Here is a 119,059-nt window from a genome sequence, read left to right on the forward strand (position 1 = left end):
TCAAAAAAAGTTGAACTCTACAAAGAACAATAACATCGATTCCGACACTGACTCTTCGCAGAGGCAGAGCTAACCTGCCATCGACCACTGGGCGCTCGCACACTCAATCAGATTAACTAGTGAAGCAATCATCGATTGGAGGCTCTGCGGCTGGCTGACACAGGGCCGGCCATTAAGTGGATCCTCATCTCCCATGGACACAGCACAGAGAGAATGTCAGGGTCACTGTGTTCTCCGTCAGCTCTGTTCCACGGCCTTGTCACAGAGCCTATTCACTGGGAGACTAATCACTCCACCACTGGCCCCTGGAGGAGATGTGACCTAGGCCTCCTGCTTCATGGGACTTGCAATATCATGTCCCCAAGGCCCAGTCAGGGGACAGCATGCACTGTGTCATATCATACATGCTGCTTCTCCACAACGGAACACAGAGACAGAAGCAGGATTAGTATCAAGGCTATGATGGTGTAATTAATGCACCATGTTTCATTAAAATGTCACACTGCTGTCCTGCTCAATGCTTTATATAGCCTATTCAGAGCATGAGATGATAAAATGCACTTAGGTAATCAATATATCATTATGTTACAGTCACTTAAGACCCTCAAAATAAGTCATAAAAACTCACCAGCAATGTAATGATTTCAACCCATGAAAGATTCACTGTGTCGGTATGTTGACTGCCCCTAGATATAACTAGTTTTATTCTACGAATCCATAGAAACGCAAGGTTGTTTTTATTCACCCTGATAGCAAGGGCAATGTCACAAGATGTCTCAAAAGATGTCAAGGCGAGAACATTCTCTTTCATCAAATAAAAGAAGTGAGCATCAGTACAGTGGCTCAGATATGACATGATATGCTGTAATTCATTATTCTCTGTGAAACCTTATTATTTAGCTCTGTGGATAGCAAATACTTTCCAGTGCATACTAAATAGTACTACTAAATGACTCATTATCATTCTTTCCCTCCTAAACAATTGTATTAATTCCTAGCCATTGTACTTCTACATCTGCATTGCTTGCTCTTTGTGGTTTTAGGTGGAGTATCTGTATGAGCACTTTGTGACAATTGATGGTCTAAAAAGGGCTTTATAAATATTTTTGATTGATTTTAGTATTGTACTATTTTGTGTGCATCTTTTAGCTAAATTTGCTAGGATTTGCATAATATGTCATTTGTAATCTATAACACAATAAAAAAACAGCATTTTCTTGCAATCTTGTATAGTATGAGGAGTTAGAGATAAAGTTTTTAATGTTCTTGTTCAACTATCTCAACTATATATGTTGGCCATCACCTCTTTCAGATGTTGAGTATTGGAGTTATTTGCTTTAGCCTTGTCTACCCTAGCTAGTTTATGGGTCTCCTGAGAACCTAGCTCAAGTGCCAATTATACCAACCTGTTTTTGTTTGGTAATTGAATGCCGAAGTCTAAGGCTTTGTTACCATTCTGACCTAATCATTCTCACCCGTGTGTAAAAAAAATAAAAAAAGTTATATTTTTCTTCCTGTGCAGCCAGGCATATCACTCTCACAGAATATTGCTTTGTGGTTCACTCCTAATCAAATTGCATTTAGTTTTACACAACCAGTGCACGCAGTACATCCTTACAAAACCATTGTACTTGAAATCCTTCCCCGGTTAGATACATTTTCACCCCCACAAATCGGCTTTTTACCCAAGCTTGACCACTCAGTTCATAGCACAGTGAGAGCTAAGTTCACAGTGTCTGGTTTTGTCAAATGCAAACTCCATAATCTCACTCACTTCTGATTCTCAGTCCCACCTCTGAATGTCTAGCAGCATTAGAAATGATGCTCTGCTCGTCTGATCAGAGCACCACCTCCTGAAATTGGTGCTTTGGTGGAGTCACTGGCAGAGGCTTCAAGGTAAGATATGAAGCTCAACAGACACAGAAATAAACTCTGAGTCACAGAAACCATCTAAAACCCACGGCCATCTCAGTTAACTGCAGCAGCAGCACACCTCAGCCTTGTACAAATTACCTCGACTAACCCCGCACATTGACTCGGTCGGTACCTCCTGTATATAGCCTCGTTATTGTTATGTAATTTGTATTAATTTTTCTTTTCTTTTTTTCTTGAGTTTATTTAGCAAATATTTTCTTAACTCTATTTCTTGAACTGCACTGTTGGTTAAGGGCTTGTAAGTAAGCGTTTCACAGTAAGGTTGTTGGCACATGTGACAAATACAACTTGATTTGAAAACAAGTAAAGCCAGCAGCAGCAGAGTCTGAGTCTAGTGGGAGTCTACCCAAACATAAGTACTGACAGCTCACATATTCTCCAACCTTTTAAGATACCGCTGTCCTCATTTCAATCCACACAGGATTAAAGTTTAACACCTGACGTTGCACAATGCTGAGCCTCTAATCAGGACGTTAGTGAGGCGCTAGTTTGAACACCTACTGTCTCTCTCTGCCATCAGCAACTGCAATCAGGATTCAGTATGGGAGGAGCAATGTAATCTAGACATCATGCATTTTACATTTTTGTAATTTAGCAGACACTCTTATCCAGAGCGACATAGAGCAGACATTTGCAGATTTTTCACATAGCGGGCTCTGGGATTTCAACCAGCAACCTTTCGGTTACTGGCCCAGCGCTCTTAACTTCTAGACTACCTGCCACCCTCATCATGCATTTTATTTCAGTCATTAGCATTAGAAACTTGGGTGGCACATAAAACAGCACCTTAGCTATGAGGAGTCACAATAGAAACTGGCTGCAGTGGAGACTTTAGTGCTAGCCCACACCCAACCCTTTTCACATCCAGCCTGGCCTCAGAGCCACACGAAACATACTATACTTGGGTGTAATCCACCGATAGTCTAGCAATCCAAAGGTTGCAAATTCCACTGGTATTTTATTCAAACTATCTCTTGCAATGCAAAGAGGCAATGTAAAATAACAGTGCGCTGCAGTTATGAATTTAAACTATGAAGAGCCACCTTGAGCCTTCCCACTGGGCAAAAAACTGCTAAATCAACGTTCAATGTGATGATGTTGAATCAACGTGGAAAACTTATTGATAAGGGAAATTCTTGTTTTTTAACCTAAATCCAATGACATGGTGATTTCACATTGAATTCACATTAGTTGACAACTCAACCAAATGTAAATCAAAACTAGACGTTGAAATGACATCTGGCAACTGTGTATGCATATATTTGTCTTATGTCACACACGGACAAGTGTGTATTAATTTCAAAATGTGTTTTTTGCATATCCCAGTCTCCCTGAGAACCTCTGAGCGTGGGGTCACGGACAGGGACTGACATTATCAACAGCGAACCTGAAGCAATTTGGGTTAAGTGCCTTGCTCAAGGGCACATCAACAGATTTTTCAAATTGTTGGCTCAGAGATTCTAACTAGCAACTTTTTCGTTACTGGCCCAACACTCTAACCGCTAGTCTGTGTGTGTGTGTGTGTGTGTGTGTGTGTGTGTGTGTGTGTGTGTGTGTGTGTGCGTGTGTGTGTGTGTGTGCGTGTGTGCGTGTGCGCGTGTAATGCAGTGTGGAGTGGGATCCACAAGATTGTGGTAGATCCTGGGCGGAGTTGCTGTAAAATCCTACCCTACAGAGCTTCCCGTCGTCGCTCACTCGATGCGCTCCCACATTTGTTTGCCAAGGCAAGTGAGAGAGCACATGTTATACAGCAGTAACTGCATACAGTTAGTGAATATTTAACCCTGAAGTTTACGGAAAGAAGTTAACTGATCGATAATAACAAACATATTATCGAACTTTAGGAACAGCAGGGCAAGGATATCTGGCATTCGCCAGGATGCATTTTTCCGGCTGTCTGTGTGCCCTCCTCGTCGCGCTTGTCTACCAAGGTACTGTATGTAGCCTATCATGCATCATATCCTATCATGCATCATATCTTACATTGTTTAAAAGAAAACTGATACATTTTGTCAACATTTTTAATAAACACATCATGGGAATTGCATGGTGATGATGAGTTTGTAGACGATACATCTGACGTGAAAATACATGTCATTCGATTAGCAATCTTGATTTACACTGAGGTTTGTGAATACAGAGTTATAGCTAGTTATAGTCATGGTTAGAACGTTATTTTGCCGCTCTACCATTATTGCTCATAGCATAACTACTGCGTAACTACAAGTTGTATAGCGCACAACCACTGGCCACACTTCGTGGGAGTGTTGAGCAGGTTTTGCCAGGTGATAGTCATGCGCTCTCAATTTGGGAGCGCTGTCCTCTCATTTTATTTAAATAATTACAACAGTAAATCGACTTTTCACAATAATTTGTGTGGTAAACGTTCATTCCGAAACATATACATTACGCACTCAAACGCGCACACTTACCAGTGTTTTCCCACGAGGCAGGAACGCCTTGCAGATTAAAGTTGGGCTTTTTTACATTCTGTAAATGTCGTTAAAGAAAGCTTTTTTTCCAATCCAACAAGTATGCACCATGTGTTTAAGCATTCAGACGCAACATTTAACCAATCTGCAGTGGAGCTCTGAATAGTCCTTTGGGAGAGGGAAAAACCTGTTCTCAGAGCATTTCGTATTATTTTTTACGTAAATCAGAGACACTCCATTTAGTATGATATCTTATGTTTCGTATGGTATGTATTAATTTATGGATGTCCATCACCCATTTCATATGATATGTTACGAAATACAATTAGTATAATATGTTACGAATTTTCAAACTTTCAATATGTTACGAATTTGCTAAATGCGTGATTTGTTACGAATTCCAGCTAGGTGGCGCTAGCTAGGCTAGGGGTTAGGTTTAAGATTAGGAGTTAGGTTAAATCAAAATCAAATCAAATGTTATTTGTCACATGCGCCGAGGGGTTAGGTTTAGGGGAATAATTAGCTAAAAGGGTTAAGGTTAGGGGAAGGGTTAATTAACATGCTACGCTGTAGCAAAGTAGCTTAAAAGTAGTAAGTAGTTGAAAAGTTGCTAATTAGCAAAAAAAATGTAAGTTGTCCGTGATGAGATTCGAACGCACAACCTTTGGGTTGCTAGACGTTTGCGTTATATGCCCGACCAACCAACTGCCCTTTGTTTTTGTCTTAAGCAACCATCTGTCTTATGTAACCATACCAAACATAACATATCATACTAAATGGCGTGTCTTGGAATTACATACAGAATAATATGAAATGCTCTGCGACCAGGCTGGGAAGGGAGGTGGGTGATCTGACTTAGGTCCTCCTCTGTCTGACACTGTCACTTGACATGCCTGTCATTGTAAATTACAGTGAGCCTCACTTGTCACTGTCACCCGCTCTCAGGCGTTTTTACTTGAACTGGTTGGAAAAAAGAGCCTCCCCTATAATAATAGCATGTCGCGTGTTAACAGTTTTTCTCGTTGGACTGTGTGTTGTCGTTCTGTTGCCAATTGCCGCTGGTTTTAAAATAGTGGAATTTGAAGGCCTTTAGGGTGGGGCTGTAATTTAGGTTTATAGCCCCCCACATCAACATTTGATGAGTTAACATGATGCTGGCAGTTTGGCCGTCAGTCCTCCATAAATGGTGAAACCATGTGTCTGTTTGCTTGTTCTATGGAGGATTTATGATGACTTTTCAATGTGCTGGTTACTCATTACAACTTCATATGCAGTGTCATTTTAAGAAGCACTAGGAAACCATCTAGTTATTCATCTTCATCAAATCACAAAATTCCTTAGTCTAAACACCACATATTTCATCTATCACTCATGCCACCTTGTAAATGTTGAATTGGAGGTTTTAAACTAAGTGCTCAGTTTGTGAAGGTAGTTTTCAGAATAGACACCATCAGTCAGTAATTAGATACACTGTTGATATTTTATTCCAAAAATTCTCCTCTGGCAAGCTGTTCAGGCCAATCATGACCAAAACCTCCCGCAACCTGAACAGTTTCTTTCCCCTGGCTGTGGCCCTCACCAACCGGCCATTGGGTCCATAGAGACTAAAGGACTATGCACTCTATGCTGCACACGGGATCAAGCCATCTCTGAACTGTACACAAAATAACTGCACTATACTGCATTGCACTCTGTTCATCTCTCTGTATTTAGATATATTCATACTGATACTGTATATCAACTGTATACCCATCATATATTTGTTTACTGACTGCACATTCTCTTAAATGTTTATCCTCAGTCTATCTAGTTGTATATAATGTACCATATGTCAACTTTGTTTAAACTCCACTGTCGGTATTCTGGCTCTAAAGGTTGTCTATGACTAGCAGCACCATATCACCAAGTCACATTCTGAGTATGTGTAAACGTACTTGGTGAATAAAGGTGATTCGGATTCCATTGCTGTGACCCTCAGCCTAGACCAGATAGTGCTGGAAAAACAGGGCCCTGAAAGACTTTTAGAACAAATAGTCTGCATAGGTGCATTTGTTTTTTTGTTCCCTGCTTTCCCGCCACCCCTCCCCCATCCTCACCCTACCCCCCCTGGAATAGACAACACTCAGTCACACCTGGTATTACTCGTCAAGCAAGTAGGGCTCTTCATTTGCTAATGGACTAATCTGGCCCCTGTTCGCGTGGGGACCACAAGGTTTCATTGTCTGAGTGAAACCTCATTGAAATATATTCATCCACTTTCTCACTCTCCGTAACCAGTTTTTGTCCTGACATGATAGATACATGTTCAGTTGATTGGTGTAGAGAAAGACTGGAGCGATTTGCATTCTCAGTTTGCACTTGGGATTTTGCGCATGTTAATTTGTGTGACTGTGCACGTCACGTCTTGTTTAGAGGCGGGTTTGTCTAGATGTTTGTGGTTGTTCTATCTCCCATTGACTCCTTATACAATGTAGCCAGCCCTTCATGCAAAATGTAGTTTCATGGATGGAAAGCACAATAACATGAAACTCTTCATCCTTAATCGTAGATGTTTATGATCCAGATCCTATTTTCAAAGGAGAGTGTATGTGGGTGGGGCAAGACAGTGATATCAGATAATGCAATTGTAATATCATTGTTAACTTGATGTCCTACAGTTAAATAAAGGTTAAATAATAAAAATGTAAATGCTGATGACAAGTTCCATCACAGTGTTACAGGGAGGTGACATGTTAGAAAATAAATAAAGTACCACTGCCATGCTGAAAATGCCACACTTTAGCTCTGAGGAGAGTGGGTGTCACTCAGGATGACATCATCATTTTGTGTGCTCTACACTTGCATTTACAGATCTTCAATCTGTAAATCATTCCTGTAGTATCTTTACAGAAAATGTCACCATCCTACATCATAATACTGCAAATATGGATGTTTTTAATTAGTTATTTGTGCATTGCAGGACAGCATCAACAGTTTGGTATACAGGACTATATATTTATTCCTATGAGTGTCTTTCTCTCCTTTTCTGAATTCATTTCCTACCCCTCATTTAGATATGAATTACTGAAAATGGCCTTAATCACACATCATACCCAATAAACATACCACTTTTATCCAGCTTTGCAAATGTTCAACTCGCACTGACAGCTCTTCATTTCCTTCAAAGCCACTGTGGGACAGTCAGTGTTGTGTTTGAACTGACAGTTTATGTATGTCATAGGAAATTGCAATGAGCAACGTTAAATGGTCTCATTCTTTGAGGGTATCTCTTGCTTTTCTCAGTCTTTCCACTATATCATTGAAGTGCTAGAAAACAACTGGTGAAAAAAGAAAAGAACTTGTATATTTCGATAAGGGGCATCATATTTTGGGCAATCTGGGAGTGGGAGGACATATTAATTCTAGTAAACCTACTGCGCTATTGTGGCTCTGCCTCTTTATAATTTAATCCAGATTAGGGTCATAGAGACTAATTTAGTTTTAATCCACTTTGAGGCCTCTCGAGAAAAGGGGTGAGTGAAAGATGGAACCTATCCTTTTACCCAAATGCTGTGGATGAGGGTGAGCTAGCCAATAGGTCAGGGTTCCCCAACTGGCCGCCCGTGGGCCGAATTTGGCCCGCAGGTGGTTTTTATTTAATTGGGAGGACAATGTGTACAGAGACAGTTGATTAGGTGGAGGGTCCAGGATCCTACTGAGGGACCTGTAGTGGTTGCAATGGCCCTGCTCTCTGTGTGTTCTCAGTCGTTAGTAGGACCAAAATTCAGTGTCTTTGTGTCTACATATCATTACGATAACTGCTGGTGAACTGGACAATATTTACCTAGCTATTTGAAGTGGAGCTTTCCCGATACAGCTAATATCACAGGTGAGAGGGAGAGCATACAGCTCTATGAATGAAAACGCATCCCTACACTTTAGGAAAAGGGGTTCCAAAAGGGTTCTTTTGTCCTCATAGGAGAACCCTTTTTGGTTCTGTGGAGAGGGTTCTATATTGAACCTAAAATGATTCTTCCTCGAACCAAAAAGGTTTCTTCAAAGTGATCTCTTATGGGGGGGGGCAGCCGAAGAACCCTTTTAGGTTGTAGATAGCACCTTTTTTTCTAGGAGTGTACATGAGTGAGAATGGGCTGTGATATGCACACATCTAGCATACTAGATTCATTCACTCTGGTTCAATCTCTGATTTCTTCCTTGAAATGTTCAATTCTCAGTATTCACTTAGTTTAGAGAAAAGTATCGCCACTTTCTGTTAAGAGCTCAGGATTCTCCGACATTATCTGTAGTGAGAAAATGTTTCAGCACTACAGAGCTATAGTCAGGCAGCAATGAGAACATTTAAGCCAACACAGAAAACAGTGTATTTCCGCAAAAAAAGAGTATTCACAGTGACTGGACACACACAGCTGTAAGATGTACAGCTTTGCTTAAGGAAAATGAAAGGGCTTGTGTGGCCATTGTAATCAGTCTCAAACAATGACTCACTGGTGAAAAAAACATTTGGTCTGCCTGTGACAGTTTTACACACGAGGGTGTCAGTAAAACAGCCAATGGAGTCTCAATTACACTAGCTAGTATGATTAGCTCATCCCAGTTTTAGAAAGGAGCGGGAGATACGTTCGGTTTCAACAGTCATGATTGAGATTTCCCCTTAATCCTCCCCTTATCCAGAAAACTCACAACTCTGCTTGTATTGTCACTGGTTAGACAGGTTGTAAAGGCCTGGGTGGGTTTTTATTAGACAGCTTAAGATATATGACATGTTTTACATATAGATTACATTTCCAGTCACACATTCCTGCGTGAAAGCTATAATGTGAAAATGTTGGAGAATGGCACAGAACACCCTGGTATTTCATTGAATGGAGATGCCAGCCTTCGAGTCCGCATATGTATTCTATCTTTCTTCATCATAGCACTCCTGCTATTCACACACAAAAAAATATATTTATTTGTTATATGGAGGGAGTAAATACATTTTAGAGAAAGCCTTTAATAACAGGAGTGAGATGACTGTGCAACAGCACTCTCTCCCTACCTAGTCCCTTATGCTGAAATGCACCCATTGAAATGTATGAGGGTATCTTTGGATTTGGGGAAAGTCTACAGCGCACTGGAAATGGCTCGGCCCCTGTTTTGGGACAAAAAAGTGAGGTTGTTTCTCTGTTTTGTTATTCACATTATCCCCCCTGCTTTCTCTGGGTTCCTGCGGACTCCCCCCGACAGTATTGATGCTGACTTCTCCTGCCGTCTCCTCTCTTTGTCATGAAAAGATGGAACAGCCCACCCCCCCTGGGAGGGCATTGAGTATCTTCCCCCTGTTCTCCCACCTCTCATATGCGCAAGGCAATCCAAGCCTACTGGGGGAAAGTAGGTCTGGTCCATATGAAAGCTAATGACATGGCCCATAATGAATGACACAACAATCTTAGTTGAAATATTCCTTGGAAAGCTTTTTACTAGGTGTCATTTAATTAGAATAGTTAATTAGCTATACCATTAGCTGTGTGCATGAAGAGGAAGGGGAGGTGTTCCCAAACTCTTTGTTCTCAGAACTCATAGAAGAAAATGTATCTTGTCTTCTTTTCCTCACATTGCCTGATGGAATCTGAAAAGAGAAAAAGCAGAAATCGCTCTCAATAAGAGAGCTCCTAAGCACTAGGAACTCAACCAGACCCACTAAAGGTCAGTGGGGAAACTGCCAAAATGTACACACCCATAAAGTGATTATATTGCCACCTATTTACATGGAGTCAGGGCTGAAGCTGGTGGTACTATTGTATCACACCTATTTTTGAATCTCTCTGCAATCCAGAGCGGTCTATTGAGATGACAATGTCATTGTCCAAAAGATGAAGCAGAAATAAGAAGCATTGGGCAATAAAATGTCATGCAATTTTCACTTTCCCATTCACTTTTAAATCGCTTATTGGTCAGAAACAGTCCATCAATAGTGACTGGTCTCTATTCATTCAAACGTTATTTTGCAATTTTCAGCCATGAAAACACAATGTCATATTTAGTGTAGCTCCATGAAGTATCCTGCCCCAGGGATCCAAACATAAGTGTTTTGTGTCTGCATTTGACCTCAGTAGTCCCCCATTCTAGCCTTTATAAAAGCTAGTTCTTTGTGCACTGTTGATGTCCCTCATCTATCCTTCTGAGAAGGCGGCACACTACGGAGCCTGGAGCTATCTATGATTACATGCTGCTTCAGATGAACTTGCAGGAGTTCTCATTCAAACCCAGAGAGCGCCTCACTTTCAACAAGGGACAACACTCAGTCACTGCATATCTCTGCTTTCTGGAGATTAAAACGCCTGTCATTTTTGCATGCCAGGGTATATAAACTCGTAAAAATACAGAATATCATATTCAACCCTTTTTCTTCAGCCCACTCACATGTCAAGAGTGCAGGGTGTACTCTTCCTTAGTTGCTTTGAAGTATTCTTCAAGGTCCTAAACATGTTGCTCAGGCAGTTTCAATTGCATGCTTCCTCTCATGCGTTGGATTCCTGGCTCTAAATCCCAGGTGGTAAAGGACTTTGTAAGAGAGTGGTATTTATGCTGATACTTATCTGGCTGTGGAGCTCTCGCTGCCTGGAATTCAAAGCCTTGTATTAGCCTTGGGTGTATGGAGTTCCTTCACCTGATGCGTACATGAAAAATCCAGAACCAAGGCTTTTGTGATCATTTGAAACAATACATTTTAGTTCATCTTTTATATATTCTAAACATAAATCTGAATGATTATTTTTACCATATGATAAAAGTATGTTAAAAGGTGTCTGGTGAGGTTGAGATCTAGACATATTTACTTGTCACTTCCTGACCATAGAGAGCCCTTATTTTCTATGGTAGAGTAGGTCATGACTGGGCGTGACTGGGGGGTTTTCTAGTTGTTATTTTCTATGTGGGGTTCTAGTTTAGTTTTTCTATGTTGGTGTTTGGTATGATTCCCAATTAGAGGCAGCTGGCTATCGTTGTCTCTAATTGGGGATCATATTTAAGTAGCATTTTTTCCACCTGTGTTTTATGGGATATTGTTTTGAGTTAGTGTATGTTACACCTCTTAGTTACGGTTCGTTGTTTGTTTCATTCTTTCTTTGTTGTTTTGTGCGTTTCTAATAAATAATATGTGGAAACCATATCGCGCTGCAGCTTGGTCCGATAATTATTCCAGCGAACGTGATAATTGCTGGTCAGTCACTGGTTGATTCTGGCCTTAATGGCGTGATCCTCATAAAACTGCATTGTGAACGACCACTGCAATTTACTGTTTATATAGAAGGTGTATATACAGTACAGTGTATTATTTTTATTAAATCTAAGTACTCAGAATTCTTCACACCAGCTCTATTATCTTAGATGTTGAACCACTTCACTTTCAATGAAGTAAAATGATGCTCTAGTAAATGTGTCACAGTGTGGATGCCGTTGATAATGAATGCCATGTAAAACTGTGAGGTGTTTCATTAGCTAGTTGCTACTGTGCAGTAGCTGTATTCTAACCCTTCCATTGTCAGACATTAGTGGGTAGGTGAAAAGCCTCTTGTGCACCATTTAGATGGAGAACCTAATTATCTAATGGGACTCATCTTGAGAGGTCAAGTAGCCCCATGTTCCTGCAGAGAATTCTGAAAAGTACTTTAACTCCCATCGGAGCTGTTAAACCAGGGTTTCCCAAACTCGGTCCTTGGGACCCCAAGGGGTGTACTTTTTGGTTTTTGCCATAGCTCTACATAGCTGATTCAAATAATCACCTAATTATCAAACTAATCATCAAGCTTATCTATGCATTGTCACTCCACCCCTACCTACATGTACAAATTACCTCGACTAACCCGTACCCCCGCACATTGACTTGGTACCGGTACCCCCTGTATATAGCCTCGTTATTGTTATTTTATTGTGTTACTTTTTATTAACATTTTTATATTTAGTTTATTTATTAAATATTTTCTTAACTCTTTTTCTTGAACTGCATTCTTGGTTAAGGGTTTGTAAGTAAGCACCTGTAAGCATCAATTTGATTTGATATGAAAAGCTTTGATAATTTGAATTAGCTTTGTAGTGTTAGGGCAAAAACAAAATGTGCACTCTTTGGGGTCCCCAGGACCGAGTTTGGGAAACGCTGTGTTAAGCAGTGAGACAGCTTAAGACGGATCACAGGAATTTGCAATGAAACACTAGAATCTGTTCTACAATGATGAGTCTTTTGCTTTAGAAACACCTTTCATGTCAGAGAGAAGGAATTGTGTTTTCTAAAGGAATCACAAACAAATTCAGCTGCATAGTTCCGTGTCAAATAAATGCTGCATTATTCGAAGTGCCAGCCCCAGTATATGAGAGCGAAGCAGTTGTAAAATAAACTTCCAGGTGTTTCATTTTGAGTAATGGAGGTGCCATAACCCATTATGAATGTGTTTGCATTCTCACCTGCAGTAGATACAACGAGGAGAGGATTTCTCTTTTCCTAATGTAATGATAGTGATTTCATTTAAATTCTCCGGGTTATGCAATAAGAGATTCTCACAATGGAAAATGCATAACAATTGGCTAGTCATATTAGTTTATGTGTTGTATGGATGAATGGGTATGGCATTCCCCCTCTCTCTCTGAGGAATTCTCTGGATTACCTGTCCCATGCTCTAGACCTTGCCATTGTGTGTTTGCCTATAAACAGATCTGACACAGGCAATGCATCACAGTGGAGAGCATCACTACCCCTGTCTGCCATTACATGCACATTTACCCAGACAGTAATGTCTCCAGATGGCCTCGCCAGTAATTGGATCGCTTTGTCACCCTTTGGCACCAGACAGTACTTTTCCGGGTTCTCATATACATTTGTTATTGATGTCCATGCTTCATAGAGTGTTGTCTCATATTGTGATCCCCACACAGAATGTTGCTGTTGCTTGTTCTTTTGTCCGTGTGGACTGTTGAGAGGCTGTTGTTCTGTACGTACGGAATGTTCTAGGGCAGGTTTTACATTTGACTATTCAAAGTGTGAGGATCCAGCCCAAGAGCTCTCCAAGCCAACGGACTCTTTAATCAGGAGATGTTTGCTGCGTGGATTCATTCTGTTGGAATGATATGAGTCATACAGCTGAAATGTTGCTTATCGACAGGCTCCTGTGAAGTTATCGTGTCTTTCTGCTGCTGGTGATAGTGAAGGCAAATCAGCTCATTATCAGGGGAATCGGCAAACCTCCTGTTCAAAAGCACCAATGTTGGAATATGTTCTGTACAGACAGACAGGAGGGGATACTAGTGAAAGACGCATGGCGCCAGGCTAAATGGTTTAAAGCACTTATGTTGATATATGGCTGCTCTCGTGTGATGATGGAAGGAGAAAAAGCAATGGCCATTGAGTCATTTGTAGTAAAACTAATGAAAATATGTTACACCTGAGAATGAATGCTCATAAACGAGGGACACTTAAGTGAATGGTAATACTCGATGTGAGGTGACAGTTCTAACAATTGATTGATTTGAAAAGTAAATACAAGTGTTCAACTTCTCTCCTTTGTTTCTGAAGAACGTAATAATCTTACCAGAACATAACCTTTTTAAACAAGTCATGTTCTCTACCCCACTCTGTGTATAAAATGTATTAATTTTAGTTTTATAATACTCCCTGTGTTTTCAAGCCTTTAAAAAAAATGGAACATTTGTCAGCAGTAGGCAGTGAACTTAAATAAGCAATTTTGTCTTGTAATTGTGAGGGGAAGAGTGGCTGAAGTATGCAATTTTCACAAAGTGCTTGAATGACATTTGAATGTATGCAATTTCTCCCATGGATTTTTGTGACAATGCCACGTTTTATAATAATGGGTCAAAAGCATACTTATATTATCATTTTTCACGTGCCCACATTTGCATATTTACTGTATGTAGTACACTTACGTATTTTATGCTAACTGTAATCTCGCCAAAATCCCTGCACAGAAATGCTTATTACATACTTAGTGGAATACAGCCTCTTGAGGATTTAATCACATCTTATGAAGGTTGATAGTAAATTCATTATCTTTTCTGTACAGTTGTCTGTTGGGGAACAGCTTTGCATTGCACACTTTAATTGACTGAAAGCCTACTTAAATTGAAAAATACATCTGCATATTATGATTATGTTGGGAGAGCGCTCAAGCACTGCAGTGTGGTGGTTAGAAAACGACAGGTATTAAAACCTACTGCCTCCCGAGCTTTACAGGCTGCATCCTGCTCAACCAGTTTGAAAAATACTTTTTAATTTAAAAAAAAGTTGTATAATTGTAAGTGTCGCTCTTTGCCAGCGAGGCCAGGCGTGGAGACAGTGATAACAGTGTAGTAATAGTTGTAGTAATAGTTGAGTTCAGAAGGACATTGGGTTTTCAACTCATGCTGTCCTGGAGGCATCCATGTTAGTCACTGGACTGTGTGCTCAGTCTGTTATTGGACCAGCACAGCGTTCCCTCTCTCCATTTCTCCTAAATCTCTGTGTTAATCTCTCTGAGGGAGTGGAGGGGGGAGATCACTACACTCTATTCTAGATACATGGCTCATTATTGACCTCAGGGTCAACAGGCAGAACCTTTGGCAGCCTAGCCCAGAACCCCAGAATGGGGGGTGCCAAAGAGTGTGCCAAGTCACACACAAAAGCTTTCTCTGTTTTGTTCTGCACATTGAATGTTACTTCCCGGTCCACTTTATTTAGATAGTATATCTGTAGATGCTCTACCGACTGTCCACAGAATATCAGTAACATTTGTACTAACTATCTACTAACTCTAGCTCTAGCTCTAACCCTAACCTTGACCCTTATTCTAACTCTAAACTGAACCCTAACCTTAACCCTTACCCTAACCCTTATTCTAACCCTAACCGTAATATTAGCAAGCAGATGCTTATCAGCAGATAGTTTGTTGATATTATGACTGTTTTATCTATTATCTGTAGAGCATCTATCTGTAGAGCATCTAAAGATGCTAAATCTGCATGATATAAATAAAGTGTGACCTCCCTTGTTATACATTTACTAAATCAGAGTAAACAATATTATTTCTGCAAGGAAGACGAGAAACGACATCGTCCTTTTGGAATTGATAGAAACTGTAACTAGGAGCGTGATATCCCCCTCATAAATCAAATCAAATATTATTGGTCACATGCACTGAATACAACAGGTGTAGACTTTACAGTGAAATGCTTACTTACGAGGCCTTTTCCAACAATGCAGAGTTAAAAAGTAAGAGAAATATTTGCTAAATAAAAAAGGAAATCGTAACTATATAGAGACTATATACAAGGAGTACCAGTACTGAGTCAATGTGCAGGGGTACGAGGTAGTTGAGGTAATTGAGGCAAGTCAGTATGTACATATAGGTAGGGGTAGAGTGACCAGGCAATCAGGATATATCATAAACAGGATATATAATAAACAATGTAGCAGCAGTGTATGTGAAGAGTCTGAATGTGTGTGTGTGTGTGGGGGGGGGGGGGGGGGGGGGTCAATATGTGTGTGTGTGTAGGTATCCATTGGATGAACTGTTCAGCAGTCTTATGGCTTTGGGGTAGAGGTTGTTTAGGAGCTTTTTGGTCCCAGACTTGGCACTCTGGTACTACTTGCAGTGCAGTAGCAGAGAGAACAGCCTATGACTTGGGTGGCTGGAGTCTCTGACATAGCCTTAGACATTTTCAACCTGTCACTGCAGTCCTCCAAAACATGTGACGTTGGTTGGTGGGCATAACATTTTAAAATACACAGACAGGATGCCCATGCAGGTATTTAATCACCTGTGTGTATTATCTGCATTCCATGTGTTCATTCATGTTATCTGTGTTGCCTTCTGAGTGACCTCAAACCCCCAGTGTTTAGAATGTCAAGCAGAACACAAACTCTCCGAATTCACAGCTAATGCCCTCTTAATACCAACCAGGCTGTGGACCTTATTGGAATGGAAGACAGGCCTGGTCTGTTTCACAGTGAAGGGTTGAAAGGTCAGTTCTGTCATTAGATGTTCCACAACACAGTGCACTACTTACTGGGATCAAGAGGAAGCATCAAGCACCGCTATGGCAATTACACAAGATGAAAGCCATTGCCGGCAGTCAGTTGAACAAATGGACATGTTTGTATTAGCTTTTTTACAACATAATAAGACATACATTATTGATAGTGCAAAGTACAAACAAACAATGAAACTGTAGGTTCTGTTGAGTGTATACACCCATTAATCATTCATTTTGCATCGGGGAAATGTCAACTCCTGCTTCTTACACCATCTAATGAAGCACTTTCAGATCAATAGCTGGATGGTGTTTTGTTTACACATAAATATAAGTGATCAGCCTTGGGGTCGTATCACCTAACTCCCTCCACACACACCCCCATCCAAACAGCCAGGGCAGGAGTGGGGCTGCTAGCATGATTGAGGCTATAGAAAAGGGAGAGAGAGAGAGAGAAAGAGAGAGAGAGAGAGAGAGAGAGAGAGGGAGGAAGGGGGTAGTAATGAGCCCTGCAGGGGATGCTTTAGGCGGAGACGAGTGCCTGTAACTGAAACATACTAGATGTTTGAATGCAGGTTAAACTACAGTCATTCTTACACGAAGGGCAATGGGTTAAGAGCAGCCTATAGCTTTGGTTCCTCTCTGTTTTAATCTGACTACTCCAAAGTGCCTTTCCTTGTCATTGTTGATATAATAGGCTAGCCACAAGGGTTTTGGGTGTCCAGGCTTGCTTGTGAAGTGGTTTGTTACAGGGACATTGTTAGAAACCCCCAGGGCTACTAATGAAATTGAACTGAATGGTAAATTGAATGTCAAACGAACCCAGTCTGAGAGAGGACTGGGCCTAGAAATTGTGCTCATGCTCTGCTGCTTGTGTGCTAGCTTTGCCTCAGGCAGGGAAGGATAGGATAAGAATTTTATGGCTGGCCATATGCAAAAAAAAACGAACATGTGCTGTCTGATGCAATACCTGTTGAAGAGGTGTGTTGAGAGTAGGAACACTTTGATGTCAAGAATGTTGTCTTCAAGTGCCAAGACCATTTTGAAGTTACCTTAATAACCCTTTTGTCATATCAAGCCTGTCAGAATGGACCAGTGTGCTATGTAATGATTTATCTGTGAGGAGGCTAATGTCTTTGTAAAGAATAGAAAGACCCTCACACTGTTTATGCTCCCAATTCCCCCGCTTTGTCTTTTCCATAGACATGGCGGAATCAATTCAATTTCTGCAGCAATTAGAAGAAACATGTTCTTCAAAGGTCACATGTCGACACAGCTGTTGAGCAGATGTTTAGTGAATAAGCTGGAAAGAAATAACACTGAGGTAAGAATGTCTGATTTGTCATCAAGTTCATTCAAAGTCAGACTCCAAAATGTGGTTCTGACTTGGTAATCAAGAAGCTCCATTAGCCCTCCCACACTGTTCTTTCACTCTGTAGTCTGACTAGTTCAAAGTTACATTAAGTGCTTCCGTAACATACAGTACGTAACCCATAGACCACTAGACTGAGGTAGTCTCCGTTTCTGCAGAAGCAGCAGAATGACATCATTGCTACAAATCTGGATGCAGTGAATTAGATTAGGAGTTAATGGACCACAGGGGAAGCGGTGTGGCTGTGCTTTGTTAATGTCCTGATGTGGCTTTAATGGCACGCCGTTAATGGGAGATGTTGGTGGATCTTTGGGGTCAGTACTGTGAGCCTCTGTTGGGGTTTGTTCCTTGTTCCTTGTCAATCATTGGCTCATTGGTGAAATTAGCATTCAGACAATTGCAGACAGAAGTTGACAACAGGAACATAGCACACATGTTTCTGAGTAAGTTCTGCACCCCACCTAAGGGCACAGCTGATTTTATACATGTGATCACTCCCTAGTGGTATGATCACCTACGTCAATGTATGTGTGTATCAATAAGCTGAGGTTACCTTATAAGGCAAACTAGTACAGTAGTTTCTCTGAATTTATTAGAATTGTCCACTGTCTCACAAGATCAAAATATCAAAACCAGACAGTGGTTACATCTCTTTATCTAGTTTCGGTCTGACTCAGGCCTAGCCTGCAAGCACACTCTCACAACAGCCAGGGCTTAACCACAAAGACTAATATAGATAGCTTGTGCAACGTATAGTGGCAGAGTTTTTAGACACATAGCAACAGTATCTTATTATAAGGCCTGCAGCAAAACATATGAATCTTAAGGTCCCCTTAATCAATAATGTGGAGGGTCTTTGGGACCCATCCCCTACACCTCCCATGATCTGGCCCTCCCTTGTCTGGAGAGACGTCCCTTAACCACCCCTTCCCTGGGGTCCCCTCCCCGGCCGCCCCCTTTAAATACATCATTCACAACATAATGGATGTGATTTCAGAGTGCACTTATCCCGTAACCCAACAGAAAGCAGTTCCTGTACCCTCCCTGCTCATCCACAGAGATAATTTATTAGGTTTTTTAAGAGGCTTTACTGGAGCTTGCGTTGGGTTTGAGTGCATAGAAGAGGACATTTGAAAGGTTAATGATTCCCACAAAATCAATTTCAGGCCAACCATGCTGGTCTTTCTAATTTGGTGGCTTTTCTTTTTTCTTATAATGTGCTTTGTCTCTTCCTGTCTGTCTCGTCCACGTACATGCAAACATAAATACATACATACATACATACAGTGGGGCAAAAAAGTATTTAGTCAGCCACCAATTGTGCAAGTTCTCCCACTTAAAAAGATGAGAGAGGCCTGTAATTTTCATCATAGGTACACTTCAACTATGACAGACAAAATGAGAAAAAAAATCCAGAAAATCACAATGTAGGATTTTCAATGAATTTATTTGCAAATTATGGTGGAAAATAAGTATTTGGTCACCTACAAGCAAGCAAGATTTCTGGCTCTCACAGACCTGTAACTTCTTCTTTAAGAGGCTCCTCTGTCCTCCTCTGTACATACATACAGTGCCTTGCGAAAGTATTCGGCCCCCTTGAACTTTGCGACCTTTTGCCACATTTCAGGCTTCAAACATAAAGATATAAAACTGTATTTTTTTTGTGAAGAATCAACAACAAGTGGGACACAATCATGAAGTGGAACGACATTTATTGGATATTTCAAACTTTTTTAACAAATCAAAAACTTAAAAATTGGGCGGGCAAAATTATTCAGCCCCCTTAAGTTAATACTTTGTAGCGCCATCTTTTGCTGCGATTACAGCTGTAAGTCGCTTGGGGTATGTCTCTATCAGTTTTGCACATCGAGAGACTGACATTTTTTCCCATTCCTCCTTGCAAAACAGCTCGAGCTCAGTGAGGTTGGATGGAGAGCATTTGTCCTCTTTTTTGTACTGCAGTATGGCACATCAGTCCTTAGACATAATGGCATAGCACAGCACAGATATAGCTTTGTAGTGTCCCAAAATTGAACTCTGTCTGTATTCTTACATAAATACAGCTATACTAATATAGGTAGCTGCCAAATTTCATTTGGGAGTGAACTTTCCCATATAAAAAACAATTATCAAACTAAACTATTAAAAAAAAATTAAAATGTTTTTTATTCAGCTTTATGGTAAGCATTTATTCCTAATTTCTCTAAGCTCCAAGGTAAACAGCATCCCCAGATATTCCTCTTTCTAAGTGAGTGCTCTGCTCAAGCATGTGAACATTTTTAATTAAACCATTTCAGTTAATTGGAAGTTAGAGATACAAGATTTTCTCTCTCGATTGCGCTGTCAGCAAGATTCAAAGCCTTCTTTAAATGAGCATAGGATAGATTGCAGGTTGAAAATGGAAAATTTAAGTATTAATCATTTACTGAAATTATCTGCCAATGATTTCCTCGTTTCATCACTGTAAAATCAACGGAGCTATTTTAGGCATTTACTGTTGGCAATAAAGATCAGTAACATACATTTTTTATGTTCAGTGACTCCTGAGCTTGAATGCTATTGAGCTGGAACCTGTGTGAATATCAAGGCCTGTTTTCTTCTCTGTGACACTGGGATGTGGAAGGCTTCTCTCATGGGAGGACAGGTGGAGGAAAATGAGGCACCTGTTCACAAACAATGCAAAGACTGCTGGGTAATTTGTTTGCATCACCTAGCGATGGCTTAGGGCTCAGAGGAGACAAGAGACAGAGAGAGGCTTCATATTGTCTGCCTCTTTGTGTTTACTCTTCAAAATAAACTCTGGTGATGGAGAATCTAGAATAGACTTTTCAGCAGGTGTTGCTGGTGCCTGTGTTGTAGGGTGATAAAATAAACGTGTTAAAAGGCCAATTCCACCACTTTTCAACATCATTTTCATTATCAGTACAATACCAGTGTCCCTGTCTACATATGTGAAAACGGCGCATTTCCACGCTTTATAGAAAATAATATGAAGTTAAAAAGTTTTACCCGATGACATCATAAAAAGTTCAAACATTTTAAAAACAGTCATTTTCAAACATTGTGAGATTCGCAGTGATGTGGAGAGCAAGAAAACACCCTCCCTCTGGCTAGAAACTCGTTGCAGGTTTTGAAAATGACCGTTTTATTTTTTACTTTTAATCCTACCTTTTGATGTCACAGACAAACATTTTTTAGGACCTTTCTTGTTATTGTTTTAACCACAGTTCATAGAAACGCGCTGTTTTCACATACACTCTGTGGACACCACTTCAAATTAGTGGATTTGGCTATTTCGGCCACACCTGTTGCTGACAGTTGAATGAAATCGAGCATACAGCCATGCAATCTCAAAAGACAACATTGTCAGTAGAATGGCCCATACTGAAGAGCTCAGTGACTTTTAATGTGGCACCGTCACAGGCACTGTCAAATTTCTGCCCTGCTAGAGCTGTCCCGGTCAACTGTAAGTGATGTTATTGTGAAGTGGTAACATCTAGGGGCAACAACGGCTCAACCACAAAGTGGTAGGCAACACAAGCACACAGAACGGGACCGCCAAGTTCTGAAGTGCGTAGCCTAAGATCACCATGCGCAATGCCGAATGTCAGCTAAAGTGGTGTAAAGCTCGCCGCTATTGGACTCTGGGGAGGTGGAAATGCGTTCTCTGAGGTGGTGAATCATGCTTCTCCATCTACCAGTCCGACGGATGAGTGCTACCTGCACGAATGTATAGTGCCAACTCTACAGTTTGGTGGTGGAGGAATAATGAATGATATGGGACTGTTTTTCATGGGGCAGGCAAGGGCCCTTAGTTCCAGTGAAGGGAAATCTTAATGCTACAGCATACAATGACTTTCTAGATGATTCTGTGCTTCAAACTTTGTGGCAACAGTTCCCTGTTTTAGCATGACAATGCCTCCGTGCACAAACCGGGGTCCATACCAAAATTGTTTTTTGACATCGGTGTGGAAGAACTTGACTGGCCTGCACAGAGCTCTGACCTCAACCTCATCAAACACCTTTGGGATTAATTGGAACGCCGACTGTGAGCCAGGCCTAATCGCCCAACATCAGTGCCCGACCTCAGTGACCTTTGTGGCTGAATGTAAGCAAGTCCCTGCAGCAATGTTCCAACATCTAGTGGAAAGCTTTCCCAGAAGAGTGGAGGCTGTTATAGCAGTGAAGAGGGTACCAACTCCATATTAATGTCTGTGATTTTGGAATGAGATGTTCGATGAGCAGGTGTCCACATACTTTTGGCTATGCAGTGTATGTAGACACTGGTTTGGTGCTGGCTATAATGCATGTGGTTGAAAAGTGGCGGAATTGCCCTTTAACCTGTTGGGTGTCTTTTCAGGGCCACATCCTGGATAGTATTAGAATAGTATCATTATGCACCGATCAAACAAAACATAGGTAACTGTGTATCATGTACCAACTTTATTTATTGGCATTGAGCAGTTGAAAGACGTCTAGTTTCTAGTCCTTCATGTTTTTATGTCTTTCTTCTCCTTTGTTTCCTGAGTATTACCTGCTACCACAAAGAGAGGGAAAATGGGGGACTTGATCCTGTCTAGTGGCAAGTCTGCACATGTACTGACTGAGGTCTCCTCAGGATCTGTCTTGGACAGAGATGACAGGAGATAGAATTTCAGTCATTAGATGACAATGGATGCGGGACAGGTGGGACTGCAGGCTAGGTATGGTATGAGCCCTTAAGACGTAAGGTGCTTGTATTTGTATTTATTATGGATCCCCATTAGCTGTTGCCTAGGCAGCAGCTACTCTTCCTGGGGTCCAGAAAAATTAAGGCAGTTATACATTTTTAAAACATTACGATACATTCATAAAGGATTTCACAACATATTAAGTGTGTGCCCTCAGGCCTCTACTCTACAACCACATATCTACAACACAAAATCCATGTGTACATGTGTGTATAGTGCGTATGTTATTGTGTGTTTGTATGCATGTGTCTGTGTTGCTTCACAGTCCCCGCTGTTCAATAAGGTGTATTTTTATCTGTTTTTTTTAATCAAATTTTACTGCTAGCATGAGTTACTTGATGTGGAATAGAGTTCCATGTAGTCATGGCTCTATGTAGTACTGTGCGCCTCCCATAGTCTGTTCTGGACTTGGGGACTGTGAAGAGACCTCTGGTGGCATGTCTTGTGGGGTATGCATGGGTGTCCAAGCTGTGTGCCAGTAGTTCAAACAGACAGCTTGGTGCATTCAACATGTCAATACCTCTCACAAATACAGGTAGTGATGAAGTCAATATCTCCACTTTCAGCCAGGAGAGATTGACATGCATATTATTCATGTTAGCTCTCTGTGTAAAACCAAAGGCCAGCCGTGCTGCCCTGTTCTGAGCCATTTGCAATTTTCCTAAGTCCCTCTTTGTTGCACCTGACCACATGACTGAACAGTAGTCCAGGTGCGACAAAACTAGCACCTGTAGGACCTGCCTTGTTGATAGTGCTGTTAAGAATGCAGAGCAGCACTTTATTATAGACAGCCTTCTCCCCATCCTAGCTACTGTTGTGTCAACATATTTTGACCATGTATCAGAACTCAGGATAAGACTCAGAAGCAGACAGCTAGAGTCACAGATGTTTATTGGCCCAAGCCGGGGGAGGCAAAAGACGGGTTGTAAACGGGTTAGAGTCAGGCAGGTACAGAACGGCAGGCAGGCTCGTGGTTAGGGCAGGCAGAAATGGTCAGAACCAGGGAAACTAGGAAACAGAACTTGAGAAAGTAGGGAAACGGGAAACACGCTGGTAAGACCTGACAAGACAAGACGATCTGGCAACAGACAAACAGAGAACACATGTGTAAATACACTGGGGATATGAGGAAGATGGGCAACACCTGGAGGGGGTGGAGACAAGCACAAAGACAGGTGAAACAGATCAGTGTGTGACACCATGACAGTTTACAATCCAGGGTTACTCCAAGCAGTTTAGTCTCCTCAACTCTCTCTTATTTCCACTTTATTCATTACAATATTTAGTTAAGGTTTAGGGTTTAGTGAATGATTTGTCCCAAATACAATGCTTTTGAAATATTTAGGAATAACTTATGCTCTTTGTTAAGTGTTGCTGTCATTTCAGTCGCTGTGGTAGCTGACGTATATAGTGCTGAGTCATCCTCATACATAGACACACTAGCTTTACTCAAAGCCAGTGGCATGTCGTTAGTAAAGATTTTAAAAAGTAAGGGGCCTAGACAGCTGCCCTGGGGAATTTCTGGTTATACCTGGATTTTGTTGGAGAGGCTTCCATTAAAGAACACCCTCTGTGTTCTGTTAGACAGATAACTCTTTGTCCACAATATAGCAAGGGGAGTAAAGCCATAACACATACGTTTTTTTCAGCAACAGACTATGATCGATAATGTCAAAAGCTGCACTGAAGTCTAACAAAACAGCCCCCACAATCTTTTTATCATCAATTTATCTCGGCCAATCATCAGTCAGTGCTGTGCTTGTTGAATGTCCTCCCCAATAAGCGTGCTGAAAGTCTGTAAAATAGCATTTTATCTCAAACACGTTTTTTTCCCAAAAATTTACTAAGGGTTGGTAACAAGCTGATTGGTTGGCTATTTGAGCCAGGTAAGGGGGCTTTACTATTATTTGGTAGGGGAATAACTTTTGCTTCCTGCCAGGCCTGAGGTCACGCACTTTCTAGCAGGCTTAAATTAAAAATATGGAAAATAGGAGTGGCAATATCATTCGCTATTATCCTCAGTGTTTACTTATTTACACCAAGATCTCACCAGTCATCTCAAACAGGCACAGCAGCTCAGGACAAGTCCCTTTTCAGCTGAGGTAGAGAACTCAGTTTATATGCCCCTTCTCCTCTAAGAGCTGCATGTTAAATATATTTTGTACTTTTCTGGAGTGACTGTCACTGTAACACAACCATTTTTTTGGTGTGGCCAGTAAATAGAGTATTCACTATAGCTGCATCTTTCCTTTCTGGTATTTCCTTCTTCTGGTACACAGGAACTCACAAGGAATGTGTTTCTTACAATGCCCTTCTTGCATCATCAACAACATATTCTTTACTACTCGTCATAGAGGCTGCAAATTTGGCAGTTCTGTCAGTTGTTTTGAAAATGGGGCTGTAGGCCTAAGTGTTGCTACACTAGCTCTGTGTAGAAAATAAAGCCAATGTTCCATCTGGAGGTTTTGTCACCATACTGTATATGATTGACTCTAATATCTGGGGAATCTACAGTAAGTCACATCTCCTATAGAGGACTGATTCATCATTGCACAGTTCAACAGAGCCCGGGGAAACACTTGTTTTGGTCTCAGTGTTAAAGCAACTACATGAACATTCAAATGTACCCTATTAAATAAATAATTGATTGCAAAATATATAGCCTAGCTTTGATAGTGAGAAAGAAACCTTGGGTTCCTCCTCATTTTTCTGCGTCTCAGAATCTCAGTACGAAATTTTTCAGTCCCCTCAGCCATAGAATTGATGACCTGAATTGATAAAACCCCAGCTTAATTTAGTCCCCATTAGAATTCTAGAATACTGCTGTAGATTACTGAGAATTTACAAGATAAAGCTCATTTTCTCACACATTTCAAATAAACAGACATAGCTCAAAAACAAAGAACAAATGACAATTACAAGTTAACTTACTTTTAAAGAGCACAACCTGACACCACATTCATGGCAATAGCAATAACATACATTTTGTCTTCCATTGTCTGAAGACACTCACTATCTAAAAATGATTAACACTCAACACAACGAAAAACCCTAGAGAATTTCATTGTGGTACATTTGATTAAATGGCTCACTCAACATGTACCAAGTATAATATATTATACTTATAAATATTATTTACATATAAATAAATACAATTATCCAAAATGTGACCAATTTTCAGAAATTATTTGAAAACCCACACAAAGTAGACGATATGATTGACAATGATTCTTAATTCTGTAAAAATGTGAACAACTATTTCAGAATGTAAGTAACCTCTCTCTATAAGATTCAGTACAGACCAGGCCTGACACAAAATATAGAAATAGCAGCCTACTGTGATAACAATTCAGTGAATGCAACAAGTATTAGATAGAGGCAGATAAAGAGAGAAGACACAAAACACAACAGTTCAGAAACAATAAAATATTTGTATGACAAAATATTTCACACTGTCACTTTAGTGTTTAGCCTTAAACATGTCATGGAACTTCTGGAAGTACTGCCCCATCCTGCAAAGTGGCACAGAACACGTAGAGCACACAAAGGATGTTTCTACTACACATCTCCATCTCTTTGCCCTGCGTCCACTTCGGATGCAGACCACACACCCTCTCTATTGCCCTTCAAACTTCACCTGCTTTCAAATGAGTTACAACTCAGTCTACACACCCTAGTGCCACAAGCTTGGCTCCCCTCTTCCTGCCACTGTAGCCGTATCACAAAGTGGATGTACAAGCTGCATTTTGAATGCCTTCAGTGACCAAAGCATGCAGTTTCTGGGAAGGGGCTTTGCAGGGTCCCCGACACAATGTATGCATTTATGATGGCAATGTTGAGCATCCCCCAAAACACATACTTCCATCATTTTCTGCCTGTGTGTCCAACATTGTAATAGCTCCTCAGTTGGTCAAGATGGTCAACCCCCTCCCATTTTCTTGTTGTAATCCATTACAAGCTCTGGAACAGATATAAGTTCCTACCACTTTTAAAAACAACTCCAAAACCCCTGCCACTATCACTTATGGCCCAGGCGGTGTGGTACAAGGGTGAGACACACTCCATGGAAACGTAGGCTCCCCTCTCAGGTGTACTCTCCCTCTCCCTCTTCTTCCTCCTCTCCCTCTGCTTTCCCCTCTCCCTCTGCTCTGTACTTACTCTACCTCTGCTTCATACTCTCCCTCCTCCTCTCCATGTTTGTCGCCCTCCAGTCTCCTCTCCCTCCTCTTTATTCTCCTCTTCCTCTCTCCCTTCACTCTCCTCTCGCTCTACTCCTTCCTCCTTGTGGCATCACTATCCCTCCAATCATCTCTAACTCCTCTTCCTCCCTGCCTTTTGCTGCTGAGCCCGGACTTTACACATCACTATCCCTCCAATCATCTCTAACTCCTCTTCCTCCGTGCCTTTTGCTGCTGAGCCCTGACTTTACACATCAATTCCCCCACTTTCACTGACCTAGAGGAACAGAGGAACAGAGGGAGAGGAACAGAGTAACAGAGGGAGAGGAGAGGAGCAACAAATAGGATATTTGTGGTCAGGAACAAAATCTCTCTCTCCCTCTCACACTATTTCTCTCTTCCTTCCTCTTTCTTTTTCACAACCATACACATACTATCTTCCTAAAAAGGTCTTTCCATAATAAATTGTGTGATACAGTTACTCACCTCCCCCCCACCCCCACACACGCGCTCTCTCTCTCTCTCACTCTCTTCCCTCCAATCAACTTCCTTTTTTGTCTGACAGACTAACTACAGAGTTTGCCAGAGTTTGCTGATTAGTTACTAAATTGGGACAGTTTCCAAATTAATTGCATCGGTAGAAACTGGACTAAACAAGCAACTTGTTAGCTATAAACAAATATCCAACTCATAATATGAGCTCTGCACAGGCATCTACTACCCTAACACGACAGCTAAGCTGTCAAATCATAGGTAAACAAAGCAATGTATAGCCTATGAATATCTGCACCTAGCAAACATGACAAACCATAACCCAAGCCCAACAGATAAAAACAAATTACTCTAGTCTTCATTCCGGTGGCTAGTTAGCTGGATGTCTTTATGGCTAGCTATTGAAAGTGACAACAGAGTTTGACACTTTGTGAGCGCAGCCCTAATTTACCGCAACACACAACTTTTCTTGCCTGACAGAATTTCCAAGATCGCATAGCAGTTCAGACGTCTTTTGTCCTCGTCTTGTCGTGTCCTGTATATATATATATTTACAACTTTTTTCACATACATTTTATTTTTATTTTCCATCAACTCATCTTCTAAACACTCTCCTGCAACCAGCCTCACCAATTTATATTTATAAAAAAGTATTATTTACCTCAGATCTGCAATCCTTCAGGAAGCTAGCCAGAAACTCCAGGAGGCTGGCCAGAAACTAGCCAGAAGCTAGCCAGGAGCTAGCCCAGAAGCTAATCAGAAGCTAACCACGGTTTGTGGTCATCGGCTGTCCTTTAGTTCGAAAATCTATCGCCAGTTTTGTACGGCGCAGCGCGGCTCGGAACGGAACATACCGGACCAATTTTTCTCTCCATGTCCCTGGATTTCAACTGCTCTCTGGACATTCATACCCGGATCTCACAGCTAGCTAGCTGCTATCCGTGTGACAGTCGGCTTTCGTCGATTCCGGAGCAAACATCGATTGTTCCGGTGCTAGCCAGCTCCGTCAATCACGCCTGAGTCCCATCATTCACTCCTGGGCTGCAGTCACCTATCCGGACCCGTTTCACTGCCTACGCGGAGCCCCACCGGGCCTTCACAACCGGACTGCCGACGTTATCTACCTGAAGGAGATCCGGCTGGCTCCTCTGTCGCGACGTTACCGGAACGCCCATCTGCGGCCCGCTAACCGTTAGCTGTCTTTCCGGCTGCTATCTGAATAGACAATCGGACAATTTATTTATTTGAATTATTATGTTTTCTTCTCGGGCCTCTATAACTATATCTATTGTTCTTATTTTTGTTGTTGTGTGATTTGGATTAATCCCCTCTACCACACGGAACCCCACTAATCTACTGACCGAACGCAAGAGGTGGCTAACAACAGACTCCATCCTATGCTAGCTTGCTACCGGTTGGCTTGGCTAGCTGTCTAAATCGCCGTGACCCTAAACCAACCTCTCCACTCACTGGACCCTTTTGATCACTCGACTAAGCATGCCTCTCCTTAATGTCAATATGTCTTGTCCATTGCTGTTCTGGTTAGTGTTTATTGGCTTATTTCACTGTAGAGCCTCTAGTCCTGCTCACTATACCTTATCCAACCTATTAGTTCCACCACCCACACATGCAATGACATCTCCTGGTTTCAATGATGTTTCTAGAGACAATATCTCTCTCTTCATCACTCAATACCTAGGTTTACCTCCACTGTATTCACATCCTACCTTACCTTTGTCTGTACATTATACCTTGATGCTATTTTATCGCCCCCAGAAACCTCCTTTTACTCTCTGTTCCAGACGTTCTAGACGACCAATTCTTATTGCTTTTAGTCGCACCCTTATCCTACTCCTCCTATGTTCCTCTGGCGATGTAGAGGTGAATCCAGGCCCTGCAGTGCCTAGCTCCACTCCTATTCCCCAGGCGCTCTCTTTTGACGACTTCTGTAACCGTAATAGCCTTGGTTTCATGCATGTTAACATTAGAAGCCTCCTCCCTAAGTTTGTTCTATTCACTGCTTTAGCACACTCTGCCAACCCTGATGTTCTAGCTGTGTCTGAATCCTGGCTTAGGAAGACCACCAAAAATTCAGACATTTTAATTCCAAACTACAACATTTTCAGACAAGATAGAACTGCCAAAGGGGGCGGTGTTGCAATTTACTGCAAAGATAGCCTGCAGAGTTCTGTCCTACTATCCAGGTCTGTACCCAAACAATTTGAACTTCTACTTTTAAAAATCCACCTTTCTAAAAACAAGTCTCTCACCGTTGCCGCCTGCTATAGACCACCCTCTGCCCCCAGCTGTGCTCTGGACACCATATGTGAACTGATTGCCCCCCATCTATCTTCAGAGCTCGTGCTGCTAGGCGACCTAAACTGGAACATGCTTAACACCCCAGCCATCCTACAATCTAAACTTGATGCCCTCAATCTCACACAAATTATCAATGAACCTACCAGGTACCTCCCCAAAGCCTTAAACACGGGCACCCTCATAGATATCATCCTAACCAACTTCCCCTCTAAATACACCTCTGCTGTCTTCAACCAAGATCTCAGCGATCACTGCCTCATTGCCTGCATCCGTAATGGGTCAGCGGTCAAACGACCTCCTCTCATCACTGTAAAACGCTCCCTGAAACACTTCAGCGAGCAGGCCTTTCTAATCGACCTGGCCGGGGTATCCTGGAAGGATATTGACCTCATCCCGTCAGTAGAGGATGCCTGGATATTTTTTAAAAATGCCTTCCTAACCATCTTAAATAAACATGCCCCATTCAAGAAATTTAGAACCAGGAACAGATATAGCCCTTGGTTCTCCCCAGACCTGACTGCCCTTAATCAACACAAAAACGTCCTATGGCGTTCTGCATTAGCATCGAACAGCCCCCGTGATATGCAGCTGTTCAGGGAAGCTAGAAACCATTATACACAGGCAGTTAGAAAAGCCAAGGCTAGCTTTTTCAAGCAGAAATTTGCTTCTTGCAACACTAACTCAAAAAAGTTCTGGGACACTGTAAAGTCCATGGAGAATAAGAACACCTCCTCCCAGCTGCCCACTGCACTGAAGATAGGAAACACTGTCACCACTGATAAATCCACCATAATTGAAAATTTCAATAAGCATTTTTCTACTGCTGGCCATGCTTTCCACCTGGCTACTCCTACCCCTGTCAACAGCACTGCACCCCCAACAGCAACTCGCCCAAGCCTTCCCCATTTCTCCTTCTCCCAAATCCATTCAGCTGATGTTCTGAAAGAGCTGCAAAATCTGGACCCCTACAAATCAGCCGGGCTAGACAATCTGGACCCTTTCTTTCTAAAATTATCTGCCGAAATTGTTGCCACCCCTATTACTAGCCTGTTCAACCTCTCTTTCGTGTCGTCTGAGATTCCCAAAGATTGGAAAGCAGCTGCGGTCATCCCCCTCTTCAAAGGGGGGGACACTCTTGACCCAAACTGCTACAGACCTATATCTATCCTACCATGCCTTTCTAAGGTCTTCGAAAGCCAAGTCAACAAACAGATTACCGACCATTTTGAATCTCACCATACCTTCTCTGCTATGCAATCTGGTTTCAGAGCTGGTCATGGGTGCACCTCAGCCACGCTCAAGGTCCTAAACGATATCTTAACCGCCATCGATAAGAAACATTACTGTGCAGCCGTATTCATTGATCTGGCCAAGGCTTTCGACTCTGTCAATCACCACATCCTCATCGGCAGACTCAACAGCCTTGGTTTCTCAAATGATTGCCTCGCCTGGTTCACCAACTACTTCTCTGATAGAGTTCAGTGTGTCAAATCTGAGGGTCTGTTGTCCGGACCTCTGGCAGTCTCTATGGGGGTGCCACAGGGTTCAATTCTTGGACCGACTCTCTTCTCTGTATACATCAATGAGGTCGCTCTTGCTGCTGGTGAGTCTCTGATCCACCTCTACGCAGACGACACCATTCTGTATACTTCCGGCCCTTCTTTGGACACTGTGTTAACAACCCTCCAGGCAAGCTTCAATGCCATACAACTCTCCTTCCGTGGCCTCCAACTGCTCTTAAATACAAGTAAAACTAAATGCATGCTCTTCAACCGATCACTACCTGCACCTACCCGCCTGTCCAACATCACTACTCTGGACGGCTCTGACTTAGAATACGTGGACAACTACAAATACTTAGGTGTCTGGTTAGACTGTAAACTCTCCTTCCAGACCCATATCAAACATCTCCAATCCAAAGTTAAATCTAGAATTGGCTTCCTATTTCGCAACAAAGCATCCTTCACTCATGCTGCCAAACATACCCTTGTAAAACTGACCATCCTACCAATCCTCGACTTTGGCGATGTAATTTACAAAATAGCCTCCAATACCCTACTCAACAAACTGGATGCAGTCTATCACAGTGCAATCCGTTTTGTCACCAAAGCCCCATACACTACCCACCATTGCGACCTGTACGCTCTCGTTGGCTGGCCCTCGCTTCATACTCGTCGCCAAACCCACTGGCTCCATGTCATCTACAAGACCCTGCTAGGTAAAGTCCCCCCTTATCTCAGCTCGCTGGTCACCATAGCATCTCCCACCTGTAGCACACGCTCCAGCAGGTATATCTCTCTAGTCACCCCCAAAACCAATTCTTTCTTTGGCCGCCTCTCTTTCCAGTTCTCTGCTGCCAATGACTGGAACGAACTACAAAAATCTCTGAAACTGGAAACACTTATCTCCCTCACTAGCTTTAAGCACCAACTGTCAGAGCAGCTCACAGATTACTGCACCTGTACATAGCCCACATATAATTTAGCCCTATCAACTACCTCTTTCCCAACTGTATTTAATTTATTTATTTATTTTGCTCCTTTGCACCCCATTATTTTTATTTCTACTTTGCACATTCTTCCATTGCAAAACTACCATTCCAGTGTTTTACTTGCTATATTGTATTTACCTTGCCACCAAGGCCTTTTTTTGCCTTTACCTCCCTTCTCACCTCATTTGCTCACATTGTATATAGACTTGTTTATACTTTATTATTGACTGTATGTTTGTTTTACTCCATGTGTAACTCTGTGTTGTTGTATCTGTCGAACTGCTTTGCTTTATCTTGGCCAGGTCGCAATTGTAAATGAGAACTTGTTCTCAACTTGCCTACCTGGTTAAATAAAGGTAAAATAAAAAATAAATAAAGACTAACTTGGGCTGTTTCCAAATGAATTACATCAGTAGAAACAAGACAAAACAACCAACTAGTTCGCTGACTATATACAGCTAAACACTGCAACTACTTCCATGAGACAGAGAGCAATCATTCGAGCTCTGCCGCTAATGTGCTCACCTGTACCAACCAAGTTAAAATGACAGGATTTGCTAATCGGAGTGTTATTGCCCAAGTTTCACAGCATCAAACATCGACAACACCAAACATATATCTGCTGTTTACTTACTTCCCTCACCTCATCACTTTTCAAAGTGCAAAGACATGTCCAGATCAATTTACTGTAGGGGGTGTAGACATTTCATACATTTTTTCTCTCTTTACTGGTCCCCCATGCGAATCAAACCCACAACCCTGGTGATGCAAGCACCATGCTCTACCAACTGAGACACACATCACCAACATAGATGCAGCTTATTTTACAGTGAACATTCGTGTCCGCTTCTGCGCCGTCATTTTGAGTAATGAAGTTTTAAAAACTTTCAAACGTCCAATGACAGAATACCCTGTATCCAGTTTCTGGTTGGTGACAACAGCCACGCGAATACGACAACAGGTTGCTAGCAAGTAGATTTTGCGATAGTGACAGATATTATTGTTAGAAAAACAAGGCTGTTCACGGCCGCTATAGTAATTTAAAGAAAGGCCGTCGACGGCCGCTATGATTCAGTTGCCTTTACCCTGTCGTGTCTAATCATTAACCTAGTTGGGCTGGATAAAGTCTGCTGAACAACATGTAACTTGTCAGGGGACAGCATCAGACAGAACAACATGTAGTTTGTCAGGGGACAGCATCAGGCAGAACAACATGTAGCTTGTCAGGGGACAGCATCAGACAGAACAACATGTAGTTTGTCAGGGGACAGCATCAGGCAGAACAACTTGTAGTTTGTCAGGGGACAGCATCAGACAGAACAACATGTAGCTTGTCAGGGGACAGCATCAGACAGAACAACATGTAGCTTGTCAGGGGACAGCATCAGGCAGAACGACATGTAGCTTTCAGGGGACAGCATCAGACAGAACAACTTGTAGTTTGTCAGGGGACAGCATCAGGCAGAACAACATGTAGCTTGTCAGGGGACAGCATCAGACAGAACAACATGTAGCTTGTCAGGGGACAGCATCAGACAGAACAACATGTAGCTTGTCAGGGGACAGCATCAGACAGAACAACATGTAGTTTGTCAGGGGACAGCATCAGGCAGAACAACATGTAGCTTGTCAGGGGACAGCATCAGACAGAACAACATGTAGCTTTCAGGGGACAGCATCAGACAGAACAACTTGTAGTTTGTCAGGGGACAGCATCAGGCAGAACAACATGTAGCTTGTCAGGGGACAACATCAGACAGAACAACATGTAGCTTGTCAGGGGACAGCATCAGACAGAACAACATGTAGTTTGTCAGGGGACAGCATCAGGCAGAACAACATGTAGCTTGTCAGGGGACAGCATCAGACAGAACAACATGTAGCTTTCAGGGGACAGCATCAGACAGAACAACTTGTAGTTTGTCAGGGGACAGCATCAGGCAGAACAACATGTAGCTTGTCAGGGGACAGCATCAGACAGAACAACATGTAGCTTGTCAGGGGACAGCATCATGCAAGAAGAATGGACACTAAGAGCACAACACAGATGGCCGGGTGCTCCCATGATATAGCGGCATGGTGCGTTGAACAAAAAGGAACCCGTGCGATAAGGTTGTTGTGCAAGTGTGCTGTCAGTCATCCATCAACGAGATGATTACACCCCTTCCTCAGAGAGTGAGACAGAGAGGGAGATAGAAAGAAAGAGTGAGATGTGCAGCTGTGTGTCACAAACCTGTTCAACTGGTTGCTCTATGCATGTCAAAAATGTTTCCTAAGAACAGGAATCAGTTGAATAACATTGACTTGGAATCATTGTGCAAATTAGCATATGAAACCCTGCCATTGTAACTGACTTACAATGAGCTTGATGAATCGGTGACTGAACCCCATTGATACAGTATGGACAAGACAAACATACAGTAACTCAGCTTTCATCCTCAGCCTCACATTCCAATCTAGTTACATTAGTTAGCTCATAGTACTGAACAGCTGTGAGGAAATGGTAGGCTAGGCTAAACTGCTCTGTATTGTTTTGTTTCTTCAGATTCTAGATGAAAGAGTTTGTTAAATTACTGTTCTCTGTGCTCTCTCAAGAGACTCCAGGGATATGGGATTCAAAATTCCGTGGTGCTTGCTTAATAATTCACGAATACATGGAAGGAAAAGAAAACTGTCATGCAGAGTTAAGTTTCCTTTTATTTCTGCTGCCTATACAAGTAGTGTTCACTGTAGGAGTCTGGCCTTTCTGCAACCAGTATTGATCTAGTTAGAGTGGTTCTCCTAGCTGCTCTCTAACCCCTGCATTCCCAGCTATTTGCCATGGTGCCTTTGTGGACATGCGCCACGGGATCACCATTCATTGCACAGCCCGTCAGTTTCACCACTTAATAAGTGTGGGCTTATTTTTTGTGTCTCTCTCCGAAGAGGTGTGTGGCACAGAAAGAGAGAGAGATAGAGAGGAAGAGGAACAACAGAGAGAGGCAAAGGAGAGGAATGCAGGTGGGGTGTGGTGGGGGGGAGCTGATTTCCCCAGTGAGCGCGTATCGGAGCTGTCTTCAGCTGTCTCTCCTCAGGGACAGAGCCACCTTAATCAGGAACATGAAAGTATCTCCCGTCCTGTGGTGCCGCTGTCTGTCTGTCTGTCTGTCTGTCTGTCTCTCTCTCTCGCTCTCTCTCTCTCTCTCTCTCTCTCTCTCTCTCTCTCTCTCTCTTTTATTTGATTTCCCATTTCCACTCTATGCAGTATCAACTCATTTCCACTCTATGCAGTATCAACTAATTTCCACCGTATGCAGTATCAACTAATTTCCACCGTATGCAGTATCAACTCATTTCCACTCTATGCAGTATCAACTCATTTCCACTCTATGCAGTATCAACTCATTTCCACTCTATGCAATATCAACTCATTTCCACTCTATGCAGTATCAACTAATTTCCACCGTATGCAGTATCAACTAATTTCCACCGTATGCAGTATCAACTCATTTCCACTCTATGCAGTATCAACTCATTTCCACTCTATGCAGTATCAACTCATTTCCACCGTATGCAGTATCAACTCATTTCCACTCTATGCAGTATCAACTCATTTCCACTCTATGCAGTATCAACTCATTTCCACCGTATGCAGTATCAACTCATTTCCACCGTATGCAGTATCAACTCATTTCCACTCTATGCAGTATCAACTCATTTCCACTCTATGCAGTATCAACTCATTTCCACCGTATGCAGTATCAACTCATTTCCACCGTATGCAGTATCAACTCATTTCCACCGTATGCAGTATCAACTCATTTCCACCGTATGCAGTATCAACTCATTTCCACTCTATGCAGTATCAACTCATTTCCACCGTATGCAGTATCAACTCATTTCCACCGTATGCAGTATCAACTCATTTCCACTCTATGCAGTATCAACTCATTTCCACCGTATGCAGTATCAACTCATTTCCACTCTATGCAGTATCAACTCATTTCCACCGTATGCAGTATCAACTCATTTCCACCGTATGCAGTATCAACTCATTTCCACTCTATGCAGTATCAACTCATTTCCACTCTATGCAGTATCAACTCATTTCCACCGTATGCAGTATCAACTCATTTCCACCGTATGCAGTATCAACTCATTTCCACTCTATGCAGTATCAACTCATTTCCACTCTATGCAATATCAACTCATTTCCACTCTATGCAGTATCAACTCATTTCCACCGTATGCAGTATCAACTCATTTCCACTCTATGCAGTATCAACTCATTTCCACTCTATGCAGTATCAACTCATTTCCACCGTATGCAGTATCAACTAATTTCCACTCTATGCAGTATCAACTAATTTCCACTCTATGCAGTATCAACTCATTTCCACTCTATGCAGTATCAACTCATTTCCACTCTATGCAGTATCAACTCATTTCCACTCTATGCAGTATCAACTCATTTCCACTCTATGCAGTATCAACTCATTTCCACTCTATGCAGTATCAACTCATTTCCACTCTATGCAGTATCAACTCATTTCCACTCTATGCAGTATCAACTCATTTCCACTCTATGCAGTATCAACTCATTTCCACCGTATGCAGTATCAACTCATTTCCACCGTATGCAGTATCAACTCATTTCCACTCTATGCAGTATCAACTCATTTCCACTCTATGCAGTATCAACTCATTTCCACCGTATGCAGTATCAACTCATTTCCACTCTATGCAGTATCAACTCATTTCCACTCTATGCAGTATCAACTCATTTCCACCGTATGCAGTATCAACTCATTTCCACTCTATGCAGTATCAACTCATTTCCACCGTATGCAGTATCAACTCATTTCCACTCTATGCAGTATCAACTCATTTCCACTCTATGCAGTATCAACTCATTTCCACTCTATGCAGTATCAACTCATTTCCACCGTATGCAGTATCAACTCATTTCCACTCTATGCAGTATCAACTCATTTCCACTCTATGCAGTATCAACTCATTTCCACCGTATGCAGTATCAACTCATTTCCACTCTATGCAGTATCAACTCATTTCCACTGTATGCCGTATTAACTCATTTGAACCTGAGGATTTGACTTTGAGGATTTCACATCAGAACTGGCGATCTGAACTTATTAAAAGTCCAATGCAGCCCTTTTTATTTTAATATCAAATCATTTCTGGTTAACAATTAAGTAACATACTGTGAATGTTTTCAATTAAAATGATCAAAAGAAACAAAAATAGCCATTTCTCTTGCAATAATTTAGCTAGGACTGTCTGGGAGTGGTCTGAGTGGGAGGGAAAAACTGAAAATGAGCTGTTATTGGCAGAGAGGTTTGGAACGCTCTTTGTTATAGGTCTATTAACTAATTTACCTCATGGTGATGTCACCAGGCAGGCCAAAACTCTATCTCACCAAAACAGGCTGAAATTTCAGCCGGTCTTTTCAAACAGTTCTTACAATTTCATAGTATTATTCCAACCTCATAGTGTGGAAATATATATAAAACACAGGAAATCAAATGTTTGACTGCAATGGGCATTTCAATCTTCAGAGGACATAACCATGTCATAATATGTCATAACAGCTGACTTAACGTGACATAACTTGTCATAATATGGTCATAACACTGTCATGACACATATATCTAGACCTGTTGTGACATATTGTGTTATTTTATGACTGGTTATTACACCTTCATAAGAGTGTCAGATACCACAAAACCTACCACACAAGGCAAAACATTCCATTACACCATAGCCTACTTGTCAACAGTATGTTTATGTTATTTTAACATTTTCTGAGATTGACCATGTTAAATTATCATTGTAATTGGCATGGCCGATTAATTAGGGCCGATTTCAAGTTTTCATAACAATCGGTAATCAGCCTTTTTGGATGCCGGTTATGGCCGATTACATTGCACTCCATGAGGAGACAGCATGGCAGGCTGACCACCTGTTACGCGAGTGCAGCATCAAAAATACCTTGTGGCTGCAAGGAGCCAAGGTAAGTTGCGAGCTAGCATTAAACGTATCTTATAAAAAACAATCAATCTTCACATAATCACTTGTAAACTACACATGGTTGATGATATTACTAGGTTAACTAGCTTGTTCTGCGTTACATATAATCAATGTGGTGCCTGTTAATTTATCATTGAATCACAGCTTACTTCAACTTGATGATTCGCGAAAAAAGAACAATCGTTGCAATAATGTACCGAACTATAAATATCAATGCCTTTCTTAAAATCAATACACAAGTATATTTTTTTAAACCTGCATATGTAGTTAAAAGAAACTAGGGAAATTGTGTCACTTCTCTTGCGTTCAGTGCAAGCAGAGTCAGTGTATATGCAGCAGTTTGGGCCTCTGGCTCATTGCAAACTGTTGAAAGGCCATTTATTCCTAACAAAGACCGTCATTAATTTGCCAGAATTTTACATAATTATGACATACCATTGAAGGTTGTGCAATGTAACAGTAATATTTAGACTTAGGGTTGCCACCCATTCGACAGTTCACACTGGTTGTAATTCCGAGGGTGTCCACAAGATGGCAGTAGTGTATGTGCAAAGTTTCAGACGGATAACTTGAAGAATGAGCGAACTACATGACATTTAGTGTGAAGTCACCCAGGTACATTTGGGCAAATCGTGAAGGATACATTTGCATTCATGTTACATTTTTCTGCAAGAATATCGTCAAATCTGTATACTTTGACTTTGATTTAGCTTTTCAAGTATTGGTAGCCATATTATAGGTTCAACATTTGCAAAACAACCAGTTTTCATAACTTCATAACTCTGAATATTCTTATAATTTTTGTCCAAAAGGAAAAGGCATGCTGTCATACAAGGTTAGTAGCTACATTTTTTTTTTTACATATACAGGGTTTCCAGATACTCCCGTAAGGCCCAGCTCATTGGCTATCTAGCTAGCTTTGTTGACCCCGATTAGTGCTTATTTGACAAAGTTAGAGTCGTTTAAGTGAAGACTGCCCACCTCATCGGCGTGCCATGAAGGCGTTGCTCTCTGACCGAAATGGTGTCCTATAGGAAATACTACACCCCTAATGATATAGTGAAGTCTAGTTATGTTCTATGATCTCTGAGGAATACATATGAATGTGATTTGACCGGTTGAAGCAACTTTTAGGGTTAGATTTTCACAGATTCCTTTCTTTGCAAATTGAACGAGTGGAAATACAAAATCAGTCGTGTATGCTATATGGACCTTTTTAGGATATGAAAAGGGATTTTTATCTAACTAAACGACACTTCATGTTCTCTGGGACCCTTTGGATGATTATTCAGAGCAAGATTTCAGAATGTAAGTACACATTTCACCTTCAGAGGTGAATTTATCAAACCTATCGCGGTGAAAAAGGTGTTTTCTTGTTTGGAGCTCTCCTCAAACAATAGCATGGCATTTTTTTCACAATAATAGCTACTGTAAATTGGACAGTGCAGTTATATTAACAAGAATTTTAACTTTCAGCCGATGTAAGACACTTATATGTACCGACATTTGTTGTTTTTCTAAAATCTGCGATGGTGACACAAGGCGCTGCATGATTTACAACTGTCCCGTTGACGGGACGCCAATCCCTAAGAAGCTGGGAATATTGAAGACTCATGTTAAAAGGATCCACCAGCTTTCATATGTTCTCATGTTCTGAGCAAGCAACTTAAACGTTAGCTTTTTTACATGGCACATATTGCACTTTTACTTTATTCTCCAACACTGTGTTTTTGCATTATTTAAACCAAATTGAACATGTTTCATTACTTATTTGAAACTACATTGATTTTATTGATGTATTATATTAAGTTAAAATAAGTGTTCATTGTTCATTCAGTATTGTGGTAATTGTCATTTATTACAAATATATATCTAAAAATCGGCTGAATAATCGGTATCGGCTTATTTTGGTCCCCCATTAATCGGTATTGGTATCGGCGTTGAAAAATCCTAATCTTTCGACCTCTAGCACGTATGTGATAGGCCAATCTGGCTAATGATGGTCATAATACTTCTTGACAGTGTCATAAAGTGCCTTTTCTTAGTCCAAGTAAAGTAACAGAGGATGGTCATAATGCTTTATGACAGTGTCATAAAGTGCCTTTTCTTAGTCCAAGTAAAGTAACAGAGGATGGTCATAATGCTTTATGACAGTGTCATAAAGTGCCTTTTCTTAGTCCAAGTAAAGTAACAGAGGATGGTCGTAATGCTTTATGACAGTGTTATAAATTGTATTTTCTACAAGTTATTTCAAATAAGCTGAACAAAATATGACTGTAAAGAATTCATTACAACAAAAGACTTATAAAACAAACTTTCAAATGAAAGGAAACTTCTTGTCAGGGAAAAAACACTGTTTTATGTAGGTGTCATACCTAGCCATAAATAATACAATTTATAAACTGGGTGGTTCGAGCCCTGAATGTTGATTGACTGACAGCCGTGGTATATCAGATCGTATACCATGGGTATGACAAAACATTTATTTTTACTGCTCTAATTACGTTGGTAACCAGTTTATAATAGCAATAAGGCACCTCAGGGTTCGTGGTATATGGCCAATATACCACGGCTAAGGACTGTATCCAGGCACTCCGCGTTGCATCGTGCGTAATAGCAGCCTTAGCTGTGATATATTGGCCATATACCACACCCCTTGGGCCTTATTGCTTAAATATGTCACAACACAGGCGAGTTCAACAAGGCTTCTCTTTGCAGCGAACATGTTGCCAGAGTAACAATTTCAGTTGAACGATTTGAAATGAACAGCTACTTTTTGTAAGTGTTACTGTGGCTTTTTAGCGACAATATTCAAACTGAAAATGACTTAGCTATTCCTACTAAATATAGTAAAAAGGCTACATGGCCACTTGATTATTTTTAGTGGCAGTTTAGACCTGAAACGGACACTTATGTTCACCGCACACTATCTTCTCAGACTGTTAGCTAATGTTTGTGAACGGTTGCGGATAACACAAAACAAATTAAATATGTTAACTAATGTTAGCCAAACTATTTCCCTTGTTGAATGCAACTCAGGTGTAAATATAAGGGTCATGACAGTGTTTTGACCATAAGGTGTAAATATAAGGGTCATGACAGTGTTTTGACCATATTATGACATGGTTATGACCGTGTCATACCATGTTATGACGCTGGGTGTCAAGTAAAGTGTTACCTGATAATGTGTTACAGTATGGTTGTGACACTATGCTCATGTAACAGCTGCCCAGCGAAGACAAGAAGACTGGTCTCGGCACCAGTGTGACCGTACTTCGTAACTCTCTTCCATTGTGTTTTTAAAGAAAAAACTGCCCAGCCAGCAGCCCCAGTTGATTGGTGTTTATTCTGCCGATAGACACAAGGAAGCACATTAGATGTGCAGAACAACAATATGTTGATGGCTGTAGATTTGTGATTTGTCTGTTAGCATGGAAATAACTGTGAATTAGCAGGGAGCTAATGTAACCATTACATTTAGAACATGCTAACTAACTCAGTCGTAGAGCAGTAACATACATACATAGATACATACATTGATGAACAGAATTATAGAACATTACGTAATTATGCAGTTAAATTGAATCGAAAGAAAAAAAAGTTATTTTACATACAATGCTTTTATTGATTGTAAAAATGATTCTAAAAAGGTATGGAACACAGTTAAGGGCTTACTTGGTACATCTATCTCATCATGCCCATCTATTGTGGAGGTTGACGGGAGAATAATAACAAAACCAGTTGATATTGCCAATCATTTTGCAGATTTTTTTGCACAGAAAATTAAATTACCGAGCAACAATGTAGACATACATTCTTCCAAACAAGCTATTGTTCAGTGGATTGATGATCATATTATGCTCTTTTAGTCTGCAAACAGTGTCAGTGGAGGAGGTGTTAAACCTATTGAATTCATTACCTGATGGTAAATCTACAGGTAATGGTCTTATGGACAATTTTTTGCTTCGCTGTGCTGCTCCCCAGATTGCAGTTCCACTGAGATACATATTTAACTGGTCACTGAAAAAGGGGATGTTTGCAAATGTATGGAAGCATGCAAAACTGTGTCCTATTCCGAAAGAGAGCAAAGAACCCATTACTTCTGCCAATAGTCGACCAATTAGTCTACTCCCTACACTCAGTAAGATATTGGAGGGTATTGTGAGTAGACACATGTGGGAGTACATGGAAAAGAATGATCTGATTAAAGCTAATCAGCATGCTTATCGCAAAAACCATTCCACTGCCACTGCATTGGTTGATATGACTGACCAGTGGCTCAATGCTATGGATAATGGCAAATACCGCAAACTGGGGAATACCGCAGGGCAGCTGCCTTGGGCCACTTCTTTATTTAATATATACCAACGACCTTCCCTATGCCTTAGTTGAAACTCAAGCTCCTATATTTGCAGATGATACTACAATTTATGCAGCAAGACAATTGGTTCAACAGGTATAGCAGGCTTTACAAGGAGATTTGGAGAATATCAGGAAGTGGGTTTTCCAAAACAAACTTGTTTTAAACACCAAGAAAACCAAAGTTATGTTGATCTGTTCAACTAGGAAAAGGCCAAAACAGCATGGGATACAATTAAGTATGGGAGGAGTACAAATTGAAGAAGTGGCAGAAACCAAACTATTGGGAGTGCAGCTAGACAACTGCTTATAATGGTCGTCTCAAATAACTAATCTATGTAAAAAAAAAACGCTGAATAGCATAGCACAACAGTCAAATAATATTACTAGAAAATATTCATATTCATGAAATCACAAGTGCAATATTTTGAAACACAGCTTAGCCTTTTGTTAATCACCCTGTCATCACAGATTTTGAAATTATGCTTTACAGCGAAAGAAATTCAAGCGTTTGTGTAAGTTTATCGATAGCCTGGCATAGCATTATGTACACTTAGCATCAGGAAGCTTGGTCACGAAAATCAGAAAAGCAATCAAATTAACCGTTTACCTTTGATGATCTTCGGATGTTTTCACTCATGAGACTCCCAGTTACACAGCAAATGTTCCTTTTGTTCCATAAAGATTATTTGTATACCCAAAATACCAACCTTTGTTTGTTGCGTTATGTTCAGAAATCCACAGGAAAGATTGGTCACGACAACGCAGACGGAAATTCTTCATAATGTCCACAGAAACATGTCAAACATTTTTTATAATCAATCCTCAGGTTGTTTTTAAAATATATAATCGATAATATATCAACCGCAAATGTCTTTCACAGTAGGAGAGGGAAAAACAATAGCTGTCAAAACTCTGTTGCGCGAGCAAAACTCATGTGACCACCTGACGCGATGTTATCTTTCTGGCTCATTTTTCAAAATAAAAGCCTGAAACTATGTCTGAAGACTGTTGACACCTTGAGGAAGCGATAGGAAAAGGAATCTGGTTGATATCCCTTTAAATGGAGCAATGGGAGGCTATGGAACATGGAGTTTTCAAAATAGAAGCCACTTCCTGTTTTGATTTTCCTCAGGGTTTCGCCTGAAATATCAGTTCTGTTATAGTCACAGACAATATTTTGACAGTTTTGGAAACTTTAGAGTGTTTTCTATCCAATACTAATAATAATATGCATATATTAGCAACTGAGACTGAGGAGCTGGCCTTTACAATGGGCACCTTTTCATCCAAGCTACTCAATACTGCCCCTGCAGCCATATGAAGTTAAAGCGAGCAGTGTGTTAAGAAGCAATGAGGCTTGGCAGGGTCATCTTTTGGAGGACGCATGTCTCTTCTGAGTCTGTATGAGAGTTGCAGCGATGGGACAAGACTGTTACTACCAATTGGATTTCATGAAAAAGGGGTACAAATCAAAACTGGTGAGATAGCCAATTCAAAACATAACTTGCAGCAGCTATCTAGTTAGTCTGTCATCAAGGCAAAGGGTGGCTACTTTGAAGAATCTAAAATATAAAATACATTTGGATTTTAACACTTTTTTGGTTACTACATGATTCCATATGTGTTATTTAATAGTTTTGATGGCTTCACTATTATTCTACAATGTATACTTGTTGGCTTCTTTTCCTTTACTCTGCAAATAATAAGTTGTATGGATTCACTTTGTGTGCAGAAAAAGTGTTTAACATAATTTTTTAATTACAACCTCATCTCTGTACCGCACACATACAGTTATCCATAAGGTCCCTCAGTCGAGCGCTCATTTTTAACCACAAAGCCAGGGTGGTTCTCCAATGCCTCGGAAAGAAGGGCACCTATGGGTAAATGGGTCAAAATAAAAAAAAGCAGACATTGAATATCCCTTTGAGCATGAAGTTTTTAATTACACGTTTGATGGTGTATCAATATACCCAGCCACTACAAAGATTCAGGTGTCCTTCCTAATTCAGTTTGTTGGGAGGAAGGAAACCACTCAGGGATTTCACCATGAGGCCAAAGGTGACTTTAAAAAGAGTTACAGAGTTTAATTGCTGTGATAGGAGAAAACTGAGGATAGATCAACATTATCGTTACCCGATTGACAGAGTGAAAAGAAGGAAGCCGGTACAGAAACATGCATCATTTTTGTAACAAGGCACTAAAGTAATACTGCAAAAAATGTGTCAAACCAATTCATTTTTTTTGTCCTGAATACAAAGTGTTATGTATGGGGAAAATCCAATACAACACATTACTGAGTACAACTTTCCATATTTTCAAGCATCATGTTATGGGTATGTCTGTAATTGTTAAGTACTGGAGAGTTTCTCAGGATAAAAAAAGATACGGAATACAGCAAAACACAGGCAAAATCCTAGAGAAAAACTTGGTTCAGTCTGCTTTCCACCAGACATTGGGAGATTCATTTACCTTTCAGCAGGCAAAATCTAGACTGGAGTTGCTTACCAAGAAGACAGTGAATGTTCCTGAGTGGCCGAGTTACAGTTTTGACTTAAATCTGCTTAAAAATGTATGGCAAGACCTGAAAATGGTTGTCTAGCAATGGTCAACAATCAATTTGACAGAGCTTGACGAATTTTGAAAAGAGTAATGGACAAATATTGTACAATCCAGGTGTGCAAAGCTCTTAAAGACTTACCTAGAAACACTCACAGTTGTAATCTCCATCAAAGGTACTTCTACAAAGTATTGATTCGGGGGTGTGAGTACTTTTCAGTAAATTTGCTCAAAATGTTTTCACATTGTCATTATGGAGTATTTGTAGAAAAAAAATATTTGATCAATTTTGAATTCAGGCTGTAACACAACAAAATGTGAAGTAAGTAAAGGGGAATGAATCTTTCCTGAAGGCACTGTATATGCCAATGATTTGTTTAGCATAGCAATGTCAAATGAATAGAAATATTAGAATTAAGGACTGGTTCAAAACAGAGAAAATATCTAATGACCAGCCCATTTGGGTAGCAACTTCAAAATGCGAAAAAGATTTTACTCGTTAAAAATGTTAATGAAAACATTTATTTAATATTTGTACAAATATGTTGGAAACCGTTTTATGAAAGCAATAAGGCTCTTGAGCCAGGGGATTATCGTGTGATAACTTCAGACTAAGAGCTGTTCTTAGGCCCGAGGCGATAATCCCTGGGTTCTTATGCCTTACTTCTTAAGTAGTTCTACACACCGTTCTACTACTAATGTTCTGTTTTTGAAACTAAACATTAAATGGAGTGTACATGTCCTTTGTAATAAAAACATAGTGGGATTTTAAGGCTAGTAATTTAACTGGCTGATTATTCAGTTCATGGTTAACATTGTGTCATGTTGTTACGGCTCGCGTTGATGGTAGGAAGAGTGGACCAAAGCGCAGCATGGTACGTGTTTATGATTCCTTTTATTTAAAAAAAACACAAACAAAATAACAAAGCGAAAACGAAAACAAACAGTTCTGTCAGGCACTAAACAGAAAACAAGATCCCACTGTCACGCCCTGACCTGAGATATCTCTGTTTTCTTTATATTTTGGTTAGGTCAGTGTGTGACTAGGGTGAATACGCTAGTTTTTGTATTGTCTAGGGGTTTTGTAGGTCTAGGTATTTGCATGTTTATGGTGACCTGATAGGGTTCCCTATCAGAGGCAGCTGTTTATCGTTGTCTCTGCTTGGGGATCATATTTAGGTAGCCTTTGGTGTTTGTGGGTTCTTGTACTGTGTACTGTGTTTAGTTGCCTGTCTGCACTATTCATATTAGCTTCACAGTTTGCTTTGTTAGTTTGTTTAGTGTTCATTCTTTAAATAAATTAGAATGTATGCATACCACGCATAATTGGTCTCATTCGTACGACGAACGTGGCACCCACAAAACCCAAAAGGAAAATGACAACTTATATGTGATCCCCAATCAGAGACAACGATAGATGGCTGCCTCTGATTGGGAACCACACACGGCCAAAAACAAAGAAATAGAAAACATAGACTTTCCCACCCGAGTCACACCGTGACCTAACCAAACATAGAGAATGAAAAGGATCTCTAAGTACCCCCTCCCCCAAAGGTGCGGACTCCGGCCGCAAACCTGAACCTATAGGGGAGGGTCCGGGTGGGCATCTACTCTCGGTGGGGGCTCCGGTGCTGGACGCAGACCCCGCTCCGCTTGAGGCTCCCCCCACTTCGGTGGCGCCTCTGGTGCAGGGATGGTCGGCGGGACCTCCAGACTGTAGATGGTCGCTGCAGGCTCTTAACTGGGGACCGTCGCTGGAGGCTCCGAACCGGGGACCGTCGCTGCAGGCTCTGGACCGTGGATCAACACTGCAGGCTTCGTGCCATGCATCATCACTGCAGGCTTCATGCCATGGATCATCACTGCAGGCTCCGGGCCATGGATCATCACTGGTGGCTTCATGCCATGGATCATCACTGGAGGCTTTGTACGTGGAGCCGGAACAGGTCTCACTGGACTGAGGAGACGTACTGGAAGCCTGGTACGTGGAGCTGCCACAACGAGTCCTGGCTGGATACCCACTCTAGCTCGGTGAGTGTGGAGAGTTGCACAGGACACACTGGGCTATGAAGGTGCACTGGAGGCATAGTGCGTAGAGCCGGCGCAGGATATACTGGACCGTGGAGGCGCACTGGAGGTCTGGAGCGTAGAGCTGGCACAACGCATCCTGGCTGAATACCCCCTGTAGCACGGCAAGTGCGAGGAGCTGGAACAGGCCACACTGGGTTGTGCTGGCGACCTGGGGATACCGTGCGTAGAGCTGGCGCAGGACATCCTGGGCCGAAGAGACGCACCGGAGACCAGGAGCGCTGAGCCAGCACAATCCGTCCTGGCTGAATGCCCACTCTAGCACGGCAACTGCGGGGAGCTGGAACAGAGCGCACCGGGCTGTGAATGCGCACTGGAGACACCATGCGCATCACCACATAACACGGTTTCTGACCAGTCACACGCTCCCCACGGTAAGCACAGGGAGTTGGCTCAGGTCTAAACCCGGACTCCGCCAATCACCCCATGTGCCCCACCCCCATTTTTTTTTTGGAGCTGTCTCTCGGGCTTCCGTCGTTGTCTTAACTCCTCTTATCATCGCCGTTCCTCACTCGCTGCCTCTGCCTGCTTCCATGGCAGGGTCTTGTCCCCTGCCATTACCTCCTCCCAGGTCCAGGATGTCCTCCACTCCCTTTTTTCCCGGGCTCAGGATCCCTGCTCCTCCTGGCAACGTTGCTTGGTCCTTTGGTGGTGGGATCTTCTGTTACGACTCTCGTAGATGGTAGGAAGAGTGGACCAAAGCGCAGCATGGTACGTGTTCATGATTCCTTTTATTAAAAAAAACACAAACAAAATAACAAAGCGAAAACTAACATTTCTGTCAGGCACAGACACTAAACAGAAAACAAGATTCCACAAAACCCGAAAGGAAAATTACAACTTATATGTGATCCCCAATCAATTATCCCCAAACAACGATAGACAGCTGCCTCTGATTGGAAACCACACCCGGCCAAAAACAAAGAAATAAAAAACATAGACTTTCCCACCCGAGTCACACCCTGACCTAACCAAACATAGAGAATAAAAAGGATCCTTAAGGTCAGGGCGTGACACATGTTGATGGTCACCTACTCTTGTTGCTGAGGATTACCTTATCTCAACAGGCAGCAGGAGCTTTATCCTCTGTAATCCTGTAATTTAGCACACTGTGATTCATTCCCATTGTGGTCCATTGTAGTCTGGACAGATAGTATTTTTTTTAATACAAAACTAATTTAAAGTTCTTCAAGAGGGTGAACACGGCTTTATTTGACTGTTCAAAAATACATATTTGAATTTATCCAATGGAAATAGGATAACTTCACAACTGCTTTGTTTGAGATTATACTGTATGGTTTTGTGGGGGTGTAATATTTAGAACTTGGATTTTAGACTTTTGGGTTAAACATTTATATTGAATAAGGTTGTGTTCTTTTTGTAAAGCCTTGTAACTCCCTTTGTCACTGTCCAGTATTTGCAGGTCTACCAGGTTCTATTACTGTGTTCAGTTTGACGTGTAACAGAATGGGTATTGAGTATAGAAAGTCACACGTTGGGCTATTAGATCTGGTGTGCACATACAGTACAGGATGCAGGATGACACTGGTCACTCTGGACAGATCTGTGTGGACTCCATGGTAACCATGGTAAAAGCATTTACTCACATTCAAAAGTGATTCAAATTCAGTGGTGCATGGGAAGCAAATGAAAACACGTCTAATGGTTACTTACTGCTTGCTGACAGGAACTTCAGCTCTGCCAAAAAAATGTTTTTATTTCTGTGTTTTTCATTGGGGAAAAAACAACACTATATTGAAGTGGCATGTGTAAACAGTGTAGCGAGCGTCTATACAGATAGCATATCCTGCTGCTGCTGCTTTTGTTGAGAAGATTAGATCCCCTGATGTTGCAATGGAGGTGATCAATTTAGCTTTGCATGTAAAATTGATCTGGACAGTTGAGTACTTAGTTAATTGTTTTCGTATGGGGTTAAGGCTTTTTACCAGTAAATCTAGCAGGTACAGTATGTTAATTGCCGTCCTTTAGCCTCCGTTCAAGGGGTTTTATTGGTTCCATGGCTCTCCTATGTCATTTCCTTTCCTACACACCCCCTAACCCTGACCTGAACTCTGGAAAGGCTGAAATGTGAGTGCTGTTTATGGCTAGCTCAGCAACACCTTGTAATCAGTTGAACCATTGAGGACCTCTCTATGCCTGTGTGACTATCCCTCCCCTCAGTCCCCTGTTTTTTCTCTCTCTCATGCTGGACTTTGTCTCCACAGCAACATATTGGGGGCGGGAAAGGTTGTGAAGTAAAGTGGCTGTAAATAAGCAATTTCAAACGTTGGCTACCCTTGTGCATTTCGTTAATGTGCTATAAGGTAGACAGACACCTGTCAATTAACAACCTGTTAGATTAGATATATTTATGAAGATGAGCTGGAATTCCCCACAAAAATCAGTAAGACCTGAATCCATTTGAATGTCAATAGATCTCGGCCTGTGTTAAATATTTAATCAAATTTTCCCACTGACTGAGTAAATAACCATGTGTTTTTCACTCTCTCTCAGTGAGCGGTATGGATACAGTTATCGGCCTGTATGGAGAGACCATTGAGGTGCCATGCAACAATGGAGCCCCCAAACCAAAGGACCTGTTCATGACCAAATGGAAATACGTAAGTTGTTCATATACACTGAGTGTATCAAAACATTAAGAACACCTTCCTAATATTTTGTTGCTCCCCCTATTGCCCTTAGAACAGCCTCAATTTGTTGGGGAATGGACTCTAAAAGGTGTCGAAAGTGTTCCACGGGGATGCTGGCCCATGTTGACTCCAATGCTTCCCACAGTTCTGTCAAGTTGGCTGGATGTCCTTTTGGGTGGTGGACCATTCTTGATACACACAGAAAACTGTTGAGCGTGAAAAACCCAGCAGTGTTGCAGTTCTTGACACACTCAAACCAATACCATATCCCGTTCATAGGCACTTAAATCTTTTGTCTTGCCCAAAAACTTGAAATTGGTGAACATAATTATAGAACAAATCAAATCAAATTGATTTATATAGCCCTTCTTACATCAGCTGATATCTCAAAGTGCTGTACAGAAACCCAGGCTAAAACCCCAAACAGCAAGCAATGCAGGTGTAGAAGCATGGTGGCTAGGAAAAACTCCCTAGAACACCACGTAATTATGCAGTTAAATTAAATCGTAAGAGAAAATATATATTTTACTAACATGCTTTTATTGATTGTAAAAATGATTAAAAAAGGTATGGAATACAGTTATGGGCATACTTGGTAAATATATCTCATCATGCCCATCTAGTGTGGAGGTTGACGGGAGAACAATAACAGAACCAGCTGATATTGCCAATAATTTTGCTGATTTTTTTTTACAAAAAAAACTAATTTACTGAGAGATAATGTAAACACCCATTCTTGCAAACAAGCCAATGGATTGATGATCATATTAATAGCAAAAGAAACTGTTATTTTAGTCTACCATTGGTGCCAGTAGAGGAGGTGTTAAACATTTTAAAGTCATTACCTATGGTTAATCTACAGATGATGATCTTATGGACAATTTTTTACTTTACTATACTACTCCCCAGATTGCAGCTCCACTGAAATACATATTTAATTGGTCACTAGAAAGGGGACATTTCCAAATGTTTGGAAGAATGCTAAACTGTGCCCAATCCGAAGGACGGCAAAGAACCCATTACTCCTGCCAATAGTCAACCAATCAGTCTACTATTGTGTGTAGACAAATATGGGAGTATCTGGAAAATAATTATCTGATCACAGCCGATCAGCATGCTTATCGCAAAAAACATTCCACTACCACTGCATTGGTTGACATGAATGCTATGGGTAATGGCAGGTTTGTGGGTGTACTATTTTTAGATTTCAGTGCAGCATTTGATTTAGTGGATCACTAAATAACTGGGACAAAAATATTGCATTATGGGTTTAAGGGGGCAATTGGGTACAGTCATATCTAACTGACAGGAAACAGTCCACCTACAGTATATCAGTGGGTTGTTTTCCTCCCCTCATGCTTTAAACTGTGGAATACAGCAGGGCAGCTGCCTTGGGCCACTTATTCACTTAATATATACCAACGACCTTCCTTATGCTTTATCTGAAACTCAAGCTACTATATTTGCAGATGATACTACAATTTATACAGCAAGACAATCGGGAACAGCAAACAATCGCTACAGCAAGCTACAAGTAGATCTTGGAAATATCAGGTTGTGGGTTTTCCGGGAAACAAACTTGTTTTGAATGCCAAGAAAACCAAAGTTATGTTGGTCTGTTCCACCAGGAAAAGGTCAACACAGCATGGGAATGCAATTAAGCTTGGGGGAGTACAAATTGAGGAAGTGGCAGAAACCAAACTACTTGGTGTGCAGCTAAACAACTGCTTATTATGGTTGTCTCATATAACTAATATATGTAAAAAAATAAACAAATAAATAAAAAACTCCATGCATGATCAGAAGGATAGCTATATATTTACCGGGAAAGCTTCTGAAGCTAACAACCCAAGCATTAATTGGGAGTGAACTACTGTTCTGTGGTCTGGGGAAATGCATCATCAAATCAAATCAAATGTTATTGGTCACATACACGTGATTAGCAGATGTTATTGCGGATGTAACGAAATGCTTGTGCTTCTATCTCCAACAGTGCAGTAATATCTAACAAATTACACAACATATGCAAAGCTCATGTTTCAAACACAGACACTCCTTCACTCAAACACTCATGCACACACACTGAGGCACACACACAATATCCAGACACTCCTTCACTCAAACGCTCATGCACACACACTGTGGCACACACACAATATCCACAGACACTCTCCCGCCCTGGTTAAAATAAAATAAGAAAACAACAATACACACAAATCTAAGTAGGAATGAATTAAGACTATATTCATATGGACGAGTGATGTCAGAGCGGAACGGACTAAGATACAGTAGAATAGTATAGAATACAATATATGCATATGAGATGAGTAATGCAAGACATGAAAAACATTATTAAGTGAATGAGATACCGTAGAATAGTATAGAAAACATTATATACATATGAGATGTAGCAATTGATGCATGATTGCAACAACACATCATCAGTAACAATTGCAACAACACATCAGTAGGGTAAAACTAACCTGTCTCACAACGGTCTAAACCCAGCTCACGTGCCCTATTAGTGGGTGATTAATCCCAACGCTCGGTGATTTCTGCTTCACAATGATAGGAAGAGCCGACATCGAAGGATCAAAAAGTGATGTCGCTATGAACGCTTGCCAGATTTATAAACACTATTAAAGTGATTAGTGTCCCATTCCTTAAAGTGGCCAGTGATTTCTAGTCTATGCCTATAGGCAGCAGCCTCTAATGTGCTGGTGATGGCTGTTTAACAGTCTGATAGCCTTGCGATATAGGCTGTTTTTCAGTCTCTTGGTCCCATCTTTGATGCACCTGTACTGACCTCGCCTTCTGGATGATAGCGGGGTGAACAAGCAGTGGCTTGGGTGGTTGATGTCCTTGATGATCTTTTTGGCCTTCCTGTAACATCGGGTGCTGTAGGAAACCACATATCCTGAGGCTGCATTCATTGTAGCTGGGGATTTTAACAAGGCTAATCTGAAAACAAGACTCCCTAAACTCTATCAGCAAATCGATTGTGCTACCAGGGCTGATAAAACCCTGGATCATTGTTATTCTAACTTCCGTGACGCATGTAAGGCCCTCCCCGCAATCCTTTCGGAAAAGCTGACCACGACTCCATTTTGTTGCTCCCAGCCTATAGACAGAGACTAAAACAGGAAGCTCCCGTGCTCAGGTCTGTTCAACGCTGGTCCGAGCAATCTGATTCCACGCTTCAAGATTGCTTCGATCACGTGGATTGGGATATGTTCCGCTTTGTGTCAAACAACAACATTGATGAATACACTGATTCTGTGAGCGAGTTTATTAGCAAGTGCATCGGCGATGTTGTACCCACAGCAACTATTAAAACATTCCCAAATCAGAAACCGTGGTGGCAGCATTCACGCGAATCACTGCTTTTAACCAGGGCAAGGTGACCGGAAACATGACCGAATACAAATAGTGTAACTATTCCCTCCGCAAGGCAATCAAACAAGCTAAGCGTCAGTATAGAGACAAAGTAGAGTCGCAATTCAACGGCTCAGACACAAGAGGTATGTGGCAGGGTCTACAGTCAATCACGGATTACAAAAAGAAAACCAGCACCGTCGCGGACTAGGATGTCTTGCTCCCAGACAGACTAAACAACTTCTTTGCTCACTTTGAGGACAATACAGTGCCACTGAAACGGCCCGCTACCAAAACCTGCGGGCTCTCCTTCACTGTAGCCAACGTGAGTAAAACATTTAAACATGTTAACCCTCGCAAGGCTGCAGGCCCAGCATGCGCAAACCAGCTGGCTGGTGTGTTTACGGACATATTCAATCAATCCTTATCCCAGTCTGTTGTTCCCACATGCTTCAAGAGGGCTTGTTCCTGTTCCCAAGAAAGCTAAGGTAACTGAGCTAAATGACTATCGCCCCGTAGCACTCACTTCCATCATCATGAAGTGCTTTGAGAGACTAGTCAAGGACCATATCACCTCCACCCTGCCTGACACCCTAGACCCAATCCAATTTTCTTACCGCCCCAATAGGTCCACAGATGACGCAATCGCAACCACACTGCACACTGCCCTAACCCATCTGACAAGAGGAATACCTATGTGAGAATGCTGTTCATCGACTACAGCTCAGCATTTAACACCATAGTACCCTCCAAACTCGTCATCAATGTCGAGACCCTGGGTCTCGACCCCGCCCTGTGCAACTGGGTCCTGGACTTCCTGACGTGCCGCCCCCCAGGTGGTGAGGGTAGGTAACAACATCTCCAGCCCGCTGATCCTCAACCCTGGGGCCCCACAAGGGCGGCAGGGTAGCCTAGTGGTTAGAGCGTTGGACTAGTAACCGGAAGGTTGCGAGTTCAAACCCCCGAGCTGACAAGGTACAAATCTGTCGTTCTGCCCCTGAACAGGCAGTTAACCCACTGTTCCCAGGCCGTCATTGAAAATAAGAATTTGTTCTTAACTGACTTGCCTGGTTAAATAAAGGTAAAATAAATAAAAAATAAAAATAAACAAGGGTGCGTTCTGAGCCCTCTCCTGTACTCCATGTTCACCACGACTGCGTGGCCATGCACACCTCCAACTCAATCATCAAGTTTGCGGACGACACTACAGTGGTAGGCTTGATTCCCAACAGCGATGAGACGGCTTACAGGGAGGAGGTGAGGGCCCTCGGAGTGTGGGGTCAGGAAAATAACCTCACACTCAACGTCAACAAAACAAAGGAGATGATGGTTGACTTCAGGAAACAGCAGAGGGAGCACCCCCCTATCCACATCGATGGGACAGTAGTGGAGAGAGTAGTAAGTTTTAAGTTATTCGGCGTACACATCACGGACAAACTGAATTGGTCCATCCACACAGACAGCGTGGTGAAGAAGGCGCAGCAGCGCCTCTTCAACCTCAGGAGGCTGAAGAAATTCGGCTTGTCACCAAAAACACTCAAAAACTTTTACAGATGCACAATGGAGAGCATCCTGTCGGGCTGTATCACCGCCTGGTACAGCAACTGCTCCGCCCACAACCATAAGGCTCTCCAGAGTGTAGTGAGGACTGCACAACGCATCACCGGGGGCAAACTACCTGCCCTCCAGGACACCTACACCACCCGATGTCACAGGAAGGCCATAAAGATCATCAAGGACAACAACCACCCGAGCCACTGCCTGTTCACCCCGCTATCATCCAGAAGGCGAGGTCAGTACAGGTGCATCAAAGCAGGGACCGAGAGACTGAAAAACAGCTTCTATCTCAAGGCCATCAGACTGTTAAACAGCCATCACTAACATTGAGAGGCTGCTGCCAACATACTGACTCAACTCCAACCACTTTAATATTGGAAAAATTGATGTAAAAAAATGTATCACTAGCCACTTTAAACAATGCCACTTAATACAATGTTTACATACCCTACATTACTCATCTCATATGTATATACTGTACTTGATACCATCTACTGCATCTTGCCTATGCCGTTCTGTACCATCACTCATTCATATGTCTTTATGTACATATTATTCATTCCTTTACACTTGTGTGTATAAGGTAGTTGTTGTGAAATTGTTAGGTTAGATTACTCATTCGTTATTACTGCGTTGTCGGAACTAGAAGCACAAGCATTTCGCTACACTCGCATTAACATCTACTAACCATGTGTATGTGACAAATAAAATTGGATTTGATTTGAGGGCAGGTAGTTTTCCCCTGGTAATGCATTGGGCAGACCGCACCACCCTCTGGAGAGCCTTGTGGTTGCGGGCGGTGCACTTGCCATACCAGGTGGTGATACAGCCCGACAGGATGCTTTCAATTGTGAATCTGCAAAAGTTTGTGAGGGTTTTAGTTGACAAGCCAAAGTTTTGCCTTCTTCACCACACTGTCTGTGTGGGTGGTCCATTTCAGTTTGTCAGTGATGTGTTCGCCAAGGGACTTGAAGCGTTCCACCTTTTCCACTGCGGTTCCGTCGATGTAGATAGGGGTGTGCACCCTCTGCTGTTTTCTCAAGTCCACGATCATCTCATAATCAGCAGGTGAGATTAGGAGGCTGCAGATTGGACAGAACAAAGCAGCAAGAATTGGTGGAGATATGGTTCTTCTGTTGTAGTCATGCACAATGCTCTTGGGTGGTCATCAAGCAATAAAAAACATGCTTATTTTATTTCACAATGTACACCATTTAAAACGGCCTAACTCCATTCAGTTAGTAAGAGACAGACATTCAGTCAATACTAAGAATAGATTGTCCACCGTCTATGTGTTATCCAGACAGAAAAGAGAAATAGGCTAAATAACATTTAGATTCAGAGCAATAAAGAAATTAAATCATTTATCTGAACAAACCAGAAACCTTTCAATATATAAATTCAAACAATACTTTAGAATCATTTAAATATAATAAATTGGAAGGTTGTGCAGGACTATGGTAGATGAAGGAACAAATCTATATTTTCAGACTGTTAGAGTATTTATCTGGTCAATATGTCAGTGTTTTATATCTGTTTGTAACAGTGTGTTATATGTGAAAATGTGTTTGTATTATAAACTGTATTTTCATGTTTAAGGACTCTTGGAAGATTAGTCCAAATGAAGACTAAAAGATCCTAATAAAATAAAATCAAAATCACCCTCTGAATGACACACACACAATCAATGTCTCACTTGTATCAAGGCTTAAAAATCCTTCTTTAACCTATTTCCCCCCTTTTAACGACACTTGTTGAAGTGGATTTAACAAGTGACATCAATAAGGGATCATAGCTTTCACCTGAATTCACCTAGTCAGTCTATGTCATGGAAAGAGCAGGTGTTCCTGCCTAAAGTCCACTGGGCTAATGTTGTAGAGACTGATAGAGACTGAGACAAATACATATCTGAACCCCACCCTGTCTGGACACGTATACACCTTTAAGTGTATTTCCACTGTGAAGACCACAAGGAGATTTCATATTTTGTATACTATATGTATACATATACTCTTTACACCTTCACGCTTCCACAGCAGCAACAGTGTAAAAATAATGGTTGATATTCTAAAATAGCTATTAATAAGTCACAAACTAAGTCTATTTAGCTCCTGCACCATTAGTGGGTGCATGTTTTGGTCAATGGTTTTTATACCAAGACAGTCTTAAAGTAGTGCAGCTCCATTAGCTAAGTTTTTAAAACCCAAACTGTTTTATATGTTTTATATTTATATAATATTTATATATATTATATATATTATATTTATATTTACTGTTTTATATTTACAGGACGATGGAGACCTGCTGACCCAGCTTAAAGACCAGGACGCCTCTGTCATAGCCACTGACAAGTACAAGGACCGTGTCAGCATGGCCGAAAACTCCAGCCTGCTGATTGCTGCAGCAACACTGAAGGACGAGAAGACTTTTACTTGCATGGTGGTGGCTGGGGCTGACATCTCAGAATACCCAGTCAAACTCCTTATCCACAGTGGGTACATAAGGGCAATAGTGCAGCCATACTAATGCATGCTATGGAATGGGTCTTTGAGGTACAATTCAATGCTGTGCTGTGCTGTGTGATATTATTATGGTTAGCCCTGGTGATAGTGAGTGCTCTCTGAGATGCCTACAGCTAGTTAATGTTATGAACTGTGTTCTACAGAGGCTCCAACCGGAGTGGAGATCACAGCCCTAGCCACGGAGCTGGAGATTGGCAAACCAACCCAGGTAGGTTCATCATGTGCTTTGCTTATGCCTACATTATGTTAAGCAGGAAATCAAGGGAAATCCTTCATTGCAGATTAAGTATTTTGAGGCAAACTAAGGAAGGATGGTGCTGCTGGAATGATGAGAGATTTAAAGTGATCTTGATGAATTAGTAAACAGCAGAATATCCCTCCTCCAATTAAAACAACCATGGTATCTAAGAGGGGGTTTAAATTGCTTTGGGCATTTCATGCTACATGTGGGGAGTTCACAAATGCAGTAAATCCAACACAGATGAGAGCTAGTTTGCACAGATATTTGATTAATTTAGTAACAAAAATATTGGAATTTTACTGGGCTACTTTCATAACATAAGGATTTTCCAACCTTTTGTGTGCCCTTGTGGATTGTTCTAAAAGAGGATTTTGCAGTTTTTTCTTCACTTTGTTTTATCATCTGCACAGCTAGGGCAATGCAGCACCTCTGATGCCAACCCAGCTGCCAGCATCACATGGTTCAAGAACAAGAAACCTCTGGTGGCTGATGGGAAAGGTACGTTATTGAAATTCTGATGGATTATTTACAAGTGGTAAATAATGAAGATTGCACATTCACACATTTCACTTGTTCTGTGTGAGATTCCACAAGAACCGAGCAGTAAAATATCACCTCTAGAGCTACATATTTTCTTCAATACTCATAAATGTGTCTGTTTCTACAGGATCTAAAATGTCAGTGACTTGGTGATCATATTATTATTTATCTCTGTGTCTATAGGCTACTCTGTGACCATACCATTTCTAATCAGTATTGTTGTGATTTATAGGCATTATAATCAGTTCCAAAGTAAAGGTGGACGAAGTCACTGGCCTCACCACCACCTCCTCCATTCTGCAGTACACAGCTGAGAAGGGAGACACAGCAGCTCTGTTCACCTGCGGGGCTTTGAATACCTTGTCCTCTCCAGTCTCCTTCACTGTCACCTGTAAGTAACCAGAGAGCCACCAAACTACTCCAACTACCCAAACTAGCCCAACTGCCCCAAAGACCTAAACTGACCAAACCAAACTCAAACTGCCTCAACTACCCTTACTACCTAAACTACCCAAGCTACCCCAACTACCGTAACTGCCTCAACTATCCGACACAACTTCCCTAACCGCTGGTTTTCCTAGGAAGGCTATTGATCTGCTATCAGCCTCAGCAGTCAGCAGTTAGTGTATCGACAAACAGATTAATGGCTATTTTATTTTCAAGTTATAGTTGGAAAGTTTGTGCCTCTATGGCTTTTTTCTTGCAGCCCAGACAGACAACAACAATGACACCATAATGGCACTAATTTAAAAAGGAGGTGAGCATGAGTCTGTTGTGGGAGTGTTTTGGAGCATAGCGTTCAAGGAATAGCATAGTCAATGTTATTTGCTATAGATGGCTCTTTAAATAGGACAGGGCTCAGATGCTGTTTGAATCCTGTTTTTAAAGAAATGTGGGCAATTTGGCTCGTCTGGAGCAGTACCATTGACGTTTGAAAGGAGCTTTTTGTCTAGAGCCTTGGGGTGTGACTGCCATTCGAACAGCTCCACCGCTGCATTCAAAAGCAGCCATCGCCACAGAACACACTCAGAAATGGAGTGTACAGCTCTGAGGACTTCACTAGCTTGGCTAGTCTGCTCCCTCTGATGGTCTCAGAAGCCCTGTCTGTCCAGGGTCACTGTCAATCACCACATTCTTATCGGCAGACTCAACAGCCTTGGTTTCTCAAATGACTGCCTCTTCTGCTTCACCAACTACTTCTCAGACAGAGTTCAGTGTGTCAAATCGGAGGGCCTGTTGTACGGACCTCTGGCAGTCTCTATGGGGGTGCCACATGGTTCAATCCTCGGGCCGACTCTTCTCTGTCTACATCAATGATGTCGCACTTGCTGCTGGTGATTCTCTGATTCACCTCTACGCAGACAACACCATTCTGTATACTTCTGGCCCTTCTTTGGACACTGTTTTAACCAACCTCCAGGCAAGCTTCAATGCAATACAACTCTCCTTCCGTGGCCTCCAACTGCCCTTAAATGCAAGGAAATCTAAATGTATGCTCTTCACCCGATCGCTGCCCACACCTGCCCGCCCTTCCAGCATCACTACTCTGGACGGTTCTGACTTAGAATATGTGGACAACTACAAATACCTAGGTGTCTGGTTAGACTGTAAACTCTCCTTCCAGACTCACATTAAGCATCTCCAATCCAAAATTAAATTAAATCTATAATTAGCTTCCTATTTCGCAACAAAGCATCCTTCACTCATGTTGCCAAACATACCCTCGTAAAACTGACTATCCTACCGATCCTTGACTTCGGCGATGTAATTTACAAAATAGCCTCCAACACTCTGCTCAGCAAATTGGATGCAGTATATCACAGTGCCATCCGTTTTGTCACCAAAGCCCCATATACTACCCACCACTGTGACCTGTATGCTCTCGTTGGCTTGGCTGGCCATCGCTTCATATTCATCGCCAAACCCACTGGCTCCAGGTCATCTATAAGTCTTTGCTAGGTAAAGCTCTGCCTTATCTCAGCTCACTGGTCACCATAACAGCACCCACCCGTAGCACGTGCTCCAGCAGGTATATTTCACTGGTCACCCCCAAAGCCAACACCTAATTTGGCCGCCTTTCCTTCCAATTCTCTGCTGCCAATGACTGGAACAAATTGCAAAAATCACTGAAGCTGGAGACTCATATCTCCCTCACTAGCTTTAAGCACCCGCTGTCAAAGCAGCTCACAGATTTCTGCACCTGTACATAGCTCATCTGTAAATAGCCCATCCAACTACCTCATCCCCATACTGTTATTTATTTTACTTATTTTGCTCCTTTGCACCACAGTATCCCTACTTGCACACTCATCTTCTGCACATCTATCACTCCAGTGTTTAATTGCTATATTGTAATTATTTCACCACTATGGCCTATTTATTGCCTTACCTCCCTTATCCTACCTCATTTGCACACACTGTATATAGACTTTTTCTATTGTATTATTGACTGTATGTTTGTTTATTCCATGTGTAACTCTGTGTTGTTGTTTGTGTCACACTGCTTTGCTTTATCTTGGCCAGGTCGCAGTTGTTCTCTCAACTAGCCTACCTGGTTAAATAAAGGTGAAATAAAAAAATAAAACTGTGTGCCGGGTCTCAGCCTGACTGTGTCCTCCTCCTCTCTGACCCCTTTTCTCTCTCTCTCTCTCTCTCTCTCTCTGGCTCTTTCCCTCTCTGCTGTTCACTCTCTGCTGTTCTCTTGCTCCTGTTTTCTCTCTCTTGTTCTGTCTATCTGTCCTCTCCCAACAGACCCCACAGAGAGGATCAGTCTGCATGTCATTTCGAAAGGGCCCCTAATGGAAGGAGCCAACGTGACTCTGAAGTGCAAGGCCGACGGGAACCCACCTCCCACCAGCTTCAACTTCCACATTCTGGCAAGCTCTCAGTGATATGACTCCATTACCCTCCCACACAACCAGAAACCCCACCTGGCATACTGTATGCCCTTAGTTCTTACTCTGATCCCATTAATTACTTGCCTTCTACTCCTATTGTCCTCTTTAACCCAGTCGAACCCTACACCTGGTCAAACTCTACACATCCTACACCATCCACCCTGTCTTTAAAGCGCTACATTAACCTAGACTCAAGCCCATCTGAGAGTTTCAAAATGTATTCCTATGTTCCTAAAGGGAAAGGTGGTGAAGGTGGAGAACTCTGACTCCTACACTGTGACTGATGTCACACGTGAAAGCACAGGGGAATACAAGTGTTCTATTATTGACAATGCCAAGATGGAAGATTCCAAGAACATTACCATCAATTGTAAGTCACTCTTTATCTACAGATATCTTGATCAATGGTTTAAGTTATTGATTATGCGTTCTTCAATTAAGTTAGGTATTATCTTCAACTGAGATACTGCCAGCAATTTCTTTAACGATGCTAGGCCAGCAATGAATTCATGGGAAATACCAGCCATAATGATAGCCCACTTCCTCCTGCTATAGATTGCAATACTCATCATCTAATTCATAATTAATTTTATGTCCGGCTGTATAACCTCATTAGGGTTAGTTTTCTCAAAGGGGAACATTGTCAGAGTATATTTCCGTTTGCAACCTCATCCCTCAGCAGGAAAGGACATACGGTTTGTTATAGAGAATAGAAGCCGAGCATCTCGTCTCACGCTGTGAGGTGAAAATACTTGGAGAGCTCAGGTCCTTTAATGCGTTAAATAAGCTGGATCAATGAGGAGGTGCTGGGGCTTCTGTAGGGAGCTGATATGGTTTTCAACAGGAGTGCTGTTGCCCCTTCTCCACCAGACTGTTAAACTGCCTGTTTACAGTGTGTCCTCCTCCCTTTCTCCCTTTCAGACTTGGATATGAGTTTGAGCCCCTCAGGGAAGGTTATGAAGAGCTTTGGCGAAACCTTGGCTCTGACCCTGCAGACCCATGCATCTGGAGAACTTAAGGTGTCTTGGACTAAGGTAAGACTAAACAGTATTAAAGTTATTATAAGGCCAAGATTTATGTTTTTGGTTGGAAATGGGTGATAAAACCTTCTCAAAGCGATAAGATGACTTCACGTGTTTTTTTTAAATGTAGGTGAAGGTAGCCTAGTGGTTAAGAGTGTTGGGCTGATAACCTACGGGCTGATAACCTACAGATTGATGGTTCCCTGAGCCGACTGCGTGAAAAATATGTTGATGCTCCCTTGAGCAAGGCACTTAACCCTTGTTGCTCTGTCTGGTAATTGTCCGTTTTGTTCATTCATTTCAGGACAATGGCAAGTTGGACAGTCGTCCCACATTTGACAAGCTGACCTACTCTGATTCTGGAAAGTATGAGGTTGTGGTCACCATGGGTGCTCTCATCAAGAAAGCCTCTTTTGAGCTGGTCGTTGAAGGTAAAGATTTTGTGACAGTTACTCAGATATGGCTTTTCTGTTGTTACTGGGCACATTCAACACTGTTTCTCAAAAATTTATTTTTGTACTTGTTCCTAATGACAGAGATTTTTATTCAAAGATCCCGATTTCCCAGTGGATGGCAGTCTCACTTGAGGAAGAGGCTTTCTCCATATTTGTTTGTGTTGTCCATACTTTATCTGGTGTTGTGGCATGGCATGGTGTGATCATTTTCTTGTTTGTTCTGGTGTAGCTGAGGAGGCTGTGCATCTTCTTGCAGGTGTTCCAGTCATTCGGCGGGTGGCCAAGCGACGCGGCGAGGACGGCCAGCATAAGGTACTTACCTGCGAGGCTGAGGGCTCCCCCAAACCCACTGTGGCCTGGAGCGTCAACGGTACCTCGGTATGAACAAACACAGACATCTTCACTAAGGTGCCAGGACAGTCCACTGACACACAGGAGGCGCCATTAGACATTCACACCCATTGAGACATTCATTATACAGACCACACATACTGTATTTATCCATCAGTTACTGTAAAACGCACAACACCCTTATCTATCTTGGAATTGCAGCAAAGACTCACAAAATCATTAGTCTATCTGGAATTCTCTCAAAGCAACACTTTGTGCCATGCACCCATTTTTGTGTGGCGTGTCACCACATGAACGGAACGGAACACACAAATCCTCGCCATCTTTCCGGATGTGTTACTGCCAATATGAAAGCAGCTCCTGACCTTATAAAAAGAGTCCATTTAAGCTTCTTTTTATTGTAATCTGTCAGGAAGCCAGGGAACTCTAAATCTGGGAGGTTTACAGTCAATTAACCTTTGGATGTCTTTGTAGTGAATCAGTGCTTGTGGGTTTTTACTCTCCACACTCTATTTCAGACAAACAGAAACTTCCCCCATAATATTTTTCACTATGTTACTATTTGTGACTTCCTAAGTAACTTGTCTTCTCGAAACTTTTCTGACTGACACTTTCCAAATGGATGGGCTCAGTGTTTTTGTATATAGGTTTCCTTCTCTCAGATGCACACCACGTTTATTATGCATTAGCCTGTCATGAAGACAAAGGCTTTTTGTTCTTGGCGTACCTGTGTGTGCACTGATAGCACAGCTACACAATGAGCCAGCGTGAGATGATGTGCAGCTGTCAGTGTGTGTGTGTGTGTGTGTGTGTGTGTGTGTGTGTGTGTGTGTGTGTGTGTGTGTGTGCGCGCGTGCGTGCGTGCGTGCGTGCGTGCGTGCGTGCGTGCGTGCGTGCGTGCGTGCGCCTGTGTGTGTATTTTTTTGTGTGGGTGTGGGTCCATGACCACGCACACACACATTGGGTCTGCATGACTAATCCAATCCAAGGCGGCACTGACCTCTTTCAATGACTATTCTAAGGCTGAGTCACTCACACACAGTAATTGAGTCACAGCCCACATTGCTGCGCATCTGGGGACAAACACACCAGTGCATTCAAAGTTTAGTCTTTCGTCTCTTATTGTGTGATAAAGAGTTCTTTAAAACAGTAAATAGGATAAGAGATCAAATGTAAGCTTAGTGCAGGCTCTTTTCATAGTAGACGCACACTGTTTGCCTGTGTGTCTGGGGGTTTCTCTAGTCACCTCCCTCTATGCCCTCTATGCCTCCTTATCAGGAGTAGGTTGAGCCTCACAAAAATACAACACCACCTCCTAGTGATAGTACATAAAATGCACATATTTGATTTGATTCTAGCAATGTTCATTATGCCATGGAATAATATAAGATTCCATATATCCCTCGCAATAGATTTATATGATATGCATCTTTGTGCTATTACTAAAGAAGAAGCAGCTATGTTCTGCCATCGTTATATCTCTATCAGATACACAAGATACAAGATAAGCCATTGTACACTAACTAACTACGTCTATTTGATTTTCAGGCTGATGAGAGTCCCTATGTCAATGGAAAGATCACACACAAGCTGACCATTGTGCCTACAGTCAACCTGACCGTTGTCTGCACTGTGTCCAATGAGCTTGGCCAGGACACCAGGACTATTAACGTGTCGACCTGTAAGTACAGTGTGGTGGTATGGCCTACAATTCTCTGCCCTATCCCCTTCCTTCCTCTCTAAAGGGTAACTCACTAATTCTTGCGTGGGTCTGGTCTATCACCCTCTTCCGACGCTAACAAACTCACCCACTGTCTGTATGCATGATGATTAGTCAAATAATATGGGACTGTTTTATGGAGGGAACCTTGGCCATGGGGGCCTAGTTCTTGTCTCTAGCCAACCTAAAACATGCTAGTATGCATACTGGGCATACTATGCATGCTCCTTGGCAATAATAATCTCCCTTTGGTTTCTGCAGTATCTGAATAGATAAAGCAGTATAGACAGCCATATCTCACTCATCTTTGTGTGTTTTGAAAGGAATTTGTCCCTTTTTAATTAGACTCCGTCACTTTTGGTCTGTTTGTCGGGATGCTGGACTCTATCCTTTCCCCTCTCTGCGTCACGTTCTCAGTTTGCATGCGACCGGAAAATCTACACAACTCACAGCGTTACACTCAAGCTAGAGTCTAACATAGCCAATAAAGCACTGTCTGACCAATGACATTATACAGTATACTTAATTGATTTCTGGGTTGGACGTTAATATCCCTTTATATCTGATTTCAGTATTTGAGGAGGTGAGAATGGATAAACAAGGTAAGTTGTGATGGTCTTCTTTATCATTTCCTGTAGCAAGAGGGAGGAGAGGAGGGATTCTGTATAAAATATATAGGATTCCCAGAGAAAGTGGAATCTGCTATTGTGTATTATACCCTTCAGAGCGCAATATCAGATTAACAGCATCCAGAAATTTCCCACTGCTGAAAATCTGTTCAACAACAAGATGTGGTGCTGGGGATGTTGGAAATATTTGTTAAGATGAACATACAAATTCTGAGGATCAGAAGGAGTGGAGCCACCAGCATCCTGACAAAATCTCTCAATGTTATCTATCCTTTCATTTGCCAAAATTTTATTTATTACCCGTTCACAAGGAACAGATCACATTTTCACACATGGCTTAGGGCTGGGTTTGCAAACTGTTCGTATGTAGTCAGTGACACATTTATTTAAATCATAATACAGAAGGTTACAAATTGTATAACAACCATCTAATTTTGTGGCATGTTTGTGTATACCTTATTAATTCATCCATATGTATTAATTCACATTTAGTTGTTTGTTTTTTTTTACCCCTTTTTCACCCCAATTTCATGGTATCCAATTGGTAGTTACAGTCTTGTCCCATCGCTGCAACTCCCATACAGACTCAGGGGAGGTGAAGTTCGAGAGCCGTGCGTACTCCGAAACCAAACCGTACTGCTTCTTGTCATAATGCCCACTTAACCCGGAAGTCAGCCGCACCAATGTGTCGGAGAAAAACACCATACACCTGGCGACCGTGTCAGCGTGCACTGCACCTGGTCCGCCACAGGAGTCACTAGTGCGTGATGGGACAAGAACATCCCTGCCGGCCAAACCCTCCCCTAACCTGGACGACGCTGGAAAGATTGTGCGCCGCCCCATGGGTCTCCCGGTTGCGGCTGGCTGCGACAGAGCCTGGACTCGAATCAGGATCTCTAGTGGCACAGCTAGCACTGTGCCTTAGACCACTGCACCACTCTGGAGGCCATTTATTGACATTTATACACTGGTTTGGGCAGTAACTTTTTTTTAAACTTAAAAAATATATGTTTTACCCTCTTTTCTCCCCGATTTTGTGGTATCCAATTGTTAGTAATTACTATCTTGTCTCATCGCTGCAAGGTCAAAAGCCATGCTTTCTCCAAAACACAACCCAAACTGCTTCTTAACACAGCGCGCTTCCAACCTGGAAGCCAGCCGCACCAATGTGTCGGAGGAAACACTGTGCACCTGGCTACCTTGGTTAGTGCGCACTGCGCCCGGCCCGCCACGGGAGACGCTGATGAGACAAGGATATCCCTACCGGCCAAACCCTCCCTAACCCGGACGACGCTAGGCCAATTGTGCATCGCCCCACGGACCTCCCGGTCACGGCCGGCTGCGACAGAGCCTGGGCGCGAACCCAGAGTCTCTGGTGGCACACCTAGCACTGCGATGCAGTGCCCGAGACCACTGCGCCACCCAGGAGGCCCGGGCAGTAACTTTTAACAGTTACATGTAATCTGATTACAGAAAAAAAAAAAAACTATAATTGTAATCAGATTACAGATACTTTGGAAAACCTATATGGTCCTGTGTGGCTCAGTTGGTAGAGCATGGCACTTGTGTTTACAAGGGTTGTTGGTTCAAATCCCATGGGGGCCCAGTATGAACAAATATAAAAATCTATGTACTGACTATTGTACATCACTCTGGATAACAGTGTTTGTCAAAAATGTAGATGATTACATTTAGAAAGGATATTTTTGAAAACATACATTGTGACACCTTTCTATTTTCTTAATGACATTTCATTCAGACTTGAAAAAAGGCATGTTTAACTCCATTGGTCCTAGGACTCCCACAGTGAAAAAGCTGAAATTCACTGCTTTCATTAATCTGCTTGCACTGCTCTCATATTTATCCTCACATTGAAGTGTTTTACCATTTTCTTTTCTTGACAACTATGGCTACAGGTTGAACACAAAACAATGGCTTGTGAGTGTCATAGAGCAAAACGTGTTAGTGAGAGTCTCAGCCAGTGGAGGCTGCTGAGTGGGAGGACAGCTCATAATAAGGACTGGATCGGAGCTAATGGAACGGCATCAAGCACATGTAAACCATGTGCTTGATGTATTTGATACCATTCCACCCATTCCGCTCCAGCCATTACCGCAAGCCTGTCCTCCCCGCCACCATTCTCCTGTGGTCTGTATAGATGGGTCATAATAGTTTGTAGCTCAAACCGTTCTGACTTTACAGATGTTTTTGTGAGCTGAACCACTTTTGGGATCCGCCCTTGTCTCACAAACACCACTCTAGCACAGCCCCTGTTAATTACACACACTAATGGATAGTATCAGCGGATGCAAAAGAAATAGAAGAATCTAATGCAGCAGTAGTCTGGAGCTCAAACACACAATGTTTAAAAGCGGTTAGAAGTCCAAAATGCACCAGTGTGACCATGGGACTCAAGTTAAGTTTGTTCCACCTGAGCATTTTACTTGCCATCACTGTGAGATGTTGTTGTTGTTTATCAACCTTAGTTGAATGCATTGACTGTAAATCGCTGTGGATATCAGAAGTCTGCTGGCACAATCAAATCAAATTGTATTGGTCACATACACATGGTTAGCAGATGTTAATGCGAGTGTCGCAAAATGCTTGTGCTTCTACAGTTGTGGCCAAAACTTTTGAGAATGACACAAATATAAATTTTCACAAAGTCTGCTGCCTCAGTTTGTATGATGGCAATTTGCATACACTCCAGAATGGTATGAAGAGTGATCAGATTAATTGCAATTAATTGCAAAGTCCCTCTTTGCCATGCAAATGAACTGAATCCCCCAAAAACATTTCCACTGCATTTCAGCCCTGCCACAAAAGGACCAGCTGACATCATGTCAGTGATTCTCTTGTTAACACAAGTGTGAGTGTTGACGAGGACAAGGATGGAGATCACTCTGTCATGCTGATTGAGTTCGAATAACAGACTGGACGCTTCAAAAGGAGGATGGTGCTTGGAATCATTGTTCTTCCTCTGTCAACCTTTGTTACCTGCAAGGAAACACATGCCATCATCATTGCTTTGCACAAAAAGGGCTTCACAGGCAAGGATTTTCCTGCCTGTAAGATTGCACCTAAATCAACCATTTATCAGGTCATCAAGAACTTCAAAGGGAGCGGTTCAATTGTTGTGAAGAAGGCTTCAGGGCCCCCAAGAAAGTTCAGCAAGCGCCAGGACCGTCTCCTAAAGTTGATTCAGCTGCGTGATCGGGGCACCACCAGTACAGAGCTTGCTCAGGAATGACAGCAGGCAGGTGTGAGTGCATCTGCACGCACAGTGAGGCAAAGACTTTTGGAGGATGGCCTGGTGTCAAGAAGGGCAGCAAAGAAGCCACTTCTCTCCAGGAAAAACATCAGGGACAGACTGATATTCTGCAAAAGGTACAGGGATTGGACTGCTGAGGACTGGGGTAAAGTCATTTTCTCTGATGAATCCCCTATCCGATAGTTTGGGGCATCCAGAAAAAAGCTTGTCTGAACAAGACAAGGTGAGCGCTACCATCAGTCCTGTGTCATGCCAACAGTAAAGCATCCTGAGACCATTCATGTGTGAGGTTGCTTCTCAGCCAAGGGAGTGGGCTCACTCACAATTTTGCATAAGAACACAGCCATGAATAAAGAATGGTACCAACACATCCTCCAAGAGCAACTTCTCCCAACCATCCAGGAACAGTTTGGTGACGAACAATGCCTTTTCCAGCATGATGGGGCACCTTGGCATAAGGCAAAAGTGATAACTATGTGGCTCAGGGAACAAAACACTGATATTGTGGGTCCATGGCCAGGAAACTCCCCAGACCTTAATCCCATTGAGAACTTGTGGTCAATCCTCAAGAGGTGGGTGGACAAACAAAATCCACAAACTCCAAGCATTGATTATGCAAGAATGGGCTGCCATCAGTCAGGATGTGGCCCAGAAGTTAATTGACAGCATGCCAGTGCGGATTGCAGAGGTTCTTGAAAAAGAAGGGTCAACACTGAAAATATTGACTCTTTGGATCAACTTCCTGTAATTGTCAATAAAAGCCTTATGAAATGCTTGTAACATCTGACAAAAATATCTAAAGACACTGAATCAGCAAACGTTGTGGACATTAATATTTGTGTCATTCTCAAAACTTTTGGCCACGACTGTACATATAAATATATGGATGAGCGATGGCCAAGTGGCATAGGCAAGGTGCAATAGATGGTATAAAATACAGTATATACAGTACATATGATAAGAGTAATGTAAGATATGTAAACATTATTAAAGTGGCATTGTTTAAAGTGACTAGTGATCTATTTATTAAATTGGCCAGTGATTGGGTCTCAGTGGAGGCTGCAGCCACTCTTGAGTTAGTGATTGCTGTTTAGCAGTCTGATGACCTTAAGATAGAAGCTGTTTTTCAGTAATTCGGTCCCAGCTTTGATGCACCTGTACAGACCTCGCCTTCTGGATGGTAGTGGTGTGAACAGGCAGTGACTCGGGTGGTTGTTGTCCTTGATCTTTTTGGCCTTCCTTTGACATTGGGTGCTGTAGGTGTCACGGAAGGCAGGTAGTTTGCCCCCGGTGATGCGTTGTGCAGACCGCACCACCCTCTGGAGAGCCTTGTGGTTGAAGGTGGTGCAGTTACCGTACCAGGCTGTGATACAAGCCCGACAGGATGCTCTCGATTGTGCATCTGTAAAAGTTTGTCAGAGTTTTGGGTGACAAGACAAATTACTTCAGCCTCCTACTGTCTGTGTGGGTGGACCATTTCAGTTTGTCTGTGATATGTATGCCAAGGAACTTAACTTTACACCTTCTCCGCTGCTGTCCCTTCCATGTAGATAGGGTGCTCCCTCTGCTGTTTCCTGAAGACCATGATCATCTCCTTTTTTTTGAATGAGAGGTTGTTTTCCTGACACCACACTCCCAAGTGCCCTCACCTCCTACCTGTAGACTGTCTTGTCGTTGTTGGTAATCAAGCCCACTACTGTTGTGTCGTCTGCAAACTTGATGATTGAGTTGGAGGCGTGCATGGCCTACACAGTCGTTGGGTGAACAGGGAGTACACGAGGGGGCTGAGCACACACCCTTGTGGGACCCCAGTGTTGAGGGTCAGCGAAGTGGAGATGTTGTTTCCTACCTTCACCACCTGGGGTGGCCGGTCAGAAAGTCCAGGACCCAATTGCACAGGGCGGGGTTGAGACCCAGGGCCTCCAGCTTTATGATGAGCTTGGAGGGTACTATAGTGTTGAATGCTGAGCTGTAGTCAATGAACAGCATTCTTACATAGGTATTGTGATAAGAGTGTCTGCTAAATGACCAAATGTAAATATTTTGCAAGTGTTCATTTTACATTTACATTTTGGTCATTTATCAGACACCATTGTTCCAGCAGACTTCTGATACCAGTGTAGGGTGAAAGGGGGACACAACATTGTGGACCGCTATTTAAAAAAATGGTATAGAAAGTATTTTATTTATTTTTGGAAAACAATTACATGCCCAGAAAGTATATTGTTACCAAATACATTGGATAAGACCGGTGAAATACAAATTACTAAATACTCAAAAGAAATTGAAATAAAGGATTACATTCAGAAAGTAGCCTACTCAACCCTGTTTATGCATACATGTACGGAAATGTATTTTTTGCAGTCTCTTCATTTGCAGAATGTTCTCTCTCCTAGTTTCTGATTTCTCCTCTCTCTTTGTGCCTTTACAGACTCATCCGATGAGGGTGACACGACAAAGTTGGTGGTAGGAGTTATTGTTGGTCTGCTCCTGGCCACCGTAGTTGTGGGTCTAGCATACTGGCTGTACATGAAGAAATCCAAGTAAGTGCATCAATTCAAAATGCCATTTGTATATAGCATGTTATGGTGAAATATGTATTATTATTGGAGGGCTGTGATTAGTGTTAAACAAACTGATTTGTGTTAAAAGGCAAGGCAGCTGGAAGACCGGTGAGAAGGAGGATGGATCCACTGAGGAGAGCAAGAAACTGGAGGAGAAAATAGAAGAAAAGCTGGAGGAGAACAGCCAGAAAGTTGAGGTGTAAAGAAAATAAATGTTTAAAGAATGAGAGAAAAAAGGTAAAGAACTTGTTTTGAAAAACACATCTACAACTGTATATTAGAATATTTGCTTCTTTTGTTTTAGATTAAAATATGCCGGTAACATCATCACTTTTTATTTTTCTGCAGTGTGGAAGCAGCAACTAGAAGATTTTGCACACTTCTGTTAAAATTTGAAAGGGGGCATTGAATTGGATGAAGATCATTTGGATTCGGACTTATTTACAAAACTTTGTTTCCTCTCAATATTGAATGAAAAAAACTGGCTAAATGAACGGATATGTGTTGTACATAAGCCTAAATTGTCTACACTCTAGATAAAATGCATTAACTTTCCTACTATAATAGTTTTTGTTTCAAGTGTTGGTTAAGAGGGATTTAGTTAAATTGAGAAAAATTACAATTGGAGTGTTTGGCTTGGATTGAATTAACATTATTGCTGGTAGAATTACTACTGGACCAGTTGCCTTTTCTGTAAGGATGTGTACATTGGCCTATACCTCCCTGACTCTCAATGCATCCCGAAGAGCTGAAAGTCTTCACCGCAGTTACGTCTCAGTTCCATATCATCAACACAACCAAACACCCATCCACACAACCACAGTCAGTGCATTTTGTCTGTTTTTAATGGCACATACACTGCCATTTTTTGTAGTCTCCATTGGGAAAATAAATTGTAGAAATGTTAATGAAAGGGCTAAGGGTATAGGCTACATAAACAGCTTTGGGTGTTGTAAGGTAATATGAGTTAAGCATTATACCAAGATGCATTGCCTTGGAAGTAGAGGATCTGTTGTACAAATTATTTCATGACATGTTTCATGGTTCCTGTTTATTTTTTAACATTTTTTTACCATCAAAAGTATCAGGAGATTGAGTCATGCTGTTAGGCATCCATTACACTCTTACCATTTGTTTGTGTATCAGTGGGTCATGTTTAATTTGAATGTAACCACTACATTACAGAATATGTCTTATCTCAGTTGTGTTCATAGTGTTTATTTCTGTGCATTCATGTCATTTTTTATGTGAAAAGAGACAGGTTGTCCAACAGTTGGTCAGGGTTATGAGGAGCATTTAATGAACCTGTAAATATATCAGATCTGGATGTAATTGTGATTTGTTTAGGTTATTTTTTGCTATTTATATTGTTCAAGATTACACAATTAGCATCTCTGTTAGTTATATTCAATTATTCTCACAAATTCCACCACTTAGTTTTAAAGGTACTGAACAATTGATAGTACTTTCTTGCAGGTATTTGACAATGATAATTATAATGTAAGCCTTCTGTGGATTTCTATGAGATTTACCACATGATATCTCATACTGTCAGCTGGCTGTTTGTTTCCTACATTGTAGTTAATCTGAAACCATCAAATTGGAAATAAGACCAAAGAGGGTAAATGTTGCCATGCAAGTATTGTAAATACTGGCTTTTGTTTTTGTACTTTTGTTTAAAATAAAGTGTAGCCTACATTTTGAAGAAAGTTGTTAAAGAATGTTTTGTTTGCTCTGTCATTCTTCTCACAATACATCCTAAAAATGATCACCCTTCGGTCATCATTGAGAATAGGTACATATACACACCAAAATCCCAGAGAATCAATCTCTATTCATCCCTATCATCCATAAATCCATATTTTACAATTGGACCACTATTGAGCATTCCTCAACACTAATAGCATGACTGATAAATCAATATAGAATCATACAAGACCATGATAATCAGAAATCCAGAACCTCACATAGAAAGGATGTTTGCTGCCATCCATTGGCCAAAGAACATAGTACGTGGATTTGCTTCATCCTCATTCAGAGAGATCAAAAATGTTACAAATAAGATCCCACTTGGATATTTAAATTGGGTTACTTTCTGTAGTTGGATCTGATTTGTGAATATCTTATCACATGTTAAATGTTACTAGTAAATTGTCAAGCATCAGGTTTTGCTAAACTGAGTTCATGGAACCTTAGAGAACCGTTAAACTGACAGCCATAGAGTATAGGCTACATGTGGGTGCCCTTTATACCTCTAGTCTCTACTGTAAAGCACAACAGCCACTAAAAGAAAAACTGAATTTAATTCTGTCCTGATAAGGAATGTATTTTATAGATGTGTTCTATGCAACAATATCACACAGCTTGTTCATATTCAGGAATCATGTCATGTCAATCTGACTGTTTTTTATTGTTTATTTAACCTTTATTTAACTAGGCAAGTCGGTTAAGAACAAATTCTTATTTAGGTCTGCATGTCTTGCATTTCATTTTCTACTCATTTCTTTTTGCAGTCTACATACAGTTTTATGACTGCCTCAAAAATGCATGCAAAAAAGTTTGGCAAATTCCTATTCATGCATTTTTAATTTAGAAATGCTATCTGGATGATTTTATTCTACTTTAGAATGTTATAGTTAAATTGAGACAATTTCTTCATCAGAATTACTGGTTGATTGACAAGTTATGACAGCATGCAACGTTGAATCTATGGTTGAATTATTCTCGTCATTGGTTCGTCCCGGATTGGATAGTTTGATTGACAGTTGTCATAGTAACAACTCAGGCCATCGCCATTTTGTCAGAAGGTTTTTTTGCGGATTATTTTCAAATGTTCTCCCTTCCCGCCGGAATAATGCAATCACTGGATATACCATTGACATTTGTGTTGAAAACAATGCGTCGAATGGATCGAATTTAGACAATTCAGAAGCAAATTATGTAGCATAGTTTAAATATATTTAGGGGGAGCCGCACTTGGTCTACCGGGCCGGTTCACTGCGCAGGTTTGGGACGCGCGCCATTTTGTGAAAATTGACATAAAAATTATTGTCCAAAATAAGCGTATATTTTAGGGCATGATATTTGTTTCATATTTTGGGGGATTTAGATTATTATTCGTTATGATTGCCTACGTCCGTGTTTCCCGTGGTGAGCTTGCAAGAAAACGGAACAATCTAAATGTAGCAACCTTTTATTTAGCTATTGAATTCCTAGCTACAGAATCTTGTTAGCTAACCTTAGCTAGTCAACAGCAGTAGCCACGTTCGTTTTGTCAACTAGCTAGCTAGCATACGAGCTAGTAGGCGCTAGTCATCAGCTGATGCTAGTCGTAGTTGGGTGGATAACTAATTTTGTTGGTTGGGAACGCATTTGATCGTCAAGAAGTTTTACTTGGCTGGCCAGTGGGGGATACTTTTCACCTTCGCGTTACGGGAATTGAGTTGACTGACTGCCACGGTTAACTTAGCCGACGATTGAGGGCGGAGAAGCTCAAGCTGGATAAGTTGCCCTATCATACAGGTTATTTGACTTTAAATGAAGATCGTGCCATCAGAGGTGAGCCCGTATATGAAGCTGACTATGTGTGTTGTGTAAGAAAGGTAGCTAACGTTACATGGGGTGGTAGTTTATTAGTTAGCTAATTATCTAGCTAACGATCAGCAACCATTGCATTGGCCGGCGGATGTCATCAGAATATCGCTAACATTAGCCAGTACAGATTTGCTAGCTAACGTTAGCGCTCTGGATCTAGCTACACCTAACATGTTTTAAACCTAGCTAGTGAGCTAACAACATTGTACCTTTAGTTGTAGCTAACGTTACGTCAGAGTGCTAACGGAAGTTAATAGCTAGCTAACGTTAAGTGTTTATGGGCATTTCTCGTTAGCTAGCTATGGTCGTTAACGTGCCAAACCTGTTAGAAAGGTGTGGGCAAGGTAACAGTAACAAGGTAGCCAGTTAACAATTCAGGCCCCATATCTTGCGTTATTGGCTTGCTAATAAGTTGGCAAGCTCGCCACATAGCTAGCTGGTCATCTAACGCGTAGCTTGCTAGTAGGCCCATACAGCTCGCTCGCAGAACACATCGTCACTGCAATCACTCTGGCGAGAGGAAACGGGTGGCTTGCCTTAACGTATCAAAGCAAGAAGGGTAACGTTAGCTAATGAGCAACCAAGCTAGGTAGTGTTTGTCATTGTGGACGAAGCCAGACTTTGCCGTTGACAATTCTGCTCTTGAGAAGGCTAAACTAAACAGATGATTTCCTTTCCAAATTCCAACCATGGCGAGAAATACTCCATCACCTGTGAGTAGTTGGCTAACAGTTGATAATTCCTTATTTTGAACTGATGACAGCCCGATTTGAAAGTGCAAGTATGTAACAAAACTGAGGGAATAATACATGTCTTAGGATAGACATAGTTAGATATGAAGATGCATACACACAATTCGTATTATAACGGTATATCAGTGTAACTAGGCCTGTGTTCATGTCTCGACTCAATAGCCAGAAAAGGAACTGTTCAGAAGACGGTCCTGAAAACGGGGAATGTTATGATCGTTTATGCTTTACAAGTAATTACCTTGTTTTTCCTTAGTGGAACAGTTGAATGCGTTATTTCTACTTTATATGCACTGTTCTGAAAAATTTAAATGGTATACAGTTTGTATTCAAAACACTTGCATTGCAATGTAGGCTTATACTGTATATCATATTTAGCAACCCTTCCCACACTGAAAATACTTCTGCTCACTGTCTATACATAGTGTAATATTTTATTTTATTAGTTAGTTGCTGTTGAGGCATTCGGGTCATCTTCATCACAGGCATATCAAGTTAATGGCTTTGACAATGAGTATAGACATTCTGAGAGGAGATCTCTAGTTTTACTAGGTCCAAAACAATGGTCAACCTGATTTGACCTGCTAGGATGGCGCCTGTCTCGGTGTGAACCATGTTTCTGAACTGTTCTTTCAAAAAGTAAACAGCTTTATACCTCTTAGATTTATATGGTTAATTGTCAACATGCCAAACACAATCTTTGAGTCATTGGTTCACTGAAATTAACCAGACTGACTGGGAAAATTTGATTTGTTGGATTGATTAGAGCTTTCTATTTTCTAGAGTTACAGAATGTGAATTTTACAATATATATATATTTTTTTTAAACATTGTGAGAGTCATCCTTTGCAATGTTTTGGTATTTTTCCTCCCTCTTTTTTCCACCAAAGTTTTTGTGCTATTGGAAAGTAGATCCCACCAGAAATGCACAGTCAATGATACTTATCTCTTTTTGTTCTTCATAGTGGGTTGTGGTTTGCTGCTGGACTCTCCTCCCAGGATGATATGAAATTTTACAGGAGACGATGCATCCAGGTTAGCTGCAATATCTGCAATATTTTCTCTTTGGTGGGGAGGAGGCAGTCTTCTGACAATTTGGAATTGGGATTACATTAAATGGAGTGAAGTTTAAAATAAACCATGGTGCACCTCAAGATGTCAGCCAAGAAAGTGGAGAAGAAAGAAATGCCAGTCATCCTTACAGATGAATCTTTTGTATTTAGTGAGCTTGGAAGGATGCTTCAACAACTGGCAAGCATTATTATTGAACAGTTATACAAAGGACAAGCGTGAACTGACCAGCCCCAGATATAATTATATAAAGGCCTATATAATATTAAATGTACAATATTACACATGTAATATAAATCACAATTTATAAGGAATAGTACTGTACTACTTAGAGTGAGAAACGGGGTTAGACTAGGCTACCTTATTTGATTTTTGTCAGATTCTGAGGTCACCCCCATGATCAGTTATACCTCATACATGTGTTATTATTGTATGATGTGTCAGAAATGGCATATTACAATTGTATAATTCTAAACTGGATTCTCCTGGAATGTAGCTACTGTACATCTTTATTTCCAAGGTTCTCCTAATAATATCTATCAGTCTGGATATATTTGTTCCTCCACAGCTGGGTCAGCTCTGTTTCTAGTGCTCTCAGATGGAGTGCAGGCTTTAGGCTGTGCTGCTATTTTGCTGTCAGGCTCTAGTGTACTGAAAGCGGCCTCTAAGTGTGCCAAAGTTCAATTTTATTTCTTGTTTATTTCTTGCTTTCTCATTGGAAAATGGGAGCCGCTCTGCCCTGGCAACAAAAGTAGGCTATTTGCATACTGCGTTGTGATTGGCCTGTGCATTGATGGGCTTGCCAAATCACGCTGTATCTCTGTGGTGATAGGCTATGCTAATTAGGTGCTGTTGCTGGGATTCTGAATAGTGGTTACTGTGTAACGCTAGTGAATTGTGTTGTCTGGTGAGATGCTGATAGATGAACAAGCTACGTAATACTTTTCTAATTTATTTTCACATAAAGAGAAGGTTGATTAACTACCCAGGCTGTATAAATATTGCATCTTTATTCCTGATCTAAAAGTACATATTCTATAGCCTCCCGCTGTTCTGACGGCACATTCTCATGGATGCTAATACAACAAACATGCTGTATATAATTTGAATAACATCGCTATTTAACAGTAAGAGTTAGGCCTATGTCTTCCTACTCATGTCAATTATATGAGAGAAATTACACTGACCGTAACATGTTAGTTAGAATTGACCAACATCCCATTTCGGATTTTCAGTTGATAATCATTGAGATTCATACTACATAGTAAAGGTTAAAGCTGTGTGCCTACATTTCTAGACCCCTTGATGTGGTATTTTAGATCAGTTTGTCACTGCAGGAAACCTGCCATTGATAGAGTAATCAGTCTGAAAAATCAACTTGATTTCTCACTACTTCAGGGAAAGTTTGTATACGTTTTTTAAATTTATTTATTTATATATATATATATATAAAAAAAAATCAGCATTAACTCATATCAATTTTGACTTATTTCAGGAGGAGAGACTTCAGCATGCAAACCTTCGTCCGTCCGGCTTGCGCCCTCTTTTTCTTTCCACGCTGCTGGTCTTCAGATGGCTGCTCCAATGCCCCATACGCACCAGCAGTACAGTGACCGCCACCAGCCAAGCACTGACCAAACTGCTGCGGTCCTACCGTACAGCGACCAGGCGCAACAGCTCACTGCCAATCCGGTATACAAGCAACCCACAAACCTCTCAATTTGTCATTCACTTTTAAACACACACTTGCCCAGTAGAAATCAGAACTTTAAGTAGCCTATCAGTTTGATTGCAAATTGTAAGAAAAGTTCATACACCTTTTTTTTTGTCTGAGATATTAATGCTTTTCTTGTGATTTGTTACAGAGGCACATGCCCCAGTGCTTTCGTGACCCTACTTTGGCTCCCCTGCGGAAGCTCTCCATAGACCTTATCAAAACCTATAAACAGATCAATGAGGTGAGACTGGTTTCTGCTGTTTAATGTACTGCAATTGCCACAACATAAAAAATTATAGTTTTGAATATTTTTCATGTAGTCAGTTAGATTAGGAAGTACATATTCTAATGTCTGTATTGCGGTTCTTTCCTGGACTCTAGGTGTATTATGCAAAAAAGAAGCGGCGGCACCAAACGGGTCAGGGTGAAGACTCCAGTCACAAGAAAGAGAGGAAGGTCTTCAATGATGGCTATGACGATGACAACTACGATTACATTGTCAAGAATGGGGAAAAGTGGATGGACCGCTATGAGATTGACTCCTTGATCGGCAAAGGGTCATTTGGACAGGTATACTTTTGTAAATGATTCAACATTATTCTCGTGATCACTTGTGTAGCTAGTGTGATTAAAACATAAGAAAATACAGTACCAGTCAAAAGTTTGGGCAGACCTACTCATTCAAGGGTTTTTCTTTATTACTATTTTCCACATTGTAGAATAATAGTGAAGACATCAAAACTAAGAAATAACACATGGAATCATGTGGTAACCAAAAAAGGGTTAAACCAATTAAAATAGATTTTAGATTCTTCAAAGTAGCCACCCTTTGCCTCGATGACAGCTTTGCACACTCTTGGCATTCTCTCAACCATCTTCACGAGGAATGCTTTTCCTACAATCTTGAAGGAGTTTCCACCTATGCTGAGCACTTGTTGGCTGCTTTTCCTTCACTCTGTGGTCCAACTCATTCTAAACCATCTCAATTGGGCTGACGTCGGGTGATTGTGGAGGCCAGGTCTTCTGATGCAGCACGCCATCACTCTCCTTATTGGTCAAATAGCCCTTACACAGCCTGGAGGTGTGTTGGGTCATTGTCCTGTTGAAAAACAAATGATAGTCCCACTAAATGCAAAGCAGATGGGATATCACAGCAGAATGCTGTAGTAGCCATGCTGGTTAAGTGTGCCTTGAATTATAAATAAATCGCTGACAGTGTTACCAGCAAAGCACCATCACACCTCCTCCATACTTCATGGTGGGAACCACACATGCAGAGATCATCCCTTCACCTACTCTGCGTCTCACAAAGACACGGCGGTTGGAACCAAAAATCGCTCATTTGGACTCATCAGACCAAAGGACAGATTTCCACCGGTCTAATATCTATTGCTCGTGTTTCTTGGCCCAAGCAAGTCTCTTCTTTAGTGGTGGTTTCTTTGCAGCAATTCGACCATGAAGGCCTGCTTCACGCAGTCTCCTCTGAACAGTTGATGTTGAGATGCCTGTTACTTGAACTCTGTGAAGCATTTATTTGACCTGCAATCTGAGGCTGGTAACTCCAATGAACTTATCCTCTGCAGCAGAGGGTCTTCCTTTCCTGCGGTGGTCCTCATGAGCGCCAGTTTCATCATAGCACTTGATGGTTTATTTATTTTTTATTTTACCGTTATTTAACTAGGCAAGTCAGTTAAGAACAAATTCTTATTTTCAATGACGGCCTAGGAACAGTGGGTTAACTGCCTGTTCAGGGGCAGAACGACAGATTTGTACCTTGTCAGCTCGGGGGTTTGAACTTGCAACCTTGCGGTTACTAATCCAACTCTCTAACCACTAGGCTACCCTGCCGCCCCGGTGTGCGACTGCACTTGAAGAAACGGTCAAATTTCTTGACATTTTCTGGATTGACTGACCTTCATGTTTTCCAAGTAATGATGGACTGTTTCTCTTTGCTAATTTGAGCTGTTCTTGCCATAATATGGATTTAGCCCTATTTGGTGAAAGACACTCTTCTGTATACCACCCTGTCTTGTCACAACACAACTGATTGGCTCAAATGCATTAAGAAATTCAACAAATTAACTTTTAACAAGGCACACCTGTTAATAGAAATGCATTCGAGGTGACTACCTCATGAAGCTCGTTGAGAGAATGCCAAGAGTGTGCAAGGCTGTCATCAAGGCAAAGGGTGGCTACTTTGAAGAATCTCAAATATGATTCCATGTGTTATTTCATAGTTTTGATGTCTTCACTATTATTCTACATTGTAGAAAATAGCAAAAATATAGAAAAATCCTTGAATGAGTAGGTGTTCTAAAACTTTTGGCTGGTACTGCATGTGTTGGTGTTTTTTCTCTCCTTGTGATTGCTGTAGGTTGTAAAAGCGTATGACCGTGCAGAGCAGGAGTGGGTTGCCATCAAGATCATCAAGAACAAAAAAGCTTTTCTCAATCAAGCTCAGATTGAAGTGCGTCTCCTAGAGCTCATGAACAAACATGACACTGAGATGAAATACTACATAGGTAATGCACTCTAGTGCTTGTCTATTGTCCAAGCCATTATGGAGTACTGTTATGTTTTACACATACAGGAGAGATTGGTGTATCAGCCAAACTTGACTGGCAGAATGTTTATTTTTCCTATCATGTAGTTCACCTGAAACGTCACTTCATGTTCCGGAACCACCTCTGCCTGGTGTTTGAGATGCTCTCGTACAACCTATATGACCTGCTGCGGAACACCAACTTCCGTGGCGTCTCTCTCAACCTGACCAGGAAGTTTGCCCAGCAGCTTTGCACTGCGCTACTGTTCCTGGCCACGCCTGAGCTAAGCATCATCCACTGTGACCTGAAGCCTGAGAACATCCTGCTGTGCAACCCCAAAAGGAGCGCCATCAAGATAGTGGACTTTGGCAGCTCCTGCCAACTGGGACAGAGGGTATGCTAATCTACTACTTATTGTCTTGGTCCAAAAGAGTTTAACCTTGTCTTTCACAAGTCTAATTTCTTGCATATGTTCTGTATACCTCTGATGTATATTCTGTTCTCAAGCATTTAATGCTGATATCTGTAATGTTATCTTTAAGAATGGGTTGTGATTTATTATTTTTGTCCTTCCTTAGATATACCAGTACATCCAGAGTCGTTTTTACCGCTCCCCAGAGGTGCTGCTGGGCATGCCCTATGACCTGGCCATCGACATGTGGTCCCTGGGCTGCATCCTGGTAGAAATGCACACCGGAGAGCCCCTCTTCAGTGGCGCCAACGAGGTACAGTAGGCTTGACTGACTAGCTGGAGATCTTTTTAAATGTAGCCAACTCTGAGTAAATTAATTTGATACACGCAATTAACATTAATCCATGGCATTATTTTGTTCTGTTCTATAATTCTCAGGTGGACCAGATGAATAAGATAGTTGAAGTTCTAGGTATCCCCCCCAATCACATTATGGACCTAGCCCCAAAAGCCAGGAAGTTCTTTGAGAAGCTATCAGATGGCACATGGAGCGTTAAGAAGACCAAAGATGGCAAAAGGGTGAGTGTTCTGCGGTTCCTCTCTCAATGTGGTGTCCTAACAGTGGCTTTTGGTAGTGTTGTGTATTTGAGTTCAAGTACCTGACACCCCCTCTGTCTCTTCCCCTTGTCTTTCCTCTGAGCAGTATAAGCCTCCAGCCTCTCGAAAGCTCCACTCCATCCTGGGTGTGGAGGCCGGGGGTCCAGGTGGCCGGCGGGCGGGGGAGTCTGGCCACGCCGTCGCTGACTACTTGAAGTTCAAGGACCTGATCCTGCGGATGTTGGACTACGACCCCAAGAGCCGCATACAGCCCTACTACGCCCTACAGCACAGCTTCTTCAAGAAGACGGCAGACGAGGGGACCAACACGAGCAGCAGTGTGTCTACCAGCCCAGCGCTGGAGCAGTCCCAGTCCTCTGGAACCACCTCCAGCACCTCCTCCAGCTCCGGTAACACTCCCTGGCTCAATTGACCCTCTTTCTCTCATCGGAATATTGCGGTTGCGGGCTCATATCTCAAAGTGGTGCCTTTTCAGTGCACTGGTGGGAAACCCAACAGTTGATGGTGCTTAAAAAATATATACTATTTTAAACCTTTGCTAGGTTGTCATTTTTTAGATGTGGTGTGATGGGCTGAGGTTGTGCCCTTGTCTCTCTCTCTTGCAGGAGGATCATCTGGGACAAGTACCAGTGGCAGGGCAAGGTCTGACCCCACCCATCACCACCTACACAGTGGAGGGCACTTTGGGGCAGTGCTGCCAGCCATCGATGGTGACACCCTCTGTCCACAGGTGACATGTCTTTGTCATTCATTTGAAGAAGCTAATTAATCAATAGACAACCTGTTGTAAGTCCTAATGTAGTCAATATTATTTAAATGCACTGGGAATGTAATGGTATGACATTTTCCAAGTAGCATTTGCCAAGAGTATTGAAATTGACATTTTAGTCATTTAGCAGATGCTCTTATCCAGAGTGACTGAGTTAGTGCATTCATCTTAAGAGCTGGGTGGGACAACCACATCAGTCATATTAAGTACATGTTTCCTCAAAGTAGTTATCAGCAAAGTCAGAGCCAGTATGAGAGATGAATTGATTTGATTTCTGTTTCTGTGATCCACTGACAGGCAAGAAAGACTTACCCTCCCCCATTGGTGAGGGGAGGCGGCGTTGGACCTGAGCCAGTGGCCGGAGAGACCCACCCAGTCCAGGAGACCACCTTCCATGTCCCTCCTCAGCACCCCAAGGCCCTGCACCCCCACTCCCACCCCCATCATCACCATGCGCAGGTGATGGCCACAAGGCCCCGGCCACGGCATTACACCTCTCCCACACACAGCGCCTCCACACAGGACTCCATGGAGGTGGTGCATGGCCATCTGTCCATGACCTCCCTGTCTTCCTCTGCCTCCTCTTCCTCCACATCTTCCTCTTCCACTGGGAACCATGGCAACCAGGCCTACCAGCTCCGCCACCTGCCCTTTGGGCATCACGGCGGGCTGAGCATGGGGTTGGGCGCCTTCTCGAACCCCCGGCAGGAGACGGGCATGGCCGCCCACCCTGCGTACCCCATGGGCACAAACACTGGGCCGGCTCACTACCTACCAGAGGGCCACCTGGGCATGAGGCAGGGCATGGACCGGGAGGAGTCTCCCATGACTGGAGTGTGTGTGCAGCAGAGTTCCATGGCCAGCTCGTGACTGCACTGACATTTGGCTGTGTGTTCCCCCTGTGCGTCATTTTTAAGGTGGTGTTTTTTACTACAGGTGTGTCGAACTAAAGCTGCTCACGTCAGAAGGGAGATATCACTGAACCGCTACTACAGAGAAGATCCTTTGTTAAAAGAATGTGGTTTCCGTTTTTCCTTTGCAATCATTACACATAGTAATGTTGCAAAATAACCATAGTAAAATTGAGACCTCCATCTGCCATTTCACAAAATTCATGTAACAAATAACCACCGTCTGGTATTACGTGGCAAAATCTTCTGGTGAGCATTGGGGATACAGTTGGAAGCAGTTTTACAGGTAGCTGTCAGTAATGAATTGCTAACACCTCTTATTTAAAACTGTGGAATTTCTGACATTTTTGTTCCACAGTTGTTGATTGTTTTACCCTTTTTTTAAAGTGAATTGTCACAAAAGAGCTGCTTTTAAAACATGTAGCTTGACCAGGAGGAAAGTGTTTGCAGTGATATTTCGTGTTGTCTGTCGGTATTGTGTAACTCTGTGAGAGGGGAGCACATAGCAGTGGAGTTCCTATAGCGTGCGCTGGCCCAGACAGTGGAGGAATTACCCTGCAGGTGGAAGATGTTGAGTGGGGAGGTTCTGAGGGGAGCGCTACCCCCATTAAGTCCAGGGGCCCGGTGAGCTGGGTCCGGCCTGGCACAGACGAGAGATTGGCTCTGGAGAAGAAAAGGATCCGGCGAAGCGCGGGGAAGACTGGTTCAGTCAGTGGCTGGTTCTCAGATAACCCTTTGGCCTTACGACTCATGGACTTGGAATGGGACGGAGCTGGACATTATCATTTGAATTAACATGGCTTTCCTCTATTTTTTTTTCTCTCTAGACAGCCCTTAATTCTTTAAGGAGAATAAACATAATAGAAAAAGGTAATTAAGAATAATTTCTGAGGCCTTTCTCTACAAAGATTTCTTATTAATGGGGCCCCACATTACAGGGTCTTCTTGTACACACCAATCTCCTAAACATTACTTCCTCAAATCTTGTTCACAGATTAAGGATTTCACAGTGGAAAGAACTATCTTTTCCAGAGTCCCTTTGCTTACCACCCCCCCAAATCTGCATGTAGTTCCTCATCTGAACGCCTGCACAAATTCTCCATCTTAAACGGAAACTGAAAAGAAAAACGAGTTAAGTGACTGCCTTTTTTCCTCCTCAAATTATGCTGTGAATTTTACAATAATTTATTTTCCCTTTGGATATTTTTTATACCAAAGCAGTTGTTTTTAAAGCATATTAGGTGTCTGTAACCAATAATGTAGCAGTTCACCACTTTTGACTCCGTTTATCAAGATCTTATTTTAACGTCAATACAAAACAGCAGCAATATATTGCTCTAGCAAAACTGGAACCCGTTGTTGAACTTAGCTACCATATATTTTAACAGTTAAGGTTGCAATGTTTTACCAAACCTGTTTCCATATTATTTGGTTGATTTTAATTTGTGGAGTCTCTCTTTTAACCTTAGTATGTTTGGTGACATTGGTAGTTACTCTGCAGGCTCCAGAGTAGCATAATTAAAAGCTCATGGTTCAATGGAGACAACTGCGTTCTATTTCTGCATTTTCCCCCACGTATACTATTTTTAAGGGTTTCGCTGCCTTTCATACATAATTTGGTTGACATGCTAGCTACTGCCATAACTCAAGACTATTTTAGTTTCATTACCCTGGCAGTGTACAGACAATTGTTTCAAAATGATTTGGCAGAGCACCTTGTGAGCCTGGTCCTATTCAAATGGAAAGCGTGCCAGCAGCCCTCTTGTCCTGAGGATGATGCTCAACTTAGGCAGACATGCATGTCCGTAGAACTCGACAGTAAATCAAATACATGTTTCATTCAGTTTATTTTATATCAGGGATTTTGAAGTGCTTTTTTTTTTCTTTTTTTTTTTGGTCATCTCTGGAAAAAATAACAAGACCAAAGTCCTGCTCATAACAGCCTTCTTAGTTAAACACACACAGACCGCAGGACACCATTCTATTGTCATCATAATTCAGGGGAGAGACCATCACAAGGACAAATCATGTTTGGTATAACCACAAATGCAAAGCTACCTGTAATGATATTTTGATTTTATCTAAATGTTAAAATTATAATCACAATCATTTTTCATACCCCTCATGATTTTTGAGATTCAGAAATTGACAGTGGTTTTGCTGGCACTCATACTGGTACTAAACATTCCAAAATAAAGGTTAAAAAAAAATATTTAAAAATAATAATAATAAACTTGAGTGACTCTTAAGTGTGAGCCTGTTTCAGATCATGCTGAATGACCTTTGATCTAGAGCAGTTGTCATGACATGCAGCCCCTTTTTAATAGTTGAAATAGAATTTATGTATATATTTATATTTTTTAATAAAGGAAGTATAGAACTCACTACCTTGCTCCTGCTGGTATGATGATTGTTTGTCAATTTGGTGACCATTCAGTGGCAAGATCTCAGTTTTCTTAGTCAGTGGTGTATCATGGTCTCTGGTCAGAGGTACTTGACTACATCAGGACAACACTATGAGGTAGGGTTTGAATCAAACAGGGAAAGCTATATCTTCAAACCTTAATTTTCACAGGGTATATTGTAAGTGCATGTACATCCACAAACCTTACATTTTGGTTGTATGAGAAGCACATGGTGGAAAAAAAGTGGTTCCATTTTCAATAAGGCTGTTATGTTTGGGTTTCACACATTTGAGTACTTGTTGACATATCCCTCACCCTACAGAAGCGCAAGTCCTCAGATTTCATTTGAATATCTTTTCCTTCATTTTTTTTTTTTTCATCAATTTTTGTACATGTAACATGCACTATAAAACTGAACAGCATGGGGAAAAGGATAAGTCCATGTATCCACAGATTGTAAGATCTAGTCAAGACTTTGCTGTGTATATGACAATGCCCTTTGTATTATATTAAGACAGTCTTATGTATGATATATAAAAAGAAGTTAATTGAACTGTTGTGAGCCTCTGTTCCTCAACTTATCTTCACACACCAATATGTATTTCTTCCAGGAATACACTGTCTATTGTCTCAATGCTATTTATACCTGCACAAATACCAAATAAATTATCATGATAGTGGACACTTTTCTGCTCAATAATAATAATTGTTTAACACCATAACTCCTTTGTGTAGCCTATAATTATGATTCACACTCAAAATATACTGATCAGCACAACAAACCGGCAACGTTATCATACTAGTGTTGTAAGAAAGCCTGAGTGATTCTCTCCACAACAGCAAGCTACATGTAATGGGTGTAGTAGATGAGATGTATTATGATTGAAGTGACCTTATGAACTCTTTATCAATCGTCAAATTATCACGAGGGTTTTCTAATTTTATAATCATATAGATCAGTGTATTTTACGCTGTGGCTCGTTGGTCTAGGGGTATGATTCTCGCTTCGGGTGCGAGAGGTCCCGGGTTCAAATCCCGGACGAGCCCGTCATTTTAAATTTAAAGAGCAATGCTAAGATACAAGTAATTGAATGCTGTATCATAGCAACAACGTAGTGAAAAGTGGTATATTTGGTGCAACTACATAGAATATAACAGAGATTGAACAATAACTCTATGACGCAGTGAGTTCTATTTTGCTGGGTTTAACTCATGCACATGTATAGCAAATTCACCATGTTTCCATCCACAACGTTGACATATTTAATTTTAGACATAAAAAGAGGGCTCGTCCGGGATTTGAACTCTCGCACCCTAGACCAACGAGCCAGATGAAGCATGTGTTTTGTCTTTATTCACGCTCGTTTATAAGTACATTTGTTTTTTTCATGAATCCGAACCGTAGCCGTTTAAAGTTGACTATATTTCCTATATGTCCAATTGCCATGACAAACTAGCTATATTTTTGCAAATTTGGGGTCGCTCTTACACGAGTGTAACGAAATCGTTAGTGTAACGTAGAAGACGCACAGTCATCTAGAAGCCTCTATTCACGGGATTTTACACTGATCCGAGGTACGTTTTTCTTTTAACCCTTACAATGTAAATGTGTAATGGTAGTTAGAGCTGATCCTAGATCTGTGCATAGAGATAACACAAATGAGCACGTGACAAGACATCATTGTGACGTACTTTATTTGTTGAACGGAAGCAGTTCGGTTTCCTCTTCCTCAAATCCTCCAGGCCACCCTTAGCACTGTTGCGCGCCTTTTAGGTTAATTTCAAAGTAACAGGTAGCTAGCTAGCTTGTGTAATATACATTATTCAAACGCAAAGCATATGTCTGAATACTAAATTCATTTGAAATTGAATAGACGTTTATGCACCATGCCCAATTTTTGCGCGGCTCCAAATTGTACCAGGAAGAGCACTCAATCCGATTTGGCTTTTTTCAGGTTTCCAAGAGATCCAGAAAGGTATGATAAAGTCTGACCGTCACAATATGAACCCTTACCTTTCTCGGGGAGTAACCAGTTATACGATAGCTTGCTAAATGTAGCTATGTTGTGTTCAGTAGCACGCTAGTCATCATAGCTAACTTTCGTATGTGGAAACTAGCTAGCTAGCCAGCTCACTTGCAGCGAGCCAAGTGGTGTGTGTGTGGCTTTACAGTGCTGACATTCGCCTGTAGCTGAGTTGCACAGATAAGTTAGCCACCATGGCATTTGTGGTGTAAATCCATCGTACTTCTATTGAAACTTTGGGACATATATACATTAGGTATCACCCCAGCACTAACACACCTAAATAATAAATGAATCAGTCTGGACCATGATTAATCAGTCTGGACTATGATTCTTTAAAACGAATAGTTTACAATAGTTTACTAGGCCTCCTATTCTGGTTTGTTCAGATGTAGGCTCTGGGTTGAGAACTGTCGTCGGGCGGATCTGGAGGCGAAAACATCAGACCAACTCAATAAACACTACAGACTGTGTGCCAAACACTTTGACCCGGCTATGGTTTGTAAAACAGTAAGTGCATGTCAAACCACAAAGGTCTTTGTTTGAAACATGTCTAACTCACTGAACAATCTGTCTTTTTAGAGATTATCATAATCTTACATTTGTATTTGAATAACTTGTTTTGTCTTCATTATTGTTTTTCAGAGCCCTTACAGAACAGTACTGAAGGATACTGCTATTCCAACCATATTTGATTTAACAAGCCACCTCAAAAATCCTCATAGCAGACATCGCAAGCGGATCAAAGAATTGGTATAATATCGCTTCTTTTTTTACTAGAACTTTATATCCTTGTGTTGCTTCAAAAAGGAACATTTCTGTTAACTACTACTGGCTATATTTCTGTAGGTCTGTTTTCAATGTAATAGTTAACATAGTTACATTGTCTTATGTTTCAAATAATTGTTTTAACAGACTGAAGAAGACATAAGGAGAATTAAAGAGAGAAGATGTAAGTTGCATTGTTTTTGTTTAAAAGTATTGTTGTATCCATACACCTTTTAAACATAAGCTTATATCGAATTTCTTTTTTTTGTTTCCTTGCAGTGGCATCCTCCATTGAACAGCTCCACTCAAAGAAAGACATTGAGGCAACTGAGGGTCAAGATGCCGCTGAGGAGGAAATCAAGCTTTCCCCAGAGGAGAAGGAGTTCCGAGATTACCTGAGGTCTCTGTTTGAGATTGTTTTCATGCTAGGAAAGCAGAACATCCCATTGGAGACCAATGTCCCAGAAGGACTGGAGAGAGATCCCAGTAATTTCCAGGCCTTACTGGAGTACCGCATTAATGCTGGAGATGAGGCTCTGAGGAGACGGTTTGAGGCCACAGCAGTGAATGTGGAGTACCTCTCCACGGCCCAGCAGAGCCAGCTCCTAGAAGTCTGTGAGGGCACTGTCAGAGAGGAGGTCCTCATGGAGGTGAGAGAGAGTCGCTTCTTCTCACTGGTCACAGGGGACCTGGTGGAGTTCGCTGGGGAGAGACACCTGCCTCTCTTTCTGCGGTTTGTAGATCAGTCCAACACTCTCAGGGAGGAGTTCTTGGACTTTCTGCCGTTTGAGGGGGACGAGGCCTCACTGGTGGAGAGGCTAGAGACCCAAGTGACAGACGGGTGGGGGCTGAGGATGGAGGACTGCCGTGGCCAGGCCCATGTAGCCACCGGCACCTTTGCCACTAAGATGAAAGCTGTGGCAGTCGGACTGATGGGAAAGTACCCCATGGCAATGCACACACCTTGTTCCACCTGCGCACTGAATATACACCTGGCCAACAGCCTTCCCTTCCCCAGTGTTCAGGTTGTCATGGCAACCCTGAGAAAGATTGGCAACTTCTTTAAGCAGTCTCCATCCTTGCAGGCTGAGCTGGAGAAGGCCATCTCTGTTTACCACCAGGGAAATTATGAGAAGGCAACCGAGCTGAAGGAGGCCTGCAGCTCTAACTGGACAGTGCAGCACAACGTGTTTGAACTGACTGTGGACCTGCTCGAGTCCCTCCTGCTGTGCATGGACTGCATTCGGGACAATGAGAACGTCAAGTTTCCTGACGCTATGACTGGGGACGCCTACTCAATCGCAGAGACCCTGGCTGACTTTGAGTTTATTGTCACCTTGGTCATCCTGAAAAATGCTCTTTCTTTCACACGAGCCTTCGGCAAAAACCTGCAAGGGGAGGCCCTTGAAGTGTTCTTCGCTGCCAACAGTCTAACAGCTGTCCTGCACTCTCTGAATGAAGTCTTCGACAACATCGAGGTCTACCATGAGTTTTGGTTTGAGGAGGCTGTGAATCTGGCAGGTACCATGGAGATCCCGGTGAAGGTGCCTCGTCTGTTCCTCCGGAAGCACCGATCGCCCGACACAGGCGAGATCCCGCCAGAGACTTACTTCAAGGAGTATGTGACGGTCCCGGTGATCCGCGGCATCATCGATGAAGTGGACGACATCTTCTCCCAGAGCAACCTCAAAGCCCTCAAGTGCCTGTCCCTGGTTCCTGCCATCATGGGCCAGATGAAGTTCAACACCTCAGAGGAGAACCATGCAGATGTGTACCGCAAGGACCTCCCCAACCCAGACACGCTGCCCGCTGAGCTGCATTGCTGGAAGATCAAATGGAAGCACCGGAGCAAGGAGGTCCGCCTGCCCTCCACCATCCACGAGACACTTCAGCTGTCGGACGTCAAGTTCTTCCCCAACGTCAACTGCTTCCTGAAGGTCCTGACCACCCTGCCTGTTCTGATGCTGGAGGACAGCGGCAGCTCTGAGACATCCAGGAAACGCCTACAGACTTATCTCAGTGACACACCTATCAAACACAGGTGCAAGAGTCTAGCTGTGCTCCACATAAACTCTCATGTTAAGCATGACCTGGATGTCATGGTTGAAAAATACTGCAGACTGTACCCCGAGGATGAGCCTGAACCCGAGCCCGAGTCTGAGATCAGCACTGTGGTGATATAGCATATTAAGTTTGAACTTGTGGAGTTTTTTCCGTATAAAGGGTACAAAAATCCAATTAAAATTACATTCAAATGATGTCTCGCTGTTGTATTATAGCTTTAGTCTGATAGTTTCATGAAAATGGTAACTGTAAAATCTGAGTAAAATATGACCTCTAGACAAGTTTTTTTGGGAATAATTGTTTAACATTTTGATCATTAATATTGCTCTGTACCTTAAGAATATTGCCATTAAACATTTTTTAAATATTTTGTTTTGTTCTAATTAAATGCCACTTGGTGTCTTGAATGATACAGCTCTTTATTTTTTGGGAATTCGTCATATGTTGAATTAGGACTATAGGCAATTAACTATAGGCTACCACTATAATTTTGGAGGGGAAATATGTATTTGTCACCAGTATTTGCCAGTCTGTTTTATGACACCTTTACAAAAAAGGTTATACAATGTCCCTCCTTTGTGCCACAAGCACAAGTCTACCAGTTACTGTGATCTGCCCATGACCTCGCACAGAGGGAAGATGATATCAAGATACTATAATCGGATAATGTTGCAATTTTACTGTAGGCTACGTTATTACTATGACGCCCGAGTTTTGTCTTGAAATTATTTGAAATCCACAAGAGGGCAGTCCAATCTCAAAAATTGCAAAGTAGATATCGTCATCCCGAAAGAGAGCCATAAACCTAGTAATGGCGTCTTTTGTAGGCACTAATTCCGCTAATGTTCGTTGGACAAAACCACAGATGCAACAATGACAAAGCCTATGAGTTAATTAATGGAGTTTTTTTTTACACCGAAAATAAGGTCTGTGGTAAATTGATAATGGTCATGTTAACTGATTGATATTATCTCCTATAATAAAACATAAGATCTCATAAGCCTGTGTTAAACTCAGACCTTATTTTCCACATTATTTGAAAAACCAACATTTTTTCCATACATTTTCCCCATAGGAATGGCTGAACAAACCAGAGGTAACTCATTTCCAGTTTTTAGGACTACAAGCTGGCCAGATGGTAAATAGTTAAACATTATTGTGGTGCAAAATTACCTGTTGGAAATCATTCTGATAATAACTAGACTTTGTAATATGTCTTGGGAACAACAACCTTAATATGGTGCTTTAGTATGTCATCACTTAATTGGGGGAGAATGTGCATGTGGCTCTATTTGATAGCTGTTTCTGTTTGGTATGTATGACATCCCACAGAGCCCATAACAAGGCCTCACTCATTTTTTTGTTGGTGTTGCTCTTTTGCATGTTATTTTGGCATTAATACGTGTCACATATCAGTTTGCAAACAAACAATGTCAAAAAATATATATATTTTGGTCTTTCTTGCTTTTCTTAAATAATGCAACTCCAAAATGCAGGTGTTTCAGTCTAGCTCAGTGCTTTCTGTGATGGAGGGTCAGCCAGCGGAAAATACAGAGCATAGGGGTTGGTAATCTTCTCTAGTTGCGCCGTGATTGGCTCAGTGTTCTGTCACTCATGGGGACTGCGTTACTGCAAAATCTACAGGGATAGCTTGAAAGTTCAAGCCCCCTTGGGTGCTGCCATAGATTTACATTAGAAGTGCCCATCCAAGAAGGTTCAAGGTCATTGGCCAAAGATACAATTGTGTAAAATCACGTTAAATCTACCATAGCCTTGATTGAACTGATCATGTCAACATCATACTTTCAAAATCTGAGCTAGCAAGCTTGACAAGCAGTCATCATCATGAATCACATCAACAATCTACTGACAAATCCTTTTCATACCTTGTCATATGAAGAGAAATTATAGATAAAATGTATCAATGCTCATCGGCCATTGGACATACATCACACAACAAGTTGGAAATCGCAAATTCAACAAAGAGTGGTTTGGAAGCAATCCCTATTTTGCTTCCCCTGCCTGCTATTCGGTGGAGAGGGTGTGTGGTCCAAGTCTGTGTTTAAGTCTCTTTTCCAAGCTTAAAACCGTAGGATAAATAAAGGGGGCATATAAGCAGACTATGAAAACCCTTACAATTTTGATGATGACATTTCTCTAAAAACAGGTTATAGCCTACATGTGCACCACCAAGTCAGAACAGTAGGCTAAGTTATGAGGGGGAAAGGGACCAATTTTGTAGGGTGAAGTACATGGGTGACTAACAGCTTAGTACACAACATAAACTTAGTATTACTTTCTTAGCTACAGTATACATATCTCCCTGACATATTACATAATTTATGCAGCAGCATAAAATACATTTTTGGACTCAAATTGTTGTGTTGTGAATGCTTGAACAGGAAGGTGGCGCAGCGGTCCTTTTTGTGAGCAAATTTTGCCATTAAACTTTGTTATCTAAGTCTAGCTTTCATGGTTCCTTCTATTAAGGTAAGTCGTCCAGATCCTGAGGCATCAAAGCATCCCCAAACCATCACACTACCGCCACCTTGCTTGACAGTTGGTATGAGGTTCTTACTCTGGAATGCACCGTTTGGTTTTCGTCAGGCATAATCGACCATCAAGACACTTGGAAGAATGTTCTATGGCCAGATGATTTAAAAGTATAACTTTTTTTGTGTTTTGTTTAGTCACCAATACATCAGATAATGAATGATAGGCTCACCATTTAGTCATTTTTACTAACATTTAGACCAGTAGCAAAAAATTCTAGATACACATTTCAAAACTGTTATTTTTGAAGTGCTGAATAATAGATGGTAAATATAATTTTCCATGCAGTATTTGACTATAACTTTACATGCCCAATTTATTAAATATTTTGCATCCAATGACAGGTTAGGAGCATGTCAGTCTTACAATTTCATTATCCTTATACGGTACAGTAAAAAAAAGAAGTGCTTTTTAAGGATTGCTTTCATTTTCTCTGAACACTTGGTGTACTTAGTGCAAAACACTTGCGTTGTTTTTCTTTGGTTTAGTTTTTAGCAATTCCTCTCTTGGTTTTTAAGATATTTTCATCATTGCAGAATTAAGAGTTTTGTCCTTGTAGCCTCTCATTTAGAATTTCTGTCATTTTCTTAGCATTGCTGTCAAAATCTGACAGATGGCCACAAATTAATTTAACCCCGCATAACTGGCTATATGGTATACCATTCTTGAGGGGAAGTGGATGCATACTATCCGCCCGTAGCAGGGTGTTGTGGGCTTTGTGTATAAGTCTGTATGTAATGCATCATTCTCTTTGATGATCCATAAGTCCAGGTAATTAATTCTTCTCTCATCAGTCTGCATGGTGAATTTGAGATATTCAGAGCTTTCGTTTAACAGAGTTTGGAATTAATTTAGTTCCTGCTGACTTCTTTCCCAGAGCAAAAATACATAATATATGTATCTCTTCCATATGAGGATTTTAGAAAGTAGGTGGTGTGTCTCTGTTTTGTAAATTGTCCCACATACAGGTTCCCATAGTTAGGGGCAAAAGGGGAGCCCATGGCTACACCTCAAATTTGAAAGTAAAAGTCTGACACAAAGACAAAGCCATTTTTGAATAATACCATTTCAGTGAGTTGCAAGATGCAATCATTGGATGGAGCAAGGGTAGGGTCTCTCTGCTGAAGGAAGTGTTGTAGCGCCTGCAAGCCTCCAGTGTGTAAACTGTTAGTGTTCAAGCTCCTCACATCAAAAGTTGCTAGCAGGGTGCCCTCCGATATCCTTCTTAAGCCTTCTATCAATGAGATCATGTGACCGGTGTCTTTGACATAAGATGGGAGATTCTCAACCATTGGTTTAATGTGGTGGTCCACAAACGTAGAGATGTTGGACGTCACGAGTGGCCACCTGTCATTCAGGGCAGGTGGGGCAGAGACCCCATTTTTAGCTAAATTAATAATAATAATATACAGTGGCAAGAAAAAGTATGTGAACCCTTTGGAATTACCTGGATTTCTGCATAAATTGGTAATCAAATTTGACCTTATCTTCATCTTAGTCACAACAATAGACAAACATAGCCATGTGCTATGTTTAATAACACACAAATTATTGTATTTTTCTTGTCTATATTGAATATATCATTTTAACATTCATAGTGTAGGTTGGAAAAAGTATGTGAACCCCAAATCTAATGACTTCCCTAAAACATAGTTGGAGTCAGGAGTCAGCTAACCTTGGAGTCCAATCAATGAGACAAGATTGGAGATGTTGGTTAGAGCTGCCTTGCCCTTTAAAAACACTCACAACATTTGAGTTTGAGTTTGCTATTCACAAGAAGCATTGCCATGCCTCGAACAAAAGAGATCTCAGAAGACCCAAGATTAAGAATTGTTGACTTGCATAAAGCTGGAAAGGGTTACAAAAGTAACTCTAAAAGCCATGATGTTCATCAGTCCACGCTAAGACAAATTGTCTATAAATGGAGAAAGTTCTGTACTGTTGCTACTCTCCCAAGGAGTGGCCGTCCTGCAAAGATGACTGCAAGAGCACAGTGCATAATGCTCAATGAGGTTAAGAAGAATCCTAGTGTCAGCTACAGAAATCTCTGGAACATGCTAACATATCTGTTGACAAGTCTACGATACGTAAAACACTAAATCAAATCAAATGTATTTGTCACATACACATGGTTAGCAGATATTAATGCGAGTGTAGCGAAATGCTTGTGCTTCTAGTTCCGACCATGCAGCAATATCTAACAAGTAATATAACCTAACAATTTCACAACAACTACCTTATACACACAAGTGTTAAGGAATGAATACGAATATGTACATACAAATATATGAATGATGCAGCGCCAGCTGTGCCATCAGAGTCCTGGGTTCGCGCCCAGGCTCTGTCGTAACCGGCCGCGACCGGGAGGTCCGTGGGGCGACGCACAATTGGCCTAGCGTCGCCCGGGTTAGGGAGGGCTTGGTCGGTAGGGGTGTGCTTGTCTCATCGCGCACCAGCGACTCCTGTGGCGGGCTGGGCGCAGTGTACGCTAGCCAAGGTGGCCAGGTGCACGGTGTTTCCTCCGGCGCATTGGTGCGGCTGGCTACCGGGTTGGATGTGCGCTGTGTTAAAGAAGCAGCGGCTTGGTTGGTTGTGTATCGGAGGACGCATGACTTTCAACCTTCGTCTCTCCCGAGCCCGTACGGGAGTTGTAGCGATGAGACAAGATAGTAGCTACTACAACAATTGGATACTACGAAATTGGGGAGAAAAAGGGGTAAAATTCAAAAAAAAAAATATATATATATATGAATGAGTGATGCCCGAACGGCATAGGCAAGATGTAGTAGATGGTATAGAGTACAGTATATACATATGAGATGAGTAATGTAGGGTATGAAAACATTATATAAAGTGGCATTGTTTAAAGTGGCTAGTGATACATTATGGCAAGATGCAGTAGATGGTATAGCGTACAGTATATTTTCAGTCTCTCGGTCCCCACTTTGATGCACCTGTACTGACCTCGCCTTCTGGATGATGGTGGGGTGAACAGGCAGTGGCTCGGGTGGTTGTTGTCCTTGTTGATCTTTTTGGCCTTCCTGTTTCATCGGGTGGTGTAGGTGTCTGGAGGGCAGGTAGTTTGCACCCCGGTGATGCGTTGAGCAGACCTCACTACCCCCTGGAGAGCCTTACGGTTATGGGCGGAGCAGTTGCCGTACTAGGTGGTGATACAGCCCGACAGGATGCTCTCCATTGTGCATCTGTAAAAGTTTGCGAGTGTTTTTGGTGACAAGCCAAATTTCTTCAGCCTCCTGAGGTTGAAGAGGCGCTGCTGCGCCTTCTTCACCACACTGTCTGTGTGGGTGGACCATTTCAGTTTGTCCGTGATGTGTACGCCGAGGAACTTAAAACTTTCCACCCTCACCACTATTGTCCCGTCAATGTGGATTGGGGGGGTGCTCCCTCTGCTGTTTCCTGAAGTCCACGATCATCTCCTTTGTTTTGTTGATATTGAGTGTGCGGTTATTTTCCTGACACCACACTCCGAGGGCCATCGCTTCCTCCCTGTAGGCCGTCTCGTCGTTGTTGGTAATCAAGTCTACCACTGTAGTGTCGCAAACTTGATGATTGAGTTGGAGGCGTGCATGGCCACGCAGTCGTGGGTGAACAGGGAGTACAGGAGAGGGCTCAGAAAGCACCCTTGTGGGGACCCAGTGTTGAGGATCAGTGGGGTGGAGATGTTGTTAACTACCCTCACCACCTGGGGGCGGCACGTTAGGAAGTCCAGGACCCAGCTGCACAGGGCGGGGTCGAAACCCAGGGTCTCGAGCTTAATGACGAGTTTGGAGGGTACTATGGTGTTAAATGCTGAGCTGTAATCGATGAACAGCATTCTTACATAGGTATTCCTTTTGTCCAGATGGGTTAGGGCAGTGTGCAGTGTGATGGCGATTGCATCGTCTGTGGACCTATTGGGGTGGTAAGCAAATTGGAGTGGGTCTAGGGTGTCAGGTAGGGTGGAGGTGATATGGTCCTTGACTAGTCTCTCAAAGCACTTCATGATGGCGGAAGTGAGTGCTACAGGGCAGTCGTCATTTAGCTCAGTTACTTTAGCTTTCTTGGGAACAGGAACAATGGTGGCCCTCTTGAAGCATGTGGGAACAGCAGACTGGGATAAGGTTTGATTTAATATGTCTGTAAACACACCAGCCAGCTGGTCTGCGCATGCTCTGAGGACGCGGCCTGGGATGCCGTCTGGGCCTGCAGCCTTGCGAGGGTTAACACGTTTAAATGTTTTACTCACGTTGGCTACAGTGAAGCAGAGCCCGCAGGTTTTGGTAGCGGCCCGTGTTGGTGACACTGTATTGTCCTCAAAGCAAGCAAAAAAGTTGTTTAGTTTGCCTGGGAGCAAGACATCCAGGTCTGTGACGGGGCTGGTTTTTCTTTTGGAGTCCGTGATTGACTGTAGACCCTGCCACATACCTCTCGTGTCTGAGCCGTTGAATTGCGACTCCACTTTGTCTCTATACTGACGCTTAGCTTGTTTGATTGCCTTGCAGAGGGAATAGTTAAACAATAAAGGTGTTCATGGGAGGACACCACAGAAGGAGCCACTGCTGTGCAAAAAAAAACTGTTTGAAGTTTACAAAAGTGCACCTGGATGTTCCACTGCGCTACTGGCAAAATATTCTGTGGACAGATGAAACTACAGTTGAAATGTTTGGAAGGAACACACAACAGTATATGTGGAGAAAAATAGGCACAGCACACCAACATCAAAACCTCATCCCAACTGTAAAGTATGGTGGAGGGAGCATCATGGTTTGGGGCTGCTTTGCTGCCACAGGGCCTGGACAGCTTGCTATCATCGACGGAAAAATGAATTCTCAAGTTTATCACGACATTTTGCAGGAGAATGTTAGGCTATCTCTACGCCGATTGAAGCTCAACAGAAGTTGGGTTATGCAATAGGACAACGACCCAAAACACATAAGTAAATCATGGCTTCAACAGAAGAAAATACGCCTTTTGAGTGGCCCAGTCAGAGTCCTGACCTCAACCCGATTGAGATGTTGTGGCATGACCCAAGAGAGTTGTTCACACCAAACATCCCAGGAATATTGCTGAACTGAAACAGTTTTGTAAAGAGGAATGGTCCAAAATTCCTCCTAACCATTGTGCAGGTCTGAACCGCAACTACAGAAAATGTTTGATTTTGAGGTTATTGCTGCCAAAGGAGGGTCAACCAGTTATTAAATCCAAGGGTTTGCATACTTTTACCACCCTGCACTGTGAATGTTTACACAGTGTGTTCAATAAAGACATGAAAACGTATAAAACATATAATTGTTTGTGTGTTATTAGTTTAAGCAGACTGTGTGTGTCTATTGTTGTGACCTAGATGAAGATCAAATCAAATTTGATGACCAATTTATGCAGAAATCCAGTTATTTCCAAAGGGTTCACATACTTTTCTTGCAACTTGCCAAACATTTTTGGGTGGCTTGCCTGTTATGCATGTTATTTTGGCATTAATACATGTCACATATCAGTTTGCAAACAATGTTAATAAAGCTGCATACACACATGGTCTCTTTTTTATTTTCTTGAATAAGGCAGCTCCAAAATGCAGGTGTTTCAGCCTAGCTCAGTGCTTTCTGGGGTGGGGCGAGCCAGCAGAAATAGGAGCATTTTGCCGGGATTGGCTCAGTGTTCTGTTACTCACTCATAAATCCTTAGTAAGGGTAGGCATCCAAAATTTCATCCTTTTGGGGCCTGCCATAGAGTGCCCTTCCAAGAAGGCTCAAGGTCATTGGCCAAAGATAAAATGACATGAAATCATGTTATATGTACAGTGGCTTTGATTGGACTGATCATGTCAACATCTTACTTTCAAAGTCTTAGCTAGCAGTCATCATCATGAATCAAGTCGATAATCTACTGGCAAATCCTTTTTAATCCTTGTCATTCGAAGAGAAATAATGAAAATAAATTATACATTTCGACCATTGGACATAAAGATTACACAAGTTGGAAATCGCAAATTCAACAATGTGTCGTTTGGAAGGAATCAGTAGCTAACTGCAAGCATTCACTAATCACTAACGTTAGCTTGCTATTCATTGGAGTGGCTGTGTGTTTTTTTCTCAGAGTTCCCACCATAAATCCAGAGAATACCAGACTTTGATGACAAAATTTGCCCACAATGGACCACCGCACCACCTTCACAAGGTGAGTCCAATAATGTCTTGTATGCTGCTACATAAATTATGTAATATGTCAGGAAGATATGTATACTGTAGCTAAGAAATTAGTACTAAGTGTATGTTGTATACTAAGCTGTTAGTTGCCCATGTGTTTCACCCTAAAAATTTGGTCTATTTTCACCAAAGCGGTATTGTACACACGTCATTCGTGGTGTTTGTGTGCTTGTTTGGTACAGCTGTGACAGTGCTACTGATAGTAGGGGTGGCGCTTGGCTTGCAGGTGCAATTTCAGCACACACAACATTCTATAATAGAATTGTGTTATTTGACGTGTCAAATTAAAAGCTTATTTAATGCGTCAAATAGTGTTTTATATATTTTTTTTGACACACAAAGACCCAAAAGCCGTTCAATGTGCCTCACCCTAATAATTTGGTCTATTTTCGCCTCTTAATTTCAGCTACTTTTCTAACTTGGTGGTGCACATGTAGCCTATAACCTGTTTTAGAGAAATGTAATCGTCGAATATTGTAATAGCTTTCATTGTCTGTTTAAATGCTCACTTTATTTATCCTACAGTTCTGACTTGTTGTACAGGGAGTACACTGTAAGAACAGCCCATGTTCTGAATTCTGTCGCTGTACATTTCAAAACTGCTGAACAAATAGTTATATTGATTATCTCCATCGTCGCTCGCTCATGAATGTCTTAATTGAAATTACGGATTGCCTCTTATCCGCTTGTCGTCCCCTTATGCCATAGTTTATACATCTCAATTGTTAGTAGAATCCACATTTGTTTAAGCAAGTCAGCCATGTCAGCTATGTTTTTTTAAAGGCAGTAAATGAGGCTGAAATAAAGTAGGCTAAAATAAAAAATAAACAATAAAAAGTAACACAACATAAGAATAACAATAATGAGGCTATATACAGGGGGTACCGGTACTGAGTCAGTGTGCAGGGGTACAGGCTAGTTGAGGTAATCTGTATATGTAGGTGGGGGCGAAGTGACTATGCATAGGTAACAAACAAACAGCGAGTAGCAGCAGTGTACAGGTGGTGGTGGGGGGGTTATGAATTGTTCAGCAGTCTAATGGCTTGGGGGTAGAAGCTGTTGAGGAGCCTTTTGGTCCTATACTTGGCGCTCCGGTACCGCTTGCCGGATATGATATTATGCTGGAATTCCAGGGTAGGGTCATGATTCAGTTTGTGATAGAAGTCACCTTTAGATAGTGGTGGGCCACATTCATTTACATAGTCACATTTGTTTTGTATGCAAATTCCTCCTCCTTTGATATTTTTTTTAAATGATAATAGAAGGATCCTTAAGAGCCATTCTCTCGTCTCTACTCAGGTTATCATAGGATTTGTGTTTCTGTTTGTCTTTCAGTCTGACACCTACCTCATTTTCAACAATCCTGCAGAAGGTTTCTACGGATGCATTGCGTTTGGGGGAGGTATGAATGAACTTTTTGCTCTAAATGTGGTTCTCTCAGAGTTGTCAGGTACCTCAGCTTGGTTGATGGTTCCATCTCCTGCTTGGCTCACAGTAGGGCAGGTAAGTCTATTGATTAACATAGTAGACCTATGTGTATATCTCACTGAGGATGACATTTCAAGTGGAGTCATGTACGTTTCACTCTTATTAAAGAACTCACACAATCTCAGATTATGGAAAAACTTTAAAAGATCTATATGGAGGTCAAAGTCATTAATGTATGTAGTACAGTTGAAGTTGGAAGTTTACAAACACCTTAGCCAAATACATTTAAACTCAGTTTTTCACGATTTCTGACATTTAATCAGAGTAAAAATTCCATGTCAGTTAGGATCACCACTTTATTTTAAGAATGTAAAAGGTCAGAATAATAGTAGAGAGTGATTTATTTAAGCTTTTATTTCTTTCATCACATACCCAGTGGTTCAGAAGTTTACGTATACTCAATTAGTATTTGGTAGCATTGCCTTTCAATTGTTTAACTTGAGTCAAACGTTTTGGGTAGCCTTCCACAAGCTTCCCACAATAAGTTGGGTGAATTTTGGCCCATTCCTCCTGACAGAACTGGTGTAACTGAGTCAGGTTTGTAGGCCTCCTTTTCAGTTCTGCCCACATATTTTCTATAGGATTGAGGTCAGAGCTTTGTGATGGCCACTCCAATACCTTGACTTTTCTTTCCTTAAGCCATTTTTCCACAACTTTGGAAGTATGCTTGGGGACATTGTCCATTTGGAAGACCCATTTTTTTTTTTTTTTTTTTTTTTTTTTTTTTAACCTTTATTTAACCAGGCAAGTCAGTTAAGAACAAATTCTTATTTTCAATGACGGCCTGGGAACAGTGGGTTAACTGCCTGTTCAGGGGCAGAACGACAGATTTGTACCTTGTCAGCTCGGGGGTTTGAACTCACAACCTTCCGGTTACTAGTCCAACGCTCTAACCACTAGGCTACCCTGCCGCCCCATTTGCGACCAAGCTTTAACTTCCTGACTGATGTCTTGAGATATTGCTTCAATATATCCACATAATTGTTCTTCCTCATGATGCCATCTATTTTGTGAAGTGCACTAGTCCCTCCTACAGCAAAGCACCCCCACAACATGATGCTACCACCCCCGTGCTTCACGGTTGGGATGGTGTTCTTCAGCTTGCAAGCCTCCCCTCTTTTTCCTTCAAACATAACGATGGTCATTATGGCCAAACAGTTCTATTTTTGTTTCATCAGACCAGAGGACATTTCTCCAAAAAGTACGATCTTTGTCCCCATGTGCAGTTGCAAACCGTAGTCTGGCTTTTTTATGGCGGTTCTGGAACAGTGGCTTCTTCCTTGCTGAGCGGCCTTTCAGGTTATGTCGATATAGGACTCGTTTTACTGTGGATGTAGATAATTTTGTACCTGTTTCCTCTCGCATCTTCACAAGGTCCTTTACTGTTGTTCTGGGATTGATTTGCACTTTTCGCACCAAAGTACGTTGATCTCTAGGAGACAGAACGCGTCTCCTTCCTGAGCGGTATGACGGCTGCGTGGTCCCATGGTGTTTATACTTGCATACTATTGTTTGTACAGATGAACGTGATACCTTCAGGCGTCTGGAAATTGCTCCGAAGGATGAACCAGACTTGTGGAGGTCTACAATTTATTTTCTGGGGTCTTGGCTGATTTCTTTTGATTTTCCCATGATGTCAAGCAAAGAGGCACTGAGTTTGAAGGTAGGCCTTGAAATACATCCACAGGTACACCTCCAATTGATGTCAATTAGTCTATCAGAAGCTTCTATAGCCATATCATCATTTTCTGGAATTGTCCAAGCTGTTTAAAGGCACAGTCAACTTAGTGTATGTAAACTTCTGACCCACTGGAATTGTTATACAGTGAATTATAAGTGAAATAATCTGTCTGTTGTCACGTTCTGACCTTAGTTCTTTTGTTATGTCTTTGTTTTAGTATGGTTAGGGCGTGAGTTGGGTGGGTAGTCTATGTTCTTTTTTCTATGTTGTGATTTGGTGTTTGGCCTGGTATGGTTCTCAATCAGAGGCAGGTGTCATTCGTTGTCTCTGATTGAGAATCATACTTAGGTAGCCTTTTCCGACCTGGGTTTTGTGGGTGATTATTTTCTGTTCTGTGTTTTGCTTCACCGTTCAGGACTGTTCGTTTAATTGTTATTGTTCAGTGTTCAGTATTCTTAATAAAACAATATGGACACTTACAACGCTGCGCATTGGTCCTCCTCTTCTTCCACCCACAACGAGCATTACATCTGTAAACAATTGTTGGAAAAATGACTTGTGTCATGCACAAAGTAGATGTCCTAACCGACTTGCCAAAACTATAGTTTGTTAACAATACATTTGTGGAGTGGTTGAGAAACTAGTTTTAATGACTCCAACCTAAGTGTATGTAAACTTCCGAATTCAACTGTAAGTACAAATGATAACCCATGTCATAATAGAAAAAATGGCAAGAGACATGAGGGCATAGGTAATGGTAAAAATTGGAAATGTATGTGCCACATTTTAAATAATCATGCCAATATACATAGCATGCTAATCATATATTCTACAGCTGGTTGTGTAGTCTTTCATTAATTGATTCACTTTCAAGATTAGGTGTCAACCCAACTTTATGATACTACTATAAAGTATTTAGTTTTTTCCACGTTTTGATTGTTTAGCTGTAAAATCCAGAAAATGAAACAACAACAATTACAGGGTGAATGGCTCAAAGGCATCATTTCTTTACAATGAACAAACAAAGATATCAAATGTTTTACAGGCATATGTAATGTTTGAGAAGCAACTGAAAGTCAATATGGTGACATACTGTATCTTGTTAAGCTGTGGTAACAAACACATTACTCCTTCCACAGATGCACATGTGGATGGATGAAGGGCTGGGGACCACTGCACTGACTGACAGGCAGAATAAGAGCTTTCGGTGAGGGCTTAGTGATTCAAACTATGATCAATAACATCAGAGGGCACCAATGAGAAGTCATGGCCTTCATACTTTATTATCGTTTTAAAGAAGGAATAAAACATGTAGTGTGACGACAGTTGAATGTTTTTCGTGTTCTGTGCCCTTCTAAAATAAAGGGGGGAATGTTATAGTGTGTATATGTTTTATTAAAACCTTTATTCTTATCACTGTTCTGTGAACAGATAGTCACAGATTATGATAATTTGGAAGCTACATCTTGAGTGTCTATTGACCTCACTTGTTCTTATGTGGAACAATTTGAGGACAAGTGAATTTAGATAAATAGTGTCTCTCTGAACAATATCTTTAAATATACACACTGAACCACTGAATAGTTATATTAAAGCATACAACCGACTAATAATACATGATATTGCATGGCTGCTTGATATAAAATATTTTACAAATGGCTTGAATAGCTGGGATACATTGGTTCGTTCACTGTAGTGAAGAGTCAAGACACCCCCGCGTGGCCATGCAAGTGACTTGTTAAGACCAATACAGAAATGATTTGACATCACTATGTTCTCGCTGCAAAATATATTTAGAAAGTGCCAAGAAAACAACCCAGTTCTGATTCAAAAAACAAATGTTATGGATTTAAAATACACATTATCTGTTTTATTTTCATCAGCAGAACCATAAATTGAAGAAATGTTCTGCCCCCTGGGGGTTATATTGAATTGAATTTGATGACAGCAATGATGCATCAAATGTGCTACAGCAGGCTATGGTTCCAGACAGAACACAACAATCTTACCCCAGGACACTTCACCTAGTGATTATGCTAGAAAAACCAGCAGCATCTATTGTGTTTCAGTCTGTCTTGACAGGTAGCCTTTGATCTGTGTGATGTTTCCTTTAGTCACAGCTTCAGTCATAATGTACACGGCTTATCTGGAGCAGCCAACGAGTATTGCTTGCGTCTGACCCGGCCAGGGTATGACCACTCCTCAGTGAATCACCAGAACATCCTCCTCCCTCAGCTCAAAAGTGGGTCTTGTGCTTGTCAAAGAGCTGTGTAAGGGAGCTACATGGTACATGGTGTGGTAATGATTCAATTCTTCTTGGCTGGGTGAACTGATCTTGGGCATCTCCATGGGTTTTCCAACTGAAAGGCAAAATAAATGTATCAGCGTTACTCACCCTAAAATAGATAAAAATGTACTTGAATTCTCCACATACATACCTTAATGGGGTAAAAAAAAATCAAATTAAAATGTTTGCTTGCACTTTGTTTTAGAGGAACAGAAATTACTAAGAAATTACATGGTCAACTGGTAATTACATAGTAATAACATATAAATAACTTTTCACACATCCTGCTACTATTTCTAGGGAACATGGTAAGCTTACCAACTGAGTTGATGGGTTTGGAGAAGGGGACCAGGCCCCAAGTGTCAGGGGAGAAGAGGCCCCGGCCCTGAAACACACAGGGGGCAAAGCCCAGGATCTTCTGTAGCCTCCTCTGGATCACCTGGATCCCTCATTCAGTATCAGATGCTTATACACATAATTCTCTCCAAATGAGTACACAGGCACCAGGTCAGCCCTGGTAAACAATAACACAATAAGACACAACACAACATAGTCAGTCTCACCTCCAGATGATTAGTTTGACAGTCTCTTCAAAGTGTATCTCCTTGAATCAATGTAGCTTTCTGGTGTGGATAGTTTGTGTATACCAAAGCCAGTTTCACAAAGCCCTTGCGGTTCTTTAGGGTCATACAATGAACTCCTAGAGTACAGTACCGAGATTCAGCTGCCCCTCCAACACTAATAATGATTGCATTCCCTGTTCCATTACATGACAGAATGAACTCCAGAGTGGTGCGATTCACAGGACAAACCCCTGAAGATTAATAATGAATCACTATTTTTAGGAGCAACATTTACAGAACTACTCAATCATAGCTATAAATTAAACCTTTACTGTCCTTGGAGGGAAATTCATCTACAATGTATGTCCATGTTACGAACAATCACTCATTGTTTTAGTATGGGTTGAGATTAACCAGAGACCAGTGTCCTCACCTGCAGACATCAGGTACTCTCTGGCTAATGGCATGTGGAAGTTCCCAGCCAGGGTAGCCACAAATGGTGTTATTCCAGGGAACTTGGCTAAAAAACCATTGGACTCAGTTGCAAAGTTACAAAGTGCTCCAATTCCATGTGGGTGGTAGCCAAGGATGTAGTTTCGATTGGGCAACAAGTTGTGAGTCTTGATAAGCTGAAATCACAAGATTGTTAAATATGAGACTCAACATTGAAATTATACTAAATAGCAAATATTGGCTTGAACAACAGTTAATTTGCCCTTGAAATGTGAAGAAGAACAACCAGTGCCCTACTCCAACTGTATTCTTTGAAGTAGCGATGTAAATGTAGCGATTAGCTTGCCTTGTTTGTGTGTTCCAATCATAGAAGAGCCAGATGGTACATGAGGCTGTGACACACCAGAGGTCAGTCCAGAGGAGGTACAGCATCACCACAGAGGATATAGGGCCTGGTCCAGCACAGACGCCAGGGAATGAAACACAGATTCATTTTGCATTGACAAAGAGTGTAGCCTAGTGGTTAGAGCGTTGGACTAGTACCGGAAGGTTGTAAGTTCAAACCCCGAGCTGACAAGGTACAAATCTGTTGTTCTGCCCCTGAACGGGCAGTTAACCTACTGTTCCTAGGCCGTCATTGAAAATAAGAATTTGTTCTTAACTGACTTGCCTGGTAAAATAAATTGTCCTTTAAAATACAAAGAAGCACACAAGTTTAGAGAATCATATATTACTATTTGTGCTGTGTCATAGCCAGTAGGAGGTTGTGCAACCCATTAAGACCATGGTGCTATGTTTATGCCCCCTAGTACGCAACAGTTTTTCAAGAAACCCAATAAAAGGCTGGCCATTTATATGCTAAACATAAATAGAAACCAAAAATCCAGTGCTTCAGCCATTTGACAGTGAAGTGTTTAGTGCTCATCAGGGAATCTCACCCATGATAAGGAAGGAGACGATGGACTGCATGACAGAGAAGACCTGGACCTGCTTCTCCAGCCTGGGATACCAGGCCCAGCGCACAGAGAGCAGGGACTGCAGGGCCGACAGGAGGACGGAGCCTGTGCCTGAAACACATCACATTAGGCTTGATTAAGTTAAATGTCAACCCTTTGCTACTTAAAATGCAATCATATTCTATTCACATGACCTTGAAAACTACACGAAATATGTAACCAATATTCAACAATATTCAAGAAATCAACCAAATGTAATTAATAATGAAGATACTGGAATGGATTTATTGCACCCCGTAAAACTGATCTTACCTCGCAGGACACTGGTGTATGCCACAAGAATTGTCTTAAAACCACAATATTGAACATAGAAAGCCAAAAATGTTAGCAGTTAACAGGCAATACAACTAGTGATCTCGATTACAACCCATGACATCAGTGCTCTCACACTCAGTTGAGCAAGTTTATACTCCTCAAGGGAGGGGCGACAGTGTGAAGGGTGCTGGGATTGTCACAGAGGGCATTGTGTACTCTCTTTATTAGTGCAGGGGACATCTGAACATTGTCCTTGTATATTATCTATTCCATTATGTCAAAATGACCCAACTGGGCTATGTTGCCTCTCTTTAGTCATATTACATGCCATTTATAAGCTACATAAGCAAGCATCCTGGTCTCATGGACTAGGCGTAACATAGTACATGTAAATCCAGGACACTCAAATTAGTGTGGTATGTTAAGTTGTATGGTTACATAAAACAGATGGTTAGTTAAGTCAGAAACGAAAGTAGGGTGGTTGGTCAGGGTGAACATCTAGCAACCCAAAGGTTGCGAGTTTGAACTTCATCATGTAAGTTGTCATTTATAATACGAAAGGGGTGATGCACATCCACATATTAATACATACCTTAATATGAAACGTAATATCATACTAAATGATGAAGTGTTGTGGATTTACGTACAGAATAATACAAAATTCTCTGAGACCGGGTAGAAGCAAGGAATGAATTGGGTGTCAATGGTGATTGTCAACTAACAAAGGAAATGTGTCCGATAGCAAAATAAAACAGAAAGGTAAATGGATTTTTCTTTGATTGAACAAATGTGTTTTCCCTAAGCAATCAGTCCATGGATCATGGCATCAAACTCGAAATGAACAGATACACAAGCTGGGAAAATCCAATGGTAGTCATAGGGTGAGAGATTCCATTCCAGCGCTTTGAGACAACGTGTCTCATAGACTGTCCTTGGTTCATAACAGCTACTGTAACAATTAACAGCCTTTCTTTCTTTTGCAATGATCCTGTAATCTTCACAGTTTTGTTTAATAAAGGAAACCTTGACCCCACATTGAAACCAATGAACGAATCGTGGTGAAAATAAACATGAAAATGTATCTTGCATACTGTACATATTTATAAGGAGTCTTCTGTGAATCAAGTATAATACAACAAATATTGCCACCTCAATTATATTGGCAACGTTTCCTTACTTAATGTATAGATTTAAACAGATCACTATAAGCAAAGACAGGTCGGCTATCCATCAATGCCACTTTTAGTCTCATTGATGGAGACAAAATGCCTAAATGCATTATAAGCCTCATATTGGCTTATTCAATAACATTCCCACATGATATGAAACCTAAACAATTGTGCAATTTACCCGTTCACAAAGCCTATCTAATAGGTCCCTCCATTATAATTGATGATACTTTGCATCTCTCAGCCACGTGTAAATGTTTTGAATAATGCCCTGGTTGTTCCAACTGTTTGTAGCTTTTTCTATCCCTCTGTGTTTCTGTGTTTGTTCCCAACGGTGTCTCTGCCACTGATATTTGTGACCTTTACATACTCAATAAAGTAGGACTACTCACACTGAATCACACCCCAATAGCCTCAAGCACCATAGGTCTACTTATAATTATTCAGTATTGATGCTACGATATATATACAAAGGTATGTGGACACCCCTTCAAATGAGTGGATTCGGCTATTTCAACCACACCCAGTGTTGATAGGTGTCTAAAATCTAGCAGCTATGCAATCTCCATAGACAAACATTCACAGTAGAATTGCCTTACTGAAGAGCTCAGTGACTTTCAACGTGGCATCGTTATAGGATCCCACCTTTCCAACAAGTCAGTTCGTCAAATTTCTGCCCTGCTAGAGCTGCCCCGGTCAACTGTAAGTGCTGTTATTGTGAAGAGGAAACGTTGAGGAGCAACAACTACTGAGCAGCAAAGTGGAAGGCCGCACATGTTCACAGAAGGGGACTGCGTAGTGCTTAAAAAAAGTCTGTCCTCGGTTGTAACACTCACTACTGAGTTCCAAACTGCCTCTGGAAGCAACATCAGCACAATAACTGTTCGCCGGAGCTTCATGAAATCTGGAAATCTGACGGCCGAATCTGGGAACCCTACCTGCCCCAATGCATAGTGCTAACTTTAAAGTTTGGTGGAGGAGGAATAATGGTAGGGGGCTGTTTTTCAAGGTTTGTGCTAGGCCCCGTAGTTCCAGTGAAGGGAAATCATAACGCTACAGCATACAATGACATTCTTGATGATTCTGTGCTTCCAACTTTGTGGCAGCAGTTTGTGGAAGGCCCTTTCCTTTTTCAGCATGACAATGCCCCCGTGCACAAAGCGATGTCCATACAGAAATGGTTCAGTGTGGAAGAAATTGACTGGCCTGTACAGAGTCCTGACCTCAACCACATCAAACACCTTTGGGATGAATTGGAACACCGACTGTGAGCCAGGCCTAATCGCCCAACATCAGTGCTCGACCTCACTAATGCTCTTGTGGCTGAATGGCAGCAAGAACCCACAGCAATATTCCAACATCTAGTGGAAAGCCTTCTCAGAAGAGTGGAGGCTGTTATAGCAGCAAAGGGGGGACCAACTCCATATTAATGCCCATGATTTTGGAATGAAATGTTCGATGAGCCGATGTCCACATACTTTTTGTCATGTACTGTATTGAACTAAAGCCTACTCACAGAGCTTTAGGCTATAGACAAAATAAAGTAAATACCAACATAAAGTGTCTTAATTGGGCATTGGTGGCATAGAGTGTCTGGAACACTATTGGATGGATACGACACTATTCTTCCAAGAGAAATTCCACAATTTGGTGTTTTGTTGATGGAGGTGGAAAACGCTGCCTCAGGCACTGCTCCAGAATCTCACATACTGTAAGTGTTCAACTGAGTTATGATCTGGTGACTGAGATGGCCATGACATATAGTTTACATAATGTTCATGCTCATCAAACCATTCAGTGACCACTCATGCTCTGTGGATGGGGGCATTGTCATCTGGGGGCATAGCCATGGCAGCCAAAATAATGGCTGAAATAATGTTCTGCCAAACATTTTTATACATGACCCTTAGCATGATGGGATGTTAATTGCTTAAATAGGACAGGAACCACACCTGTGTGAAGGCACCTGCTTTTAATATACTTTGTATCCCTCATACTCAAGTGTTTCCATTACTTTGGCAGTTACCTGTACATCTCCCATCATACATTCTAATCTACAGTGTGTGAGGGCAGAGCTAAACTATACTGTACACTAGACCGAGGTCGGCCGTGTATGTACATCATCCACGGGAAAAGAAGGGTTAACCAGGCAGTGTCTCCTCCCTCTTTAAGGCCTAGACGTGACCGACCCAGGTGACAGTTCACAATGCAGACCCAGGGCATCTTCTGAGGTTTTACAAAACGTAGCGGGGTGGGGTCGCTCTGATGCGCAACCAGAAAGCCGATCCAGACCGCGAATGCAATGTGCTCCACACAGCAAATCCAGTCTATTTCAATTTAAATTATTTTAGCTGTGCATAACTAGTAGCCTACAAAGGTCTTTGCCTATTTGTATTATAAGACTCTTACATTTCTTACCATCTAGCAAGCATCGTAGGATTTCTGAAAAAAATGAGACATAGGTGGACAAGTACATTTTCCTGACTGGACAGCATTTGAGTGGGTGCAGGGAGCATCATTTCCCCGTCTCCAGTCCGTGAGTAGGACGTTCTTTCAGGACTCTCATCAGTAGCCTAACACTTTGATTCAGATTTGAAGTACATAGGTTATTCTATCTCCATCGTTGATTATGGCATGGCCGTGCATCACACGGGCTTGCTGCATTAACCGCTTCTGGAGTGAATTAGACAAAGCGGACATCGCCGTGCCTCTGGTTTTCACGAAATATTCGGATGTGGCCGAGGTGCAACACCTCCATCCTCAGCCTCCATCTAGACAGAAGAGGACCGGACCTATCACCATAGAAACCCAACCTTCTCACAGTGAACCGGCGGCGGTGGCGGCCAAGGCACCGCCCGCGACTGGTGCCGCATCAGGAAAACATGGCTGTAATGCGTCTGTGATGCGCCAGGATTTCAGGGAATGGAAAGATATACGCCCGGAGCCCAGCTACAAACCCAAGAATGAATATCACCCCTCGGCGACTCCTTTCAACAACGTAACCCAGTATCAGAAGGATTATAAACCATGGCCTGTCCCGAAAAAGGGAGACCACCCCTGGATCCCCAAACCCAGCCCCACTGCCTCCTCCGGTGCCCAAGAAGGAGGCGTTGGGACCAAATTGGAGCATGCAGCCACAGAGCCCGAGAGCGGTGTGGAGAAGAGTGAAATTGAAGAAAAGGTGCAAGAGAAAGAATCCATAGAGAGGAAAAAGAAACCATTGAAGGAGAAGAGTGTAGAGAAGAAAGTGAGTGCCAAAACGGAGGGACAGCCACCAGCAGGTGGCACTGTGGAGGGGAAAGGAAGGGCAGCAGCAGACGCGCTGAACAGACAGATAAAACAGGTCGTCTCAACTGGCACTGGCAGCTCTTATAGGTGACGATCTGATTACTGTGGGACTATGTATTTTCATTTAATGTTTATTATTGAATTACTTTATGTACACATTTTCTGCCTCTGAAATATATTTTTTCACAGTTTAAATACAGTATATCAACCATAAATTAAACATGGAATGTAGACCACAATTAACTTTATTGTGGAGCCCAAAATGATGTAACAAGGCAGGACACAATATTTTGTGTTGCTTAGCCAATACTCAATGTACAATTAATTACACAACATCTTAATATAGCATTACAGTAACTACCTAAATACATGCATCAATTGTTAATCAATTGTATTTAAATATTGTGCACATGTTGGTAAGATAAGAACATATTGTGCACAACATTTAAATACAATTGATTAACAATTGATGCATGCATTTTTGGTAGTTACTGTACTAGCAGTAGCAAAGCCAAGATGCATGTAGCCTTCAGTCTATTGACAATAAAGTGCACATAATCCCTACTGGGCTTTATAATCTACTCAAGAAAGCCCACGCTGCCTCTCCATCATGAATTGTACGTGTCAGTTTCTTTCTAGATTAATCTTACATGTTTTTTTTTGTTTGATATTTGATATAACATATGTTCTCTCATTTCAGTGTCCTGTGATCATGATGATCGGACTAATATTGTCATAGGTAGCTGCTGCAGCATTGATTGTCTCCTGTTTCATCCTCCTCTATTACCAGATCAATACAGAAGCACATCATGTCAGGGCCAAGGCAGTAAAGGAGCTCTGGATATAATCATGTCTACTGTTCTCAACCTATCCCTAAGGCCTCTCTGGGGGGGCTCTCCCTTTGTTTCCCTCATTTTTGACTGCAAGGTCAATGAGTTTTTGTGTAAAATATGGAGAGAGTTTTGCAGCTGTCGTCTGTGTGTAAAAGTAAGCAGAAGCTCTGTGTTGTAGTTACTGTAATGGGGAGTAAAGAGACTAACGAGTCATGCTACACTCCCGGTGTACACTTTGGCTGTAGACCACACTTTGGCTGGTCAATTTCCTCCCACCGATTTTGGGCAACAGCAATGTTTGTTTGGGATTCATAATAAGACTTAGTGATTTGTTTTATGATTAATTAATTCAGTGGCATCTAGACAAAACAACAGTGGAACTAATGCTGAGTTTGCTGATTCATTGATTTTCAGGAATGAGTTCAAGGCATACAAAGATGTGAAGCCAGTGAAGTTAACCAAGCCCCAGTCTCAGTACAAACCTCCTCTGGATGAGAAGGACAAGACCAGCCTGGAGACCAGTTACAGCGCCACCTACAAGGGGGAGCAGACCAAGGTGCAGCCCACTGACAACAAGCTGCTGGAGCGCAGGAGGATACGCAGCCTGTACAACGAGCCGGGCGGCAAGGAGACCACCAAGGTGAGCCCACGTCAACATGCATATGACACTGAACACGGACTATTTTATGTTAAAATGTGTATCTAATTGCACAAAATACATGTTCAATTTAGAGTTTTCCAACCTGTTGCTGTGACGGGCCAATTCATGTTTATGTATTTATGTCTAATTGAAAATTAAGATAATGCAAATTACACTTCCAACTGCATTAGTTATTCTGGACATGGTTGTTTTCATGTATATGTTCTCCTTCAAGCAATATACTATTTTGATTTAGATGCTACAATAATAATGATTGAGATCATCACTGTTGCGTGTTCCATGGTCCTAATTACTTTGCAAAGTTGTACAGCATAAAATCCCAGAGGAACTGTCTAAACTACAAAATGAAGATAAGCATTAGCACATCACAAAACTAATGTAATCAATCAAGGTTAATTAAATCTCCACGTGCATGTTTGTGCGTGGTAGGAAAGTATCATGTGTCTGCATGCTATGTTTATATGGCCCCTCCCTCTCTCACTCTTGTAGGACTGTTCTGAGACTGAGAGCAGCTCTATTCTAGATCTGCTGTAGTCAGGTGTGTTGTCAATTTCTTCTGGAAGGCATGGAGGTTAACCTCAGATTAACTCACGCCTTGATGAATGCACCTTAACCAACAGGACTAGGGTCACATTAGCCACCAAACTGACAGATAATTCCACCCTTCTGTAAAGCTATCAGCCACATCTTCAGAGTTTGGAATGCCTCTCTCAAGACCACCAAGAGAGCTTGGATTCATTAAATGAATGTATTGTTTTGCATGACATTTCAACTCTCAGTTCTTTGGTTTGATTGGTGTCTGAGGAGGCACTTTATACAAAAGGCAAACATCACAATTTTCTTAAAAAAAAGAAGAAATGAGTTGAATGACCAAAAATATAGTCTCGTCCCAGGGAAATAGAATACGATTGTGCATATTAAGTTAGTTGTTCTCATACTAACCCCAATTTTATACTGTAAATTTGTATTTTAGACACAGCCTTTGTGTTGTGAAATTCCTTTTTCTAAGCAGAGATTTTGTTACAATAGACACAAGTGGTTTTCTTTCATTGTAAGTGCACTAACCACGCATTGCAAATATTACCAACAAGATGATGACATTTGCTATTTTATTTTTATTTGATGTTAGTAACAGGAAGGTATGTATTGCATGCTCATAATGAACATTTACTGTAACATCTCCAGGCAATGAATTACCTTCGAGATTCATGAGCTCTTTGTATTACTGTATCATACAGTATCTTTGCAAAGATGATACTGTAACCTGGACTGATGACATTTTGGCTGCATAGTTTACTTCCAGTTTTAGGAGGATGTCAAGTACAAACTGCCCTCGTCTCTGCCCCTATAGGTGGACAAGACAAAAACCAAACCAAAAAAGACACCAACAACAACGAGCAAAATGGTGAAAAAGGTGAAAGAGAAGACCATCGCTGGTGCACTGTCAACCAAGAAGAAAACCTCCACGAGCACCAAACCAGACGAGTCCAAGCCAGGAGGAGTTATCTCAAAGAAGAGCAAAGAGATAAGCAATAGACTGGCTGAGGCAAAAAAGTAAAAACAAAACATCTCTGCACTACTTAATTTGGGGAATTAAAGGCTGCCTAAAGAATTAGAGAACTCTCATCCATTTGGTCTATCTCTTTCTCTTTGTCTTTTCCTTCATGTTCCTCATCTCTGTGTATACTCACTAGATGTGGAGCTTTTAAGTTGACAGTATGACATCTTCACCATGCCCTCCTTTAACTATAATGCTTTGTGTGTGTGTGTGTGCGTGTGTGTGCGTGTGTGTGTGTGTGTGTGTGTGTGTGTGTGTGTGTGTGTGTGTGTGTGTGTGTGTGTGTGTGTGTGTGTGTGTGTGTGCGCGTGTGTGTGTGTGTGTGTGTGCGTGTGTGCGCGTGTGTTTGTGTGCACGTGTGTGCGCGTGTGTGTGTGTTTGCATGCGCGTGTGTGCGCGTGTGTGTGTGTTTGCGTGCGCGTGTGTGTGTGCTCTTCCTCACTCTGTTTAAACGTCAGCACCTTTTTTGCACATGATTTTGTTGCATTTGTCAAACCTTTGTAGAAAGAATGATTAACCATTCTAAAACAGAGAGACATTGATACACAGTGTGTGGCTCTTAAACGGCTGTTGAAGGCAGTGAGAGGTTTAGCGTTTTTTTCTGACTACCTATCATCATAGTGATGATGGATTCTCTATGGTTCTTCTTTTCCATCTCTTAGACGGCATTGACTATGTGGTCTCTGCAGATATAAAATCTTAACTACTGTAGCGTTTCCTGGTTACAGTGACTGCGCTCTTTCGACCAAGATTTAATATAATTTAATATTTCATCATATTCGGGAGGATATCTGGTTTCATAAATTTGGTTGCTAAGAAACCAATTGAACTGTAATTGCTACAGCTTGCATGCAAGGCCCTATTTGTGGTCACAATCTAGCTTGTAATTGAAATCATTAATGAGAAATCAAATGGAGGCAAACCATTTCCAGAATAACTGCATGTGTAGTCATAGTCTGATCTCATACCATAACTGTCTACACAAACAAACAAGAAAACTGTCACTGACTTACAGTACAAAAGATAGCACTTAGTACTCTAGTGCCTATTGAAACTGTTATGTCAACCCACCAGCTTTGTAGTTCTGCCTTCACACACATGGTTCTACTGCCTTCTTCAATGTGAGAACCACTCTGTCCACTTTCCAGTTATTTGATACAGTATGAAAACTGATGTATTTCTGATAATATACCCCTATTTAATGATTTGTCGTTATTGTAGCCATTATAAAGCTGTGATGCTATTGGTGTGCAAAACCATGTATAATGTAAAAAATGAGCATATGTATGATATAGGACATAGGAAAACCTACTGTATTTACTCAATCACCTCCACTTTCTTCAATGGGCTCAGTAGTTAGGTGTAGAAAGATAAGGAGGGGGCCAGGATAAGAAGATCAAAACCACTTTTTGGAACATGCAGCTGTCTGTCTGGAACCATTGATATCACATCTATTCACAGTGAGTGCTACTCTGAAATCATCTCACCCTGTCTTTCTTATGTCTGTGCACCTGCAGTCCGCCAGTGTGTTACAGTATGTGGCAGTCCTCTCATATGCTGCTGTGTGTCTGCTACTGTCTATTGTACCCCCAGACCACCCTGCTCTCTAGTGCCTGTCAGGGTTCAGTGTGTTAGACCTCCGCAACTCGCCGGCTCCTTGCGCCTGCCCCCCCAGTACAGTAACTAACGTGCTGAGCACACCACACCTCGGTGCTATTACTCTCTCATCTATATGCTGTCAGTTTGATGCGAATGTACTCAAACCGTGTGAAATGAAGACAATATGATGTCATTTACTGCAGACGTGTTGTGATTGTGTGCTTGTATTCTCAGCTTGCTCTGAATGAACTAATTAAAAATGTTGAAGCAGAATCTGAATGTTGTGACTTATTATCATGATAGAGTATTAGTTAATGCACTTGAAGTCTTGAACTGGCCCATAGACACTCTCTCAGACTCCTTCAGAAGAGGTAGTGATTTTTATTACGCTACATAGACAAAGAGAGATTGAAAAACCTATTGGAAAATGAGGGCACCAAAACTGCCTCTTTTTATTTTAGTGGACATTAAAGATTCAGAGAAATTATATAAGGTCCAGTGAAGATGGTTTGGTTGCTTTGGGTGGTACAACAAAGTGTTTGTTATGGCAGTGGAATTCACGTTCTGTCAAATTACAATTATTTAATCATATAAGCATAAAGTACAAGGAAACACTTCCCACTATAAGAAACAAGGAAACACTTCCCACTATAAGAAACAAGGAAACACTTCCCACTATAAGAAACAAGGAAACACTTCCCACTATAAGAAACAAGGAAACACTTCCCACTATAAGAAACAAGGAAACACTTCCCACTATAAGAAACAAGGAACACTTCCCACTATTGCTAAATGAGGAACAGAAAACCATCATCAGGAATTAGTTCTGAGATATAAATGGCCCCATCAACAAGAAGTCAACAAATGATTTTGCTTCCCACAAACTAAAGGTGACCTCAGACAACTGCAGCTATAAAATGGAAACAGTAATTGATTGCTTTCCTAGCCAATCCAATGATGGACTGAACACATGCAGTGTCTGTTGTTTGTCTGTGATTCAGTCATCCTAATGTAAAACCTCCTGAATAATTAAGTTGTTATGGGCCACTATTTGGAGAGCGAGCTGTATTGAATATTTAATGGAGGAGCAAAGATGGCAGTGGAACTGCCTAATGCAGAATCCCCTGTTTGGCCAGAAGTATCTTCACGCACATAGCTTGCCATACTGTAGACCTTTTACAAGAATAAAGGTGATGTTTAATTATTTTAATCTACATTCACCAGGTCCACGCTAGCTGACTTTGTATCTCCAATTGGGTAAAAAGTAAAACATCGTCTTCAAACGGATACGATCAGACATTTCTTCTTCCTTTACCTTCTGTAAAGAACAGGGTGATTCAGACAACACATGTAGACACTCCCACATTCTGCAGCTATTTAACTGAGAGACTGGACTCAGTGGAGACATGAGACCTATTAATGAATAATGAGCGAATCAGGAAAGGACTCTGATCTGGAGTGACAGACAACTTCTCCTGTCTGGGAGTTAATACCCAGGGAACGTCAGTCTGTCTGCCCCAGAGAAGTCTAGCCTACCAGGACTGCCCCTGTTGCCATGTGACCAGTCAAGACCCCACCAGTATAATCATTTTTGTTTATTTAACCAGGTTGACCAGTTGAGAACAAGTTCTCATTTACAACTGCGACCTGGCCAATATAAAGCAAAGCAGTGTGGCAAAACCAACAACACAGAGTTACACGTGGGATAAATAAACGTACAGTCAATAACACAATTGAAGCATCTGTATACAGTGTGTGCAAATAAAGTAAGGAGGTAAGACAATAAATAGGCCAATAGTGGTGAAGTAATTACAATTTAGCAATTTACACGGGAGTGATAGATGTACAGATGAGGATGTGCAAGTAGAAATACTGGTGTGCAAAAGAGCGGAAAAACAAAAACAAATATGGGGATGAGATGGGTAGGTAGTTGGTTGGATGGGCTGTTTACACATGGGCTGTGTACAGCTGCAGCGATCTGTAAGCTGCTCTGACAGCTGATGCGTAAAGTTAGTGAGGGAGTTATAAGTCTCCAATTTCAGTGATTTTTAACATTCGTTCCAGTCAATGGTAGCAGAGAACTGGAAGGAAAGGCGGCCAAAGAGGTATTGGCTTTGGGAAGGACCAGTGAAATATACCTGCTGGAGTGTGTGCTACGGGTGGGTGTTGTTATGGTAACCTGTGAGCTGAGATAAGGTGGTAGCCTAGTGGTTAGAGTGTTGGACCAGTGACCGGAAGGTTGCAAGATCAAATCCCTGAGCTGACAAGGTAAAAATCTGTCGTTCTGCCCCTGAACAAGGCAGGCATTGAAAATAAGAATGTGTTCTTAACTGACTTACCAAGTTAAATAAATATGGTGCTTTGGTGGCATTGCAATAGAGTGTTGGAGGCTATTTTGTAAATGACATCGCCGAAGTCAAGTTTTAGTCAGTTTTACCAGGGTGTGGTAAAATGAGTGCGAAATAGGACGCCAATTCTAGATTTAACTTTGGATTGGAGAGGCTTAATATGAGTCTAGAAGGAGAGTTTACAGTCTAGCCAGACACCTAGGTATTTACAGTTGTCCACATATTTTAAGTCAGAAGCGTCCAGAGTAGTGATGCTTGTCGGGCGGGCAAGTGTGGGCAGCGATCGGTTGAAGAGCATGCATTTTGTTTAATATGAGTCTGGAAGGAGAGCAGTTGGAGGCCACAGAAGGAGTGTTGTATGGCGTTGAAGCTCATTTGGAGTTTTGTTAACACAGTGTCCAAAGAAGGGCCAGATGTATACAGAATGGTGTCGTCTGCGTAGAGGTGAATCAAAGAATCACCCACAGCAAGAACGACATCATTGATACATTGATATATCATGTAGTCTGTACTAAGTGAAGGAGATTGGAGGAGTGAATGAGGTGCTTGTCTGCAAAATAGAATCACCTTCCTCCAAGACGAATACAGGTACGTTTAAAGGCACATTCAAAATGAATAATATAAAAATACAAAATAAATGTTTATTTAAATGATTTTACCAAGCCCTCAATCATGCTGGTTACTAACT

At 41.7% G+C, this 119,059-nt stretch overlaps 5 protein-coding genes and 1 non-coding gene across 11 annotated transcripts; 5 read left to right on the forward strand and 1 right to left on the reverse strand.

The window, feature by feature from the left end:
• The first annotated feature begins 3,608 nt into the window (after positions 1-3,608).
• LOC110503979 (CD166 antigen homolog A) lies at positions 3,609-72,476 on the forward strand. 2 transcript variants are annotated; one of them, XM_021582691.2, is made up of 16 exons: positions 3,610-3,866; positions 49,491-49,597; positions 56,849-57,050; positions 57,225-57,289; positions 57,733-57,820; positions 58,095-58,253; positions 60,614-60,738; positions 60,997-61,129; positions 61,681-61,793; positions 62,086-62,212; positions 62,493-62,614; positions 64,136-64,268; positions 64,880-64,909; positions 70,639-70,750; positions 70,860-71,008; positions 71,120-72,476. In XM_021582691.2, the coding sequence occupies exons 1-15, from the start codon at positions 3,815-3,817 to the stop codon at positions 70,972-70,974; spliced, it is 1,683 nt and encodes a 560-aa protein (XP_021438366.1). In that variant the 5' UTR covers positions 3,610-3,814; the 3' UTR covers positions 70,975-71,008; positions 71,120-72,476. The 2 variants fall into 2 exon arrangements, with proteins under 2 accessions (XP_021438367.1, XP_021438366.1); XM_021582692.2 differs by lacking the exon at positions 64,880-64,909 and having other exon boundaries at positions 3,609-3,866.
• A 1,062-nt stretch (positions 72,477-73,538) lies between these two features.
• Positions 73,539-86,240, forward strand: LOC110503980 (dual specificity tyrosine-phosphorylation-regulated kinase 1A). Of its 4 annotated transcripts, none has more exons than XM_036961465.1 (12): positions 73,540-74,329; positions 76,080-76,149; positions 77,681-77,877; positions 78,051-78,143; positions 78,284-78,472; positions 80,277-80,424; positions 80,553-80,839; positions 81,024-81,170; positions 81,296-81,436; positions 81,561-81,864; positions 82,081-82,205; positions 82,542-86,240. In XM_036961465.1, exons 2-12 carry the CDS (start codon positions 76,140-76,142, stop codon positions 83,112-83,114), a joined length of 2,214 nt encoding a protein of 737 aa, XP_036817360.1. In that variant the 5' UTR covers positions 73,540-74,329; positions 76,080-76,139; the 3' UTR covers positions 83,115-86,240. The 4 variants fall into 4 exon arrangements, with proteins under 4 accessions (XP_036817361.1, XP_036817360.1, XP_036817359.1 ...); XM_036961464.1 differs by lacking the exon at positions 73,540-74,329 and adding an exon at positions 74,339-75,078 and having other exon boundaries at positions 82,542-83,114; XM_036961466.1 differs by lacking the exon at positions 76,080-76,149 and having other exon boundaries at positions 73,539-74,329; positions 82,542-83,114.
• Positions 86,241-86,535: 295 nt separating this feature from the next.
• trnap-cgg lies at positions 86,536-86,607 on the forward strand. The gene has a single exon. It is a non-coding gene; the product is annotated as a tRNA-Pro (tRNA).
• A 660-nt stretch (positions 86,608-87,267) lies between these two features.
• LOC110503981 (52 kDa repressor of the inhibitor of the protein kinase) lies at positions 87,268-90,823 on the forward strand. The gene is made up of 5 exons (XM_021582694.2): positions 87,268-87,536; positions 87,974-88,094; positions 88,230-88,337; positions 88,500-88,536; positions 88,632-90,823. Exons 1-5 carry the CDS (start codon positions 87,448-87,450, stop codon positions 90,533-90,535), a joined length of 2,259 nt encoding a protein of 752 aa, XP_021438369.1. The 5' UTR covers positions 87,268-87,447; the 3' UTR covers positions 90,536-90,823.
• Positions 90,824-103,600: 12,777 nt separating this feature from the next.
• Positions 103,601-110,631, reverse strand: LOC110503985 (diacylglycerol O-acyltransferase 2). The gene is made up of 6 exons (XM_021582698.2): positions 110,503-110,631; positions 106,583-106,711; positions 105,942-106,096; positions 105,625-105,820; positions 104,947-105,142; positions 103,601-104,701 (listed from the first exon to the last, which is right to left on the reverse strand). Exons 1-5 carry the CDS (start codon positions 110,558-110,560, stop codon positions 105,087-105,089), a joined length of 594 nt encoding a protein of 197 aa, XP_021438373.2. The 5' UTR covers positions 110,561-110,631; the 3' UTR covers positions 103,601-104,701; positions 104,947-105,086.
• Positions 110,632-110,644: 13 nt separating this feature from the next.
• LOC110503984 (microtubule-associated protein 6 homolog) lies at positions 110,645-116,296 on the forward strand. 2 transcript variants are annotated; one of them, XM_021582697.2, is made up of 4 exons: positions 110,645-111,459; positions 112,620-112,845; positions 113,356-113,404; positions 114,218-114,354. In XM_021582697.2, exons 1-3 carry the CDS (start codon positions 110,714-110,716, stop codon positions 113,398-113,400), a joined length of 1,017 nt encoding a protein of 338 aa, XP_021438372.2. In that variant the 5' UTR covers positions 110,645-110,713; the 3' UTR covers positions 113,401-113,404; positions 114,218-114,354. The 2 variants fall into 2 exon arrangements, with proteins under 2 accessions (XP_021438372.2, XP_021438371.2); XM_021582696.2 differs by lacking the exon at positions 113,356-113,404 and having other exon boundaries at positions 114,218-116,296.
• The last annotated feature ends 2,763 nt before the right edge of the window (positions 116,297-119,059 follow it).

Source organism: Oncorhynchus mykiss, chromosome 24, assembly GCF_013265735.2.
Source record: "Oncorhynchus mykiss isolate Arlee chromosome 24, USDA_OmykA_1.1, whole genome shotgun sequence".
Taxonomy (NCBI): Eukaryota; Metazoa; Chordata; class Actinopteri; order Salmoniformes; family Salmonidae; genus Oncorhynchus; species Oncorhynchus mykiss.

Coding starts and splice junctions, on each gene's coding strand:
- LOC110503979 (XM_021582691.2), top strand. CDS start 3,815: ATGCATTTTTCCGGCTGTCTGTGTGCCCTCCTCGTCGCGCTTGTCTAC. Junction 64,910..70,638: donor GGTGAGAATGGATAAACAAG/GTAAGTTGTGAT, acceptor GTGCCTTTACAG/ACTCATCCGATGAGGGTGAC. Junction 70,751..70,859: donor CTGTACATGAAGAAATCCAA/GTAAGTGCATCA, acceptor TTGTGTTAAAAG/GCAAGGCAGCTGGAAGACCG.
- LOC110503980 (XM_036961465.1), top strand. Junction 78,473..80,276: donor GCAAAGGGTCATTTGGACAG/GTATACTTTTGT, acceptor TGATTGCTGTAG/GTTGTAAAAGCGTATGACCG. Junction 81,865..82,080: donor CAGCACCTCCTCCAGCTCCG/GTAACACTCCCT, acceptor TCTCTCTTGCAG/GAGGATCATCTGGGACAAGT.
- LOC110503981 (XM_021582694.2), top strand. CDS start 87,448: ATGCCCAATTTTTGCGCGGCTCCAAATTGTACCAGGAAGAGCACTCAA. Junction 87,537..87,973: donor TTTCCAAGAGATCCAGAAAG/GTATGATAAAGT, acceptor TGGTTTGTTCAG/ATGTAGGCTCTGGGTTGAGA. Junction 88,338..88,499: donor GCAAGCGGATCAAAGAATTG/GTATAATATCGC, acceptor TTGTTTTAACAG/ACTGAAGAAGACATAAGGAG.
- LOC110503985 (XM_021582698.2), bottom strand. CDS start 110,560: ATGTACTTGTCCACCTATGTCTCATTTTTTTCAGAAATCCTACGATGC. Junction 105,821..105,941: donor CTTCAAAGAATACAGTTGGA/GTAGGGCACTGG, acceptor TTGTGATTTCAG/CTTATCAAGACTCACAACTT. Junction 105,143..105,624: donor AGAGTACCTGATGTCTGCAG/GTGAGGACACTG, acceptor ATTGTTTACCAG/GGCTGACCTGGTGCCTGTGT.
- LOC110503984 (XM_021582696.2), top strand. CDS start 110,714: ATGGCATGGCCGTGCATCACACGGGCTTGCTGCATTAACCGCTTCTGG. Junction 111,460..112,619: donor GGCACTGGCAGCTCTTATAG/GTGACGATCTGA, acceptor ATTGATTTTCAG/GAATGAGTTCAAGGCATACA. Junction 112,846..114,217: donor GCGGCAAGGAGACCACCAAG/GTGAGCCCACGT, acceptor CTGCCCCTATAG/GTGGACAAGACAAAAACCAA.